The 137,038-nt window shown below is 47.9% G+C and overlaps 2 protein-coding genes and 1 non-coding gene across 6 annotated transcripts in view; 1 reads left to right on the plus strand and 2 right to left on the minus strand.

Moving 5' to 3' along the window:
• The window catches only part of LOXHD1 (lipoxygenase homology PLAT domains 1), a 118,120-nt gene extending 98,158 nt beyond the window's left edge, over positions 1-19,962 (minus strand). Inside the window, exons 1-3 of the mRNA XM_060172330.1 lie at positions 19,833-19,962; positions 14,697-14,811; positions 5,681-5,761 (exon numbers count right to left, since the gene is read on the minus strand). Coding sequence (XP_060028313.1) covers positions 5,681-5,761; positions 14,697-14,811; positions 19,833-19,962 — 326 coding nt within the window. The remainder of the gene's footprint in view (positions 1-5,680; positions 5,762-14,696; positions 14,812-19,832) is intronic.
• A 16,571-nt stretch (positions 19,963-36,533) lies between these two features.
• On the minus strand, positions 36,534-108,983 carry ST8SIA5 (ST8 alpha-N-acetyl-neuraminide alpha-2,8-sialyltransferase 5). 4 transcript variants are annotated; one of them, XM_016185106.2, is made up of 8 exons: positions 108,244-108,983; positions 85,269-85,376; positions 68,123-68,215; positions 55,663-55,749; positions 45,954-46,098; positions 41,746-41,858; positions 41,110-41,202; positions 36,534-40,319 (listed from the first exon to the last, which is right to left on the minus strand). In XM_016185106.2, exons 1-8 carry the CDS (start codon positions 108,372-108,374, stop codon positions 39,851-39,853), a joined length of 1,239 nt encoding a protein of 412 aa, XP_016040592.1. In that variant the 5' UTR covers positions 108,375-108,983; the 3' UTR covers positions 36,534-39,850. The 4 variants fall into 4 exon arrangements, with proteins under 4 accessions (XP_016040592.1, XP_007516002.1, XP_060029811.1 ...); XM_007515940.3 differs by lacking the exon at positions 85,269-85,376; XM_060173828.1 differs by lacking the exon at positions 68,123-68,215.
• Positions 49,848-49,954, plus strand: LOC132533205 (U6 spliceosomal RNA). Its single transcript, XR_009545112.1, has one exon. It is a non-coding gene; the product is annotated as a U6 spliceosomal RNA (small nuclear RNA).
• Positions 108,984-137,038: the final 28,055 nt, after the last annotated feature.

A 137,038-nucleotide genomic window follows, 5' to 3' on the forward strand; every position in this document is an offset into this window, starting at 1 on the left:
GAGTGCATGTGTTACAAAGAGCAAAACTTCATAAGCAGTGAAACTTCATAAGCAGTGAGCCCCACCTGCAGGTGTCTCTGTCTCTCTTTCTCTCTGTCTCCATCCTATAAATAATTTTAAAATGGGGATATCTTGTGAGATGGATATGCTTATTAATGAACTGCTTTGCCTGCAAGGGGACTCTGCCTACAGGGTCCCCAAAGTGGCCAGGAGGCCTCTTCCTCCCTGACACCCAGACCCCCACTAATCTCCTGGTCCCCTCACCCAGGGCCCCTGTGGCCTTCGAGTGGTTGTTCTCACACAGAAGTCTCAAAAAGAACTGCAGATTCATATCACGATGTCATTTTAGCTTCTTCCTTCATGCACTGGGGACAGGGGTCAGACTTGAATGCACACAGACAAGCAGTGTGTACTATCCAAGAGAGCTATTTCACCAGCCTGAAGGCACATTTTACTTTTATTTGTTATTTTATTGCCACCAAGATTATTGCTGGATTGTATTGGATTGTGCTGGATTGCTTGCACAATGAATACAATCTCTCTTTCTCATAAATAAATATATATATATCTGCTTGTGGGAACCAGGGTTTTTGAACCTGGGTCCTTGCACATGATAATGTGGGATTTAGTGGCTTTGCTATGTATGACTCAGCCCCCCAAAGTCATATTTTAAATGGAGGTAGTCAAATTAATTTTAACATCACATTGCATTGGGTCATTTATCATTTCAATGTATGTTTATGAAAAATTAAATAGCTGGAAACCAGCTGGGACCACAATAAGGCAAGACTAGAACGACTTCAGGAACCCACCAAACCACCAGTGAGTGAAAACACGTGTGGCTCGTGGACAGGGAGGAGCCTAAGGAGAGATTGAGCGGCTGGTAACAGTCCGGCAGTTTACCAGTTGAGGCACTACCTCCAATCTCCTTTACCAACAAAAAGACTGCTGAAGGGAGGAGAGAACTCCCTTAAGACTCACCAAATGCAACTGTGAGTCTCCATTTCTACTGCCCTCAGAGGCTGGAGCAGCAGGGGGGAGGCCCTGTGCTAATATCTGGGAACAGAGAACTGACCAGGAAACTCAGGAGAAGAGCTACACCTTGGTGGCCAAGCAGGGTGCTGTGTGGTGGAAGCCTTTCCACATTGTTCTTCTGATGAGAACGTGGTGAATAATTGCCTCAGAACCTACAGACTATAAATGGGACTTGTTTAGAAATTCATAGGGCCCAGAAGTGCTGCTCAGCTTGGCAAAGAAGCTGAATTGAGCCTGGAGCTTTGGATCCTTGGGGTGTGAGAGTCTCTTTTCATAACCACTGTGCTCTCTCTCCCCCACCCTGCTTTATCTCTTGGTCAGGAGTGAGTGATTAAGCTAAGAAGCCTATTTATAGTTTAAAAGCCCTCAGGGTTCCATAGCTTACAGGGAAGAAAAAGAACAAAAGAGGCTTTTAATAGCCACTGTGCTCCAACTCAAGGATTGAAATAATATTGAAACAACAGTTAATTTCCACAACTGCGAACTCTTTAAGTACCTTACTTAGACACAAGTCAATCTAAGCAACAGTGATCAGTAATTTGAAAAGTACTGAGAGAGGGACCACATAACATACTATTAAAAAATGGTTAAACCAACAAGAAGAAATATTGGAGAAATGAACCAGGAAAAGAGTCCAGCTAAAAGCCCCCCAAAGGTTGAACCAAGAAGTAGTGAGGTCAACATCCAAATGCTTGCTAAGGAAATAGTCACAGGAGTGAGTAAATAGTTTGAAAGAACTGTCAACAGAAATGCAGAAACAACAAATGAAACTCTGGAAGAAAAAAAATAATTATCTCAAGGTTATTAGAGACCTGAAAGTTGAAATAGCTGAGCTGAGAACACAACTAGCTGAACAAGCTAAAACAGTATCAGAACAGGGTAACAAAATAGATGAACTACAGAAAACAGTACAAGGGAGAGAGAATAGGATAAATGAGGCTGAAGACAGAATTAGCAAGATCGAGGACAAATTAGAGACAACTAAAAAAGAAGTAAGAGCTCTCAAAAAGAGATTAAGAGATACTAAAAACAACAACAGAGACATATGGAATGACTTCAAAAGAAATAATATATGCATTATTGGTTTACCAGAGGAAGAAAGCATTCTTCAGGGGAGACCCCTCACAGAATGGGAAAAGATCTTTACATGTCATACATCAGACAAGAATTTAATAACCAAAATATATAAAGAGCTTGCCAAACTCAACAACAAGAAAACAAATAACCCCACCCAAAAATGGGGAGAGGACATGGATATAATATTCACCACAGAAGAGATCCAAAAGGCCAACAAACATGAAAAAATGCTCCAAGGCTTTGATTGTCAGAGAAATGCAAATAAAGACAACAACAAGATACCTCTTCACTCCTGTGAGAATGTCATACACCAGAAACGGTAGCAGCAACAAATGTTGGAGAGGTTGTGAGGTTAAAGGAACCTTCCTGCACTGCTGGTGGGAATGTCAATTGGCCCAGCCCCTGTGGAGAGCAGTCTGGAGAACTCTCAGAAGGCTAGAAATGGACCTACCCTATGACCCTGCAATTCCTCTCCTGGGGATATATCCTAAGGAACCCAACACACCCATCCAAAAAGATCTGTGTATACCTATGTTCTTAGTAGAACAACTTGGAATAACCAAAACCTGGAAGCAACCCAGGTGTCCAACAACAGATGAGTGGCTGAGCAAGTTGTGGTCTATATACACAATGGAATAGTACTCAGCTATTAAAAACGGTTACTTCACCATTTACAGCTCATCTTGGATGAATCTTGACAAATCTTGTTAAGTTAAATAAGTCAGAAACAGAAGAATGAATATGGGATGATCTCACTCTCAGACAGAAGTTGAAAAACAAGATCAGAAGAGCAAACACAAGTAGAACCTGAACTGGAGTTGGTGTGTTGCATCAAAGTAAAAGACTCTGGGGTGGATGGGGGGGGAGAGTACAGGTCCAAAAAGGATGACAGAGGACCTAGTGGAGGTTGTATTGTGATGTAGAAAACTGAGAAATGTTATTCATGTACAAACTGTACATGAATGTTTTACATGTTTACTGTACAATGTTTACTGTACAATGTTTTACATTCAACTGTACTTACAGTTGAATGTAAAACATTAATCCCCCAATAAAGAAATTTTAAAAAAGAAAAATTAAACAGCTAATAATTTTCATCTTGTTCTTTTTTTTTAATCTTGTACTAATTTTTAGAACAGGTGTGGTTTCACCAACATAGTCTCAGTTTGGACTGCCCACAGTTCAAGGGCTCAGTGGCCACACAGGGCTGTCATCCTGGGTGGGGACAGATCCAGACTCTACACACTCTGGTTCCCAAATCTTCTCCCACTAACTGAATCCCCCCTCATTCTTGGGAGTGTCTGCTTTGAGATTCATTTTCTTTGCTAAAACTTGCCCTCAGGAAGGCCTAACCTTATAGCGAGTACCTCACCCTGACCTAGCACCCTGACACCTTACCCTGTCACACCCTAACAGACAGCACCCAGCACACACCCAGCTGGCACGGGCAGGGAAAGGAACCCAGTGCAGACTGGGAGGCCTGCCTGTACCTAGCCCCACCCTAAGAAGGACCACTGACCACCTCCCTGCATGATTCTCCCTTTCCCTTCTCTGCTCATCACCAAACAGTCAGTGCCAGCACCTGCACATGGCCACAGCCTCTGCAGTCGCTGGTGCAGGCACTGCCTCTCTGAGCTGGGACATGAGGGCTGTAGCAAGGCAGCTCTGACTACATCCAGGCTCTGAGTGAGTGCAGCAGGCCACAGGTGACTTTGACACTGACACCTGCATTAGAAGTTGAGTGGAGTAGGAGCTTTGGAGCTGAGGCAGAAAGCAGAAACTGGTTCAGCAACCAGGCTGCTGTTTTCAGGATGAATGGCTGAGACATGCCCATCTAACACCCTCACAAAGCTCCCCTGAGGAGGCCAGGGTTAAGTCATGTGTTTTCACAAGTGAGGATGAGGGTTCGAGCCCATCTGCAGGGAGAATCTTCACAAGTGGTGAAGCAAGTACTTCGGGTTTCTCTCTCTCTCTGTCTTTCTCCCTTTCTATCTCCCTCTCTCCTCTTAATTTCTCTCTGTCCCATCAAATGAAGTAGCAATAGATGCGAGTGTGACTTAGAAAGGAATGAAGGCAGGATTATAGAAGTGGATAAAAATGAGCAGAAAGATTATCTATACATATATGCATATGTGGTGTGTGTGTGTGTGTGTGTGTCAAATCACATCTCTGACCTTGGGAGAACTATGTCAGTTTCTGCTGGAAGGGGAGGGGGACACAGAACTCTGGTGACTGGAGTAGTGTGGAATTATACTCCTACCATCTTACAATTTTGTAATAACTATTAAATCACTAGTTTAAAAAAAGCTTACCAGAGAGAGGAGTGACACTGCCGCCCAGGGGCCTCAGGTGACATTGCTTAGCCCTTCTGACCCTCACAGAAGCCTCACTGTGCACCCTCGTTGCTCAAATAGCTTGGCATCATTGTTACAGAAGGGGAAGCCGAAGCTTGGAGAGGAAGGCTGTGTAATGGCCACAGCTAGTAAGCAGTGGGGTGGAAATGTGGACGAGAGAGAACTGGACTCAAGAGTCTACTAAGCAACAGAGTCTACTAAGGAACAGCACTCCCTTATTCAGGGCCTATATCCCAAAGTTATGAAAATATCTCAAGTTATCTAAACCCAAAGAAGTGAATCACTAAGCAACCTTCCAGTGACTCACTTGGTTGAGTGCACCTGTTACAATGCACACGGACCCAGGTTCAAGCCTCAGGTCCCCACTGCAGAGGGGAAGATTAATGAGTACTGGAGCAGTGCTATAGGTCTTTCTTTCTCTCTCCCTATCCCCCTCTTCCCTCTCACTTTCTGCTCTGTCAAAAAGGGAAAGTATAGCCACACGAGGGGTAGAGAGTGCAGGCACCAAGCTCCAGCAATAACCCTAGTGGCATAAAAAATAGTGAATCTCTAGCAGCCAAGGAGATGGCACAGTGGGTAAAGCATTAGACTCTCAAGCATGAGGTCCTAAATTCAATACCTGGCATTGCATGTGCTGACGTGAAGCTCTGGTCCCTGTTCCCACCCTTCCCCTTCACCTTCTCACACATGCAAATAAATAAATCTTTGAAGAAGAAGAAGGAGGAGGAGGAGGAGGAGGAGGAGGAGGAGGAGGAGGAGGAGAAGGAGAAGGAGAAGGAGAAGGAGAAGGAGAAGGAGAAGGAGAAGGAGAAGGAGAAGGAGAAGGAGAAGGAGAAGGAGAAGGAGAAGGAGAAGGAGAAGGAGAAGGAGAAGGAGAAGAACCAGACTGTGGTGCACCTAGTTGAGTACACATGCTGCAATGCACAGGGACCTGGGTTCACACCTCAGTCCCAGTCTGCAGAGGAGAAACTTCCCAAGTGGTGAAGCAGTGCTGTAGAGGTCTCTCTATATATGTATCTCTCTCTACCTCCTCTGCCCTCTTGATTTCTCTATGTTTTTATCCAATAAATGAAATCTTTTTCTAAAAGAAGTAACTCTCCAGAGGGCAATGTTAAGATGCCAGCACACAGGCTCCTCCAAAGACAACAGGACAACAGAACATTCCTACCCCAGGAAGCCATGGCCACCCACAGGGCCAGGGGCCGGACTCTCACCTGATCTTGTAGATAAGGCCCACGTTGTTGGTCCTCACCCGGAACACATCCACATTGGCTTTCTCAAAGGCAGACTCGCTCCTGCAATGGACACGTGCCCCATTAGCTGGGCTTCACGCTGGGCTCTCAGGCCCAGGAGGAGAACCAAGGGCTGGCATCCCCCTTCTTCCTCCACCATCCCAGTCCTGGCAGCAGTTGGTCCTGCTCAGACCTTGTTTGGGATGCAGAGGGCAAGGACACTGTCACTCACATTTCGTCCAGCCCTTGGCCGTGTCACTTAGCAGCCGGGGGGGGGGGGGGGTGGTGGTGGAGGTGGGGTGGGGTCTACTACAAACATCTCTGCTAGAGGGTGGCAGAGTTGGGATAAGAACCTGGCTCTGCAAAGTTCTGCTCCAAGACACTGTGGCTGCTCTGGGCTGGGACCATGGAGGAGGAAGGAGGGCTGAGTTGGCATCCTTGGGTCTAGGGCCCCCCGGACTTTCTCCTTGCTCATATGGGATGAATCACAATGGCAGCCCCAGTAGACGCAGACTTGGGTGGGGGTGCAGGGTCCTGCCACTCCAACAAGAAGTGAAACATGCAACCTGAAGCAGCAGCCAGGGAAGGCAGCCGGCGAGGGAGACACAGCCGGCCTCCTGCTGGCCTGTGAGAAGCAGGCTCATCCAGGTGGTCTGCAGTGAGCAGGGCAGACCCAGACCAGCCCGGGTTCTCAGCTCACCACATCTTCGCGGCTCTCGAGGCCTCATGAGCAGAAGCCTGACTCTCACGTGGACGTCCACTCTGTCCTTTGTGTGGCTGGGACACCAGGCAGTGGAACCCAGGCCCCAGGAAGCTCTTCCTTCGTCAGTGCTCACAGCCAGGGCCTCAGCACATGCACACAGTCCACAGAGAAAACCATGTGTTTACTGGCCACTAGATTGTTCCAACACAGAAAGGGAGGGGACGGTCTTTTCCCCAAGGCCGTGGGCTCAGGCTCTTCCAGCAGCAGCAGCAGGCTTCCAGCCTCAACAGACTCAGCTGTGATCCTGAAAACAGACCCACTTTGCCCCGGACAGAGTCCTGAAGGTCAGTATCTCACAAGACCTGGATCCGAGGCCCCTAGAACAGAGCTCGTGAGATCGGGTAGAAGCGTGCAAAGCTCTCTTCTCACATCAAAAGGTGCTGTGGACACAGAGTATGCAAAGTGATGGGGCTTTCTGGTTTCACAGGAAGGACAGAAAGATCTGAGTCCTGGACTTGCTATGGATGCCTGAGACTTGGGTGGGGAACCCCCTGAGAAGGGAGCTCTAGATAAGGCAAGGCAACATGGGCTGACCTATCCTTAGCTAAGTAAAGAGAGTGGCATCTAGTGTTTAACAAGAGCCGAATATTAAAGCTATGTTACAAGGACCCTAGATTTCTAGTTTCATGAACAAAAGGAGAAATGGAGGGTCTGCAGCAGTACCTCCTTGGCCATAGAATAGTGCGGGGAAAGCAGAGAAGGAAGCTCTCAGGGCCACGCAGTGGCACACCTAGCTGAGCACACACGCTACCATGTGCAGGGACCTGGGTTCAAACCCCAGACCTCACCTGCAAGGGGAAGCTTCATGAGCAGTGAAGCAGTGCTACAGGTGTATCTGTCTCTCTTCCTCTCTATTTTCTCCTTCCCCCTCAATTTTTCTCTGTCCTATCAAAAATAAGCAAAGGAAAAAACAATGCCTGCTGGGAGTGGTGGATTTGTCATGCAGGCACTAAACTCCAGCAATAGCTCTGGTGGCGATAAAAATAGAAAAGAAAAAAGAAACAAGCTCTCCAGTCATGGAAAGAAAAAAAATGTGTGAAAGAATATTAAATGCATTTAGTTGAAAGAAAATGTTAAAGAAGTTTACGACTATTTGCCATTCTCGGGAAAGCAAAATCATAGAGACTTTAAAAAAAAAATCAGGGATGAGGGTAGATAGCACAATGGTTATGCTGAGGCTCCAAGGTCCCAGGTTCAATTTCCCACACCATCATAAGCCAAAGCTGAGCAGTGCTCTGGTATAAATAAATAAATAAATAAATAAATAAATCAGTGGTTGCCTGGGTTTAGTGGAGAAAAAGCTTGAGCAGGCCAGGAGTCGGGTGGTAGTGCAGTGGGTTAAGCACTGGTGGTGCAAAGCCCAAGGACCGGTGTAAGGATACCTGCAGGGGAGTCACTTCACAATTGGTGAAGCAGGTCTGCAGGTGTCTGTCTTTCTCTCCCGCTCTCTGTCTTCCCCTCCTCTCTCCATTTCTCTCTGTCCTATCCAACAACAATGACATCAATAACACCAGTAATTACAACAAGGGCAACAAAAGGGAATAAATAAATATTTTAAGAAAAAAAAAGCTTAAGCTGGGCATATTTCTAGGATGCTGATACTGTCCTGGTTGGATATAATGTTGAGAACAGGCCGTAAGCACAGACCCCAGAGTGAATAACACCAAAGGGACTGTGAACTGTGAATGACCCAGCTCAACATTCCAACAAGTGTGTCGCACTCAGAGTGACATAATGATGGGAAAGGCGGGAGAAGGGTGCTCCTCTATTGCTCTGAAAGCATGTTGGCATGGTACTAAGCTGTCTCTCCTCTCCGGACCTCTCTGTCCCTTTCTGTCTCTCTCCCCTCCCCCACCCTGTTTCAATCTGTAAAAAGAGTCATCTGGGAATCCTACGTGGGCTTAAAAAAAGAAAGAAAGAAAGAAAAAGAGGAGTACTTGCAAAACAGCTCATGTTCCACCATGCACGGGGTCCAGGTCTGAGCCCAGCCCTCACTGCATTGGAGAAAGCTTCAGTGCTGTGGTGTCTCCCTCTCTGTCTCTGTCTTTCTCTATCTGAAAAAAGCCAACCCAAACGTGGTCGACAAAACAGCTCGCTGGGTCAGTGCACTGCTCTTCCTTGTGCATAACCCAGGCTCACACTCAGCCCCCACCACACTGAAGAAACATCACTGCTGTGGCCTCTCTCCCTCTCGCCTCTCTCCTTCTCTACTTCTATATAAAAATAAAATAAAAATCCAACCCTAAGCAGCAAAGCCCTAGTGATGACAACAATTAAATAAAATAAGTAAAATTGAATAAAACAAAATTAAATAGGAAAAGGAAAGGCTTCCAGAGGCAGACCGAATATATAGGCTCTCCTCTTTCCAGGAGAAGCTAAAAGAATCTCAAACCAGTCCCCAAACCATCTGGCTTGGGGTCAGATTCTGAAGGTCCCATTCACACAAGTCACAGTGTCTGAATAGCCACGGTGCCCTGGCCACAGGAAACATGCAAACACGAATTCCTTCTTGCTTCCTGGTGGAGGCTCCGGCTGATCGGCAGACAAAAGTGACTGCCTTGCACTGCCGCTGCCTGAGCTGCATCCAGTGGAGCCCCCACCAGAAGCCCCACAGCCCCCACACCCCCCACAAGGCATTTTAGCACCAGCGGGCAGGGCCAGCAGGCTAGAATGCCAGGCATCCTCAGACACTCTCAGAAGGCCAACAGGCACAGGAGAACCGCGTTCCAGCACATACGTGAGATCCCATCCTTTTGCCATATTATGGACACCTGACCCCAAGCCAGGGTGGGCTTGGGTCCCAGGGAAGGAGACTCAGAAGATGAAGGGTACCCCCACCCCCAGGAGTCACTGCTCAACTGGATGAAGACCAGGGTGGAGGTCAGAGAGTAGGAGAGTGGACGTGGATGTGGACCTGTCACTCTCTGCTGCCCAAGATGTGGCCTGTCTTGAGAGGAATCTGGCCTGAGGCCACAGAAGAGAGAGTGGTCAGCACTCTGACATCAGGCACCAGGGCTTATCCTCAACATCTGGTTTGTGTTAGAGGAAGTACTCCAGAGAGGAGAGGGAGTGAGGTCTCAGGAGGCTGGAGAGTGAGCAGGGAAGGGAGGAGAGACAGATGGGCTGAGACAGACACACAGAGGCTTGTGCCCCAGGATGGGACACAGGAGAAAACGCTGGGCTCGCAAGCAGGAGACCTTGGGTTCAGTCCTTGGCACCCTGTGTGTTCTTGTTCAGAATGGTGTTCTTATTCTCTCTCCCTCTCTTTAATAAATAAACTTAGAAAGAAAGAAAGAGAAAAAGAAAAGTAGAAAAAGGAAGGAAGGAAGGAAGGAAGAAGAAGGAAAGAAGAAAGAAAGAGGAAGGAAGGAGTTGGGTGGTGGCATCTGGTTGATCACACATGTTACAGTGCTCAAGGACCCAGGTTCAAGCCCCTCATCCCCACCTGCAGGGGAAAACGTCATGAATGGTGAAGCAGGGACGCAGGGGTCTTTCTGTCTCTCTCTCTCCCTCTCTATCTCTCCTCCCCTCTCAAGTTCTCTCTGTCCTAGCAAATAAATAAGTAAAAAAATAAAATTAAAAAGAAAGTTGGAGACTTGATTTTAAGATTGAGTCCACCAGGAGTCAGGAGATAGCTCGCCTGGTAGAATGTATGGTGGGCAGAGACCCAGGTCTGGTCCCCGGCACCACATAGACATCATACAAGGAAACAAGGAAAGCTCCACGAATGGTGGAGCAGCACTGTAATGTCTCTCTCTATGTGTGTCTCCTTCTACCTTGCTCTATGTGAAATCAAAAAGGAGAGAACATTCCAAGAACAGTGAAATCATGTCCATGAGACCCTGTGCTGCTGGGAGGAGGATGGGTTACAACTGACTAAGATCCTTGACACTGCTGCCATGACAGTGGTCTGTGTCTCCAGCCGGTCATAAAGTCTGTTACAGCGATGTTCTAGCAGTCTGTGCACGTGGAGTGAAGGAAGGAGGGCAGGAGAGAGGGAAGGAAGGGAAGAAGGGAGGGAGGAAGGGAGGAGGGAAAGAATAAAATGAAAGAATGGAAAAAGTAAGAAATGAAAAGAGGAAGGAAAGGAAAGGAAGAAAAAAAGAAAGAAGGAAGGAAGGAAGGTAAAAAAAAAGCGAGAAAGAAAAGGAGGGAAGGAGGAGGAAGAATGAGGCCAGTATAAAGACTGGGCACAAAGCAAGGGGCTTGGACCCAGTTGACACCTAGATGGCAGTGCCAGGAGATTAGAGGTCAGCAGGCACCCTGAGCAGGGTCCAGACGTGAGTGGGTATGAAGGCTGGACTCATGGCACCCACATCTACAGCACCTGGGACCCTCTGACCACCTACATCTGAGCTACACCTGTAATTCCTCAAAGCAACGCTCACTCCCCTTCCAGACCCAGGCCTCTACCTCGACAGCCCCTTGGGTAGCCAGTGGCTCTGTGGCAGCTCCCTTCAGAGACATGCTCTGCCCTCGCACCTGCTTCCCCACTTACCTGCTCTCACATCCCAGTGAGCGATCCTTGGCCTCCTGCCAGGGGCCCCTCTGCTGATAATTCATCAGGCCTCTGTGGCCTGGCCCTGCCTAGGTGCCCCTGCCCCCCTCCCAGCCCTGCCAGCCCCTCACTCCCTCCATGTGTTAGCATTAAAGCTGTTGAGGCTCCTGTTTAGACATGAATAGATTATGGGCATTGGGTCAGATCTCTGGGGTAAACAGTTAATGGCATTTATATACTTCCCTCAAGTTTAGGAGCTACTCTATGCCCTAATCCAACTTCCTAGCCCTATTCTCAACTCTGACACCATTTTCCCAGATAAAACATTTAGTCCATCTGCATGTTAGTTATCAGGATCAGGTAACAATTATGGAAAGTCGTGGGCAGTCTTGGAACATACCTAAAACAGACTCCCTAGCTTCTTCCTACCTGAAGAGCCATAGTTTTATCTGCTCTATTCTTACCTTTGGGTTCCCAATTATTAAACGGTTTGTTCTGCTTTATATCCTAATGCTTTTCAGCCACCAAGTTGCAAATGCTACCATGACACCAACTTGACTTCCCTGGGCAGACGACCTCACCACTGTGTCCAGGAACCTCACCTCCCCAGAGCCCTACCCCACTAGAGAAAGATAGAAACAGGCTGGGGGTGTGGATCCACCTGCCAACATCCATGTCCAGTGGAGAAGCAATTACAAAAGCCATAACTCCCACCTTCTGCACCCCATAAAGATCTTTGGTCCATACTCCCAGAGGGATTAAAGAATAGGGAAGATTCCAATCAAAGGGATGGGACATGGAACTCTAGTAGTGGGAACTTTGTGGAATTATACCTATCATCTTATAGTCTTATTAATCATTATTAAATCACAAATAAAAATTTTAAAAAACAAAAGCTGTTCCTACTCTCACCTTCATCTGAGTCCTTCATCCACCACCCAAGGCCTGGATTCCCTCTGAAGACTTGCTGTCCCTTTGATGCTACCTACATTCATTGTCTGCAACAAACAGGGCAGGTACTGGGGCACAAGACAAAGCCCTTTCTCCTCCAGCCACTTACAACCTCTCCACAACTCCTTCCCCTCAGCCCCCACCACCTCTCCACACCTCCTTCTCCTCAGCCCCCACCACCTCTCCACACCTCCTTCTCCTCAGCCCCCACCACCTCTCCACACCTCCTTCTCCTCAGGTCCCACCATCTCTCCACACCTTCTTCTCCTCAGCTCCCACCACCTCTCCACACCTCCTTCTCCTCAGGTCCCACCACCTCTCCACACCTCCTTCTCCTTTAGCCCAAAACCACCTCTTCATACCTCTTCCTCAGCCCAAAACAACCTCTCCACACCCCCTTCTTCTCAACCCCCTACCACCTGTCTACACCTCCTTCTCCTCAGCCCTCACCATCTCTCTACACCCCTTTCTCCTAGCTCCCCAACCTCTCCACATGTTCCCTCTGCAGCCACTCGGGCCAGTTGACTGATGCTGCAAACTCCTTGCACCCCCTTCTAGGTGCTATACAGTCCCCCTCACCCCATCGCGTCTGGGCCAGACTATTGTCCTGCTGCCTAGCCTGAGAAGGCATGCCGCCTGCCCGTCAGAGTAGTCAGGTGCTGGCATGGCTATTGCGTGGACAGGCTGAGAAGCCGCCAATGGTCTCCCACCCTGGGTCCCTTTGCCACCATAGTCTCTCCTTCCCCTCTGAGAACGAAGGTTGGGGCTCAGAGCCCAGGTCAAACCTCACCCCCAGTTCATGAAGAATGACTTGGGGCAGTGTTCTTGCCAGGATGTTTTAGCAAATGAAATCAGAGAGAGAGAGAGCAGTGGCTGTGGCTTCTAGGGCAGAAAAGAGGGGAAGACAGAGAGGAAACACCAGGAAAGAAGAGAAAGCAGTCTTTCTGATGAAGAAAAGACAGGTCTTTATAAGCCCCCTTGGCAAAGCCCTCTCCTGCGCCAGCCAGGGCCAGTGGCTGGTCCCTGTGTGGTGCCCTCTGTGGGTACATGGCAAAGAGGATGGGCATTTCACGTATGCTCTTTACCGGCCGCGACTTGGGAGGGAAAGCATCCACAGTGGTCACTCTGCAGTGTGCAAGGCGACAGGTACCCTGTTCTGCAAGATGGACAAAGCAGGACGTCACACCACCTCACGGCTGGGGCATGGACCAGAGCTGCACACGGGGTCCACCTTCCACCGGGTCTGGTTCATCCCGAGTACCCCGCACCTCTTGAGCAGCCCCTCCCACCCCCAGAGGTACCAAGTTCTAAGCCACTGGGGTCATGAGCAAAGTGATATTCATGGGACTGAGCCATATGCCTTCTGGGGCTGCAGCCTCAGAGCAAGAGGAAAATGTCTACTCAAGAACTTGGGGCTGAAAAGCGACATTTGCCGTCAAAAGTGCCAGGACCTAGAGCTCCTAGAAGCTCCTCTCTTGGCCTCGATCTCCCATCAGATACAATTAAGTTCATGGCTTTTCAGATCTTGACTGTCAACAATTGGTTCATCCAGGACTTGACCCAGAATCAGTGGCCCACACTGTCTGTTGAGTTGCTTCAGAGAAAGGAAGGGTGGGCATGGGAGCCTGAGTGATCAGCCCCCAGATTCCACCCAGCACAGGCTGCACACCTTCTGCTAGACCAGTGGGTGGTGTTGACACAACTTTGGATTCTGGAAACCTGCTCTGATGAGCTTGGATTTTGCTGTGTGTGCAGGTGAGAGGGGCTGAGGGAAGGAACTAGAAAGGGTGACCTTGATCTTAAAGGGTTGCCATGGAGCTAGGTCACAGGTGTGTGCACACACACATACACATGCATGCACACACAGATACACACAGAGAACCACACACTCACACACATATACACATACAGACATACGCACGCATACACACAGACACATGCATACAGATATACACACAGAATTACACACTCATACACACAGATATGGACACAGAGGGATACATGCACGCACATACACATGCATGCACACAGATACACACCCACACAGAATGCCTGATGGCTCTGAAGTATGAGAGATGACAGGCAGGTCCACAATGATGCGGCCTGTGGGTGAAGTGACAGCAGGTGGACAGCATCTCAGGCTCGTGACCCCTCACATGTGTGACCCTGCTTCTCTTCTGTGAGTTTGCCAAAGGGAAATAGTGACTGACGAGGAAGCCAAGGCCTTGATGCAAGAGGTTTGTCCAGAGTTACATGGCAGCTAAGTGGTGAATCTGAGCTTAGACCCTTTTTCCTGTTCACTCTTCCACAGACAGAGAAAGCAAGTATAAAGTCTCAGGGATTCTGACATTGCTACACACAGCAGTCTCAGGACAGCTCAGTGGATAAGGAGCATCCCTCATCTTGCATGAGGCCCTGGGCTAGTTCCCCCAGTACCACGTGGGCACCAAAGACAGCACCAGAGGAAACTGCAGGAATTCATGGATCCATGTCTCTCTTTCCTTCTCTCCTCCTTCCTAAGTATATAGGATGTTTAAAAAATGGGCTGGGCCACCTGCTTGGTTGTATCACGCATGCAGAAGATCCTTCTTTCACTCACTTCTGCTGTAAAAAAAAAAATCAAGAGAGGTGCTAAGGAAGGGTGGCGGGCAGTCACAGGGCAAGGCCACTTCCTGTCTTTAGTGGAGCCCCTGTACCAGTTGACACCTGTGGTCACATATGTGCCCCAGTTCACAGAAACACACCAGCCCCATGTCCTGCGCCCACCAGGCTCAGATGGTACTCACTTGCTGGTGAGATGGAGCTTGGGAGAGAGCCCATTCTCTCCAAAAATGGTGATGAAGACATTGGCATCTGTCCCTGCACCACGGACATCCCCTGTTGCCGTGACTACTTCATACACTGGAGGAAGAGAACAGATGACATGGCGGGCCCAGCAGAACACCCAGACTCTTCCATGGGCTCAGAGAAGCTGCGGTTCCCAGTCACGAAGGACTCTGCATCCCTGTGGCAGCCTTCATGCCTCTGAGCCAGTGGTCAGACTCACATAAACTTCCAAGTCCAGCGAGACCTAAACTCTCTACCGAATGCTATGCTGACATTTTATGTATTTGTTTTAATTTTTTTTAATTATCTTTGGGGGTTGGGCGGTAGCGCATTGGGTTAAGCGCACGTGGTGCAAAGCGCAGGGACCGGTGGAAGGATCCCAGTTCGAGCCCTGGCCCCCCACCTGCAGGGGAGTCACTTCACAGGCGATGAAGTAGGTCTGCAGGTGTCTGTCTTTCTCTCCCCCTCTCTGTCTTCCCCTCCTCTCTCCATTTCTCTCTGTCCTATCCAACAACAATGACACCAATAACAACAATAATAATAACCACAACCATGGTAAAACAGCTAGGGTAACAAAGGGGAAAAAATGGCCTCCAGGAGCAGTGGATTCGTGGTGCAGGCACCAAGCCCCAGCAATAACCTTGGAGACAAAAAAATTATCTTTATTTATTTATTGGATAGAGACAGCCATAAATCAAGAGGGAGGGGAGGTACTGAGAGACCTGCAGACCAGCTTCATCACTCATAAACCTTTCCCCCTGCAGGTGGGGACCAGGGGCTTAAACCTGGGTCTTTGCCCTATAACATGTGCACTCAACCAGGTGTGCCAGGCAAGAGACCTGTCTCTTGACAGGCAAAAGACCCGCAAGCAGGTGGACAAACCCAGGTTACACTGAGCCTGGCCTGTGTCTGACCATACCCAGTCTGTGAACTGTCTGACATGGCCCAGAAAGGCCCTCCAGGGGCATCAAGGTCCCCACGGAGACTCCACAAGGGAGAAGGAGTGAGGGCATCTGTGTGGCTCTTGGCTCTTGAGTGACCAAAGCCTTCATTCTTCAGTGTCTAGAACATGGGCTCCTGGTCTGGAACAAACCTGTTCCTCCCTAGGGCAGTTCTAGGACTGGTAGTGTCACCACCCAGTTCACATATATAGGGGCCTTTCCAAGTTCAGTGTCCTTGTGGAGATGCTCAGCAGAGTGGAAATCTAGAACCACACCACACGAGAAAAGACAGCCAGAACTAAGGATGCCTAGTTTGGAGAGACAAGGAGTCTGTGTACAGGAAAGAAATAGCCATGTCAATAGACCGTGCTCACTTAGTTCTTATTTGAAACCATTTTTTTTATTTATTTCCTTTTGTTGCCCTTGTTGTTTTATTGTTGTAGTTATTATTGTTGTTGTCGTTGTTCTTGGATAGGACGGAGAGAAACGGAGAGAGGAGGGGAAGACAGAGAGGGGGAGAGAAAGATAGACACCTGCAGACCTGCTTCACTGCCTGTGAAGCGACTCCCCTGCAGGTGGGGAGCTGGGGTTCAAACCGGGATCCTTATGCCGGTCCTTGTGCTTTGCGCCACCTGCGCTTAACCCGCTGCGCTACAGCCCAACTCCCTTGAAACCATTTTTCATTTTAATTTGTGGTCAGTAGTGGTTTATAATATTGAAAGAGTATAGGGCACAGCTCCACACCACACCCACCATCGAAGTTCTGTGTCCTCACCCTCCCAGCAATAACCAGCTTAGTTCTCACAAACTCTCAGAGTCATTTGCTTACTTCTGCAAGGCTGGTTGTTTTTTTTTTTTTTTCAAGTTTATGTGAATCAGCTCTTTAGATTCCACATATAAATAAAACTACTTAGTAGTTGTCTTTTATCTCTGCTTGTTTTGCTAAGTACAATCGCCTCCACTTGCATCTATTTTGTCCCAAAGCCAGTGGAGGTGCTCAGTAAGTCGACAGATATCCTCCTCCAGGGATGAGTGACACTTCCCACAAAACTGACATGGGCCATGGGACTAAGACTCTAAAACCAGATTTGGGCCTGACGTCTACTCTGACTGGCTACGTGGCTTCAAACTTATGACAGAGCCTCGAACACCTCTGATGAAGTGGGGATGGTTTCTTTCTCAGAGGATTATGGCAAGGATTAAGTTAAAGGGTCTATGGAATTAGCTCTGACTGCACACCTCAGGTCCCAGAGGTTACAGGTTCTAGCCCCACTTGGAGCTGAGCAATGCTCTTGTCTCTCTCTTCCACACCCTCCTCTCTCACTTTTTTTTTTGTGAGTGAATGAATGAATATTTTCAAACATCGTTTAAAATTTTGTTTTATTACCTCCAGGGTGATTGTTAGAGCTCAGTCCCAGTACAACACATTCACCATTCCAGCAGCCACTTTATTTTTCTCTTTCTTTTTTCCTTTTTTCTTTTTTTTTTTTCCTCCAGCTTCTAGGGCTCAGTGTTGGCACTGTGAATCCATCACTCCTAGTGGCCATTTTTTCCTTTTTTTTTTCCTTCCATATTATTTGATAGGAGAAATTGAGAGGAGAGGGGAGAGACAGAGAGACACCTGCAGCCCTGCTTTACTGCATGTGAAATGTCCCTCTTATAGGTGGGGAGCAGAGGCTTGAACCTGGGTCCTTATGTGGGTCCTTGTGCACTATACTATGTGCACTTAACTGGGTGCACCACTGTCCAACCCCCTTCCTGTCCTTTTGTAATAGAGACAGAAATAAGTCAAAAGGGGAGAGAGAGAGAGAGAGAGAGAGACCCCTGCAGCATTAATTCACCACCAGGAAGCTTCCTCTCCTCCAGAGGGACTGAGGGCTTGAAACTGGCCTCTTGCACATGGTAAGTTGGATGCTCTGTTGGGAGCCCCACTCCCTCTTCCACACACAGAAAGTTTTTAATGTTCAATCCAGACTACCTAGAAGTCCCACTTCTGGGAATTTCTCTAACAGACCCTCATCCAAGGTTGCTTAGGAGACGCACATTCCCTGAAGGGCAGACTCTTATCTGCAGACTCTTAGCTGCTCTCTTCCCTCAGATGTGAGGGGTTTGACCCAGTATGACGCAGCAGTGACGTGAGAAGGGACGTCTGAGCTGCTGCCTTCCTTCATCTCCTCACACTCATGGAGAGTCCATGTAACACAAGAACTCAAAACTCAAGGAAGCAGGAGTGGCAAAGACTCCATTTCAGAGGGAGAGGAGGGCAATGCAGAGTCACTCAGGGTATAGGTGTGACTCCTCCTCTCGTCACCTATAACCACCTGTGTCCTGAAGTTAACTGGGGAGTCAGTGGTCCATCTCAATCAGAAGCATATGGGGGATCAAGTCAAGAACCTATCCAGGGCCAGTGAAATAGCTCACTTGGACGGTCTGCTGTTGTGCCAATCACAGCTCAGCCCTCAACACCTGTGGGGGTGGCTCAGGGACAGAGTACATGTCTTGCATGTCTCACAGCTCAGCCCTCAGCACTTGTGAAGGTAGCTTATCAGCAGATCACAGGCCTACAACATCTCACAGCTCAGCCCTCAACACCTGTGGAGGTGGCTCAAGGGCAGAGCACAGGCCTTGTACGTCTCACAGCTCAAACCTTAACACTAGTGAAGGTGGCTCAGGGGCAGAGCACAGGCCTTGCACATCTCACAGCTCAGCCCTCAACACCAGTGGAGATGGTTCATTGGCAGAGCACAGGCCTTGCACATCTCACAGCTCAGCCCTCAACACCTGTGGAGGTGGCTCAGGGGCAGAGTACAGGCCTTACACATCTCACAGCTCGGCCCTCAATAACTGTGGAGGTGCTCAGGGGCAGCGCACAGGCCTTGCATGTCTCACAGCTCAGCCCTCAACACCCATGGAGGTGGCTCAGGGGCAGAGCACAGGCCTTGCACGTCTGAGGTCCAGAGTCAGCCCTCCACCCCTCTTAGACAGAGTGTGTTCTGAAGCCCTGCTGCTCTGTTTCTTAAATCAGTGAGTTTTCTCTTTCAAAGCACTGTAAGCACAGACATCATGCACACAGCTGAGCAATCAACTTGCTGTCTGAGGTGTGAACCGTGCTGTTTGCTTAGCCCTGACTACAGATCCAGCACCACGACAGTTGGAGGAGCTCCTCTAGCTCCTCCTCTCTTTCTTTGTCTATCTCTCTCTATATATCTGAATTATAATGTCAGCCTAAGAGTAATGAAAACATGTATGCATAAGGCCTCAAGTCCAAAAACTAAACAAAACAGAGAACAGCCAGAGCAAAGCAAATTTCTTCAGGTTAGCGTGGCTCCCAACCCCACCTCCACCCTGCCCCCTGCCCAGGGCATCCCTTCTCTGTTTCTCCTGGGAATAGGAGACTAAACAGGCATCCCACCCCACCCCAGTCCTCTCCCACAGGGCTGTCTCCTGGAGAAACTTCAGCCCTGTCTCCCTCATTTTCTGCTGTGGTCAGGCCGCTCTACATACCCCACACAGTCCCAACAGGCCTGGTGGAAACCAGATAGCAGGACCCTGTAATGTGTGGACCCTGGAAAGCTCTATCTTCTGGAACATTCCACATGACCAAGACTTAGAACTAAGACATGTCTCCCTTCTCTCTGTGCAGTGGGGACCCCAGCACCACCCTGTTTGCTCTGTTCACTCCACAGAGATGTATAGACATGCTTGGGGAGACATCGTGATGGTTCTGCAAAAGACTCTCCTGCTTGAGGCTTTGAGGTCCCAGGTTTAATCCCCAGCACCATCATCAGCCAGAGCTTAGCAAGGATCTGGTCTCTCTGTATCTCTCTCTCTCATTAAAATAAAATAAAATAAAATAAAATAGGGGGCTAGGGAGATAGCATAATGGTTATGCAAAAAGCCTTTCATGCCTGAGGCACCAAAGGTCCCAGGTTTAGTCCCCAGCACCACTATAAGCCAGAGCTGGGCAGGACTCTGGTAAAAATAATTATAATGAAATAAAATATCTTAAAAACAAATAACGCCACCAGAAATGTACAAACAGGGCAAGCGCTATGAGGAGGGGTGGGGTTGGAACCCAAAATGCCCCCCCCAGCCAGGGGACCAGCCGCCTCCCTCTGCCCAGGGGTCCCTTGGCCCTGGGGCATGCACTCTGACCTTTAGCCTTGTAGTACTCATGCTCCAGCTCCCCCTCGTCGTCCTCTGAGGTGTAGTTGAGCAGCTCTTCCTGGTACAGGGCTAGGAAGTCGATGTCTTTCTTCCTCCTCTTCTTCTTCTGGGGCATCATTTTGCTGGCTGCCCCGTCAGCCCTGGTGGAGTCGCTTCCGTAGTCTCTCCTGGACTCCCACGCTCACCCCACCCCCAAACCTCAAGGACCTTCAGGTCTGGGGGGTCTGAGCTCTCTCTTGGTCCTTGGGCACCGGAGTGAAGCCTGTGACCTTATCTCTGCCCTCCCTTGCCCCAGCCCTCTCCATCCCACCCTCTGCACTCGCCCTGCATCTCCTTACGCTGATCATTTATTCATGGGGCCTCCTTCCTCCCACCAGCGCCTCCTCCCTCCACGGGAAGTTGGGTGACACTGAGCCTTCAGCATCTGTTTTCCCCTCGGCCTCACAGCAGGGGGAGGCTGGGACCCCTCTGGGTCACCTCAGGGGCAGGTGGAAATTCTCCCTGCCTGGGGGCCTCAAGGCTAAGGTGATGCCCCTGCTCTCCTAAGGAAGAGGCAAGCTCCCAGACTCGGACTCAGCGACCCCTGCTTCTCTCTATTATTCATGGCGTGATCGTCTTACAGCCAGCGGTGTTCTCACTGAACCCTTCTGTGTTTCTGTTGCTGGCTCCTCAAGAAGCTGAGGGGACAGGGGTGGTGCACCTGGTAGAGTGAACATGTTATTATGAGCAAGAACTCAGGCTCATACTGCATGCCCACCTGGGGGAAGCTTCACAAGCTGTAGAGCAGAGCTGCATGTACCTCTCCTCTACCTCCTCTCTCTCTCTCTCTCTCTCTCTCTCTCTGGAATAGTGGAGTCACTGTGCAGATAACACCGGTGGAAAAAGAAAAAAAAGACTGTGGCCCCTGGGGGTGGCCTTTTGACAGTGGAGGCCTAAACTCTGTAGCCAGACAAGCTGCCCACAAAGCATTTTCATGGTTTGGTGACACTGTGGAGTTGGGGCCAGGACAAACTCTTAGGCTTGGTTGTATGTGTCTGTGGGGAAAAAGCCCATGGCCTCACTCCTGCACAGCATCACCGCTCAGTGACCTCGCAAAGCCCACTTTCCCATTCTTTTCAAGAATGAGAGAGAAGGGCTGGGAAGGCAGCACAAGGGTTCTGCAAAAGACTTTCCTGCCTGAGGCTCTGAGGTCCCAGGTTCTGTCCTCAGCATCACCATCAGCCAGAGATGAGGAGAAAGAGAAAGAGAGAGAGAGATCCTCCAGCACTGCTCCCTTCACCCTTGGACCCCCCCCCACCGCCCACCCGTGGCTTATGTACTGTGCCCATGTGGTGTGGAAACTGGAACCCAAGGCTTCACACACCAGGTGTGAACTCTCTCCCACTCAGTACCTATTAATTTGTTGGGGGGGGGAGCTTATTTTTTGTCACCACCAGAGTTTGGGTATTCTGCTGACTTTTTTTCCAGATAGGAAGAGAGAGACAGATGCTGGGAAATTGTGCCGATGCAGTCACATCTGCCATGTTGTCCCCTCAGGCTACTGCTAGTTCCCTCGAGAGTTGGGACATTCTCCGAGTGCCTGTTCAGCCATGTTGTGCCCTCAGGGCATTGTCTATATCCCCACGATATTTGGAGTGCTTTGGTTACTCCTCCCCCCTCCCATTCTCACGAGAGTTATCATCCTATCCTGGAGTGCTATGGTTACTCCTCCCCCTTCCCATTCTCACGAAAGCTGCTCCTATAAAAGCCTTTCTTCTTCTGCACCTCGCTCTCTTGCCAGCGCTTCACTCTGGTGTTCAGACGCAGGAAAGGTTACTGCGTGAGGTGGCCATTTTCGCTACCTCCACATGGCCCAACCTGCCTCTCTAGCACCCAACTCTGAGGTGCCAGCGCAAATAAAGATTTGTGTTTCCTCTTCGCTCCAGACCCCTCCTCTCTCTCTTCTCTGTGGCCCGCACTCAACAACAGACAGAGACCAAGAGAGCAGAAGAGTTATCATAGCTTTGAAGCTTCCTCAGTGCCATAGGGATTAAGGGCTCACACCTGGGCTGTGTTGATGGCAAAGCACACACCCACCACATGGCCTACTCCCCCAACTGGAAATGGGCCAGGCACACAGCCACCATGTATGAGGACCCAGGTTCAAGCCGTCAGTTCCACCCACAGGAAGGAGGCTTCCTAAGTGGTGTGTTTCTTTCCCTCTATCTGCCCTTCACTCTCAACTTCTCTCTGTCTCTATTCAAAAAAGAAATAAAGGAAGGAAGAGACACCCTCCCAGGCAAATCATATTCCAGCAAGCATCTGTCTCCTTTAAAAATGTCTTTGAATACTTATGACATCTGAGCAAATCTCACATCAGGCAGAGAGAGAGAGAGAGCTGGCAAGTGAGAGAAAAGTCAGCACACCACTCTGGTACACGCAGTGCCAGCGACTGAACTGGGAGCTGCAGGCAGGCAGGTCTTCCCAGAAGGCTCTTAGCACCTTCAACAAAAACAGCCTGAACGTGGCAGTCACTAAAGGGTGGACTTATAACCATGAGGTTCCCCAGTCCGAGCACTGGCATCACATGTGCCACAGTGCTTCCCTGCTTCTCTCCCCCTGCCCTCTACATAATAGATAAAATAGTAAAATACTCACAGCTCCACACACACGCACACTTCAGATGCCAACCCCACTCTGCCCTCACTCCTTCACAAATACCCCCCAGGGGATTCTGAGTCAGAGTTGGGGAACCATGGCCCCAAGACCTACACTCTCCACCAGCAAGTAAAGTCTCCCTTAGGGCTGTCAGACTCCTCTCCCTCTCTTATTTTACTTTATTTTATTGAAGCACTTAATTAGAATTTTATTAAGAGCCCTTACATCCAGAGTTGTAAGAGTTTGACATAAACAAACTCTAAAAGGTTGGAAATTGTCAGTCCACTTGGAATTCTCCTTGCTCAGCCTGGAGGGGTGCGGCTGTTAGACAGGATTGGGCCTGGCCCTCCATACCCTGGCCACATGACCTGCTCCCCCATCCAGTAAAGGGCAGGACACAATCACCAGGTGCAAGGATCAGGGCTCAAGCCCCCAGTTCCACTTGCAGGAATGAGGCTTCATGAGTGGTGAAGCAGGGCTGCAGGTATCTCTCTTTCTCTCTCCCTTTATCTGCCCTTCATTCTCAGTTTTTGTCTGTTTCTACTCAAAAAAGAAGATAAGAAAGAAAGAAAAAAAAAAGAGGGAGTCGGGTGGTAGCACAGAGGGTTAAGCGCACGTGGTGCAAAGCGCAAGGACCAGCATAAGGATCCTGGTTCGGGAGTCGCTTCACAGGCGGTGAAGCAGGTCTGCGGTGTCTATCTATCTCTCTTCTTCTCTGTCTTCCCCTCCTCTGTCCATTTCTCTCTGTCCTATCTAACAACAACAACATCAATAACAACAACAATAAAAAAAAAAGGGCAACGAAACAAAATAAATATTTTAAAAAAGGAAGGAAGGAAGGAAGGAAGGAGGGAAGGAGGGAAGGAAGAAAAAGAGAAAGCAAGAGAAAAATCCACCAGGAACGGTGGATTTATTGTGCGGGCACCAAGCACCAGTGAGAACCCCAGTAGCAATTAAAAAAAAAAAGTGAATGTACACTGAGCACCTGGAGAAAGGTCTCAAAAACCCCGCTCCCCTGGAACACAGGAGGGGCTTAAGTTTCCAGGACTCAGTCAGAAGTTCTCTCTTGCTGGTTTTGCAGTAGACATTTGAGGCTTTGTTTTCACCTTAGATTGTCCCAGAAGCCCTCCTTGTGGTCTCCCGGGTCCAGGAGTGTCTCAGCGCAGGCCGAGGCCAAGTGAACTTCAACTGTGGGCGGCGTGCGCCCCCTAGTGGTCATCTATGGTTTGACCATTGTTGATTTTATAGGTTCTTTGGGGAGAACTTTGAAGATTAACAGAGACCTTCCTAGGGAAAAATCATCTCCCACTCAGAGTCAAAAATAAAATGTGTGTGTGTGCATGCGTGTGTGTGTGTGTGTGCGCGTGTGCGTGTGTGTGTGCGTGTGCGCACTTTTTGACCACAGAGCACTGCTCAGTTGGATTTAGGATGGTACTGGGGTTCAACTTGGCTTCTCCAGCCTCAGGGACAAAAATCCATTGTGTGAACTGCTGTGAACTGAACTCTCCAGTCTCAAATCAAAATGTGTTTAGAAAACTCCATGGCCCCAGAGGGTTAAAGAATAGGAAAGCTATCGGGGGAGGGGATGGAATACAGAGTTCTGGTGGTGGGAATTGTGTGGAATTGTACCCCTCTTATCTTATGGTTTTGTCAATGTTTCCTTTTTTACAAATAAATTTTTAAAAATTTTAAAAAGAAAAGAGAGAAAACTCCAAGGCACAAGAACATGAGAAGAGCAAGGTCTGAAATCCTGCCAGCTGCCGATGGGAACACGGGGTCCCTAGAGCTCACGCTGCTGGTGGTGGCAACATGAAATGGGGCAACTGCACTGGAAAAGAGTTTAAGATTCATTTTATTTAAACATACGAGGGCTGAGCTCACACATCACAGAGCACAAGGCCCCGGTGTAATCTGCCACTGCCCACCTGCAGGGGGGAGGAAGCTGCACAAGCAGTGAGGTGCTGCCACAGGAGTCTCTCTGTCTCTCTCACTCTCTGTCTCACACCTGTGCCATGCTGGTTCTCCCAACAGACTTTCAGTTTCAGACACACACAGACACACAAAGAGAGAGGGAGGGAGTTAGAGAAGGAAAGGAAAGGAAGGAAGGAAGGAAGGAAGGAAGGAAGGAAGGAAGGATGAATTGTAGCTCAGCTTCCCCGTTGTTCATGGAGTTCCCCCTAGTGCATGGTGATCTCTCCTGTGCTGTCAGAGCTGTGAACATGGGTCCTTTCTCCACTCTCCTGTATCACCCCACCACCTGTGGCTTGATCTGCTCTCTAATCCCTTCCTGTAAGCTCACTTACTCTACCTAGGCTGCCCTTCTTACCTATAAGATCAGGCCTACCCATCCCCTGTACACCCAGCACTGCCCACAGATGTGCCCCATGTAGGTTCTTATTTGCAAGTTTTTGTTTTATTGCCACCCGGCAGTTTATTTGTTTTCTCGGTGGGGCGCAGTGCCTGCACAATTCATCCATTGCTCCTGGAAGTCACCCCCTCCTTTTGTTCTTTATTTGATAGTACAGGGTAAAATTGAGAGGAAAGAGGGAGAGACAGAGACACACCTGCAGTACTTGCTCATGAAACTTCCTCCCTGTAGGCAAGGTAATGGGGACTCTAACCCAGGTCCCTGCACTTGGTAACTTGTGCACTTAACCAGGTGCTCCATTGCCTGGCTCCCTGCCCAAGACAGGTCTACATCCTATTTAAGATCTGGCAAGCTCGGCACTATACACACACACACTCACTCGCACTCATACAATCACACTCACATTCATGCAATCACACTCTCTCTCACACACATATTCACACATTCACACTCACTCACACACATTCACACACTCACACTCACACACACTCATTCTCAAATACACACTCACACATGCATTCTTTTTTTTCTTTTTTTAAAATTTTTTTATATTTATTTTATTCCCTTTTGTTGCCCTTGTTGTTTTATTGTTGTAGTTATTATTGTTGTTGTTGTTGGATAGGACAGAGAGAAATGGAGAGAGGGAGGGGAAGACAGAGAGGAGGAGAGAAAGACACCTGCAGACCTGCTTCACCGCCTGTGAAGTGACTCCCCTGCAGGTGGGGAGCCGGGGTTCCAACCGGGATCCTTATGCCGGTCCTTGTGCTTTGCGCCACCTGCGCTTAGCCTGCTGCACTACAGCCCGACTGCCCACACACGCATTCTTACACACACACACACACACACACACACACACACACACACACACACACACACACAGCCAAGCCAGAGTCTCCAACGGATGAACCATTTCACTGATTTTATTGGGAGGACATCGAGGGTCTTTCAAACACAGTGACAGACAGATCCAACATCCCCTGATTGTGCTCTGAGGCACAAGTCTCGGCCCGCCCTCAGAATCACTGGAGCAGGGCCACATCCGGCTACAATCACTGTATAGGGGCTCCTGTGAACACGTGCTCCCCAACAAGATCTGCATGAAAACAGGAACAGTCCACAGCCCCCTCCTACCTCACCTCTCTGGAAAAGCACCAGGGCTTCCCCCCAGGGCAGGAGAGGGCCTGCTGGCTGTACTAGGGAGGGTTTCTAGAGGAGTCAAAGCAACGCCCCAGCTGCTGCAAATCCCAGCAAAGGGGACTGGGGTCTCCCTCTTCTTCCCCTGTGGGAGAGGCTGCATCTTCATCCGTGAAGAAGATGAGCTGGAGTGCAGGTGCCTTCCTGCCACATTTCACAAAGGCAGATTTCGGTCCTCGTGCCTGTCACCTCATGACCACAACACAGCTGCCACATCTCCAGGGAGCCTGGAACAAACTGGCTCTGGAGAATCCAGGGGCAGGGGAGCAGCTGGGGGCCAGGTTGTTCTCACAGCAGGAGGCCTTCAGGACCTCCTGGAGCCTCAGCTGAAGCCTGTGCAGGCGAGGCACAGAGGGTCCCAGCCACAGGACAGAAGTCCCCAGGACCCCAGTGCTGACTCCACCGCTGCCTGCCATCCTGGCTTCAGCTGGGGATCTGGCGGGTCAGGGGTGGATTCCAGAAGGCAACACTGAACAAGCCGTGGTCTGGTCTGCAGGTTAAGACAAAGTGCTTGCTTTAAGAGAAAACAGATATGCTGACAGACCTCCCTGCTCAAGCAGCTGGCTTTGGAGAAGCAGCATGGCTTCCAGAGGGAGGTGAGGAGCGTCTGGAGGTGGAACCTGTGCATCACGAAGTCCCGCGGAGATCCAGGTGTGCTTGCAGATTCCCCCACCCCAAGAGGACCAGTGGTCCCTGGGACAAACTTGAGCAGAGAAGGTGCTGCCCAGAAGTCAGCCATTATGGAGAGTATTATAGGGAATCCTCACTATAGTGGAGATGCCCAATTGCAGTGGCAACCAAGAGACCCCAGAATAGTGCAGAGGGCTGCTCCCAGGTGGACCCCCACCTCCAGTCCCCTCTCAGGCAGCCCCGGGGGCCAGTGTGGGCCTAAGGTGGACACCCTCAAGTTCCCAATCTTCGTGCCGGTGACCTGGGGCAACTCTGTCAGATACAACTGCCTCCCTTCCTGCCCTGTGCAGCCAGCTGTGGGCACAATGCATAGGGACCCCAGAGAGGCTGAATACCAAACTGCCCTTGGCATGACTCTAGGCACGAGGCCAGGGGAGAAGCCCGGGCTGGGAGCAAACTTTTGTTCAGCCAACAGCCCAGAAGGAAAAAGCAGAAGGGAATGAATGGGGAGGGGCGGGGCACAAGACGCTGGTCACCTCACTATCCCAGGGGAAGCTTGAGTACCCAATGCCAGAACCACACGTGTTCATCCTCACCCCCATGACCTGGGGGTCACCTCTTCCTGGGAAAGATGCCATTGCCTGGCTTGTCTTCCTCCTTGAGGTGCAGGACCAGGTGACGGATGGACGAAGGGGTTTAGAAAGTAGTAGTCAACGGGGGTCGGGCAGTGGTGCAGCCAGGTAAACACACACATGACCATTCGCAAAGACCCAGGTTTGAGCCCCAGCTCCCCATCTGTCGGGGGAATGCTTCACGAGTGGTGAAGCAGTTCTGCAGATGTCTCTGTCTCTCTCCCTCTCTATTTCTGTTCCCCTATCAATTTTTCTCTGTCCTATCCAATAAAATAGAAAGAGGGAAAAAAAAGGCCACTGGGAGTGGTAGATTCATAGCATTGGCACTGAGCCCCAAAGATAACGCTGATGCAAATTGATTTAAAAAGCAAGTGTTTAGAAATCATTTTGAAGTGCGGTTTCTCTGTCAATACAGTGTAATGGATGTTGTGTGAACACTTCCTACCTCTGCATGGCTGTGGACAGCACAGGCTGGACTGGCCTGAAATGCTTTGCCCTTGGAGCTGTTTAAGTGCCCCCCAGTAACTGTCGGACATCTTAGTATTTTCTGAGAATACAGTTTTGATTTTTTTTTTTTTTTGCCTCCAGGATTATTGCTGGGGCTCGGTGCCTGCATTATGAATCCACTACTCCTGGAGGCCATTTTTCCCATTTTTTTTGCCCTTGTTGTTGTCATTGCTGTTGTTGTTGTTGGAAAGGACAGAGAGAAATTGAGAGAGGAGGGGAAGATAGAGGGAGAGCGAAAGGACACCACTTGTGAAGCGACCCCCCCCACCCCTGCAGGTGAGGAGCCAGGGCCTCGAATCAGGATCCTCACAGTGGTCCATGTGCTTTGAGCCATCTGCACTTAACTCACTGCGCTACCACCCTCCCCCCCATTTTGATCTTTCTTTTTTCTTTAATTTTTTTATTAATTATGTTATTTATTTATTGGATAGAAACAGCCAGAAAGTGAGAGGGAATGGGGTGATAGAGAGGGAGAAAAGGAGAGAGACAGAGAGACACCTGCAGCATCACTTCACCACTCACGAAACTTTCCCCCTGCAGGTGGGGACCAAGGGCTCAAACCTGGGTCCTTGCGCATTGTAGCATGTGTGATCCGCCAGGTGTGCCAACACCCGGCCCCTCTTGCAGGATTGAGTACCTGTTGTCATTGTCTTAGTTTGCCAGGATTCAGTAAAATCAGAGTGAACACCATGAGGGGTGACACAGAGTCTGAGAGCTTCTGTTTCGAGGGCTCATGAACTCCCCTCCACCTGAGAGCTGGCAGTGTAAGGGGATGGGAGTGGGGCTTGTCCTGTTGCAGTAGGAGACTCACCACTTTTCCCTCAAACAGGTCTCCAAGATGCCCAGGGCTGTTGGCAAGTCTGTGGTGGGTAGGGAAACCTGAGCAGGGTGGGAAGAAACTTCTCACTGGGCAGCTCACTGCTGGGGATGTCTTCAGCGACTGGGGTCAGGGACTTGCCTTCAGTTGGAGGGAGAGAGTGAGGCAGGAGTCAGGTACTGACTGTTACCTTTTCCAGAAGGTGGCAAAGATGGAAAGGCATAAAGCAGTGGAGTGCCCCCGTCCCGTCAGCTCCTGTGCTGACGTTCTTTCCCTCGTAACCAACCACCTTCCGTGTTTTCCATGGGCCGGGTGGTGTGGGGAGAATAGTCATGGGCTCAGGACTCTCCCCCCAGGGTGCTGGAAAACAGTGTGGGTCCCTGATCTCAGTGAACAGGTCAGAGTGACACTGGTCACAGGCTGGGCCCCAGCGGCACACACAGCCCTTAGCTTTGATTGCAACGTGCCTCTTTTCCTGGACATGAGGAAATTCTTTCAGGCCCTTACTCTTAGGGGAAGAAATCTTTTGTCATTCTGCTATAAAAACCTTCTGTCACATTTATCTAAGTGTTTAAAATATTCAGAAAAAGAGAAACCGGTACCTTCCTCCCAACCCTCTACCAAGAAAAAGTGTCGAGAACTAAGTCCAGCCAGTTCAGCTCATGTAGACTACACCTCCACCTCTGGGGGAGGGATCCGGGAACACGTACTTCTCAGTGTTAACCTTAGGGCAGAGAGTTCAAACCTCCGTGCAAGGGTCACCTGAAGTCCTAATAAATAAATAAGGGCCTCAGCACTCTGGTTTCTCTCTCTTTGTCATTAAAATAAATATTTTAAACAGAGGACAGTCCTTTATCCATTACAATTAGCAGTTATCAACAAACTGGAGGTATTACTGTATGAGAGTTTTTAATTTCTCCCTCTCTCCCCTCTCTCTCTCCCCCCCTCCCTTTCCCTCTCTCTCTTACCAGAGCACTGCTCAGCTCTGGCTGATGATGGTGTGGGGGATTGAACCTGGGACTTTGGAGCCTCAGGCATGAAAGTCTCTTTCCCCTGCCCTGAGTTGTTCTTTGTTGTTTGTTTTTTGCCTTCAGGGTTATCACTGGGGCTCTGTGCCAGTATGATGAATTAATTGCTCCTGGTGGCCATTTTTCTTTTTTCTTTTCTTTCTTTATTTTTTTCTTATTAGATCAGACAGAGAGAAATCGGAAGGGGGAGAGGGAGAGAGAAAGACACGTGCAGACCTGCTTCACTGCTTTGAAGTGAGCTGCCCCCCTCCCCCGCCCTGCATGTGGGGAACCAGGGGCTCAAACAGAGATCCTTACACGGATCCTTATGCTTCACACGATGTGCGCTTAACCTGCTGCACCACCACCCCACCCCATCCCACCCCGCCCTGAGTTTTCAATTTGAAAACTTTGTCTCAAAATAAAGATCAAAGACATAAAATAGTTGTTGATCATTAAAAATAACAGTCATCGTTACTACCACTGAGTGAGAATCTACTATGTGCCGGGAACAGGGTGAGGTGCTTCCCACGCAGGCCTCACTCCATCCTCACCTTCAGCTCTGTGAGCAGAGTATTACTTCCTCCAGTTTTAAGATGAGGAGGCAGAATGGCCCCAGAGGTGGCACAGTGGCCAAGGTGTTAGAATCTCAAGCATGAGGTCCTGAGTTCTATCCCCAGTATTGCATGTACCAGTGATGTTCTGGTTCTCTCTCACTCGCTTGCTAATAAACAGAAAAGAAACAAAAACAACAGTGAAAAGATGAGGTGGTGGAGCCAGAGTTGGCCTTGCCATGTGCTCAGATCAGGTACAAGACCCAGCACCACAAGGGCCGAGTGGTGGCCCACATGTTGAAGTGCACAAATTGCCATGAACAAGCGCCCGGGGTTCAAGCCCCCACACGGGGGAAGCTTCATGAGCAATGTGGCAGGTCTCCAAATGTCTCTCTTTCTCTCTCCCTATCTCCCCCTCAGCTGTCATTTTTTTCCTCTGTCCTATCCAATAAAATAGAAATAAAATAGAAATATGGGGGGGTTAAAAATGGCTGCCAGGAACAGTGGGTTAGTAGTGTCGGTATGAAGCCCCAGTGATAACCCTGGAGGCAAAATAAATAAATAAATAAAGGGCAGGCACCTCACCCCCAGGAAGCCAATAGAACTCCCTCTCCCTCTCCTTCTCTTCCTCTCTCTCCCTTTCTTCCTCTCTCCTTCTCAGTCAAATAAATCAGCCCAGAGTTGTGAAGCCCCTGAGACAACAAAGAAGCCAACAGGTGAGCCCCATATGCACCTGGGGCTGAGAGGCACAATCTGGGGGAAAATCAGACTTTCACCCCAAAGCAAAACAAGTCACAGAGCCAAAAGAAGGAGACTCTTGGTTGCCAAGGAAACCATCTCCCAATTGAAGTGACAGTCACTGATAGCTGCTTCAGTGCCAGGAATGAAATCTTTTAGAAAAGAGGAGGAGGGGAGGGGAGGGGAAGGGGGAGGAGGAAAAGGAGAAGGAGGAGGAGGGGAAGAAGAAAGGGGAAGGAGAAGGGGAAGAGGAGGAGGGGAAGGTGTAAGAGAAGGGGAGGGGGAGGAGGAAAAAGGAGAAGGAGAGGAGAGGAGGAGGAAGGGAGGTGAAGGAGGAGGAAGAGAAGAGGGAGGAGGAGGAGGAGGAGAAGGGAAGGAGAAGGAGGGGAGAGGAGAGGGAGGAGGAGGAGGAGAGGGAAGAAGAGGGAAGGGGAGGGAAAGGAGGAAGAGGAGGAGGAGAAGAAAAAAGGTTCACAGAAGACACTGTGCAGGGAGAGATATAAATCATAAAAGATGGGCCAGACTTTTGTTTCAGGATAGGACAGCTGAGCCCAGCCAACAAAGCAAGACTAGTTCTATCTGTCTGGACCCTCAGGAGGCTGCCAGATCACCAGGAGCCAGGGACCAACTGAGAGCCCAGGCCAACCGGCCAAGCCAAGAACTAAAACTAGAATTCCATTCCAGGGACACATTTAATGCCTGGCTTTAAGTAGCACAGGATTAAAGACATTAAATGTCCCTTGTCCTTGAACGATTCCATGTAAGAGAAGCTCATCTCTGGAGGACAGAGAGATGCGTCACCCCACAGGCAGGAGGCAGCTAGTCAAACCCAGTCACAGGCAGCAAAACAGTGACACCAGGGCTGGGGGTAGGGGGAGGGCTGACCTTCCATGGGTGCAGCATTTCAATTCTGCAAGATAAAAGCACAACAACACACATATACTTAATACTATTACACATTTAAAGTGGCTGGGATGGGGCTGAGGAAACAGCACAGTGGTTCTGCAAAAGTCTTTCATGCCTGAGGTTCTGAGGTTCCAGGTTCAATCCCCAGTACCACCATCACCCACAACTGAGCAATGCTTTAATATCTAATTCCTTTCTTTCTTTCTTTCTTTCTTTCTTTCTTTTTCTTTCTCTCTCCCTCATTAAAAAGAAATATTAGTTTTTAAAAGTGTGTGTATTCAATGTATCTTATCACAATCAAAATAGAAAGTTAATAATTGGTGTCAAGACCAAAGCAGATTTTGTCAAAGTGGTAGATTCCTGAGCAGCTAATTTTCGGTTGCTACTGTAACAGTGGTCCTGTTTCCTATTTATAGTCACACCAAGAGAAGACGCAGAAGCTGGTCCCGTGCCAGGTTCTTGTTTTTGCTCTTTGTCACTTGACTCAGCCTGGATTTTAAGCGAGGTATCGCCACTCTCTGAACCACAACCACAGGATGCCCTGGTTGGGGGAGTCAAGTCTCCCCAGGGAAAGGCCTCAATCACTCAGCTTTCTTCACTGGGCATCTGCAGACACCTTGCAAATCTCAGCTCACCTGCTCTCCAGCCAGTAACTGGGGCACTGCCCATGGAGCACTGGGGCATGACCAGAGTGCCATATTATCTCCCTAGCTGTGCCCTGGCACCGTGATGTAAGAACTTCACAGATCAATCTTTTTATTTTCTCCAGGGAGAAGGAGGCTTTCCTTTCTTTTGTTTAAACTAGAGAAAGATGGTTTGTTAGCAGGAGAGATGAAGACTGAGAGAGAGAAAAAAAGGCTGGACTTAGGGAGTAGGGAGGGGGAGGAACAAAAGAAAGAGGGGCAAAAAACAGGGAACTGAGCCAGCAAGTCCCCACAGCACGTGTGTTTTGGTCTCCTGATTCTCAAGTGCCATGGTGGGGTGCTCAGTAGAGGGGGCAAGAAAATGAAAAGAAAGAAGAAAAGGAAGGAAGGAAGGGAGAAAGGAAGGAAGGAAAGAAGGAAGGAAGGAAGGAAGGAAGGAAGGAAGGAAGGAAGAAAGAAAAAAAGAAAAAGAAAGAAAGAAAGGTCATGAGGACTCTCCTAAGCTGCCAGTTTCCCCAGAGTGTTGCTCCCCTTATTCAAGGGCCTCCTGAACCACTGGAGCCCACTGGGTGCGTAGACTTCCCACCCGCAAACACACACCCCGAGCCAGTGCTCAGATGAACCAGATACACTGCCTTCCCTTGGGGCAAGCACAGACCTCTAGCCAAGGACAGAGGGATGCCCATGCCCTGAGCTATTGAGGTTGTACCAGCAGAAGTCAGCACTGGTTGGCAGACGAGCACAGAGAAGCAGTGCCCAGCCCATGAAGAGGGGTACAGAGGCAGGACCCCCTTCACCCATTACTAACCAAAATGTCAGGGTGAAGGGGTGGGAGAGAAGGCAGAGTGGGAATCACAACGGGCATGCTAACAGCTGGTATGAAGGAAGAGAGGCACTGGGGTGGCAGAGGGGCAGGAGGGCGTCTGGGAAGGGTAGTGAGCATCTTGGGACATGCCCGGCCGGCACTCCTGGCTGAGGCATCCAGGAGACAGGGCCCCAGCGGGGCAAGCAGTGGGCACTGGAAGGGACACAGGCAGGAAGTGAACTCCAAGGGAATCTGCAAGTGAAAATCGACCAGATTTGGGGGCCAAGCTGACACAGAAGAGGAAGAAGGAAGAACCAAGGGGGGCCCAGGTCCAGTGAGAAAAAGCCATTCTCTGGGGACAGTGGTGCCAGGCAGAGGAGAGGGAGCCAGGGGCTGGTGTCACTCTGCCTGGCACTGTGCATTTCTGTCACGGAGTCCTTGCTGGGGGTGGGTCCCTGGGGGGGGGGGGCAGTCAGCCGGCTCCTGACACACTGAGGGTGAGTTGCCTTCTGTGTCAACACAAGAGAGACAAGGCAGTGAACAGATGCAATCCCTACAGAAACCCTCCTCCCAGGGCCGAGAGCATGCATGTTACAGTACACAAAGACCCGGGTTCAAGCCCCAGGGCCCCATGGGCAGGGGGAGAAGCTTCACAAGTAGGGAAGCAGGGCTGCAGGTGTCTTTCTGTCTCCCTCCACCCTCTCCCCCCTCAATTTCTATCTGTAGTCAAAGTAAATAAATATATATATACAAAACAGGAAATATCTAGTGTATTGCACCAAAGTAAAGGACTCTAGGGTGGGTAGGGGGAGTGTTCAGGTCCTGGAACATGATGGCAGAGGAGGATCTAGAGGGAATAAAGGGCTATGTGGACAACAGAAATGTTACACATGTACCAACAACTGTATTTTACTGTAGACTGTAAGCCACTAATCCCCCCATAAAGAAAAAAAAGGAATGAAAAAAGAAAAGAAAGTCATTGAGAGAAGAGAACCCTGAGCAGCAGTCAGAGAGATGAAGGAGGAAGCAGTCGGTCAGAAGTCAAAAAGGAGAGGATTCAGCAAAGCCTGGGAGGACTTGAGAGATGCTGGCAGGAGAGCACAGGGCCTGTACATCGGGGCCCAAGATTCAGCCCCTGGTCCTGATGCCTGTCAGAGCAGACTGGTGCCCAGATCTGCTGTTCCCATTCTCTATCTCTCATAGAAACAAATAAACTGGGGTCAGATGGTGATTAGTCCCATTGAGAACACATATGTCACTGTGCACAAGCACCTGGGTTCAAGCCTGGTCCTCAACTACAGAGGAGAAGCTTCCCAAGTGGTGAAGCAGGTCTTCAGTCATCTCTTTCCCTCTTCCTCACTACATCCCCCTCTCCTCTCAGTGTCTCTGTCCTATCAAAATGAATAAAATTAAAAATAAATAACTTGGGGTGGGTCTACCCACTCCAGTTCACCTGAATGTCAAGGATGAGGCTTTTTAAAAAAATTTTTTTAATTTACTTATTTTCCCTTTTGTTGCCCTTGTTGTTTTTTATTGTTGTTATAGTTATTGATGTCATCGTTGTTAGGACAGAGAGAAATCGAGAGAGGAGGGGGAGACAGAGGGGGAGAGAAAGATACCTGCAGACCTGCTTCACCACCTGTTAAGCAACTCCTCTGTAGGTGGGGAGCCAGAGGCTCAAACTGGGATCCTTATGCCGGTCCTTGAGCTTCATGCCATGTGCACTTAACCCACTGTGCTACTGCCTAACTCCCAAGAGTGAGGCTTTGACACCCATGTAGCCTCATCTCTTCAAGTATGAGAAGCAGCCACAGCTTTGTGGGGGTCTATTTGGTCTCCTGCCAGCCTTCAGGAGTCCAAGCTGATCCGACACGCCATTTCCTCCCTCAACAGTAATCCCCAGGCCGGGACCAGGTGGCTCTCAGCATAGCAGCATGCACACTTGTGGGGCTCTGCTCTCACTTAGACATGCAGGCAACCCCACCAGACTGCAGGCTCCAGGAGGGGGGGTGGCATTCACTTTGTCACTGGCCCCCTGCAACTAACACAAGGTTGGCACAATGCCCAGTGCATTTTCATCAAATGCTCAGCAGCAGTTCTGTGTTCCTTTTCAACTCCACAAAGTCTCCAGAAGGTCAAGAACAGGGCCTCTACTCTCTGTGGCATCCAGTGATCAGCCTGTGGCCTTCGGAGCAGCATTGTGGGGCCTCGACTTAGAGGCTGTGTCTGACCTTGAGCCTCCTTCCCTCTCACTTGGCTGTGCCAGAGTCACGTGCCTGTTTCTGCTGCCTGCAGCCCCAGGGCAGCCAGCTGAGCACGGCAAAAGACACAATGGCTGTTTCATTCATGCCCTGTCAGTGCCCCTTAAAAAGGGGTTCATCGGGGAGTCGGGCAGTAGCGTAGCAGGTTAAGCGCAGGTGGCACAAAGCACAAGGACCGGTATAAGGATCCAGGTTCGAGTCCCCGGCTCCCCATCTGCAGGGGAGTCGCTTCACAGGTGGTGAAGCAGGTCTGCAGGTGTCTATCTTTCTCTCCTCCTCTCTGTCTTCCCCTCCTCTCTCCATTTCTCTCTGTTCTATCTAACAACGATGATATCAATAACTACAACAACAATGATAAAAAAAAAAAAAAAAGCATGGGCAACAAAAGGGAAAATAAATAAATATAATTTTTTTTTTAATTTTAAAAAGGGATTCATCTGGGAGTCACTGGTGGGATGGGGAGAATGGCAGGAGGACCATGGCTGCGAGAGAAAGAGTAGGGCCTGGGTGGGTGGCAGAGGAGCCATGTCACCCTGGGATGTCACTCCACATGTTGTCACTTAGCACACACACTTCCTGGACACCCCCTTCACCTAAAAAAAGTGGATCTGGCCTTGGCTTCTACTGCAGGCTGGATGGTGCTGCTGCCAGGGTTGGGGTGGGAGGCTGAGCGGGAGGGCACTTAGAGGCAGAAACTGCTTCCCAAGTCCATGGCGGACTCCCAGAGCATCTGCCCCCTTGGTCAGACCCAGAGCCATCGTGCAGTGGCATTTCCATCAGGGTTCATCTTACTCTAACCCTGGTGACACCAGCTGACGAAGTGACTAGGACAGACAGGCCATGGGACCCTTCCTCCACTGGGCTTCTCAACCACCAAGTCGTCCTGAGCCCAGCTCTCCTCCTCCATACAATGGCACCTTCTCACCGAGGGAGATCTCCGGACGACTGATGGAGACAAGGCAAACAAAATGCTCAGTGCAGAACGAGAGTGCAGGAAATCTTCAGCATATTAGTAATAAATTGTATTTATGGCTTAGATCCACACACCATGGATACCTTCACAAAAACAGAGATTACAGGGACCCTAGAGATCTCTCCTAAGCCTTTAGTTGCAGAGATGGGAGAAGGAAAGAATCATCCTAAGAGCCCATGTAGACACAGGGCCGTGAGCCACAAGGTCCAGCTCTACCACAGGGCAAAGCCTCACACCATCCCCAGCTCCCGCGAGGGCCGTAGCAGAGCAGCCAATAACTAACACCCTTGACACTGCAGTCCTGACACTTGACTCACTGAGGCTTCAGGCCCCAAGTGTAGCCTGTCTCGAAGGCGAGCACCACGAAGGGGGGGGGGGGGTTGGCATCTGGTGGAGAGTCCTATGCACAGCGGACACTCCATATAGCCCTGGCATAAACTGACCCTAATCTCATCTGTTCTGGTTGAGTCTGATTCCTGGAATAAGACAAAATGGACCTAAAGAATTTATTATCCAAGTTCAAACTCCCGGTTCCCACCTGCAGCAAGGGAGCTCCCCAAGAGGTGAAGCAAAGCTGCAGGTGTCTCTCTTTCTCTCTCCCTATCTCCCCCTCCCCATCTCCATTTCTCTCTGTCTTTATCAAAAATAAAAGGGAGTCAGATGGTAGCACAGTGGGTTAAGTGCACATGGCGCAAAGCACAAGGACCGACATAACGATCCCGGTTCGAGCCCCCAGCTCCCCACCTGCAGGAGAGTTGCTTCACAGGCAGTGAAGCAGAAAAAAAAAAAAGTCTGCTGAAAGTGGTGAATTTATCATGAAGGCATCAAGCTCCAGCAATAAACCTTGGTGGAAAGAATATATATATATCCCAGTTTCAATGTAATATGTACAGAGGTGAAAGATGCCTGCTGGATGGCTTTCCTCCTGTGTAGGATCAAGATAATCAAAACAAATGAGCTTCAAAAAAAGGTAGCCACTGTCTCACTGTGTCTAAGACTCTGTGAAAACTCTGGTGTTGGGGTAGGGGCTTGGGGGTACAAAAACACTGGTGGTGGCGTCAAACTAGACCCCTGAAGTCATATGGTTTTAGAAAAAAACAATGTTAAATTACCAATAATAAGTGTTTTTAAAAGGTCCTCCAAGTACGGTCATGCACGGTTTCAAGAGTAGGGGTCAATTCATCACAAACGAATGTTTGCAAGCCTCAGTTAACCAGAACATTCCCCAGAAATTCCTTCTGAAAGTATGTGGAGCCAAGAGGGCATAACTGTCCCCAGACTTGGTGGGGGTTGTTTTGTTCTCCTGATTTACCAAGTGCTTGGATTACCTCCGCGACCTCCAGAAAAGCAGTCTGCAGTCTTCTCAGTAGGAATGTGAGCTCAGAAGGTGAAAGGTGAAAGGTGAGCATCTAGAACAGAGTCCTGCATGGCACACACTCCACATTACCCACCAACATGTCACACAAGTCAGCGTGAGGAGTGTGGCCAAGGAAGGAGCCCCAGACTGCGAGCCTGGAGTTCAGGGACCATGCCTGCCTGCTCCTCTCTCCTCACTGAACCTGAAACAGGTGATGAGCTGGACAGCCATGCCCCATGCAGGCCTGAGTCTCCCTCCTCAGTGCTCCCAGCATGTAGGCTGGAATCTGTGGGCAGCCTGATCCCTGCTCCTAGAAGACAGAGGTGTGACTTTATTTCCATCATGTCTTCCCAGATACAACTCCAAACCCAATCAGAATAAACTTACAGAAATGTCTGTAAGGGTAGGGGGCTGGCGGGGGTTGCAGATGGTGGCACTCCCAGTTGAGCGCACACATTACCATGCTCTAAAACCTGGGTTCCAGGCCCCGCTCCCCATGGGCAGGAAGGAAGCTTCACGTGCGGTAAAGCAGGTCTGTAAGTGTCTCTCTTTCTCTCCCACTCTCCTCTCAGGTTCTCTCTGTCTTATCAAATAAAAGAGAAGGAAAAAAAATGGCTGCCAAGAAGAGTGGATTCCTAGTGCTGGCACCAAGCCCCTGTGATAACCCTGATGGCAATAAATAAAGTGTCTATGGGAAATAAGGAGACAAGAAGGAAGAGGGAGAAGGGGAGGGAGGATGCAGCAGTCCCCCCACATTAACACTGCAGGATGCCACAAAGCTGAGTTCTAAGGCAATTCATCAGGGGCATCTACCCACCAAGCTCACGGTGGAAACACTTCAGGGGCAAGCGAAAGGAACAGGTCTCATATGCGAGATAGCACATCAGCCCCTTTCAGCCTAGGATTCTCCCTGCCAGAGCTCAAGTCCTGTGGGTCCCCGCCTGTGAGAGTGACATGGCTGTGCAGGTGGGAAATGCCACTCTTGACTGTCAGGCCCTCAGTGGTGGCAGAGCCATGCTGCTGTCCCTTCAGTTCACTTGCTCCATGTCAGCACTTTGCAGTCTCTGCAAAGAACTGATTCAGGAACACAGTCTAGCAGGAGCCTAAAGAGAAACACATATAAATGGCTCCTGGTTAAAACAGCTGAACATGAGGGATAAACAGCAGAGGGAGCCAAGAACTAAGCACTTATGAGTCAAGAATGCTGGCTTGTAACTGCTTAGTACAAATAGCTGGTCAGTGATTCCCGTTTGTCCAAAGGTCCAACGCAGAACTAACTGATCTTGGAGGCAGCAAGACCGTGTGTGTGAGAGGATGTGTCTGGTAGGCTGTGGCTCTCATCATAGCCTGTCCTCACACACAGAGCTGATGTTCGCCGTCACTGTGTCACCTCTATGACTCGGCCGGTTGCTGTGACCTTGGCTGATGAATCTCTGGACCACTCTGAGTCTGTCTTCACAGAACCATTTAGCATCTGGGGATATTCAAGATGGAGATTCTAGAAGCCTCAGTACAAAACTCAGGAACCCACAAGTCTGAGTTAAATCTAGTCTAGACCCACAAGGCCATTCTCCCACTTCCCACTTCCCCGTGCCTGAGTCCTTCAGCTGCGATAAGCACCACCTGTGCTCCTTGATGTTAACAACGAGATGGACGCCATGTCCCCTCCTCAGTGCTCCCAGCACGTGGGCTGGAATCTGTGGACAGCCTGATCCCTGCTCCTGGAAGACAGAGGCGTGACTTTATTTCTGTTGTGTCTTCTCAGTACAACTCCATGTCAAATCAGAATAAATTTATAGAAATGTCAAGGGCACCCGAGGCCCAGTGGCATAGTGCTCCATGGGCAGGGCACAGACACGGGGTCCGGAGAGCAGTCTGCCCCCTCACCACCCCTGCCTGCAGGCACACAGGATGTGAGCAAGGAACCCCACCCCGCCCTGGGGCTGTCCAGGTGGCCCAGCGGGTGCGCCCGCGCCTCAGCAGCAGTGGCAAGTGCCCGTGTGCACACGCAGGATGCCCCGGCTGTGCAAGTGCAGGAAGTTGAAGATCTCGGAGGGCATGGCGTGGAAGCCAGGGCGGGGCTTGACGTTGTCATAGTAGTGATGTGTGATGTAGAGACCCGAGGGGTTCATGGGGAAGGCCCAGAAGCCGAACAGGTGCACCTCCTCGCACAGCTCCAGTGCGGCCGTGACCAGGATAAGACCGGTGCTGATGCGCTTGGCCCGCACACCCAGGCTGAGCCAGTAGCGTGACACGTTGAGCAGGTACTGTGGGTGGAAGTAGTACACGGCCTGCGGGGACTGGAAGTCGTCCAGCACGTACTTGACTCGGATGGACACGTCAGTGTTGCGCGTGTTGTAGAAGGCAGGCAGCAGCACCGACGCGTTCTCGTACACCTGCAGCACCCGGTAGAAGGGTCGTCGCCACTTCTCCAGCTTGTGGAACCTGGGCAGGGCACACAGAGTCACAAGGTGGCTTCCCCAGTACCCTGCGAACTCTCCTCACCCCAACCTGATGCTGGGGTCCTTTCAAAAGATGCAGAAGATCACCCCGTCTTCTTTCATATTGATCATCTTAGCAGATGACTGCCCAGCCTTCCCCAGGCCAGAGTGTGTGTGTGTGTGTGTGTGTGTGTGTGTGTGTGTGTGTGTGTGTTTTAGACACTAACCCTCACCCATCTTCTGATCTGTGGGTGTGACTGTGGTGAGGAGAGTGTGTGTGCTTTAGACATAGCCCATGCCCCCTAAAGCCTCACAGACAGAGAAGCCAGGTTGGAGTAGGGGCAGGACATGAGGTTTTTGCATGACTCTCCTTCCCCAGAATTGGCTGGAGACAGATTGGGCAGGGAGCAACCTTCCTACCACACACTGGAAATTTCTCTGGACCATCTCTAGATTAAGCTAATCTAGACCACACTGCCCCAAAGAAATACAACACAGGTTAAATATGCAATTTTAAATGTTCTAGTAAGCATATCAAAATAAGTAGAAAGAAATGAGTGAAATCAATCATATGTGTGTAATCATATATATATATATGTATTAAACCTCAAAATACTATATAATCAGTACTGAAAAGACTGAGAGAGGGCCCACCCTTTTTTCCACAGCAGTAAGCCTTTGAGATCTGAGGCATGTTTTTAATCTCTTTGGCTCTGACACATTTCTGATGCCTATGTCTCTGGGAACTAATGACCATCATACTGGACAGCACAAGTTTAAAGAGAAACACTCACCTCTCTGTGATGATACTGGGGTTCACAGTGACCACGTCTGTCTTCACACCCACGTCCATGGTGTACTTCTCTGAGATGGGAGGCAGGTTACACCTGCAAAAGAGGAGTGGAGAGAGGAGGGGAGGGGAGGGAAGGGAAGGAGAGGGGAGGGGAGGGGAGGGGAGGGGAGGAGAAGGGAGGAGGAGAGGGGAGGGGAAGGGAGGGGAGCAGGGAGAGGAGAGGAGAGGAGAGGAGAGGAGAGGAGAGGAGAGGAGAGGAGAGGAGAGGAGAGGAGAGGAGAGGAGAGGAGAGGAAGATATGATTAAGCTAGAGTTTGAGGTGATGTAGTCATCCTGTATTAGCCTGGCAGGTCAAGTGGGATCACCAGGATTATTATAAGAGAAGGTGATATGGCAACAGGAGAGAGAAAGTGAGACTACAGATTCAGAATCAAAAGAAGCCAGAGAAGATGCTCCCCTGTGCTGTGAAGGGCCCGTGAGCCAAGGGGGTGCAGGTGTTCCCTGGGAGCCAGAAGAGGCAAGGAAACAGGAGCTCCCTCTAGAGGACCCAGGGAGGAACACAGCTAGTAGAAGGGGCGGGGGAGGGGCGGGGGGGCGCACGGGGACACAGCAGGCTTAGCCGGGACAATGCTCTCACCTGAAGACAAAGTCAGCACTGTCGATCTCCCTCCCGCAGCGGCTGTTCTTCAGGATGCCCCCATTGCCAACCACAGCACATTTCTTGAACTGGGAGCGGTAGTAGGGCATGTCCTGGAGGGACAGGGGCACTGGGTCAGGGGGGCACTGCCTTCCCCTGGGCTCTCGCCTCTGTGCCCACATCCACCTGGAGACAGCTTAAGAGAGCATGGAGACTCAGAGTAGAAAGGATGTGGGGGAATGTGGCAGCTAGGGAGAAAGGATAAAAAACATGCTCTTCGAAGTCAGGAGGTAGCGCAGCAGGTTAAGCGCAGGTGCCACAAAGCGCAAGGACCCGCGCAAGGATCCCGGTTCGAGCCCCCAACCCCCACCTGCAGGGGAGTCGCTTCACAGGTGGTGAAGCAGGTCTGTAGGTGTCTATCTTTCTCTCCCCCTCTCTGTCTTCCCCTCCTCTCTCCATTTCTCTGTCCTATCCAACAATGATGACATCAATAACAACAACAATAATAACTAAAACACACAACAATAAACAACAAGAGCAACAAAAGGGAATAAATAAATATATTTTTAAAATACGCTCTTGGTGGCACAGGGAAATTATGAACGAGCAGTGCTAGAAAGTCAGGTCTCCACTGTCTTTCCAATGAATGGTGGTGCTTCTGCATTCCAATAAAAAAGGAAGGGTCAGGTGGTGGTGCACTGGATTAAGTACACATAGTACAAGTGCAGGGACTGGCTTAAGGATCCTGGTTCGAGCCCCTTGCTCCCCATCTGCATGGGGGTCTCTTCACAAGTAGTGGAGCAAGTCTGCAGGTGTCTATCTTTCTCTCTTCTCTGTCTTCCCCTCCTCTCTCAATTGCTCTCTGTCCTATCCAACAACAACAATGACAAAAATGGCCACCAGGAGCAGTGGATTCATAGTGCAGGCACCGAGCCCTAACGATAACCCTGAAGGAAAAAATAGAAGGGGCCAGGTGAGTGCCTAGCTGAGCACACATGTTACAATCTGCAAGAACCAGGGTTCAAGCCCCAGTCCCCACTTGCAGGGGGAAAGCTTCATGGTCAAGCAGACCTGCCCATCTCTCTCCCTCTGTATCTCCCCCTTCACTGTTGATTTCTGCCTGTCTCTATCCAATAAATAAATAAAAATAAAAAAGATTCCACAGTTTATGGCCAATCCCACTTGCATTGTAGCCCTTGGTTTATCCAGTGTTGGTTAGTTCAGTTTCTCCATGACTTCTGGTACACATTTTTTGCAACTTAAAAAAAGTCATTTCGGCGGGTATAATGGACTAAGGTACAGTTGCAATCTTTCATCTCCCTGTGCTAGGTGTCTGCAAAACACTCTCATCCCCAACTTTGGTCTTTTCCCACCATCCTGCACCAGGACCTCAAGGCCCTCTCCACTCCCCTTTCCCAGAGTCCTTTGCTTTGGTGAAAAACACCCCACCCAGGCCGGTTTCCACACGGTGTTCTCCCTTCCTGTTCTCGTTTCTTAAGTTCCACCTATAAATGAGATCTCCCAGTATTTTTCCTGGATGGAGACAGAAAGGGGAGGGGAGAGAGAGAGGAAGAGAGAGACCACAGCACTGAGACTTCCTTCAGTGCAATGGATGCTGGGTTTGAACCTATCATGCACATGGCAAAGCAGCACACTATCCAAGTGAGCTGTTTTGCTGACTCCTACTGTACATTTTTGATATTTAATGTGGACATTGCGGGGGGTGACAACAAAGGTAGGGGCACAACCACCTGGGAACCCTTACCCTTTTCAGTTCAGGTGAGTCGCAGACTCTCTGCTCCAGAGACCTGTGAAAGGTCCTATGGGCTGGGACAGAACCAGGACCTGGCAGCAGCCAGAACAAAAGACCAGGGGGAAGGGGGCCCAAAGGCAGCCATGTCAGAACAGCAGTCAGAGTACAGGCACCCAGGGGCTCTGCAGACTGGTGATGGCACCCCGGGAGCACTGGGCGGGTGGCCACCTCATGGCACTGTGACCTTGCCACACCATGGCTGGAGTAGTCGCCTGAATCTAGGCCGGGGCACCGTGTGCACGTGGACGAAGCTGAGTGAAGAGAGCCAATCCGGCACACCCCACCCTGGACTGTAGCCCCTCCCAGGAAGTGTGGTGCCTGGGGAGGTGGGCACCTACAGGGCAAGAGCATAACCCTGGACTCCAAAGGTAGGATGGCCAAGCACCAGACTGCCCAGGGCACAGGGACTCTGCTCAGATGCAGGACTCCCCGGTGGCAAAACTGATGGAGTCTAGAGAGAACTAGGCTTTGAGTAGGGAGATGGGCAAGAAGTAGACACGTGAAGGGAGGAGGCTGGTGGACAGATAGAGATGGGTGGGTGCTGGACAGTGTGTAGGTTGGTGGGTGAGTGGAGAGAGGGGACTAGATGGATGAGTGGGTGGGTGGACAGGTAGATGGAGAGAGGGGTGGATGGATGAGTGGCTGTTGGTTGGGAAAAGGAGTATCTTATAATCTATAAAAGCTGTCTAATATTCATATTACAGTGTCTAGTCAGAATTGAAGTGTGTGCTGGAGCACAGCCACCCTGGCTTGTTTCCTGTTTCCTCTGTTTGCACGCTAGAGCGACAAAGGTGACTGTGTCTGACAGATGCCATATGGCCCAAAGAGCCCACAGCATTTTCTATCCGGCCCTTTGTAGAGCACATTTGGCAACCTTGTTCTAAATCCCGGGACCTTAGCAGTTTAGACCTCAGGCCCATCTGTCACCACCGAGCTGAGAGTCACCTACTGGCATTAATCCTTGTGAGGTGCAAGCTTACCTGCTGTCACCAACCTCACATTCTAGGCCTTGCAGACCCACCTTGCACCCCACATCTGCTGGTGCTGTTATGGGTGTGGTAAGCTGGACACATCTCTCCTTTCAACTTCTCCCTCCCAGTCCCCAAATACTAGCAACTTTGGGAAGAAGAGAAGGGAAGGAACCCCTAGGGCCCACTTCAGTAGCACCCCCCCCCCAAATCAAGGTCTCAGGCTTCCTGCAGAAAGACCTGAACACACCTGACTCGGTATCTTTACCAGCTGAACCTGCTACCCTGCTCTGGCCCTGAGCTCTTCAGGAAGTGGCTCTGCACAAGGCCCATGAGCCCTCTCCTTTGTGCACGTAGCCACCAGAAAATCAGGCTCTGGGCCTCAGAGGAGGGTTGGCCCTCAGCACAAGAGAGCACACAAGCCAGTCTGTCTGGCTTCTGGCCCTGCCCCCAGGACAGGAGTCGCTGTGAGTGTACAGCCCCCCCCCCCCAGCTTGGTTTGTTTGTTTGTTTGTTTTTCTCAGAGCCCCACCCAGCTCTGGCTAATGGTGGTGCTGGGGACTGAACCTGGAACCACAGAGCCTCAGGCAGGAGAGTATTTTACAGAACCATGATGCCATCTCCCCAGCCCCAGGTTCTTTTGTATGAAAGAGGGAAATCTATCTGGTGTAGATCTGATATTCAGATTTTCTGTTACAAGCAGCCAAATCCATTTCTTGTCCTAACCCCTACATTATATATAGACCAGGAGCCAGTGATCTTCAAAGATAATGAACACCCAAGGCCAACTCAACCTTTTTTTTTTGAGACAGAGACAAAGCAGCAGAGATAGAGAATGAGAGAGATCACAGCACCAAAGTTCCTCCAATGTGGTAGAAGCTTGACTTAAACCTGGGTCAAGTACACTCAAGTGAGCTGTTTTGTAGCCCAACTCAAACTTACAGAGCCTTGGTTTGTGTCAGTTTTAACTTCTTGCGCACACAACCTTTGCTTATATATGTTTTTGCTCATATATCTTCCTTGGAATTTGTGGTTTTTTTAACCAGCTCTGGCTATTGGTGGTGCTGGGAATCGAACCTGGGATTTCCTATGTGCAAGTTCTATAGGTTATCACTGCACGATGGCCCTGGGGCCATCCATTGGGCAGGGGACAAATGCTAATTATTCTCCTGGTTATCTTCAGGATTTCCTCTATAAGTAATGCAAGAGTCAAGGCTTTACAAGGTATTTTGAGCAAAAGTTATTCAAATAACATCCATATGGCACCAAGACAGAACCCCAGGAGCTCCAAAGGCTGTGGAGAACACAGTCAGGGAATTTGGGTGCAGGGGGCAGGGCAGAGCAGATGACATGACACTGCAGGGTCCAGGTCCAAGGCCTATGAGGAGTCAACTCCACACCCCCAGCTCCCCCTCACACAGCAGCACCTTGGGGAACATGCGGAATATCTCCTGGTTGATGTGGTAGATGCCACTGGTGTCCACCTCATACTTGAGCTTTGTGCCCAGTGGGGTATTCTTCTGGGTGGTGAAGAGGTAGGAAGGGGCATTACAGCACCTGGAAAGAGTGGACCTGTGGGTGGGAGACAGAGACAAGCTGTGACATGGGGCAGAGGCCAGACTCTGAAGGGCAGAGGGGTTATGGGATAGAAGCCCTTGGGGAAGCCAAGGACCACCATTCTTTCCCACCCCTACAGCTCTACTCCTACCTTGGCCTCTCCCTTCTACATTCCTCCTGGGCTGCCATAAGTTTCCACAAGCTGTCAGGGGCCCTGTCCCCACTGGCTGCGCTGGCCTCGGAGCCTCGGCACAGAGTTGGTACCATCCCGCCACTATCTGCCAGCTCCCTCTTTCCCAGAGTGAGAGCCCCTGGAGGGACCCCTACTCTGGGGATCCAGCATACCCTTGGTCACATGTGTATTGCTCAGCAGCTGTCTGCCAAACGTGGGAACAGCCCTCCTCCTTCAGGCTTTCTTCAAAGGGGTCAAAGCAGCCCCCCTGCTCCCGGAAGCACATGATCTCTCCAGCCCAAGTGCAAAATCCAAGGATGCACAGCTCACCCTAGAAGTTTGGGCAAGGCTCTTACCCTGGGTGATGGCATCAACACAAATGCACACTTTTGTGCCAGGCATGGCACACTCGGTAGAGTGCACATGCTATCATGTGCCAGGATCTGGGCTCAAGCCCCCCTCCCGGGGCCCCACCTGCAAGGTGAAGATTCACAAGCATTGGAGCAGGGCTGCAAGTCTCTCTCTCTCTCTCTCTCTCTCTCTCTCTCTATCTCTCTCTCTCATCCCTCCCTGTTTCTATAAAGTAAAAGAAGGGAACAAAATGGCCACTAGGAGCAGTGGGATTGTCATATAGGCATTGAGCCTCAGCAATAACCCTACTGGCAAAAAGAAGAAGAAATGTGCAGCTTCAGTTGTTCATACACTGTCTTGGGAATGGGGAGAGTCGGCAATTAGAGGGCTGGGTGGACTCTAGGTGACTTCCTATAAACCCTAGAAACTGGCTTCCAGAGAACTTTTTCAAAGTTCATTAATAATAATAATGATTATTACTACTATTATTTTTATTATATATTCACTCATGCATCTCTCAGTTTGGGTAAAACTCAAATGTCATAAGCAGGCTTAAAGAAAATATAGAAAGACTGGGGGCTATCTCAGCTGGGTAGAGCACTAATTTGCATGCCAGAGGACACAGGTTCAAATCCAGACACCTCCTATGTCAGAGGTATTCCGGACCTCTCTCCCTCCTCTCTCACACTCACTCTCCAATAAATAAATCTTCTTTAGGGGGCTGGGTGGTGGCACACCTAGTTAAACACACTTATCACCAGGCAGGCACAGGCCATTCAAACATTAACGAGAAGGGGCACATGCAGCCCTGTGTTCATGTTGCACCATTCACAACAGCCAAAGTGTGCAAACAGCCTAGATGCCCATCATCAGATGACTGGATAAAGAAGTTATGGGATGTATATTCCATGGAATACTACTCTACAATCAGAAAATATGATATTGTGTCCTTTGGGATAAAATGGATGCAACTAGAGGTGATCATGTTTATCAAAATAAGTAAAGAGATAAAGACAACTATTCGGTGGTTTCATTCAGATGTGGAATCTAGAGATCTGATTTACATGAACTTGCCAAAAAAGAAAAAAAAATCCAAACAAAACAGATGCAAGCAAACTGTTTATAAGACTTGTGAGAGAGATCACTTTCTCTCCTCTCCTCTCCTCTCCCGGATCAACTAGGAATACTAAAGGAGACCACCTGGAACTGAGACAAGACAGGACTAGAAATGACCACAGGAACCCACTAAATCACCAGTGAGTACAAACACATGTGGCTGGTGACAGAGAGGAGGAGCCTAAGGAGAGATTAAGTGACTGCTAACAGTCCAGCAGTTTATCATTTGAGACACCACCTCCCGTCTGCTCCACCAACAAGGGGACAGCTGAAGGGAGGAGAGGACTCCCCAGAGACTCACCAAGTGCAACACTGAGTCTCCATTGCTACTACCCTCAGAATCTGGAGCAGCAACAGGGAGGGACACCAGGGGACTGAGATCTAACCAGGAAACTCAGGAGAAGCCCTATACCTCGGTGGCATAGCTGAGGGGCTGTGAAAGTCTCTTTGCATAACCATTGGATTATCTCTGCCACACCCTGCTTTATCTCTTGGTCAGGAGTCAGTGATTAAGCTAAGAAGCCTGCTGATAGTTTAAAAGCCCTCAGGCTCCCATAGCCTACAGGGAAGAAAAAAAAAGACGCTTTTAAACCACTGAGCTCCAATTCAGGGATTAAAATACTATTGAAACAACTGTTAACTTCCACCACTTTGAACCCTTTAATTAACTTACTTAGACACAAGTCATTCCAAGCAATAGCAATCAGTAATTTGAAAAGTACTGATAAAGGGAACTCATAACATAATATATAAAATGGTTAAAACAACAAGAAGAAATATTGGAGAATTGAACCAGGACAAGAGTCCAGCTAAAAGTCCTCCAGAGGGTGAAGCACAAAATAACAAGTTCAACATCCAAACATTAGCTAGGGAAATAATAACAGGAGTAAGTAAAGAATTTGAAAAAATTGTAATCAGAAATATAGGAACAACAAATGAGACTATGGAAGAAAATACTAATTATCTCATGGTTATTAGAGAGCTGAAAGCTGAAATCGCTGAGCTAAGAACGCAACTAGCTGAACAAGCTAAAACAGTATCAGAACAGGGAAACAAAACAGATGAACTCCAGAAAATAGTAGAGGGCAGAGAGAATAGAATCAATGAGGCTGAAAACAGAATTAGCAAGATCGAGGATGAATTAGAGACAACTAAAAAAGAAGTAAGAGATCTCAAAAAGAGATTAAGAGATACTGAAAACAACAACAGAGTCCTATGGGATGACTTCAAAAGAAACAATATACGCATTATTGGCTTACCAGAGGAAGAAAGAGAAGGAGAGGAAGAAAGCATTTTCCAGGCCATAATAGATGAAAACTTCTCTAATCTAGACAACATCAAAGACATAAAGATTCAAGAAGCCCAGAGGGTCCCAAACAGAATTAACCCAGACCTAAAGACACCAAGACATGTCATACTTAGAATGGAAAGGAATAAGGATAAAGAAAGGATCCTGAAGGCTGCAAGAGAAAAACAAAGAGTCACCTACAAAGGAAAACCCATAAGATTAGCAGCATACTTCTCCATACAAACACTACAGGCCAGAAGAGAATGGCAAGATATCTATCGAGTGCTCAATGAGAAAGGCTTTCAACCAAGAATACTATATCCTGCTAGACTGTCATTCAGAGTAGATGGAGGCATCAAAACCTTCGCAGACAAGCAACAGTTGAAGGAATCAACTATCACCAAGCCTGCCCTAAAAGAAGTTCTGAAAGGTCTCCTATAAACAATTAGACCACCACAAATAGGACACATATCAAAACACTCTAAAACTCTACAAGAATGGCATTAAAATATCTTCAATCTTTGATATCAATAAATGTCAATTGCCTGAATTCACCTATTAAAAGACACAGAGTAGAAAGATGGATCAGAAAACACAACCCAACAATATGCTGTCTACAGGAAACCCACCTAACTCAACAAGACAAACACAAACTTAAAGTGAAAAGATGGAAAACTATCATACAAGCCAATGACCCACAAAAAAGGGCAGAAACAGCTATTCTCATATCTGATATGATAGACTTTAAAATAGATAAGATTAAAAAAGATAGGAATGGACACTACTTAATGCTCAGAGGATCAGTCAATCAAGAGGACTTAACAATTAATAACATCTGTGCTCGCTTCAGCAGCATATATACTAAAATTGGAATGATACAGAGAAGATTAGCATGGCCCCTGCACAAGGATGACACGCAAATTTGTGAAGCGGTCCATATTTTTGGGGAAGCAATTACAGAAGCCAGACCTTCTACCTTCTGCAACCCACAATGACCCTGGGTCCATGCTCCCAGAGGGATAGAGAATGGGAAAGCTATCAGGGGAGGGGGTGGGAAATGGAAATTGGGTGGTGGGAATTGTGTGGAATTGTACCCCTCCTACTCTATGGTTTTGTTAATTAATCCTTTCTTAAATAAAAAAATAAATTTTTAAAAAATGTTTAAAAAAAACAATTATTAACATCTATGCACCCAATGAGAAGCCATCTAAATACATCAAACTTCTACTGAAAGAGCTACAGCAATATATTAACAGAAACACAATTATAGTAGGGGACTTCAACACCCCACTCTCTCAACTTGACAGATCATCCAGGCAGAAAATCAATAAAGACATAAGGGAGCTAAATGAAGAGATAGATAAACTGGAACTATTGGACATTTTCAGAGTCATTCATCCCAAGAAACTTGAATACACATTTTACTCAAATCTACATGGGTCATTCTCAAAGATAGACCATATATTAGGCCACAAAGACAGCAGCAACCAATTCAAGAGCATCAAAATCATCCCAAGCATCTTCTCAGACCACAGTGGAATTAAACTAACACTTAACAATCAACAAAAGCTTCCCAAAATGTGGAAGCTCAACAATACACTTCTTAACAACTTCTGGGTCAAAGAGGAAATAAAGGAAGAAATCAAAAGGTTTCAAGACATCAATGAAAATGAAGACACAAGCTATCAAAATATTTGGGACACAGCTAAAGCAGTCCTAAGAGGGAAGTTCATAGCTATACAAGCACACATTAGGAAACAAAAAAAAGCACAAATAAACAGCTTGATTGCACATCTTAAAGACCTAGAAGAAGAACAACAAAGGAACCCTAAAGCAACCAGAAGGACAGAAATCACTAAAATTAGGGCAGAAATAAATAACATTGAGAATAAGAAAACCATATAAAAGATCAATGAAAGTAAATGTTGGTTCTTCGAAAGAGTAAACAAAATCGACAAACATTTAACAGACTCACAAAAAAGGGAGAAGACACAAATAAATCGGATACTAAATGAAAGAGGAGATATCACAACAGACACCGCAGAAATTCAACATATCATGCGAGGATTCTATGAACAACTATATGCCACCAAGCTAGAGAACCTGGAAGTAATGGACGATTTCCTAGATACCTACCAACTTCCAAAACTAAGTAAAGAGGAAGTGGATAATATGAACAGGCCCATCACAGCTAATGAAATTGAAACAAAAACCTGCCCAAAAATAAAAGTCCTGGACCAGATGGTTTTACAAATGAATTCTACAAAACCTTCAAAGAGGAACTAATACCTCTACTTTTAAAAGTCTTCCAGAAGATTGAAGACACTGGAATACTCCCTGCCAGCTTCTATGAAGTCAACATCACTCTGATACCAAAAGCAGACAGGGACACAACCGATAAAGAAAACCACAGACCAATATCTCTGAGGAACATAGATGCGAAAATATTGAACAAAATTCTAGCCAACCGGATACAGCAGTATATCAAAAAGATTGTTCATCATGACCAAGTGGGGTTTATCCCAGGCATGCAAGGTTGGTTTAATATACATAAATCAATCAATGTGATCCACCACATCAACAAAAGCAAGACCAAAAACCACATGGTCATATCAAGAGATGCAGAGAAAGCCTTTGACAAAATACAACATCCCTTTATGATCAAAACACTACAAAAAATGGGAATAGATGGAAAATTCCTGAAGATAGTGGAGTCTATATATAGCAAACCTACAGCCAACATCATACTCAATGGTGAAAAACTGGAAGCATTTCCCCTCAGATCAAGTACTAGACAGGGCTGCCCACTCTCACCATTACTATTCAACATAGTGTTGGAAGTTCTTGCCATAGCAATCAAGCAGGAGCAAGGAATTAAAGGCATACCGATTGGAAGAGAAGAAGTCAAACTCTCCTTATTTGCAGATGACATGATAGTATACATGGAAAAACCTAAGGAATCCAGCAAGAAGCTTTTGGAAATCATCAGGCAATACAATAAGGTGTCAGGCTATAAAATTAACATTCAAAAGTCAGTGCCATTCCTCTATGCAAACACTAAGTTAGAAGAAATTGAAATCCAGAAATCAGTTCCTTTTACTATAGCAACAAAAACAATAAAATATCTAGGAGTAAACCTAACCAAAGAAGTGAAAGACTTGTATACTGAAAATTATGAGTCACTACTCAAAGAAATTGAAAAAGACGGGGAGTCGGGCTGTAGCGCAGCGGGTTAAGCGCAGGTGGCGCAAAGCACAAGGACTGGCATAAGGATCCCGGTTCGAACCCCGCCTCCCCACCTGCAGGGGAGTCACTTCACAGGCAGTGAAGCAGGTCTGTAGGTGTCTATCTTTCTCTCCCCCTCTCTGTCTTCCCCTCCACTCTCTGTTTCTCTCTGTCCTATCCAACAACAACGACAACAGCAATAATAACTACAACAATAAAACAACAAGGGCAACAAAAGGGAATAAATAAATAAAATAAAATATTTTTAAAAATTTTAAAAAAAAAGAAATTGAAAAAGACACAAAGAAGTGGAAAGATATTCCATGTTCATGGGTTGGAAGAACTAACATCACCAAAATGAATATATTACCCAGAGCCATCTACAAATTTAATGCTATCCCCATCAAGATCCCAACCACATTTTTTAGGAGAATAGAACAAATGCTACAAATGTTTATCTGGAAACAGAAAAGACCTAGAATTGCCAAAAAAATCTTGACAAAAAAGAACAGAACTGGAGGCATCACACTCCCAGATTTCAAACTGTATTATAGGGCCATTGTCATCAAAACTGCTTGGTACTGGAACATGAATAGACACATTGACCTGTGGAATAGAATTGACAGCCCAGAAATGAAGCCCCACACCTATGGACATCTAATCTTTGACAAAGGGGCCCAGACTATTACATGGGGAAAGCAGAGTCTCTTCAACAAATGGTGCTGGAAACAATGGGTTGAAACATGCAGAAGAATGAAACTGAATCACTGTATTTCACCAAATACAAAAGTAAATTCCAAGTGGATTAAGGACTTGGATGTTAGACCACAAACTATCAGATACTTAGAGGAAAATATTGGCAGAACTCTTTTCCGCATAAATTTTAAAGACATTTTCAATGAAACGAATCCAATTACAAAGAAGACTAAGGCAAGTATAAACCTATGGGACTACATCAAATTAAAAAGCTTCTTCACAGCAAAAGAAACCACTACCCAAACCAAGAGACCCCTCACAGAATGGGAGAAGATCTTTACATGCCATACATCAGACAAGAGGCTAATAACCAACATATATAAAGAGCTTGCCAGACTCAACAACAAGACAACAAATAACCCCATCCAAAAATGGGGGGAGGACTTGGACAGAATATTCACCACAGAAGAGATCCAAAAGGCCGAGAAACATATGAAAAAATGCTCCAAGTCTCTGATTGTCAGAGAAATGCAAATCAAGACAACAATGAGTTATCACTTCACTCCTGTGAGAATGTCATACATCAGAAAAGATAACAACAGCAAATGCTGGAGAGGGTGTGGGGTCAAAGGAACCCTCCTACACTGCTGGTGGGAATGTCAATTGGTCCAGCCTCTGTGGAGAACAGTCTGGAGAACTCTCAGAAGGCTAGAAATGGACCTACCCTATGACCCTGCAATTCCTCTCCTGGGGATATATCCTAAGGAACCCAACACATCCATCCAAAAAGATCTGTGTACACATATGTTCTTGGCAGCACAATTTGTAATAGCCAAAACCTGGAAGCAACCCAGGTGTCCAACAACAGATGAGTGGCTGAGCAAATTGTGGTATATATACACAATGGAATACTACTCAGCTGTAAAAAATGGTGACTTCACCATTTTCAGCCAATCTTGGATGGACCTTGAAAAAATCATGTTGAGTGAAATAAGTCAGAAACAGAAGGATGAATATGGGATGATCTCACTCTCAGGCAGAAGTTGAAAAACAAGAGCAGAAAAGAAAACATTAGTAGAACCCAAAATGGAATTGGCATATCACACCAAAGTAAAAGACTCTGGGGTGGGTGGGTGGGGAGAATACAGGTCCATGAAGGATGATAAATGACATAGTGGGGGTTGTATTGTTAAATGGGAAACTGGGGAATGTTATGCATGTATAAACTATTGTATTTACTGTTGAATGTAAAACATTAATTCCCCAATAAAGAAATTTTTAAAAAAGAGTTTAATAACCAAAATATATAAAACCTTGCCAAACTCAACAACAAGAAGACAAATGACCCCATCCAAAAATGGGGAGAGGACATAGACAGAATATTCACCCCCAATGAGATCCAAAAGGCTGAGAAACACATGAAAAAATGCTTCAAGACTTTGATTGTCAAAGAAATGCAAATAAAGACAACAATGAGATACCACTTCAGTCCTGTGAGAATGTCAGACATCAGAAAAGGCAACAGCAGCAAATGCTGGAGAGGGTGTGGGGTCAAAGGAATCCTCCTGCACTGCTGATGGGAATGCAAATTGGTCCAACCTCTGTGCAGAGCAGTCTGGAGAACTCTCAGAAGGCTAGAAATGGACCTATCTTATGATCCTGCAATTCCTCTCCTGGGGATGTATCCTAAGGAACCCAACAAACCCATCCAAAAAGATCTGTGAACACATATTTCTTAGCAGCACAATTTGTAATAGCCAAAACCTGGAGGCAACCCAGGTGTCCAACAACAGATGAGTGGCTGAGCAAGTTGTGGTATATATACACAATGGAATACTACTCAGCTATAAAAAATGGTGACTTCACCGTTTTCAGCCCATCTTGGATGGAGCTTGAAAAATTCATGTTAAGTGAAATTAGTCAGAAACAGAAGTCAGATCTCACTCTCAGGCAGAAGTTGATAAACAAGATTAGAAGAGAAAACACAAGTAGAACCTGAACTGGAGTTGGTGTAATGCACCAAAGTAAAAGACTCTGGGGTTGGGGGGAGTACAGGTCCTGGAAAAGGATGACAGAGGACCTAGTGGGGGTTGTATTATTGTGTGGAAAACTGAGAAATGTTGTGCATGTACAAACTATTGTATTTACTGTAAACTGTATAACATTAATCCCCCAATGAAGAAGTTTTAAAAAAAAGAATAAGGAAGTTTCCAATGGAGGAGATGGGACATGGAACTCTGGTGGTGGGGAGTATATAGAATTACACACCTGTTACGTTACAGTCTTGTTAGTCATTATTAAATCACTAATAAAATAAAAAGTTAACTGAAAAAAAAAGACTTGTGAGAACTCTGGTGGTTCTCTTTGGGAGGTGGGAGGGTGGGAATATGGAACTCTGGCGCTGGGTGTGCTGTGGAACTGTAATCTTACAATCTTGTTAGCAACTATTAATAACAAATAAAAATTATAAAATAAAAACCAGGCTGGAGAAATCCCCAATCTCCCAGTTGCAAGGACAAGGGATAAGAAGCAGCAGGTCAGCAAGGTGCCCACTCCAGCCTGTGTGCTGACCCTCGGCTTCCTCTCTGCCCAGGTCCCAAAGGCCGAGCAAGGTCAGTTTCCTGGAAGATGCCCCAGGGACTGCATCCTACAGAACAGGACAGTCTGGAGGAGCTGAGGGAGGCAGAGGAATTATATATGCAGGAAGCTGGGAGGACAGAGGCTCAGATACTTGAAGTGGTTGGCTTCCGAGATGTTCATGGCCCATTTGCACATCTGTAGGCTCCTCCACCTGTCAAAGAGCTCCGACTGCTTCACCCTGTGAAGAGACAAAAAGTGCCATAGGGCTCAGTTGGACAGAGCTCGGTCAGCCCCGTGCAGACCCCATGCTGCCCACCCCCCACACAAACCCTGGGCCGGTCCTTGTGCTAACTGTATTTTCTGTATTTCTGATGCTGGGTCCCCTGTGGCCTTGCTCTCTCCTAGAAGCAGCAAAACAACCAATCTAGAACCCAAACCTTCAATCACCTGCTTTATCAATAAGCCATCAGCCCCCTGCCCTAATCATTCCAGCATCAGGTATCAGACAACATGAGCGGGGTGCTTGGGGAAATCTAGGCCCCAATGTCAGTAGCAATTATTCCACCTGGCCAGTCCTAAGCCTGGATGCCCTTCCTGGTCCACTCTTTCCCATGAAAACCACCCCAAAGGCTCTCATGCTATTCCTTCATCTTGCCTGCTGCCTGGCCAGCCCTGGTGCTCCCAGCTCCCACCCCATCACCCTGAGTGACCTCCTGGGAGCTGCAAGCCATGAGAACTTTCTCCTTCAAGCTGGGGGGAAGGGAGTATCATAGCATTTTAAGCAATAGACTTCAGACCTGAGGTCCCAAGTTCAAGCTTTAGCACAACATAAGCCAGAGCTGAGTAGTGTTCTCATTAAAAGAATAAGACAGGGGCCAGGTGGTAGTACATTTGATTAAGTGAATACCTACAGTGTACAAGGACCCAAGTTCAAGCCCCTGGTCCCCACTTGCAGGGGGAAAGCTTTATGAGTGGTGAAACTGGGCTGCTGGTATCTGTCTCTTTCCTTCTCTATTTCTGTCTCTATTCAATAATAAATAAAAATATTTAGAAAAAGATAATAAAACAACAGGGTGGAAGGTAGATAACATAATGGTTATTCAAAGAAATTCATGCCTGAGGTTCCAAAGTCCCAGGTTCAACCCCCCATACCAACATCAGCCAGAGCAGTGCTCTGGTTTTAAAAAAAAAAGGAATGAATGAATGAAATAAATAAAAGAATAAAATAACAGGAGGGCTGGGGAGACAGCATAATGGTTACGCAAAAGGCTTCCATGCCTGAGGTTTGGTCCCAGGGTTAATCCTCATCATCACCATAAGCCAGAGCTGACTAATATTCTGGTCTTTATCACGCTATCTCTCATTCATTAAAAATAAATAATAGAGGTCAGGTGGGACGTACAGTTAAGTGCATATGTTACAATGTGTAAGGACTCAGTTTCAAGTCCCCTGTCCCACCTGCAGGGAGGAAGCTTTGTGAGTGGTGACATAGTGCTACCGGTGTCTCTCTCTCCTTATTTCCCACTTCCTTCTCAATATCTCTGTCTCTAGCCAATAAATACATAAAATATTTAAAATTAAAATCTTTAAAAGTAAATAATAAAATAAATATGAAGAGACAAAGAAAAGCCTCTTTAAAATAGAATAAGAAACAACAAAAGGAATTTTTTCTTTCATGCTAGTCACTTCCATGTCAATGTGTCTGACCATAACTGATTAAAAGAAATCTAAATCCTGGGTGCATTTTAAAATGTTCTCCTCAAATGCTCACCCCCACAGGCTGGCCCAGTTCTCCCAGGAACATCCGTAGCAGCTGTCAGGATGCTCCCTGACACAGCTCTTAACACACAGTGGGACTCACTGAGAGGACACGTCTTTCCCTTGCTCCTGTCTCCAGGGCTGATCACAGTCCCCAGAAGGTAGAAAGCGGGACATGAACTGCACTGATCTGGGCTGAACCATCACCTGCAGGACCCTGTAGGCCGGTTTCTCACCAGCTCAGCCTGTGATATTACATACCACTTTATGGAGAGAGAGTATTTGGATCCCAAAAGACTCTCTCCCTTATCTGGAGCCCACAAAGCATGGTCAAGTCATACACTGACATGAACTTATATATAAGTTGGTCTACTTAAATTGCTTCACTATGTCTCCCTACCTTCTAGAGCAGCATTTAACAGAATGAAGGGACTCAGTAAATATCATGAAAGAGAAGATGAACAATTCTCCAGAGCCCTGACCTACTAGGGAAAGAGAGAGATGCTTGGGAGTCGGGCAGTAGTGCAGCCGGCTAAGTACGTGTGGCTCAAAACACAAGGACCAGCATAAGGATCCCGGTTTCCAGCCCCCGGCTCCACACCTGCAGGGGAGTCGCTTCACAAGTGGTGAAGCAGGTCTGCCGGTGTCTATCTTCCTCTCCCCCTCTCTGTCTTCCCCTCCTTGCTCCATTTCTCTCTGTCCTATCCAACAACGACAACATCAATAAGAACAATAATAACTACAACAATAAAAAAACAACAAAGGCAACTAAAGGGAATAAATAAATGTTTTTTAAAAAGAAAGAGACATGCTTAGGGTATGGATCCACCTGCTAATGTCCATGTCCAGGGGAGAAGCAATTACAGAAGCCAGAACTCCCACCTTCTGCTAGGGGAAGATGATCAGAGGGCTATGAATCCCAGTTTCACTGAGGCCTGGAATGTTTGTCACCAGAGACTTTTGTTTTTATACCATCACTGAAAGGGAAGAGAATCTGGAAAACTCCAGAGGAAGTCAGGGGCTGTTTCTCTTATCTAAGAGGGAAGAGGAAAAAAGAAGGAAAGCCAGAAGTAGCAATCCGTACAGGTATTATTTAGAAAGGAAGTGAAAACAGGGATATAGAAGTGCATTAAAATGGGCAAAAACAATAATAATGATGATTATTACTGCAGCCCAGAGCTGTGACCTGGAGGGAACAACGGCCATTTGTGCCGGATGGGGGTGAGGGCACAGAGCTCTCGTGGTAGAATAATGTGGGATTATACTTTTATCTTATAATTTTGTAAATCACTAATAAAAATAAAAGAGTAGACAAACCAAAACAGGGGCACAGATGGTCAAGACATTCTTCCCTACATTCTATCCAAGTCCTTCCTGCTTTCATCTAATTTTCAGTTAAGAGGGTGAGTCTCCTGTCTGGAGCTCAGCTTCTCAAGTCCCAGTGGGACTGTGGCCTGGCAAACACAGTGGGGTTGAGAAGCATGAAAGGACTCCCTCAGCAGGGCTCTGCTGCTCTCTGGGTCAGGGACGGCATCAAAGCCTACTTGGTCCACTTGGGTGCACAGCAGAAAAGTGTGCTTCTGCAAACAGGAAGGAGATAGCTTTTGCTGAAGACTGGGATGTGTTCACCTGTCCTCTGAACTCTGTTCTCTAATACTCTCCGTCACTCACCTACTCTGGTCAGACTAGCTCCAGCAGGACAGCAGGTGGCAGACAGCACTTGAAGGGTCTCTGCCCACATGGTGAACTGTCAAGAATATCAGGACCTAGACTCCTCTCAATCTTCCAACAGGCAGCCCAGTAACAAGAAAAGTCACAGGAGTCGAGCAGCAGTGCAGTGGGTTAAGCACAGGTGGCGCAAAGCACAAGGACCAGTGTAAGGGTCCCACTTTGAGCTCACGGCTCCCCACCTGCAGGGAAGTCATTTCACAAGGGGTGAAGCATGTCTGCAGGTGTCTATCTTTCTCTCCCCCTCTCTGTCTTCCCTTCCTCTCTCCATTTCTCTCTGTCCTATCCAACAACAATGACATTAATAACCACAATAACTGCAACAATAAAACAAGGGCAACAAAAGGGAATAAATAAATAAATATTTTAAAAATTCAAAAAAGAAAAGTCACAATCCTGGGTTCCTAGAGTATTGTTTGTCACCTCACTGTGTTTTAAATAGATCACACTGGTGGGGGAATAAACTGGCCCAGCCTTGTTGCCTAAGACAAGTCATACTAAGCCTCAATATCCTCATTGTAAAGTGGAGCTAATCACCAGTCTGTCAGCTTTTCCTGTTTCCACTCAACTGACACTGCTTACACAGCCTTCTGCGGCTACTCATTTGAAGAGGCGTTACCAAGAGGAGCGAACAAGAAAGAGAGCAGGCTGCACAGTTGTGCCTGTGCTTTGCAAAGTGTGTTTCTAGGGCCAGGCGACAGTGCATCCAGTAAGGAGATGCCTTCCTGAGCCTGAGGCACTAAGTCTGTACTCCTGCACCACACAGGAGCACCGCAGAGGGCAGGCACCAACAGCCCTTGGCAAATGAAGCAGTACTGTGGTATCTCCCCCGCCCCCATCTCTTCCTTTCTCCTCTCTCAGACAGATTGAGGGCAAAGAAGGGACATGGTGCTAAAAAGAGGTCAACTGTGACCCTGTAACCAGTCCATATCCACAACCACCCCCAAGTTAGCCAATTACTTAATGCCCAAGAGAGGGAGAGAAAAAATGGAACCAGATTGACCGTTGCCACTTCAAAAACATATGCATATTTCCTTGCAGAGTATCTTAGCATTCTAACAACAAAAAGGCCAGCAACACCCTGTACAACCCCCCTTGATGAAGGTCTATTCTCAGAGTCCCTGTTAGATTTCCACTGCTTTAATTTTAAATGTGAATAGATAACTTAAAAATAACCTGAAAGAAATGACCAAGATAAACCACCCGATAAAAGGGCCACAAAGAAAACTGCTAGAGGAACAAAACAGAAACCAAAAGATATTGGTACTGTCCCCAGAGATACTCAAGGAGACAGGACATCTTTTAATAAGAATAGGTCACTGGTGACAGAGTTGGAGTGGGGTCCAGAGTCCATGAGAAGAGCTGGAAGATCAAGTCCAGGGATTTTTCCCTGCAAGAAGTAAGGAAGTAATGGGGAAAGAGACAGAAATTGTGAGGTTAAAAGATATGAGTGCTTCATGTGTGGGATTTAGAGAACTGATACACATGAACTTTCAAAAGAAAGGAGGGAGGAGGAGGAAGCAGCTGCAGCAGCAGCAACAAACTATTTCCAAGACTTTGTGAGACCTCTGGTGGTGATGTTCGGGAGATGGGAGGGTGGGGACACAGAAATGTAGTGGTGGGTGTGGTGTGGAACTATACCTGTAATCTTACAATCCTGTAACCTACTATGAATCATAAATAAAAAATGAAAAAAGAAAAGATATGTGTTCTGGAAGAACAAAGCAGAGGTTCCATTTATAACTCCCAGATGTGCCAGATAGAAGAAGCAGTGAAAATAGAAAGGAGGGAATGTCAAAGAATCCAAGGGAGTGTTCAAGTCTGAGCATGAGCCAGAGAAAGCAGTCTCCAGGGGTGTGTGTCCTGAGAGAGCAGAGCATTTCAGAACCCTAAGGAAGATTCCTGAGAGAAGCAGCAGTCAATTGCACAGTCTCCAGGGGTGTGTGTCCTGAGAGAGCAGAGCATTTCAGAACCCTAAGGAAGATTCCTGAGAGAAGCAGCAGTCAATTGCACAGTCTCCAGGGGTGTGTGTCCTGAGAGAGCAGAGCATTTCAGAACCCTAAGGAAGATTCCTGAGAGAAGCAGCAGTCAATTGCACAGTCTCCAGGGGTGTGTGTCCTGAGAGAGCAGAGCATTTCAGAACCCTAAGGAAGATTCCTGAGAGAAGCAGCAGTCAATTGCACAGTCTCCAGGGGTGTGTGTCCTGAGAGAGCAGAGCATTTCAGAACCCTAAGGAAGATTCCTGAGAGAAGCAGCAGTCAATTGCATCATGTTTACATAGCCCTGGAAGCTAGAGGACATTGGGGAAGGTGGTTCCATCTAGAACATAAAGCCACCAAACCAACCATCAAGTCGAAGGCAAGAGTCACATTACTTACATATGGAAGGATTCAAAATCTTACCTCCCTCCCACCACTCTGGGGACTTTACTTGAAGATAGTGGGAGAAAAGAAAATCAAGAAAAAAGAACCGTCACCACTCCAAACAGGGACAAATTCAATCACAGGAGGCAGAGAAGGAAGATCCCAGGACAACAGCAAGTGGCACCAGAACAAGGTGAAGGAAAACCCTGCGTGGAGGAGACAGGAATGCCAGGACCACAACTTTTTCACCTTGAAATTTTAGAAAATCTGGCTATAGAAAACCCCCACCCCCAAATAATAAAACACAATGTATACACGACCAGCCTTTACATTTAAAAAATAAACAACTGGGTTGTTGTCCTGACTTTTGGCTCCAGCCCCTGGCTTCAATCATCTTTGAGTTTATAGTCATTTATTTATTTTTAATATTTTATTTATTTACTTTGGACAGAGAGAGAAATTGTGAGTGAAGGGGAAGATTAGAAAGGGAAAGAGAAAGAGAGGGAAAGAGAAAGAAAAGAGAGGCCCCTACAGCCCAACTTCACCAAGCTTCCCCCTGCAGGTGGTGGCTAGGGTCTTGAACCCAGGTCCTTGTGCACTGTACTAAGTGCACTCTATCAGGTGTGCCACCACTTGGCCCTGTGAGTTTATTTTTTAAATGTAAAGAGCTGTAGAAAACATGAACTGGAGGGCCAGGTGGTGGCACACCGGGTTAAACTCACATAGTGCAAAGTGTAAGGACCCACAGAAAGATCCTGATTCAAGCCCCCAGTTCCCCACCTGTAGGAGATCACTTCACAAGTGGTGAAGGAGGTCTGCAGGTGAAAGAGGTCTGCAGGTGTCTATCTTTCTTCCTCTCCCCTCTCAATTCTCTCATTCTATCCAATAAAAACGGGGGGGGTGAGAGAGTTTTTATTTTAACAAAAGGAAATATGAACTGCCACTTTTTATTCTTATGAAAAATGCTGTACAAAAATCTTATTTAAATGAAGTCAGGAAGCTAGAAGAGAGTATCCAAATAAATGTATGTAAATTAAGAGATGAAAGAAAGGGAAGGAGGGAGGGACCTATCAAAGGCAGTATGGAATTGTCATTGAACTGCGCTTAGTCTCTCAACGAGAGGTGTCATTGTCCAGTCTGACTTTGCTGTTGCTTTTGAGCTTCTGAACAAATAATTGATACTTCTTTTTTCTTGAGGTCTATATTATCATAAGCTTTATTTTTGTCTTCTGCTAAAGAATGTTTTCTTTATTTTTTTCTTTTTTAACATTTTGTTTATTTATTTATTTATTTATTTGGCAGAGACAGAGAGAGAAATAGCGGAGGGAAGAGAGAGACAGAAATGGGCAATAGCTTGCTTGGATAGTATGCTGCTTTGTCATGTGTAAGACACAGGTTCAAGTCCCAAGACCCCACTACATTGAAGGAAGCTTCAGTGCTGTGGTCTTTATCCCTCTTTCCCTCCCTCTCCCCTCCCCCCTGAACTCTCTCTCTCTCTCTCCCTCTCGTCCTCCCTCCCTCCCTCACTCCCTCTTTCCTGATGTCTAAAGAATAAACAATAAAGTAACAGAGATGTTCTAACATGACTGCACTTAGAAGGACAATCTTTTTCTCATGTCTTGGCAACAAGACGTTTTCAGAACAAATCATCAGAAAGCAATTCCTCAAGCACCTGACACTGTGAGTGAAGGCGGCATTCTCCATGTGGGTTTTTTCCAGCTGGCTGGTTTTTTATGAGTGATTTGAGCAATTTCAGATCAGCATCATTCCCAGATGAATCACACGCCTCTCTGTTTCCTCCCGACAGAGTGCCAGCTGACACTCGTGGGCCTGAGGGGCTTCCAGGCACATCCGTTCAGCCCCCCAGGCACACAGATGGGGACTTTCAGGGTCTCCATAAGCACTGCTCACAGCTCGGGTTGGAGCACTGAGAAACCCCAAGGCCCACTGGCCCCAAGTGGTGTCAGAACCTCTCAGATCAGAGGGTGACCTCTGGGCTGACTGCAGCCCTGGGGGCCCCAAATCCTTCAATCTGAGAACTCAGGGATGGGTGTAGTACTGGGCTGTCTGCTCCCTGACACCCTACTGGGCTCGTATGATGGATGATGTGTCTTCTTTTCCTCTCAGACCCCCAGTGTCACCCAGTACCTAGACTCCCAGAGGACCACAGGGAGAACACCTGGAACACTGAAAATACAAAGGTCACAGCTGGGTTGGCCACACAGCTCAGAGCAGGCCTCGAGAGAGGGTGCCCACAGGCACAGATGGAGATAGGAGGCAGACCTGGAGCTGGACAAATGCCACCAAATAAGGTCATGACAAAAGACACTGCAGATGCAGAGCGGAGGGAAATTTGAGGTCAATCATCACACACTCGAGAGTTAAAATGAGATAAAAAGCTCTAGGCCATCTCTAACTCGGCCTCTAGGAGAAGAGTGTGATCAGAACTACTAAGGGCTGAACTGTATCTCCCTCAAAATTCATTATGTTCAAGTTCTAACCTCTAATAACTCAGAAAGTGACTGTATTTTGAAATAAGGTTCTTAGAGGTAAAGGATTGGCAAATAGCTCACTTGGATAGTGCATTGCCTTGTCATGTGTGCCACCCAGGTTTGAGCCTGGTCCCCACTGCACTAAAGGAGCTGTGGTGCTGTGGTCTCTTTCTCTTTACTTCCCTGCCTTCTCTGTTTCTATCAGAAAAGAAGAAACAAAAAGAAAACAATAACAAAAGTAAGAACAGTGCTGCATGTCTCTCCTTTCTGTTTCTCTCTCTCCCTCTTTGTCTCACCCTCTAGCCAAAGGGGAAAAAAATAATGGCTGCTGGGAGTGTTAGAGTGGCTATGCAGGTAAAGAGCCCCTGGTAAAGAGCAAAAAAATAAATAAGTAAATGATATGGAGACACAGATAAGGAGACCATGTAGCAAAAGAGAAAGAAGGCATCCTCTGCAAGCCGGGGAGAGTTGCCTCAGGGAAACCAGTTTGTCACCTTGGCACCTTCCTACTCTAGAGTTGTTCAAAACTAAATGTTGTGTTTCACCCCCACCCCTAAGTTTGGAGCACTTTGCTGTGAGGACTCCAGTACACAAACACAGGGAACCAATCCGGAATCAAGAAGCTATACGGAAAGCAGTGGATGCTGCCCAGAGGATGACAAGTCACAGAGTCTCTCAGCTCATCTTGTCCAGACTGTGAAGCAGCCATGACAACCTCTCTGCTTCTTATAATTTGGCACATTATTCATTTCACCAGAGGGCTTAGCTCATATGCAGAACGTAGATAGCCACAGCAAATAGACTTTCTAAAATACCCATAACCAAACTGTCTCTCAGATTCTGTGAGAACTTTGGTTCTGGGGAGGAGGAAGTAGGAGGGGCACAAGATAATGGTGGAGGGTTTGGTGACTTCCACACACCACATTAGGTGTGAAACTATGCCCCTGAAACCTTATCCTTTGGGAAAAAATATGAAATCACTAATAAATGGTTTTTGTTTTGTTTTGTTTTTTAAAGAAACAAAACAAAAATTAATTTATTGCCCCTTAAAAGTATAAGTGGCGCTCTCAGTGAGAGCTCTGACTTTGCACAGCAAATCCTCTAAGAGCCAAAGAGCTTTGGATTAAGGGAAAAGACAATAGCTCTTTGCTTGTGAGCTTACGGTTTGGGCTCCTGGCTCAGGTCTGGGCAGCCATTTCTGTCACTAATCACACCATGACAACATGATGACAACATGATGCCACCCCCTGCTCATTTAAAGCCTTTCCTACAGACTCCCACTGTACCAGAGCAAAGATAAATTCTAAATCTGTGCAAGGCTCCACAAGGTGCAGGCCTCCCGGCTCACCAGCAACATGGCGCCAGGTCCCCATCCCATGCTGACACTCAAGCTGCCCTGAGTAGTCACAGCCTGGGACACAGAGGACTCCCTCTGGCACAGGACCTTGGCCCACACTGTTCTCTGGCGCTGGACACCTCCTGGTACAGTCACAGTGTGGACTCAGCCCAAGGCCTGGGAGAACTGATGAGACTATGTGCTTCCTCTTGTGTTCAGGGAGCATCTGGCCTTGGCCTTAGAGCTTTCCAGCAGCTACTGAACTTCTGAGTCTGAAGCACAGCCCAGAAATGCAGTGACTGCTGCGTCCACAAAGGAAGGACAAGGCAGAGCCTGTGCTGGGTGCTGCTGTGGGTGTGGATGCGGATGATGGACTGCCTGCTCTCAAAAGTGTCATATTTACATAGTCAGCGCTGCCAAGTTGGCATAGTGTCTCCACTGGAAGGAAAGGCTCAGAGAGGCCAAGTGATCTGACAAAGACACAGAGCTGGTGACACCCAGAGTCACCTCTGGATCCTGGGTTGGCCTGATGCCAAGACCGGGAAATCACACAGACGTCTAAAGGAGCAGCGGCTTCTGCCCAGGGTGAGGGCACTGGGGACAGGGTCAAGGGGCCATGTCAGGCACCCACAAATCCACTGTCTGGCTGGGTTAGCCTTCAGATCTACCTGCTTCCAAATAATATGCACCCTGTCACGGTGAACACCACACAGATTCCTTCAGATGGGTCTGCTGAGCTGGTGGTCCGGAAGGAAGCCAGGGAAGGCTCACCCATGAGAGACCTCAGTTTCCTCCTGCGATGGTAAGAGAGTATGATATGTTTCTGGACTGGAAGATGGTGGGAGGGATGGGAGAGGGGACACAATGCACCTGACATTTGTGTGAAAGAAATACAGGAGATGTGGAGATGCCTGCATAAACTTTGGGGGGATGCAGAAAGGCATGTGAGCCACCTCTGAGAAGGAAGGTGGGGGAGTAAGAGTGGGCCACCTCTGAGGAGGAGAGTCGGGGGGGGTCAGAGTGGGTCACCTCTGAGGAGGAAGGTGGGGGTGTCAGAGTGGGCCACCTCTGAGGAGGAAGGTGGGGGGGTCAGAGTGGGCCACCTCTGAGGAGGAAGGTGGGGGGGTCAGAGTGGGCCACCTCTGAGGAGGAAGGTGGGGGGGTCAGAGTGGGCCACCTCTGAGGAGGAAGGTGGGGGGTCAGAGTGGGCCACCTCTGAGGAGGAGAGTCGGGGGGGTCAGAGTGGGCCACCTCTGAGGAGGAAGGTGGGGGAGTCAGAGTGGGCCACCTCTGAGGAGGAAGGTGGGGGGGGTCAGAGTGGGCCACCTCTGAGGAGGAAGTGGGGGGTCAGAGTGGGCCACCTCTGAGGAGGAGAGTTGGGGGTGGGTCAGAGTGGGCCACCTCTGAGGAGGAAGTGGGGGGTCAGAGTGGGCCACCTCTGAGGAGGAGAGTTGGGGGTGGGTCAGAGTGGGCCACCTCTGAGGAGGAAGTGGGGGGGTCAGAGTGGGCCACCTCTGAGGAGGAAGGTGGGGGAGTCAGAGTGGGCCACCTCTGAGGAGGAAGGTGGGGGTGTCAGAGTGGGCCACCTCTGAGGAGGAAGGTGGGGGAGTCAGAGTGGGCCACCTCTGAGGAGGAAGGTGGGGGGGTCAGAGTGGGCCACCTCTGAGGAGGAAGTGGGGGGTCAGAGTGGGCCACCTCTGAGGAGGAAGGTAGGGGGGTCAGAGTGGGCCACCTCTGAGGAGGAAGTGTGGGGGTCAGAGTGGGCCACCTCTGAGGAGGAAGGTGGGGGAGTCAGAGTGGGCTGAGTGGGAACTGAGGATTCATAGTGCAGGCACTGAACCCCAGCCATAAACCTAGTGGTGAAAAAAAAAGAAAGAAAGAAAGAAAAGAAAAGAAAAACAATCAGGGCAGGCAGTGGTGCACCCAGTTAAGCACACATAGTACTGAGCACAAGACCTGCTCAAGGATATGGGTTCGAGCCCCTTTACCCCACCCGCAGGGGGAAGCTTCACAAGTGGTGAAGCAGATCTGCAAGTGTCTCTCTTTCTCTCCCTTTCTTTCTCCCCCTCCTCTCTCAATTTCTTTCTGTTATAGCAAATAAAAATGGGAAAAAATGCCTCCAAGGAGCAGTGGATTTATAGGGGCAACACTGAGCCCCAGTGATAACCCTGGAGGCAGAAAAAAAAAGCCACATGTAGACCTATTTCAAGAGAGAGAGGGCAACTGGAATGGGCGTATTGCACCAAAGTAAAAGACTCTCGGGTGGGTGGGTGGGTGGGTGGGGGGAGAATACAGGTCCAAGAAGAATGACACAGGACCTAGTGGGGGTTGTATTGTTATATGGTAAACTGGGGAATGTTATGCATGTACAAACTATTGTATTTACTGTTGAATGTAAAACACTAATTACCCAATAAAGAAATTAAAAAGAGGGAGGGAGAAAGGAGAAGAGAAAGGGGGAGAAAGAAGAGAGAGGGAGAGGAGGAGAGGGGAGGGGGAGATAGGGGAAAAGAGAAAGAGGAGAGAATAAAGGAAGAGGGGGAGAAGAGGAAGGGGGAGGAGGAGGGGGAAGGGGTAGGGAGGAGAGGGAGACATCTGTAGCCCTGCTCCCTGCAGCAGGTGGGGACTGGGAGTTTGGACCAGGCCCTTGAGCGTGGTAGTGTGTTTGTGTGGTAGTGTGTTAGTGTTTGTGTGTATGTGTGTTATGTGTGTGGGGGGGGTGTGAGAGAGAGAGAGAGAGAGAGATTGAGAGGGGAAGGGCAGATAGGGAGAGAGACAAAGAGACACCTGCAGCCCTGCTCACCATCATGAAGCTCTATGGCCCTCCTGAAGGTGGGGAGCCGCGTTTGAACCTCCTGACACATGGTGTGCTCACTAGCTGTGCCACCACCCAGCCCCCTCTACTTCTGCCCCACACACACCCCCCCCACTCACATGGACAGCACCTTCACTTCCAGGATTTCGTGCCTCAGCTCCAGGCATCTTGTGGAGTTATATTCCAAAGGGCCTTCATAAAACTCAAAGTACCTGGGGAATAACAGGAGCAGAGGTTACTACCCTGAGAAGCTCCCAAATTTGGGGGCCTGCAGCGTTCTTGTTGAGGGGAATTAATTCTGGCAAAATAGAGCAAACCAGTCCTCCCCCAAGCAGGTGACTTTGTGGGGGAGGGGCTCCCAGGTGACTGCCTCTGGCATGATTCCTGCACCCCACTGCTTTGCGGTATAACTATTTCTAACAGGGGAGTCTGTTCCCACAAATCAGGACAGCAGAAGCACGTGTGACTGCTAGAAGGTGGCTGCAAAGCAGAGCGGAAGGAGGAGGAGGCCCAGTGCACATCCCAGCTCACTCGCTCTCTTTCTATCATGAAGAAGGACTAGAGACCATCTCAGTGGTATTACAAGGTCCTACATGCAAGATAACCCAGGTTTGGGGGGGGGGGGAGTATAGGCAGTGAGAAAGAGAGATGAGGGGTTGAGAGAAAGGCAAAGCACTGCTCTATCACTAATAAAACTCCCCTATAGGTGGGGACCAGTCTCCCCCAGCTGGTGACTTGTTGGGAGGCTCCCAGGAAACCCTTGGTTCAATTCCTACACCCCAGTGCCCTGCTGTGTCATCACTGAACCCAGGCTTAACCCAGGCCCTTGAGCATGGTAACATCTGTGTTCTACTATCACCATCCAACCCTCTTTATTGATAAAGAGGATAAAAGATAGACATTTGGGGAGTCGGGCGTAGCTCAGCGGGTTAAGCGCAGGTGGCGCAAAGCACAAAGATCGGCATAAGGATCCCGGTTCGAGCCCCCGGTTCCCCTCCTGCAGGGGAGTCGCTTCACAGGTGGTGAAGCAGGTCTACAGGTGTCTATCTTTCTTTCCCCCTCTCTGTCTTCCCCTCCTCTCTCCATTTCTCTCTGTCCTATCCAACAACAATGACAGCAATAACAACAACGATAAACAACAAGGGCAACAAAAGGGAAAATAAATAAATAAATGTAAAAAATTATTAAAAAAAAGATTTATAAAAAAAAAAGATAGACATTTGGTGGAGTCAAGTGATAGTGCAACAGGTTAAGTGCAGGTGGCGCAAAGCACAAGGACCGGCGTAAGGATCCCAGTTCCAGCCCCCGACTCCCCACTTGCAGGGGAGTCGCTTTACAAGCGGTGAAGGAGGTCTGTGGGTATCTACCTTTCTCTCCCCCTCTTTGTCTTCCCCTCCTCGCTCCATTTCTCACTGTCCTATCCAACAATGACAACATCAATAACAACAACAATAATAACTACAACAACAACAATGAAAATCAACAAGGGCAATAAAAGGGAAAATAGATAAATAAATAAGTAAATAAAAAGACACTTGGAAGTAGTAACTGGTGTAGGTGTGACTTAGAAAGGAAGAGAAGGCAGGACCATAGGAAAATAGACATAAATATAGAGAAATAGATAGACAGACAGTTACAGAAATAATAGTCAACCCATGTCTGTGACCTTGCGAGAATCACTGCAGTTTCCAACAGAGGGAATGGGGACACAGAACTCTGGTGGTGGGAACACTATGGAATTGTACCCCTGATAACTTACAAACCTGTTATTTTATAAACCAACATTAAATCACTAATAAAAATAATTTAAAATTTTATTGCTAGTATTACTTTTTAATTTTAATGCAATTTAATATTAGTCTAATTTAAAATATAATAGTTAAGAAAACAAATACAACCTTTTTTTTAGCATTTTATACAACAATTTGCTCCTCTTTACAAAATAAATGGGTTCCTTGTACTCATGTCATAAAAGAATCTGAGCAAAATTAGTAAGAACTTAGCATTCATGGATCACCCTAAGATATACACTTAGTTGGGCTTTTTTTTGTTTGTTTTTGTTTTTTACCAGAGCACTGAACAGCTTTGGCTTCTGGTGGTGTTGGGGGTGAACCTGGGATTTCAGAGGCTCAAGTATGAAAGTCTTTTTGTGAGACCATTATGTTATCTCCCCCACCCTTACAGTTACTTTTTGCTCCTGTGTTCCTTGTTTTAGAACTCCCTTCTCTAGCTTCCTCACTTGGCAAACTCAGACTGACCCTTCAGTACCCAACTCAAATACCCCCACTTCTTGTCTGGCCTCTGGGGACCCCTCTGCATATTGTCACTTGGTGAGAAGTAAATAGCACTGTATTATAATAGTCTGCTTATATATCTTTTCCTTCTAAGTATGTCCAATACATGGACTTCATAGTGCTCATACTTTCTGCTCTACCGAGCTCAGGAAGCTTAACAAAATAAATTAAATAATAAATTAAATAAAAATAAGTAACCAAACTACATTTCCCAGACTCCTTTGCATCTAGGGTCCTGGGTAGTTTCAGTGGAACTAGTTGGAAGCCCGAGGCTGATTCAAAGCTGCATTCTAGGAGAGAAACTTTAAATAAGGATCCAGGCATTGCTCAGCTGGTGCAGAATATGACGGAAGTGGCACAGCTTTTGAGAACCTCAGTAGTTATGGCACCTTTGTGACTCTATCAGAGCCAATGACCTCATTTTGCAGAGCCATTGGAGGAGGCATTCTTGGAAGCTCAGCTGGGGCCTGTCTTCATCTCGCCACTGGTTCTGAGCTAGCCAGACTCTTAGTAAATCCCTTTCTGCTTTCACTAAATGGATTCTGTTATCTACAGCTAAAAACACGGGGTCACAAAAAAGTGCATGACTCTGGCTCTGGTTGACATCATTTTCCAACCACACAACAGCAAGTGAGGTCTAGTGTCTTATCGCAAAGATCATCTGCAACCAGAGCTCTTGGCACTGAGTCCTCTGGAATCCTCTGGGTCCTCTGAAGCCTCGGCTCAAGATGCTGCAAAGGAAGGCACCAGGCTACTATAAGCCAGTTGGGTGGCTTGAAGCAAAAAGCTCCCCCTCCCCAGGCTTTCTCTTCCCCGCTTTAGAGCAATCTGTTTGGACTATTGCAAATTGTGCTGCTATGAACATAGGTGTGCATAGATCTCTTCACATGAGTGAGTTTGTCTCCTTGGATATGTCCTCAGGAGTACACAACAGAATACTGCTCAGAGTTAAGAATAATGAAGTCATCTCCTTTGCCTCATCTTGGGGGAAACTTGAAGGAATCATGTTAAGTGAGATCAGCCAACAAGAGAAAGATAAATACCAGATGATCTCACTCACAGGGGGAACTTAAGAAACAAGGACAGAAAGGGAAAACACAAGGTGAAACTTGGACGGAGCTTGGTGTACCTATTGCACCAAAGCTCTGGGGAATAGGGGAAGGCAGGGTGAGAGGGCTTTGGGGTCCTGGTGCAGAATGGTGGAGAAGGACCCAAGCTGGGGTGAGACTGTTTTGCAGACACCTATCAAGGGAAGATGAGAAACTGTACCCATGTGTCAATTACTGGACTGTACGTACTATAAACCACTAACACCCCAAGAAAATGATTTTCTAAAAAAACATTGTTTGAATTAGGTGATGGCTAAAGGCCCACTCAGCACTAAAATATGACTCCAAGTTTCCCTCAGAGGTTCACCTTCACTAACCATGAGAGAATGACAGTATGAATTAATATCCAGGGAAAGACATTCTCTCAAACAGGAGACAGAAGCTCTCAAAGTAAGTTAAAGCCAAGCATCACCCAGGTCTCAGCTCTCACTGCACAGGAGAGAAGTGTCAGTGCTGTGGTGCCTCCCCTTTCTCACTCTGTCTCTCTCTCTCTCTCTCTCTCTCTCTCTTTTTTAATATTTATTTATTTATTTTCCCTTTTGTTGCCCTTGTTGTTTTATTGTTGTTGTTATTGATGTTGTCATTGTTAGATAGGGCAGAGAGAAATGGAGAGAGATGGGGAAGACAGAGAGGGGGAGAGAAAGACACCTGCAGACCTACCTCACCGCTTGTGAAGTGACTCCCCTACAGGTGGGGAGCCGGGGCTCGAACCAGGATCCTTACTCTGGTCCTTGTACTTTTAGCCACATGCACTTAACCCGCTGTGCTACCGCCTGACTCCCCTCTGTCCCTCTTCTTATCTAAGGAAGCTGGTGCAGAGCATCGAAGACTAGCCAAGTGTCAAAACAGAGAGACAGACAGACAAACACCCTAACAGCACCTCCCCATTGGCTAGTCAGGTCTGCCGTTTTCTAAGCCTTAGTGTCATCTGCAAATCTGTGGAATCTGGGAGTCGAATGGTAGCATAGCGGGTTAAGAGCAGATGGTGCAAAGTGCAATGACCAGCATAAGGATCCTGGTTCAAGCCCCCGGCTCCCCACTTGCAGGGGAGTCACTTCACAGGGTTGAAGCAGGTCTGTAGGTGTCTATCTTTCTCTCCCCCTCTCTGTCTTCCCCTCCTCTCTCCATTTCTCTCTGTCCTATCCAACAATGACAACAATAACAACAACAATAATAACTACAACAAGAGCAACAAAAGGGAATGAATAAACACATATTTGAAAAAAAAAACTGTGAAATCAGCATCAAAATGCAGATAATGAGGGACTGGGTAGCAGCTCACCCAGTAGAATACGCATGTTACTGTGTGCAAGGAGCTGGGTTCAAGTCCCCTCCCCCTGTGTGGGGAAGCTTAACGAGCAGTGGAACAGGACTGCTGGTGTCACTCTTTCACATGTGCATTCTCTCTCTGTACTTTTTTTCCATCTCTTACCCTCTATCAATAATAGCAATAATACAAATACTAATAGTAGTAATAGTGATAAGCCACCAGGAATGGTGTGGTCGTGTAGCCACCAAACCCCAACAAGGTGATGCATGTCCGACAGGCAGAGGTAGATGTCAATGAAAACTCCAGGGAAAGCGCTGGCACAGTGCCCGGCAAACAGAAAGTGCCTGTGAAACATTTATGCCCTTTGCCCTCTTTCTCCTGCCATCAAAGTTCAGGAACTGGCAGCGGCTGCCCAGGGAGTTAGATCTTTGCTCAGAGTCCCTCCACTGGCTGGTGGCAGACCTGAGTCAGGGAGGAATCGATGGGGAAGAGATTTCTTCACTCTCCAGACTGGTTGGCATGTGCCTTCTGCTGCTCCTAGTAAACCCCTGCCCTGCCACCCTGTGGACAGATCCCATGCTGAGTTCTGCCTGGATGGGGCAGGGATGGGGAGCCTTGATCACCCATCTCCACTGCAGACTCTTGGTACCTGTGTTTCTGCTGCTTTGGTATCTGAGGCCTTGGTGTCCCCATGTTGGTCAGCTAATCCCTTCACACAGTGCAGGACTCTATGCTCCCATGCAAACCAGCCAATTCACAGTTCATACTCTACCCCCAGCACAGGACTCAATGCTCCCATGCAACTCAAAGTTCATACCGCAACCACAGTCCCTCCCACACTCCAGACCCCTGTCTCCCTGCCCAAGTCACCCCAAGGCAGAGTACCAGGCAACTAGAGGCAGCTCCCATGCTCCCGAGCCCCACTCCCGACATATTCATACTAGCTGACCCTGGAACACCCTACCTGCCCACCTGTCTCTCAGTGTCCTCCTGGGACAATGGCTCATTCATACCCCTGTAGCTCCCAATGACCTGGCCCTGCCCACTGTCCTATATAACCAGCTGTGTCCCTTCTACTTCCAGAGAATCTCTGAGTATAAGAACCTCTCTTTTGGGGTTAGCAGGATAGCTCACCTGGATGGTGTACCTGCTTTGCCCTGTGTGTGGCCCAGGTGCAAGCCTGGTCCCCAGCACACTGGAGGAAGTTATGGTGCTGGGGTATCTCTCTTGCTATCTGAGAAGTTGGCCTAGAGCAGTGAAGTCCTGGCACTGACAAAAACAAACAAACAAAAACCTCTTCCTCACTCATGACAAGCCTGAGTCTCCATGTGTGATGATAACACTTCCTGTGGTGCCTTGACCCAGTCAGCAAAGTTCCCCAGGCCTGGATCTAAAGGCTCAACTACCCCTCTGAAAACAGCTGAAGGGGCTGGGTGGTGGCGAACCCTGGTAAGTGCACATGCTGCCACACACAGAGACCCAGGTTCACATGGTGGAGCAGGTCTGCAGGTGTCTCTGTCTCTCTCCCTCTCTATCAACCCCTCGTCTCTCAATTCCTATCTGTCCTATCCAACGGAAGGGAGAAAAAAAAAAGCAGCTGATAATCCTTGCCTCCTAGTTCCTGCTACCTGGTTTCATTTTGGTTGGGGAGGAAGTAGGGCAATACAGCTCCATCTCAGTCTACAAACATGGTAGACTTGAGGACACAAGATGGTGTGAAGCTGCTCTACTCCTATGTTTGGGTTCCTGTTTATTAAACACTTTGTTCTGCTTTATAGTTTGCTGCCTTTCAGCCATCAAGTTGCAGGTGCTACTATGGTTCTATCCTGACCTCCCTGGAAAAAAAACCTCACCAAATGTGTCCTGGAACCTCACCTCCCCAGAGCCCTGTCCCACTAGGGAGAGACAGAAACAGGCTGGGGATGTGGGTCTACCTGCCAACATCCATGTCCAGTGAAGAAGCAATTACAGAAGCTAGACCTCCCACCTTCTGCACCCATAAATATCTTTGGTCCATATTTCCAGAGGGGTAAAGAATAGGGAAGCTTCCAATGAAGGGGAGGGGACACGGAACTCTGGTGGTGGGAACTGTGTGAAATTGTACCCATTGTCTTACAAACTTGTTACTCGTTATTAAATCACTAATAAACATTTTTAAAAAGCTGATGTGAAGCACTGCCTCATGGGTCACCCCAGAATCTGCTCCTGGCAGGAGCCCCCAGGACAGCATTCAGGAGGCTGCCCCAAAATCCCTGTCTGACTGGATGCAGGTCGTTCTGCAGACACCAAAACAATACTGAAGTGTGTTCATGTAGAAGGGCACAGAAAGATGCTCGCATTGTCATGATGAATAGAAAAGGCCAGATATAAAACTGCTCCACAAAAAGAACTGTGTCTACATGTGGGGATGCGTGGGGATGAACGCTGGATAGGGAAAGGGAAAGAAAAACAGCAGTGGGTTTCTCTGTGCAGTGGGGTTATGAGTGATCTGAAGCAGACTATTTTCTGGGGTTCAGGTGGTGGTGCACACAGTAGAGCACACAAACTGTCATCTGCAAGGTCCTGGGTTCAAACTTCTAGTCCCCACCTGTAGGGGGGGACAGTTCACAAGTGATGAAGCAGTGCTGCAGGTGTCACGCCTTCTCAATCTTTCCCTTTCTCATCCTTCCTCTCTCTTTTTTTTTCTTACCTTCTATAAAGAAAAAGGAGAAGGAGAGGAGACGTAAAAGGGGGAAATGGTCACCAGGAATGGTGCAACTATTCAGGCACCAAGCCCCAGTGATAGAAAAAGAAAATATCTTTCTTCTGTATTATTATTATTATTATTATTCACCAGAGCACTGCACAGCTCTGACTTATGGTGGTGTGGGGGATTCAATCTGGAACTTTGGAGCCTCAGGCATGACAGTCTCTTTGCATAACCATTATGCTATCTCCCCTGCCCATATTCTTTTTTTTTCATTTATTTTATTTCCTTTTGTTGCCCTTGCTGTTTTATTGTTGTAGTTATTATTGATGTCATCGTTGTTGGATTGGACAGAGAGAAATAGAGAGAAAAGGGGAAGACAGAGAGGGGGAGAGAAAGACAGACACCCACAGACCTGCTTCACCGCCTGTGAAGTGACTCCCCTGCAGGTGGGGAGCCGGGGACTGGAACCAGGACCCTTATGCTGGTCCTTGTGCTTTGCGCCACCTGCGCTTAACTTGCTGCACTACCACCCATGTTCGTTTTGTTCTTTTTTTTAATTGCCACCAAGGTTATTGCTGGGCCTTGGTGCCTGCACAAGGAATCCACTACTCTTGGCAGCCATTTTCTTTATTTGATAGGACAGAGAGAAATTCAGAGAGGGAGAGAGATACAAAAGCAGAGAGATAGAGAGATACCTACAGGGGGCCGGGCAGTAGTACAGCGGGTTAGGCACACATGGTACAAAGAGCAAGGACAGGAGTAAGGATCCTGTTTGAGCCCCTGGCTCCTGCAGGGTGGGGTCGCTTCACAGTGGGGAAGCAGGTCTGCAGGTGTCTCTCTTTCTCTTCCCCTCTCTGTCTTCCCCTCCTCTCTTGATTTCTCTCTGTCCTATCCAACAACAACAGCAATGACAACAATAACATTAACAACAACAACAAGGGCAACAAAATGGGAAAAATGGCCTCCACGAGTAGTGGATTCATAGTGCAGGCACCAAGTCCCAGCAATAACCCTGGAGGCAAAAAGAAAAAAGAGAGAGATACCTGCAGTACTTGCTTCACAACTCACGAAGCAGACCTTCTGCAGGCTGATAGTGGGGACTAAAAACCTGGGTCCTTGTGCATGGTAACATAAGTGCTTAACCAGGTGTGCCACCACCCAGCCCCCAAGTATTCTTAGAGTCTCTGTGTAGTGGGTTATGACTCTTTTATTATTAGAGTCACTAAGTCAGCGCTCCCACTCAGTAACTCAGGATTCCCTGGAGGAAGAGTGAGGGAAGCCGGTCCCCAACACTCTTGCCTCCCTCACCTCCAGGTGAGCTGTCCAGGTGAGCTGTCACTGCTCTCCTTTGGGCTCTGGAAAGATGATCTCAATCCAGATCAGAAGGGAGGGGACAGTGGCTTCACATCAGGCACCTCACAGGTATAAATAGCTCAGATGGCCCCATCTCAGATGCCACTTGGCTCCCAGCAGCCGAGTCAGCTGCTGGTGCCAGGCTGTGTCCGCCCTGCCTGCCATCAGAACGCCCTCAGGGACAGTGGGGGCAGGGCCGGGCGAAGAGGAACGCAGAGCTGACCTCCGTGTCCTGAGCCCAGTCCCCTCCTCCCAGTCAGACTCCAGATCTGCAGCGAAATCAGTTTCCCTCTCCTAGAGGGGCCCCTTGCCTAATTCTCCCATCGGGTTTCTTGGGGAACTTGGGGAGCACAGGACTCTGACCCTGGTACCCACTGGCCAGTGGCCCGAGCCGAGGCCACTGCCTTCAGTTTCCATCCACCACACCCTTCTTCCTCCCCAGAGGATGATGATGCTCAGAATGGCCTCTGTGCCATGCCAAACCACAATGATTGGTCTTCACTGGCCCCCAAGAGCAGGGCAGTGACCCCAACTCAGCCATCTGAAGCCTCAGATTCCTGTGAAACTCACAACCAAGGCTCAGACAAGCACTGAGTGTTTTACTTAAGTCCATGCCAAGTTGGAGGTCAGGCAAAATGGAAACTCCTCTTTTCAGACGCATTAGCTTCAAGGCTGGCAAGTGGCAGACCTGGTGAAGGGAGCTTGGAGCTGGATTTCATCCCCATCAACCTCTTGCCTGGGAGTCTGTGCAGAGCTCACCCTGCACTATTGTAGAAGGCACCTGATAGAGTCTCCCTTTGTCCTGCACCTCTTCAGGAGGCAGGAGCAGGTCCGGTCCCCATTCTGTACCCAAGACTCAGGCTACAAAGCAGCAAAGGTCACTCAGCTTGTGAGTCACAGCACGAGACAGGGTCCTCAGGTCTAGGGAAGTCCAAAAGGTCTGTGTTCTTGGAGGTTTGGGTGATTTCTCCCCACTCTCACCATATCTGGTCATCTGAGGGGGACCCCCTTAATGAGCACTCTCCCCACTCCCATCCAGGGCCCCAGTGAGCTCTATGCTATTTCTGGACCTGGAGCTGTCAACTCTAGCGCACCAGACGTCAGAACAAGCGCACAGAAGAACCAGGAAATCACAGCCTGGCAGCTTGAGGGACTGCAGTGTCTTCGCAAACAGTTTGGGGGGTGGGGAAGGAGTAGGAAGGGCTGAGCCCTTAGCAACTGCAGTTCACACGACCCCTTCTCTGGCTGGACTTCAACCTGCCCCCTGAGTCACAGCTGCCTCCTCCATCCACAGGAATACTCAGAGCTGTCCTGAGAACAAAAAGCCTGAGATGGGGACCGGGTAGTGACACACCCAGATGAGACCACACATTATCAAATTCAAGGACCCCGGTTCAAGTCTCCAGTCCCCATCTGCAGTGGTGAAGCAGTGAAGCAGTGAAGCAGTGCTGCAGGCCTCTCAGTTTCTCTTTCCCTCTCCCTCTCCCTTTCCTTCTCTCCCTATCTCTCCTTCCCTCCTCAATTTCTCTCTGTCCTATCAAACAAATAAATAAAAACCAGCCTGAGGGTGTGAGTGCACCTGTATAGCCTTGTGATTGCTCTACTTTGGGAGTGAGGCTCACCTGGCATAGGTGTGGGCTGGCAGGTAGGGACAAACTCTACCGCTGAGCTCTGCTCCTCTGCACCAGGCCCAGCGCTGGAACTTCCCCAGCAAGAGCACAAAGAAGGCTGGACAGAGAGGCCTGCAACACATCCCTGGCAGGATTCTACCTGTTCCCACATGTGTCCAGCGGCACTGGTCCATCTTCCACATGCATCTGGGTCTACAGCTCCTGGAGGCCTTGGCCTCCATCCCCCAGGTCCTCAGGCCAAGAGTTGCATCTTGGTGGCCTTCCACTTCAGCTCTCACCCAGCTTCATAGCCTCCAATGCCTCAGAAGTCCACCTCTTCATCCCAGTGCCAGCCACATGCTTGTCTTCTATTTCTCTCCAGAGGGCATCTCTCTTGAATAGTCTGCTTGCTTTCTTCTATATTCCCTGCTCAGCCTTCAGAGCCCAGGTGAGTCCTTCCCTGGGAGGCCTTCCCTGCCCTCCTTCCCCACAGTACCCGGCACACCTATAGTCTTCAATACCCTGAATTATATGCCACTCCCTTATTGTGCCCCCTTTTTGATATTTTAAATATTTATTTATTTTCCCTTTTGTTGCCCTTGTTTTATTGTTGTTGGTACTGATGTCGTCGTTGTTAGACAGGACAGAGAGACATAGAGAGAGGAGGGGAAGACAGAGAGGGGGAGAGAAAGAGAGACACCTGCAGACGTGCTTCACAGGCAGGTGGGGAGCTGGGGACTCGAACCGGGATCCTTACGCTGGTCCTTGCGCTTTGCGTCACGTGTGCTTAACCCGCTGCGCTACCATCCAACTCCCGTCTCCACCTTTTTTTTTAAATGTCACCAGGATTATCGCTGCAGCTTGGTGCCAGCACTATAAACCCACTGCTCCCTGGGACTATTTTCCTTTTTTTTTCTTTTCTGTTTTTATCTTATAGGACTGAGAGGAGAGGAAGATAGAGATGAAGAGAAAAAGATAGCTGAACCTACTTCATTGCTCATGAAGCTTCCCCCTCTGCAGGTGGGGAGCAGGGGCTTGAACCTGGGTCCTTGTACATGGTAATGTGTGTGGTCAACTGTGTGTGCCCCCCATTGCCTCTCTGTACTTCTCAGTGGGTGACTCTTACCTTCTTTTACTTTTATTGTTTTTACTGATCCACTGCTTTGTACCAGCTAGTGTTTTAAACCAGGCTACAGCGACGCCCCCAGCCAGCCACCATTCTCACCCTCATGGCATTCCCCTGAGCTCCGGAGGAGAGCCGAGAAAGAGGATAACAGCTGCCTGGAGGGCAGAGGGGAAGGATGAAGAGAGGACATGGTCAGAGGACATGGCAGAGCCCCTGCAGACAAGTAAGAAGGGCTGGCAGGTGGTGGTGCAGAGGGGACAGGGGCCAGCCAAGGCCAACTCAGCCTCCTGGGCCACCCAGAACAGCAGAGCACGCAAGCAGGGATACCATGATCCAATGTCACCATGTCCTCTGGTTGCTGTAGGGAGAACAGATGTGCAGAGTGTGCGATAGCAGACTGCACCAAGAGGCAGTGAAGCTGGTGGGAGGAGACAGACCCGGAACCTGGCAGAGCCAGCAGGGGCCAGGATTCAGGAAGCCAAGAAGGGGAGGGGGACATCATGGCAACTCCCAGTCACTGAGGAGGTGAATAGGGTTGGGTGTGACTCAGAGGTTTCTGAACTCTCTCTCTAAATTCCCAGTGAAGGGAGGAGGAAGGCAGGTAGCCAGGGAGACCTGGCTGCAGTCCAGAGCAGAGATCAGAGGTAGAGAGTGCATTCCAGAGGCAGGAGACGAAGGTGAGGTCTCCAGGAGAGAACACAGACATCGGAGAGAAGAGGGCAGGGGTTGGGCCTGCTGTCAGCAGGAGCTAAGGAGGCCACAAAGGAGGCCAAAAAGGGTGGCCTGTGAGTGGGAGGGAGACCCAGAGAGCCCTGTGGTCCGGAGGCCAAGAGCAGAGGGAGCTTCCAGGACGGAGGGAGCAACCCTGCCCGAGAGTGAGCACAAAGACGAGAATGGCTGCACTGGTCTGGCAGTTAGGTCACTGGAACCCTGAGAGCAGATGCCAGGGAACAGGAAGACAGAAGCCCCACTGGGAGGACCAGGCGTAGCAGATGGAGACTGTGACCACAGAAGCCTGAGAGAGGGCAGTGGACTGTCTGTGTACCCCCCAAATTCATTTGCTGAGATCCTGCTCCCCGAGTGTGATGGTATGAGGTAGGATCTTTGGAAGGTATTTAGGGATTAGTGCCCTGATAAACAAGACCCCCAACTGGAACCCCAATACCACATAGAGGTAACATGGGACCAGGGGAAGCTCCAGTACTATGGTCAGTCTGTCTATATGAATGAATGAATGAACGAATGAAAGAATGAATGAATGAATGCCCCAAGAGCTCCCTTTCCATCATCTGAGAACCAGAAAAGGGGCAGAGAAGCAGAGAAGCAGGATCTCAGCAGAACCTGTCCATATCAGCGCTCTTCAAGCCTACAGAACTAGACCTCCGTGAGTTATAAGCCACCCCATCCGTGGTACTCATTCTAGCAGCTTGAACAGCAGAAGGCTCTGAGCACCTCTAGATAAAGGTCCAGGGTGTGGAGAAGAATGTGAAGACTCAGCTGAAGCCAAAAAGAGAGGGAGGCCAGAGAGCTCAGGGAGTGACAGCACTCAAGGTACCCAGGATGCTGATACCCCACCCCACAGACACTCCTCTGTCTGGGGCACATCAGGAGCATGGGAGGCAAGAGCAGCTGCAGCAACCTTATTTTGGTTTTTCTTCCAGAACATTCTGCCAAACTCAGTGCTCCAAATTTTCCCAGTGTGTGGAGCCTGAGAGCACCAGCAATTGCATTCCCTTTATTTTATTTTTAATATTTTATTTATTTTAATGAGAGAGACAGAAAGACACGGGGGGTTTAGGTATTAACATACCTGGCAGACAGCACTTGATAGAATGCTTGGGGTTCAAGCCCCCAGTCCCCACCTGTAAGGGGGGAGCTTCAGGAGTGGTGAAGCAGTGCTACAGTTTTCTCCTTCTCTCTTTCCCTTTCTCTTTGTCTCTGCCTCTCTCCCTTCCCTTCCCTCTCAATTTCTCTTTGTCTCTATCTAAAATAAAGAACCAAATTTAAAAAGAGTTAAATGGATGTGGAAGAACACTAATTAAAAAATAAATAAGGAAAAAAAAACTAGTATAGTCATGGGCCCTTTGGAATAGGACTAAATAGGCCTACTAGCTATCTACAAAACGGAGACCCCTAAATCGTCATCTGCAATATTCAAGCCTTTAGGTTCATGATTAGTCAACAATTTGCTTGGCTTTATATCTTGACTCTTCTTTCTGCCACCAGGTTCCAGATGCTACCATGATGCCAACCAGACTTCCCTGGGCAGACAACCCCACCAATGTGTCCTAAAGCCCTGCTTCCCCAGAGCCCTGCCCCAGTAGGAAAAGAGAGAGACAGGCAGGGAGTTTGGATGAACCTGTCAATGCCCATGTTCAGTGGGGAAGCAATTACAGAAGCCAGACCTTCCACCTTCTGCACCCCATATGACCCTGGGTCCATACTCCCAGAGAGATAAAGAACAGTAAAACTATCAGGGGAGGAGATGGGATACGGAGTTCTGGTGGTGGGAATTGTGTGGAGTTGTACCCCTCTTATCCTACGGTTTTTGTCAGTGTTTCCTTTTTATAAATAAAATTTAAAAATAAATAAGGAAAAAGAGAGAGAAAGACTGACCAGAGCCGTGCTGAGCTCTAGCTCTAGAGATAGGACTAGTTCTGGAGATGGAATCTGGGATCTGAGAGTCTAAGGCATAAAAGACTTTTGCAGAGGAAAGGGGAAGATAGGCAAAGTAAATAGAGACACCTGCAGCCCTGCTTCACCACCTCTGAATCTCTCTCTCTCCCCTTCCCCCTTCCACCCCTCTCCCCACACATACAGGTGTGAGCCAAGGGCTTGAACCTGTGTCGTTGTGCATTAGAGCATGTGCTCTTCAGGGTGAACCATCACCCAGCCCTGGGCTACATTTTCACAGGCAGTTCTGGGAGGTAAGACTCAATGCAAAGGAATGAATACATCTCCAAGAGAGAATCCAGGGACAGACTCTGAAGCTGGCTTTCCTACCAACAGCCTTCACCCATCCCTTCATTCAATTAACACACACTATAGGACAAGTGCCAGGCTAGAAGCCGACAGTGTGAAGATGGGAAGGCATTTCTTGTCCTTCAGGGGAAACGGGAAGGTGAACACTTGGTCTGGACACAAGACAGCCTCCAACAACTCAAAGAAGCCCCTTAGACAAAGTCTCACTGATCAAAGTCTTTCTCTCTGCTCTTCAAAGCAACTCCCGAAGGACTTCGATTTTAGACCTAGACTTCATTTTAGACCTAGAAGTAACACGGGCGTTTGTCTGCGTGTGTGTAACTTGCAGGCTTTCCAGCCTACTCTGGTGTGTGTCCAGTGAGAACACCTGGCCACAGCTGTCAGGAGCAGGCCTGGACTTCCTCTGTGGTCCTGCGTGAGTTTTCCAGACCAGCGACCTGGACCTGCTCCCACTCCTTGTGGCTCCTGTGAGCAGACTGTGGATGAGTCACTTGCTTTTTCTTTGCCCCCTCCTTTCCCTCTGGGTCTAGATGGTGCCTCCTGATTCCCTTCCAACCCTGTTAATAATAAATGATAACAGGTTGCACCACACTTCAACACACCACTCCACCATAGATAGCAGATTAGTCTGTGCACTGAATTATTCAGTAGGTGAATAATACTATGAAGCTCATGACTTATTCCAGGTATATGGAGGGCTGCTAACTGGGATGACAGCTCTGCAGAGCACTGTCTCCAGCATCCTCTTTAGGTCCTACCCCATGGCCGGCAAATTAGCCACCACAAGCTGTCCAACTCTTTTATTTATTTATTTATTTATTTATTTATTTATTTATTTATTTATTTATTTTTCCAGAGCACCACTGCTCAGTTCTGGTTTATGATGGTGCGGGGGATTGAACTTGGGCCTTTGGAGCCTCAAGCATGATAGTCGCTTTGCATAATCATCACACCATCTATCTCTGCTCTGTCCAACTCATTTAAAAGAAAACAGGAGTCACTAAGACTCTGTGAAAACTACAGTAGTTTTCCTGGAGTGGAAAGAGGAAAAAAGAAGCAGGGGGAGAGGGAAGGACATAGATCTGTGGTGGTGGGTGTGGTGTGGATCTATACCCCTGTACTTTTATGATCTTGTGAACCATTATTAAATCACTAATAAAAAATGGGAAAAAATTAACAAGAAGAAGACAGGAGTACTTGCTACTTACACCAAGGTAAAGGAAGGGAAAGAGGAGGGGTAGGAAGGGAGAGAGAGAAGGAGCTGTTGGCAGTAGAAGAAGTCAGAACTAGGATTCCGGGATGGTATCAACCTCTGACAAGAAATAGAAATTATCTTTAGGCGGGAGTCGGGTGGTAGTGCAGCGGGTTAAGCACAGGTGGCGCAAAGCGCAAGGACCGGCGTAAGGATTCCGGTTCCAGCCCCCAGCTCCCCACCTGCAGGGGAGTCGCTTCACAGGCAGTGAAGCAGGTCTGCAGGTACCTATCTTTCTCTCCCCTCTGTCTTCCCCCCCCTCCATTTCTCTCTGTCCTATTTAACAACAATGACATCAATAACAACAATAATAACTGCAACAACAATTAAAAAACAAGGGCAGCAAAAGGGAAAAATAAATAAATAAATATTAAAAATTAAAAAAAAAAAAAAAAGAAATGATCGTTAGGGCCTGAGCTGTCTCCTCCGGGTGATTCCTATTCCCTGCCTTAAACCCTCAATGAGTTCTTCGTGGATGAGTTCTCTGCCCCCGGGTGGCAGACACCTGCTCACCGCCCTGTCTTCCTCCACCTAGGTGGATAAGCCACATGGCAGAAGGGCCAACAGAGGAGGTTCAAGATTTGAAAGGGCCAACCTCAGCCTCCTCATTCTGCCTGGGTGATAGGAGGTCAGCTGGTGTCAACTGGCTTGCAGAACCAGCCCAGGCCAAGAGGCTGATGGAAAGAAAGGGCTCTGACATGGGAAGAATCATGTTCTAAAAAGCCAGAATTGGAGCCCAGTTCCAGACCATAGCCTGAAGCTGTCCCCACATCCTGACGTCTGTCTGTGGACACTGGTTTCTGACATCAGAACCACAGCTTCACCTGTTCAAAACACTAAGAGGAATTTCATGTATCAGGAAGCCCTGAAAAAAAAAATACTACTTCTCTATAATGTTTTGGTGTCCAAATGAAAGCTCAAGCCTTTTTCCCCGGGGAATTGGGTCTGAGTCAGTCCACACTTAGAAATGCAAAACGTAGGAACCAAATGACTTCATCAGCCCAAATGCAAGCAGAGAGAACACCCTGCCTTATCTAAAACCAATCGATCAATCAGTCACTTCTCAAGTCCCTTCCTACAATGGTGTGTCTCACCTGAAACATTTTCCATTTTCATATTTCAAGGAATGATTAGAATGGCTCCTGAACAGAGAGGCTTTCATTGCTGGCTTTAGCTCTAAGCACTACAGCAGGCCAAGGAGTCACCACAGTGTGCCAGGGATGCCAGCTCTGTGCCTCCTGGATAGCCGTGATCCTACCCAGTCAACATCAGTCTTGCCTGTGCAGTCAGGACTGCCTCTCCAGGGGGGACATTAGAAGAGGGGGCCACATCTGACACCTACCCCCTGATGCCACCCACTCACACAGTGAGTGCTCCCACTTTATCATGGTTGTGTCCTAGCCATCAGCCATCATGTCAAAGAAGATATAGCAGGTCCCAAATGCAATGAGCTTAGAGCCATTATGCTGTGCCTGCTTCTTCCCAGAAGGCCTCTTGTGGGGCAGGGGGCACATGGCAGGTACTAAGGGGTCACCCACACTGGGTATCCCCCCTCCTGGGTCGTTCACCGGGGTCTGTACCTGGAGCTGGAGTCACTGCTGCTCAGTACGGCTCGATCGTCGGTGGCATTAAAGAGCCCAGTCCAATTGGCCAGCTGGTCACCATTCTGCCAACCAAACTGGAGGCCTCTGGCAAGAGAACGAGGCAGTCGGTACTCACATTCAGGTACTGGGTTAAGCCGTCTACCAGAAAGCCGAATCCTACCTGTGTGCTAAGTGAAGTGTGACCTGGGTCATGCATTTAGTGGGGGCATGAGTGACACCCCATATCGAGAATGAGCTATCTTCTCCCCAGACACCCCACTTCCCCATCACCAGCAGGGCCAGTTACATTGCACACCCAGGGAAATCAAGGCCTGGCAAAATCAAGGCCACAGAGCTTTCCTGCCTCCTAGACCCTCCATGGCCCCCCTTCTAGGGAGGAGCACCAGCAGGCTCTCCCATCAGACACCCTTCAGTTTTCTGGGCAGGGTAGATAACATAATGGTTATGCAATAGAGACTCCGTGCCCCAAGGCTCTGAAGTCCCAGTTCAATCACTCACACCATCATAAGCAAAAGCTGAGTGCTCTGGTTAAAAAAAAAAAAAAAAAAAAGGGAGTTGGGTGGTAGTGCAGTGGGTTAAGCGCAGGTGGCACAAAGCACAAGGACCGGTGTGAGGATCCCGGTTCGAGCCCCCAGCTCCCCACCTGCAGGGGAGTCACTTCACAAGCAGTGGAGCAAATCTGCAGGTGTCTATCTTTCTCTCCCCCTCTCTGTCTTTCCCTCCTCTCTCCATTTTCTCTCTGTCCTATCCAACAACGACAACAACAATAACTACAACAATAAAAAAAAAAGCAGACACCCACACATAAGGACACACCTCCTGGTTTCAGCTGGTGAACTTGGCAGTTACCCTAATCCTTCCTCAAGTCTGACTGAACCCACAGCTCAGGAAAGGTAAGGAAGGGATGCACAAGAAAGATGAAAAGCAGATGGTCACTGCCTTAGAGCAGAGTGGAATCCTGATGGTCCACAGGAATAAATCCAGCCTCCCTGTCAGTTCAGGAGAGCTCAGGAACTGGGGGGTGGGGTGGGGGGAGGTAAGGAGAGGTGAGAGTGGAAATGGAGCTGAAAGTCGAGGAGTATTTTAAGTTTGTGTCAGGAGTAATTCAGCACCACAGGGCCCCATCCCTAAGCCCAAGTAGCTGGCTTTCTGCCTGCCCATCCCACAGGGCCTGGAGGTGTGTCCTCCAGGGAGCTGAGCCAGGCCTCTGCCTTGCTTTCCCCATATAGGATTACCACTCTCTGGTAGTGAAGCGTCGTTATGTGACATGACTCGGTAAGTTACCTTTGGGGCCTGGCAACTGCAGTCCATATGGAAAACATTCATAATGTCGTGCCAGGGTCAAACAAGGACTCAAGTGCTCAGTCCCCTCCGGGCCCAATTTTTACTTTATATTTTTATGGAAAAGAGGAAGAGACACCAAAACCTCACTCCGCCACTCACAGAGTCCCCAGCTCTCATTGGTGCTGTGGACCAAACCCATAAACCCATACATGTTAGGCACAAGTTACACATGCTGTGTCATTATTATTATTATCTTTACTTATTGGATAGAGACAGCCAGAAATCAAGAGGGAAAGGGGTGATAAATACACACACACACACACACACACACACACATATATAGAAAGGAAGATACCTGTAGCACTACTGCTTCACCACTCACAAAGCTTTCCCCCTGCAGGTAAGGACTGGGGGCCCAAACCCGGGTCCTTGTGCATCACAATATGTGCGCTCAACCAGGTGCACCACTACCTGGCCCTAGCCATGTCTTTTTTTTTTTTTTTTTTTGCCTCCAGAGTTTTTGCTGGGGCTTTGTGCTGGCACTACAACTCCACTGCTCCTGGAGACCATTTTTTCCTTTTTTTTTTTTTTTTTTGGATAGAATAGAAATTGAGAGAGGATGGGAAGATAGAGAAGGAGAAAGAAAGACAGACACCTGCAGACCTGCTTTATCACTTGTGAAGTGACTGACTCCCTGCAAGTGAGGAGCCAGGGCATTGAACTGGGATCCTTGCATGGGTCCTTGTGCTTTGTACTTAGCCCAATGTGCCACCACCTGGGCCTCCCACACTGAGTCATCTCTTCAGCCCCGGGAAAATGCTGATTGTTTCCAGCCCCCACCCCCAAATAACCTGCCCAAACATTCTAAATAGGAGCATCCTGTTTTTTGTTGTTTTTTTTTGGGGGGGTGACATAATATGAGAGGACACTAGGGTGAGAACATGTGGGTTGGCCTAGAGTCATACCTGTCTTCTTGGGATCAGGTGGTGGTGCATCTAGCTGAGGGCACATGTTACAGAATGCTGGCGTCCCCTCCCCTCCCCTCCCTATAGAGTGGGCTATGGTGGGTCTCTGCAGAAGGCAGCTGTCTAGAGAAGAGGGCAGGGAGGAAGACTGATGCCCCTGTCTACCGCAAGACCACCTGAAAAGCAATAATCTCTTCTCCCTAGAGTCGAGCATCGCAGCCATCTGCTCACCCTAGCAGAGGGACTCTCAGCCCAGCATTGCTGACACCCAATGCTGGGTGATTCCTGTTGTGAGGTGAGACTGCCCTGTGCACTGTGGAAAGTGGGGCTGCACCCCCAGTCTTCCCTCTCTGCAAGCCAGCAGTACCCACCCCACCCCCTACTATGATGATAAAAAATATCTCTAGACATTATCAATGTTCCTTGGGGGCAAAATTACTCTGGGTGAAAGCCACTGTCTTTTGTTTTTGTTTTTTTTCTTCAGGGTTAGCACTGGGGCTCGGTGCTGGCATTATAAATCCACTGCTCCTGGCGGCCTTATTATTATTTTTTTTTCATTTTATTGGATAGGACAGAGAGAAATTGAGAGGAAAGGGGGAGATAGAGAGGGAGAAAGAATAGGACACTGACACCAGCAGCCCTGCTTCACCCCTTCTGAAGCCATCCCCCTGCAGGTGGGTAGCAGGGGCTTGAACCCCAGATCCTTGTGCTTTGTACTATGTGTGCTTAACCAGGTGCAGCACTGCCCAGCCCCATTGTCTTAAGACAATGCCCATCTCGAAAAAGTTCCAAGGAACCTTCTAGAGGCCGACTTGCCCTTAAATGTAAACAGGTTGTAGTATACCACTCCTAATCCAAGTTTCACTTTGTATTTTCCCTTTCTGTCCTTGTTTGTTGAGTGTCAAGTATAAGTGAGACTATCCATATTTCTCCTCTTTTTGGCTTACCTCACTTAACATGATTAAAGCAAAGAACTCTGGGAAAGAAGGGGAGCCAGGGGTAGAGAGGGAGCTGTGCCCTCCTTGGACTCTAGAGGAAAGACTGAAACCACAACTTCTACTTCCTTCAGAGGAAAGAAGGCCATCTAGAGCACTCTCACGCTGGTCTTGATGCATCCCTGCAGCCATCTGAAAGCCTCCTAAGATCCCAAAGTCCCTAGAACCTTCAGTCTCATCCAGAACTTTCCAAGAACTCCCACAATGCAAAGGACAAGGTTCCAAACCTTCAAGTCAAGGCCATTCTAATTGCTTCTCTGCACCCCGGTGCAAACCTCTGCTCCCTGGAAAGCTGTTGGCTTTGTGACCCTCACATCTATGTTCTTGATATTCCTCCTCACTCTCACACCATGCCCCCATCATCTAAATTCCACCCACGCTCAAGGTCCAGCTCCAGGGCCTCTTGTCCCCAGAGCCCCTCACCTCGCCCACTAAGCCACACTCAGATATAGGGTAGCTAATGCTTGCAGCATCTTCCATCCTACCTGGAGACATTGGTCCCCTTTGCCTGCCTGATGTGTTTTGTCATCCCTACACACTTATAGTTCCTTCTAGGCAAGAAATTAGGTCTTGCATGTATGTCAATCAAAGCCCAAAAAGATCCCTTAAGCAAGTGGAGTGGAGAAAGTGGGTTGACTCAGTACCTCTAAGCTCTAGAACTCCACATCCCAAATCCCACCCTCCACAAGGACTTCTTTTTAAAAAATGTTTTGATGGTGTACCCCTCTTATTCAGCTGACTTGCCAATCATAATTAAATCAATAAAAAAGATGTTTTGACCCATTCTAGGAAAATTCAAGAAACTGTGTGGGGCAGCTGAGCATTGACTCTTGGTAACATACTGGGCCAAACCTCTATAGCACAGATGGAGGGGCTGTGGCCACACAGGATCTTTCTCATTCTCACCTCCACAAGATGAGTTTTATGATAGGTAATCTTAGGAAGAGAGGAACAGATACCAGGTAGAGAAGAGCATGACTGGGGGCCGGGCAGTGGTGCACCCAATTAAGCGCACATAGTACTATGTGGAAGTACCTGCACAAGGATCAAGGTTCAAGCCCCAGCTCCCCAGCTGCAAGGCGGATGCTTCCCAAGTGGTGAAGCAGGTCTGCAGGTGTCTATCTTTCTCTCCCTCTCTATCTACCCCATCCCTCTCAAGTTCTCTCTCTCCTACTGAATAAAATAGAAGAAAAAAAAAAGGGAAAAAATGGCCACCAGGAACAATGGATTTGTAGTGTCAGCACCAAACCCCAGTGATAACCCTGGAGGCAAAAAAAAAGAATGGCATGATTTATTAAAGGGCCACCACAGCTACTTGCTGTCCCTAAAATATCTGACCCACTGACCTGGAATTCATACTCCAACGCTTTCAAAAGCACTTAGACCCAGTCTTTCTCAGTACTGGAAATACTGCCTTCCAAAACTTACACCTTGTTCATTTGGAATAGTGGCCTGTACTCTTAAAGCAGGTGGGGGGGCACTATCCAGGGGTCTGAATTGGTCTGTGGTGGGGCTGCAGAGACGGGAAGACAGATAGCTGAGGAGGCAGTGCCAGGGCTTGGCTCAGACACTGAACCAGCTCTCAGCCAGCACTAGTGGCCCCAGATTGCTGAGCAGCCTTTGATGGAATCTCAGGCGGCAGCACCAGTTTGATGTGGGAGAAATTTCTAGGTGAGAGACATTCCTGGGCTGGGGAAGGGAGTGTTCCATCGATAAGAGTATACCATCAAAGGAGCAAAACTCGGTGCAATTCCCCATCCTTTTCTAAAACAGAGGTTTGCACTGGGGTGCAGAGAAGCAACTGGAAGGGCCATAAGTTGAGGGTTTGTGGGAGTTCTTGGAAGGTTCTGGAACAGAGTGAAGGTTCCTAGGGACCATGGGACTTTAGGAGGCTTTCAGATGGCTGCAGGGATGCATGAAGACCAGCGTGATAGATGGACTCTCCAGGAATAAGGGGAAAAAGCACCCTGGGGTTGAGAGATAGCTTGCCTGGTAGGGCACACTCTCCAAGAGCAAGGACCAGGGGGCAAACTCTCGGTCACCACATAGGAGTACCATGCACAAGTGGTGTGTGGTCTCTCCTCTCTGTCTCTCCCCTTCTGTCTGGACAAAAGGAAAGGGTGGGGGAAGTCCACCAGGAGTGGTGAAATCATGAAGGCACAATGGTCTAGCAAAGTCCTGGGGCAGGTGAGGGGCAGTTTAATAAATGGAAAAGAATACACAGCCGTAAAGCCTATGGTTTGGAGGATGTGGCCCTCCCTAGGAGATGCTACTTTCTTTCTGTTTTGATCTGACTAGAGTTTCCAAAGAGCCTGGCCTGGCAGAGCTGATCAGTGAGGCTGCTCAGTGGCAACATTTGGCCAAGTGTCTTGCCCCCTCATTCTCTTTCTAGAACCAGTGATGTTTCTCTGCTATTAACATATGACCATTGTTCCTTAACTGTGTGTACTCATCTCTCCCCCTTATAAATATGCATGATTTTTCCTGGAAGACTAAATATATATGACTGTGACATCACCCTGACTCACCTGACAGAAAACCAGACCCTGCTTTCTGAAGGTTATTCTACAGCCCATTCTACAGTTTGGACATGCTTCCCAATTTAAGTTGTTCCCTCACTAGCAGCTCCAATACTCTGACACCAAGTTGAAAATGCTACCATGATGCCTTCCTGACTTCCCTGGGCAGATGACCCCACCAATGTACCCTGGAACCTCACCTCTCCAGAGCCCTGCTCTACTAGGGGAAGATAGAAACAGGCTGAGAGTATAGATCGACCTGCCAATGTCCAGAGGAGAAACAATTACAGAAGCCAGACCTTCCACCTTCTGAACCATAATTATCCTTGATCCATGCTCCCAGAGAGATAAAGAATAGGAAAGCTATGGTCCGGGAGGTGGCTCAGTGGATAAAGCATTGGATCCTCATCCATGAGGTCCTGAGTTTGATCCCCGGCAGCACATGTACAAGAGTGATGTCTGGTTCTTTCTCTCCTCCTACCTTTCTCATGAATAAATAAATAAATTCTTGAAAAAAAATAGGAAAGCTTAGGGGTTGGGTGGTAGCACCGTGGGTTAAGCGCACATGGCGCAAAGCACAAGGATTGGCCTACGGATCCTGATTTGAGTCCCTGGCTCCCCACCTTCAGGGGAGTCACTTCACAAGCAGTGAAGCAGGTCAAAGGTGTCTATCTTTCTCTCCCTCTCTCTGTCTTCCCCTCCTCTCTCCATTTCTCTGTCCTATCCAAAAACAACAACATCAATAACAACAACAATAACAACCACAAAAACAATTTAAAAATAAATAAATAAAGGGCAACAAAAGGGAAAAAATAGCCTCCAGGAGCAGTAGATTTGGGTGCAGGCACTGAGTCCCAGCGATAACTCTGGAAGCAAAAAAAAAAAAAAAATACGAAAGCTTTCACATGAGAGGATAGGACATGGAACTCTGGTAGTGAGAACTGGGTGGAACTGTACCCCTCTTATCCTATGGTCTTGTTGATATTTTTTATTTTATAAAGGAATTTTTTAAAAGCTTTTATTTTCTATCCCTCTCTTCTCCTCCCCCTCTCTCTGCCCTCCCCATCTTCTCTTTTTATGTGGTCACCAACCTTACACTTGCATGCACCATCTCAAAAACAAAAACAGAAACAGAGAGCCGGGCAGTGGCACAGTGGGTTAAGCACACATGGTGCAAAGCACAAGGACTAGCATCAGGATCCTGGCTCGAGCCCCCAGCTCTCCACCTGCAGGGGGTTCACTTCACAGGTGGTGAAGCAAGTCTGCAGGTGTCTGTCTTTCTCTCCCCCTGTCTTCCCCTCCTCTCTCGACTTCTCTCTGTCCTATCCACAACAATGACAGCAATAACAACAACAACAACAGTGATAAACAACAAGGGCGACAAAAGGAAAAAAATTAAAAAAAAAAACTAGACAGAGGCTAAGTCTTGATGCAGTTTTAGCCTCACCAGTAGTCAAAGATGCAAAAAAAAAAAAAAAAGTGCAATGTCTTTCTTCACTCATCAAGTCAACAATATATATGTAATGTTAATACCTGAGGCTGGTGATTAGTATTATTCACCTTGCTGAAAGGGAACTGAGAAACAAGGACCTCAAGATTTAAGACTGGGAGCTAAGGAGATAGCACAATGGTTTGTGCAATAGCTTTTCATGCCTGAGACTCCAAGATGTCCAAGATCCAGTCCCTGGAGCCATCATAATCCAAAGATAAACAGTACTATAGTCAGAAATAGACAGACAGACAGAGCTATGGTACACCTGGTAGAGCACACATATTACTCAGCACAAGGACCCAGATTCAAGCCCCCAGTCTCCATCTGCATGGGAAGTCTCACAAGCAGTGAAGCAGGGCTGCAGGTGTCTCTCTCTCTCTCTCTCTCTCTCTCTCTCTATATATATATATATATATATATATATATATATATATTCCTTACCTCTTGACATCTCTCTGTCACTATCCAGTAAATAAATAATATAGATAGATTAGATTATGAATGTATATGTCTACTTTTGGTCCAAATATATATCTTCAGAACTTAACCCTCAGGAAATTATCAAGATCATAACTGGGCTTGAACCAGACAGACTATTGTTCAAGCTCTTAGTTAAATAGAGACCTCTTAAATGCTAACACTGGGGAAAGGCCATGTGTAGGTACTGAATGATAGACTTGTGGCTCACAAGACTTATCAGTGAAGACAGTTCCAATGGAGTGTGGAAATCATTACCTTTAAGCAAGCAAAAATAGAAAAGAAAAGAAAAAGGCATCATGCTGGCACTGAGCCCCAGCTATAATTCTGCTGGCAAAAAAAAAGTTTAAAAAAGCTAGAGTGGTTTATGTCATAGAAATATTGATCTCTTAAGCTTCAAATATGCATCCTCTTGTTCAGCCAAGATGTAAGGAAATGTATGTTCTCGCAAACAAGTGTTTTTGCCACTTTAAACTGCTGGCATACCAGCTGGCAAGCAGCTCCCTTGGATAGCACTGCTTTGCCCTGTACATGACCCAGATCCCACCACATTGAGAGAAACTTTGGTGCTATCTCCCCACCCCACCCTCTTTCCTCTTTCCTCTCCCCTCCCTCCCTATTTGAAAAAGTCATCCTGGAACAGTAAGGCTCCAGTGACAACAAATATATTAATTAATCAAAGAATTTATAATTGATGCTAGCATAGGCCTGGGAAATAGCTGAGTGGTAGAGCACAGAATTTGTGCATGTGAAATCCCAGGCTCAATTTCCAACATCACACATGCCAAAGCTGTGTGGAGTTCTGGGGTGGGTGTATGGGTGTGTGTGTGTCTGTCTGTCTGTCTGTCTGTCTGTCTCAGAAAAACAAATATTTTTTTTTAAATGTAGACACAACATTAACATTCCTTATAGGGCAGTTGGGCAGTAGCACAGCAGATTAAGCACATGTGGCACAAAGTGCAAGGACCGGTGCAAGGATCCTGGTTCAAGCCCCCAGCTCCCTACCTTCAGGGAAGTCACTTCACCAGCGATGAAGTAGGTCTGCAGGTGTCTATCTTTCTCTCCCCCTCTCTGTCTTCCCCTCCTCTCTCCATTTCTCTCTGTCCTTTCCAATAACAACGACATCAATAACAATAACAATAAAACAACAAAGGCAACAAAAGGGAATAAATAAATGTAAAATAAAAAAATTATTTAAAAAAATGTTCCCTCTATTCAGAATGGGATTTATATGGGGAGGTGTCTGCATCAGCTTGTTTTTCTCCTCACCAACCTTCAGCCTTGAGGCTACAATAAAAATTCTCCTTTTGGGAGTCGGGCAGTAGCGCAGCGGGTTAAGCGCACGTGGCGCGAAGTGCACGGACTGGCATAAGGATGCCGGTTCGAGCCCCCGCCTCCCTACCTGCATGGGGAGTCGCTTCACAGGCGGTGAAGCAGGTCTGCAGGTGTCTATCTTTCTCTCCCCTTCTCTGTCTTCCCCTCCTCTCTCCATTTCTCTGTCCTATCCAACAATGACAATCTAATAATTACAACAATAAAACAATAACTATCTAATAACTACAACAATAAAACAACAAGGACAACAAAAGGGAATAAATAAATATAACAAATAAATAAATAAAAAGTTTTCCTTTTGTCCTTTATCACTGACTCTTTAAGTTAACAATATGTACCACCACTACAAATGAAGAAAGCATTACCCCAGCCAGACAGTGGCAAAGTCTTGACTTGCAGTACAGGCCTCACCACAGTTCTGGCCCTTTGAGCACACTGCACACCTTGAGGGCTTCTCATCTTGGGTGACTGAGCCTGTGACCTTCAGCCTTTTACTTCCTGCACAGCACACACCCCCACCATCTCCGAGAAGCACACATGAACCCCACCTGCAGCCCCTCTGCTGCCCCCCAACAGAGCCTAGAATAGGAATGCAGGCAGCAGAGCAACTGTCATGTAAAGAACCTTGAGGCCTCTCCCAGAGAAGACAATCGCTTATAAAACTTCAGGGCTTCATCTTCCTGAAGTATTCATTTACATGTTGTTGCCCACCAACAAGCCCCCCCCCCCCCGCCTTTTTTTTTAATCTTCCATTAGGGCTCTGTGAGTTGTGGGATGAAAACTTCCTGGCTCAGTGGGTCAGTTGTACCAGCTTGTCCCAGAGGTAAGCAGGGACCTTCTGATGTAGAGGGGTGAACAGAAGCAGAAAAACAGCTCCAAGGATTTGGGGTTCGTCGTCGGGTCTCAGAAAGACTACGACTCTACAGTGCCTCCAGAGGCAAGGCCTAAAGGTTCCTGAAGTCTCCAGAGAATGCTAAGAGAGTTGGTTGAAGTCAGGTGGCTGAGGAGCCCCCAAAACCTGTGACCCGCCAGGGCCTCCCCACATTATTCTGAGGTGGTGATGAGAAGCTGACTTGGTAATAGTGGAAAAAACTTCCTGCCATCTGGGAAATAAAGTTTAATCTTCCACCCCCCTGCTTTAGCATTTTATTGGAAGATAAATGGTTTACAGCAGTTGTTGACACATGGGTGCAAGTTCTCATCTTCCCAAGATATGAGTCCTGGGAACATCCCACCCTCAACCAAGACCCTTCCCCACCCTCACGCACCAGGGCCAAAGCACCCCCAACCCTGCACCCATCCCCACCCTGCCCTCCCTTCCCAGAGGCCTTCCCTTGGGTGTAATACACCACACCCCAGCCAAGTTTTAACTAAAAGAAACTAAGGAAATGAGCCATTTCTTTCTCACAAGTTTATGACATGAAACATAAGATTATTCTTTGATTAATCAGCAAATTGCCTGTATTGAGCTCACAGCTGACTGTCTTCCCTTGATCTGTTCCTACTATCTGTATTACTTATGCAAATATCTATCAAATACTTATTTTATTGTGTTCGTCTATATTTAGCAGACAACCAAGCCAGGCTGAGTGCTGAGGTTCAACCATGAACAAACCAACAAAAGCCCTGCCCCTGTCTCTCTCTACAAAAGAGAGACAGACAAGGTGATAGCCACCTCAGAGATGACACGTCGTGCTGTGTCAGATAGTAAGAAGTGTGAAAAGAATGGAGGGGGGGAGAATAGAGAGTGGGAAGGGAGAGAAAGGGAGATGCAGAGTCAGGGGTGAAGGAGGGGTACTACTGATCTGGGAGGGTGGGCTTCTCTTTGGCAAGCAAGCTGACAGAGCAGGACATGAAGCAGGTGGTGTTGGAACAAGTGAAGCTCAGGTAGAATGTTCCAGAATGGGAAAGGTGGTGATGCACATGGCTGAGTACATCCATGACGATGCACAAGGACCTGGGATCAAGCCCCTGGTCCCCACCTGCAGGGGGAAGTTTCATGAGTGGTGGAGCAGTGGTGCAGGTATCTCCTTCTCTAGGCCTCTTATCCACTAACAAATCAGAAAGAAGAAGGGGGGAAATAGCCATTGGTAGCAATGGAGTTGTGTAGGCACCAAGCCCCAGCAGTAACCCTGGTGAAAAAAAGGGAAAAGAAAAGAGGAGATGAGAGAAAGGGAAAGAGAAGAAGGGAGAGGAGAGGAGAGGAAAGGAGGGGAGGGGAGGGAAGGGAAGGGGAGAGGAGAGGGGAGGGGAGGGGAGGGAAGAGGGGAAGGGAGAGGAGGGGAGGGGAGGGAGAGGAGGGAAGGGGAGGGGAGGGGAGGGGAGGGGAGGGAAAGGGAGGGGAGGGGAGGACAGAGAGTGTTCTGAGAAGGCTAACACCTGCCAGGCTCTAAGGGGTGAGTGTGATGCAGATTCCAGAATCAGCACCATCATCCCTGCAGTTGAGTCCTGTGAGGTGGCAGGTGACAAAAGACCCATCTCAGAGAAGCAGTGTCACCTTTCTGTGGTCCCTCAAAGTCCTTTGGGAAGGAGGTGGGCCCCATTTCATCTTCTGAGGCATAAAGAGCTACCCCCAATTCTAGGCCCTCGTGCAGGACACACTTGGCCCTCTTCAGGGCCACAGAGTGGAGGGGATGGTAAGGAAAGACCCCTCAGAAAAGCTGCCAGCTCCTTCCTCACCCCAAGTGGGAGCGGAAGTGCCTGCCAGCTGGGAAGGCTTTTCAGTGGGCATAATCACCAGCCCCACGCTCTCGTCGTCCTCACTCCTGACTCACTAGTGACTCACAGTATTTCCCTGTGAATTGCCAGGGCTACGAGCCCCTCACTCAGGGGGGAAAGAGAAGTGGTCTCACTCCCCACAGTTTGACTGTGAAGCCTCTTGTCTGGAGCTGCAGGCTGGAAGCACAGTGAGGGAGGAGGGGGAGAAAGGAGGGGCACCCCCCATAGTCCTCTGTATCCCCAACCCCTGCCAAGAAAGGAGACAGGTGGAATGAGAGAAAAGCAGTGGAGTGGGTGACAGGGGGAGGGCAGGAGTAAGGGGATCAGTGCAAGGCAGAGGGCTAGTCTCCCTGAAAGTCCCCAAGACTTAGGAACCCAGAGTTTCCTGACTCCATGGCCCCCTGCAGTTGTGCAGAGACCTCCAATTAAGGGGTGGCCAGGGAAGGGCTGGGGCAAAGGGGCAAGGCTGGGCAGACCAGACCAGCTGTACCCTGGGCCCCCAACAGCTGAGGAAGAGACTGAGAGAGGACTCGGGGACCACTTCACCACCCCGGCCTCGGCACTGCAAGTGAGATCCCCACCCCGTGCGACCAGACCAACCTCCAAATGTCGCTACAACCCTAGCCTGGCATCCCAGAGCCTGCCCACCCTCCACTCAGGGCCAGCCCTCAAGTAGAACCCCCTGGCTATTCAATAATAACATGCCCCTTCCCAGCATTCACTGTGAAATAGTTGGTTAACATGTTTCAAGGAGAGTCTGACTACAGGAAGGAGAGCAGGCACAGGGGTGTAGAGAGGGGGCACAGGGGGGCACACAGCAGCCTCTCTGCTCTCCTCTGGCAGTCAGGTCCCACACAGGGCAGCAGAGTGAGGACCCTGCCTCCTTGGGGCTGGGAGCCCCCAAGCAACATGCGAGCACCCACTTCCTACCACTCTCTCTGCCAAGTGCCCCCTCTTCTATCTTCTCCATCTCATATGTCCCAGATTCTGTGTCTGTGGATTCCAAGTTTGTCCCACTGTCCTCTGCATCCAATCCAGCTGACCTGCTCTGGTCCCTCTGCAGCTAGTTCCTCTGACTGTAGCAGGCTGCACAGAGCTTCCTCCCCAGTCCCCATGAAGGTGGCATCATCTGAAATTAGGGACCTTACAGATATAAGAAGACAAATGAAAACGGTTTTCAACAGTTCAGAAATAACAGATAAAATCAATGCAACCCTGAAGGAGCCATTTACAGGCATAACTACACATCCCAAAAAGATGGGAGTTGAGCACCCAGGAACACTCACATGTAATGATGTTCAGGAGCATGTTGTTAAAAAGCAGCACCTGTGGGCTGGGGAAACAGCATCATGGTTCTGCAAAACCTCATGCCTGAGGCTCTGGGGTTCCAGATTCAATCCCCAGCACCACCATAAGCCAGAGCTGAGCAGTGCTCTGATCTCTCTCTCTCTCCCTCCCTCCCTTTCTGTATATCTCTCATTAAAATAAAACAAATAAACATATTTTTAAATTAATATAATTAAAATATTTTTAAAAGACAAGCACTATTAATGAGATGATGTTATCTTCAAAGATATTTATAATAATTTTATATATCTATAATTTATATATTTATAATAATATTAGACATGGGTCAGTTTTGAAAGGCAGTTTAACTTTTACTTATAATTCTCAGAAACATAAGCCAGCAGCAACCCAGGTCAGGTTAGTCTTTCAAAATAAACTAAAGTCAACCTTTTTAATAAGACCAACCTGGTTTGGCCTGCTTAGGCAGAATTTTCAAATTGGGTCTCTGTTTCCTTATGTTAACAAGGTCATGCTGGGGTGTGGTATGCCCCAGTGCAGTGTGACTGATGTCTTTAGACAAAGGGACGCACAGAAATGAAGAACACTGTGGAGTGGAAAGCAGAGATCTCTACGCCAGAGGACCCCAATGATTGCCAGCAAACCACCAGAAGTTCAGGGGGGAAACACAACAGAGTTCCCATCACAGCCTCAGAAGGACCCAACCTGGACCACACCTTGATCTGTGACCTCCAGCCTCCAGAGCTATGTGACAGCAGCATCTGTCCTTCGGCCACCTGCAAGGTGGCCCCTTGTTAGCTCAGCTAGCAGACCAATCCCCAGAGTTGCCTTTCTCGTCCTCTAGGCTGGAATTTACTGTTCCCTCAAGACTCCATTCAAATTTCTCCCACGTCCAGTGTTTCCAAACCTGACTCTATGGAGCAAGGGTACTGTCACAGCTGCTGCAGAGGAGGGGGCGGGTAGTTAAGGGGTGCGCTTGAGGAACAGGCAGCCTTCTGGGCAGGTCTGGAGCCTTCATTATTCAAATGAGTAGCCTCAGGCCAGGCAATGGCACACTAGACTGAGTGCACACATTACCATGCACAAGGGCCTGTGTCTGAGGCCCCATTCCCCACCTGTGGGGGGAAACTTCACAAACAGTAAAGCAGGGCTGCAGGTGTCTCTCAGACTCGCTCCCTTTCTATCTCCCCTCTCCTGTCAGTTTCTATCTTCTCAAATAAAACAGAAGAAAGAAAGAAAGAAAGAGAGAGAGAGAGAGAGAGAGAAAGAAAGGGAGAGAAAGAAAGAAAGGGAGAGAGAGAAAGGGAGAGAGAGAAAGAAAGAAAGAGAGAGAGAGAGAAAGAAAGAAAGAAAGAAAGAAAGAAAGAAAGAAAGAAAGAAAGACGGCTGCCAAGACCAGTATATTCATAATGCTGGCATCAAGCTCCAGCAATAGCCCTGGTGGTAAAATAAATAAATAAATAAATAAAATAAAAATGAGTATCCTCCTTTCTTGGTTGAAAATCCAGGCCTTCATATAATCCTAGGCCAGATGATACTCTCTGTCCTGAAACTCCAGTCCCCTGGTACTGAGCACCTAGGGAAGTTTGCAAATGTTTCTGTGCACTCCAGGTCTCTCTCCCTGTGAGCCCCTGGAGAGCAAACCTGTTACATCTTGGTAACTGGGGACCACAGCAGTGCCATGCAACAGAAATAAACAAGAGCCAAATAGCTAGAATTTTCTGTATGCAGTTCTAATACATACAGCCACATATCAGAATGTCTTGCTGGCCCCATTATAAAAATATAAAGACACAATACACAAATGTAAATATACACAAACATAAAGGAAGACATGTAGTTTCTCCCCTCCTCTCTGCCTCATCTGAAACTCTCATATACAATAAATTTTTTTAAATGAATACATAAAAACAACTGGTAAGAGAGTCTGAATAAGGCTAATAGATTGAATCAGTGTTAATTTCCTGGCTGTGATGTTGTGCTCTAGTGCTCTTTAGATATCCTGCCTCCTCCTGCAACAAAAAAGAAAGAAAGAAAAAAAAAACTTAAAAAAAAAATTTTAAAGAGCTAAGCTAAAGAACTACTGGATGTGAGGCCATTAGAGTAGAAGTGAATTGGCCTGGGTAAATCCAAGATGAGTAGTTAAGTCCTCTGAGAGATGGGTTTTCCCAAGAAAGAACAAAAGAAGTGGAGGAAGATATGTGGAGACAAGTGGGCAGGAAGGAGAAGAGGGTGAGGGCAACAACCTGTATGCCAGGAACACATGGGGGTGAAACAGGAAGCTGACACCCAGGGCCTAGAGCAGGCTGTGTAGACTCTAGTCAGAGCAGGAACGAGGGTCAGGCCAGCACGGTGCTCAGGGCATGACACTGAACATGGTCCTCACTCCCTGCTCCTGCAAGAGTACGAGTGATTTATCTGTTACAGAGAGTGACCTTGCTTCAGTTTTGTTCCCCAGGGGATCTTAATGTCTTGCTCTACTCCCAGCCCCACAGCAAAAGGAGGAGGGGTGAAAAGTGCAGCTGGAGACTGCAGTGAAGGGGCTGGCAGGTGCCTGACCCAGAAGAGCACGTATCCCCTGAGGCCCCAGCTTGAGCCCCAGCCACTACACAGGAGCACTTCCAGGGGGATGCTCTCTCCTCTCTAAGTCTCTCTCTTTCTCTCTACTTCTCTGTTTTTCACCTTCTATCTACAGCAGGGGGGGGGGGGGGAATGGCTACAAGGAGTGGTGGAATCATGCAGACACTAAGTCCAGAGATAACTGGTAGCAAACAAACAAACAACAAAAAAAAAAACTTGTAAATCAATGACTCCACCAATGTGTCCTGGAGCTTCAACCTCCCTAGAGTCCTACCCAACTAGGGAAAGATAGAAACAGGCTGGGGCTATGAGTCCACCTGCCAATGCCCATGTCCAACAGAGAAACAATTACAGAAGCCAGAACTCCCACCTTCTGTACCCCATGAATAATTTTGGTCCATACTCCCAGAGGGCAAATGTTAGGGGAAAATGATTAGAGAGCTCTGAATCCCCATTTCATCGGAACCCAGAGAGAGAAGAAGAGAGAGAGAAAGAGAAAGGAAGGACACTCAGAAGTAGTGGGGAGGTGGGACCATAGAGAGAATGGGCAAATATATATAAATATAGACAGATAATTAGAGAAATAATAGTAAACCCATATCTGTGGCCTTGGGAGAGTCACTGCAGTTTCCAATGAAGGGACTGGGACACAGAACTCTGGTGGTAGGAAAGGTGTGGAATGATATTCCTGTTATCTTATACTTTTGTAAATCAATATTAAATCATTTAAAAAACAACTTGCAAATCTAGTTGTTCTACAGTGGGCTGCACATGCCAAGCTGCAGTCTGCCCTGTTCCCTTCCTCTCTCTAGGGCACCCTCCACCTCCAGAATCAGTCCTGAGTATCTGGGTAGATCACCCCATACACACACACACACACACACACACACACACACACACACTCCACTTCTGTGCCTGTTTCTTAGGACAGTCCAACAGAGGCTCTGTTTGTCCTCTGAGATGACAGTAGACTCAGCGATCACATACACACTTCAGGGACAGCAGAAAGTCAAGCTGTACTTTTCCTTGACCCAGTTCTGTATCCTCAAGTCTCAGGCCTGAAGCAGCCACGTGCAGAAGCCCAGATCAGCAGCCTTGGAAGAGGAAGGAGAGGGTAAAAACAGAGGAACAATGGTGGAGGGGAGAATCCTCCTTACACAGGGACAACAAAACAGGCCGAGACTCAGCACCCAGCCACCGGGCAATCACGAGAAAGAACAATGCTGGGCAGAGGAGCTAAATCCAGCCAGCTTGGGAGCTATGGATTCAGAGCAGGGGACAAACATTGGGCTGAGCACAGGAAGAGCACTCCAAGAAAAAATTGCCTTGGGCTGAGTGGTTGAGAGCATAGGTAACCATGCGCAAGAACCCTGCTTCAAGCCCCAGGTCCCCTCTGCAGGGGGCAAGCTTTGTGAGTAGTGAAGAAGTCCTGTAGATATCTCCCTTTATCTCTCCCTTTCTCAACTCCCCTTCTCAATTTCTCTGTATCCAATAAATAAATTAAGTCGGGAGTCGGGCGGTAGCGCAGCGGATTAAGTGCACGTGGCGCCAAGCGCAAGGACCAGCATAAAGATCCTGGTTCGAGCCCCCGGCTCCCCACCTGCAGGGGAGTCGCTTCACAAGTGGTGAAGCAGCTCTTCAGGTGTCTATCTTTCTCTCCCCCTCTGTCTTCCCCTCCTCTCTCCATTTCTCTCTGTCCTATCTAACAACGACAACATCAGTAACAACAATAATAATAACTACTACAACAACAACGACAAGGGCAACAAAAGGGAAAATAAATAAATATTTAAAAAGTCTTTAAACTTGCCTTTCCCCTGCCTCCTGTTAAAGTGTAAATACTTGAAGCACCAACACTTTAGCAGAAGGAGATTTAATACAGTGGTGAGAGAAAGGAAGGGGACAACTGTCATGATCCTCATTCGAGAAAAATCTTTTAATTTTTATTTATTTATTTCCTTTTGTTGCTCTTGTTGTTTTACTGTTGTAGTCATTGTTGTCGGATAGGACAGAGAGAAATGGAGAGAGGAGGGGAAGACAGAGAGGGGGAGAGAAAGATAGACACCTGCAGACCTGCTTCACCACCCGGGAAGGGACTCCCTTGCAGGTGGGAGCCGGGGGCTTGAACCGGGATCCTTCCACGGTCCTTGCACTTTGTGCCACATGTGCTTAACCCGTAGCACAACCACCCGACTCCCCTAGAAAAATCTTTCTATGGGCCGGGTGGTGGCACGCCTGGTTGAGCATACAAGCCCCCAATCTTTCCACCTGTAGGGGAAAAGCTTTACAAGTGGTAAAGCAGTGCTGCAGGTACCTCTCTCTCCCTCTCCCTCTCCCTTTCCCTCTCTATCTCCTTCTTCCCTCTCAATTTTTCTGTCTCTATTCAATAAATAAAAAAAACTATTTTTAAAAAGAGAGAAATGAAAATCTTATTTCTGTCTGTCCCCATTATTCTTCTGCCAGCCTGTCCATGTTTCTGTGGGCCTGCCCCACCTCTGTAGTGCTTGTCACAGCTGACCACACTCTCTGTCCAATGTGCTTGCCTCTCCCTTCACCCCTTCTCTTCCTCCAGCACCTCAGTTTCCACAGAGCTGCCAACCCCTAATGCAGAGATTCCTCGAGGCTCTCCTGCATGTCCTGCCTTCATGATCTTTTACTCCACCCTCTCCAGGATGGTTTCACCCAACCCCACTGGTATTTTGCTGAGTTTCAATGCACTAGGCTATAAAAATCAATTCAGTTTGTCCCCAGGACTTTTTGTATGCTGTGCTGGGAAATAAGCTATAGGCTTCAAGAATGTGTCATGCTGCTGATCTGCCTTCTGGCCCTATTTTTACTTCACATTCACAAAGAGAAGAGGAAGGATTTCCCAGCACCACTCCACCATCCATGGAGCTCCACTGGCACTGCTCATGTGGTGTGGGGAACTGAACTATGTCCTAATATATTAGGATAAGGCACCATCTGGGGTCACCAGAATTTCCTTCAACTTTTTTTATTGGAAAATGTACATAACGGGGGGGGGGGGTTCGGGCGGTAGCGCAGTGGGTTAAGTGCACATGGCGTGAAGCACAAGGACCAGCGTAAGGATCTGAGTTCGAGCCCCCAGATCCCCACCTGCACTTCATAATCGGTGAAGCAGGTCTGCAGGTGTCTGTCTCTCCCCCCTCTGTCTTCCCCTCCTGTCTCGATTTCTCTCTGTCCTATCCAGCAACAATGACATCAATAACAACAATAATAATAATCACACAATGATAAAACAACAAGGGTAACAAAAGGGGCGAAAAAGCCTTCAAGAGCAGTGGATTCGTGGTGCAGGTACCAAGCACCAGCAATAACCCTGGTGACAGAAAGAAAGAAAGAAAGAAAGAAAGAAAGAAAGAAAGATAGAAAGAAAGAAAGAAAATGTACATAAGATACAGTTTGCCTTTTTAACTGTACAATGTAGAGGCATTAAGTACATGCACACACTGTTACATAATCACCGTTATCATCATATCTCTGAAATAAGTGCAGCCTAGAATGTTCCCAGCTGTGACTAGGGACTGTGAGATTGGACTAACAGGGACTCAGAGGTCACCCAGGCTTCTGTGCTAAGTATGAATATATATGGGCCCCGGGTCAGACTGAAGGGGCAAACAGTTAATTGTATTTATAGATTTTCCACAAGTTTGGGAGTTATACTCTGCCCTAATACAGATTTCTAATTCTATTCTCAATTCTGATGCCATCTTCCCAGACAATATGTTTAGTCTAGCTTCATATTAGCTATCAAATTCAAATAAATATTACTAAAGTCATGAGCCCCATGGAACATACCTAAAATAGACTTCCTAGCTTCTTTCCACCCTAAAATCCTGATTCTCACCTGCTCGATTCCTACTTTCTGGTTCTGATTTATTAAATATTTTTCCCTGCTTTATGTCTTACTGCCTGCCTTTCAGCCACCAAGTTGCAGATACTACTATGATTCCATCCTGACCTCTCTGGGCGGTCAACCTCATGTGTCCCAAAACATCTCCTCCCCAGAGCTCTACCCAACTAGGGGAAGACAGAAACAGCCTGGGGGTATGGTTGACCTGCCAATGCCCATGTCCAATGGAGAAGCAATTACAGAAGCCAGACCTCCCACCTTCTGCACCCCATAAAGAATTTTGCTCCATACTCCTAGAGGGATAAAGAATAGGGAAGCTTCGTGGTCCGAGAGGTGGTGCAATGGATAAAGTGATGAGGTCCTGAGTTCAATCCCCGGCAGCACATGTACCAGAGTGATGTCTGGTTCTTTCTTTCTCCTCCTATCCCTTTCATTAGTAAATAAATAAAATATTTTTTTAAAGAATAGGAAAGCCTCCAATGGAGGTGATGGGACACAGAACTCTGGTGGTGGGAACTGTGTAGAATTGAACCCCTGTTGTCTTACAGTCTTGGTAATCATTATTAAACCACTAATAAAAAGGAGAAGAAGAAGAAGGGGAGGAGGAGGAGGAGGAGGAGGAGGGGGAAGAGGAGGTAGTGGTGGTGGTGGTGGTAGTTGCTCTCCAGCTTCTGCCTCCCAGTGGCTTACCCCACTGATGTTCTGGTGGACAGTCAGGGACTGAACCAAGGACACGGCTACAAAGAAGGCACTGGGATGTGGTGCTGAGAAGACAGGGAGGAAACTGATGCAGGTTTTCCAATAGCTCAACTCCAAGCTGTGGTTTGGATCCAGTGCCTTCACCAGCTCTTATGATTGCTCTTCCAGGTCTCTAAGAATTATGCAAGTTCTAACTTGTCAGTTTGGGGGCTGGAAGGCTATCTCAAGACAAGAGCTGGTGATAGAGGGTTGGTATTTGACTGGGCTGTTTGCTGTAGTCCTGGCTATTTTTCTGATACTGTGTTTGAAAGTTTCTTTTCACACTAAAACCAAATTTCCTATAAAAACACACGTAAGCATTCACATCCCCCAGTTCCTGCTGGGGGAATGAACCCCTGATCCTAGCTGGCATGGTGGCTGTCTTTGTCCTGCTGAGCTCTTGGTATGGTGACAGACAATGGAGGCTGTGCTGTGTCCATCAAACCACTCAGCACAAAAGAAAGAACACCGGCCCTCAGGAATCCCCTCTCTCAAGTGGATCTGCCCCTTGTGCCAGGTTTCCCTCACTCTGGGAAGGCTGTGATAACAGTCTCCTAGTCTCTGTCCCTTGATAACCCTTCCTCACAAAGACCCCCACATCACCTCTTTCCTGGTGACCTTTATGTCACTACTTTGTTATATGTGACTCAGTGAACCAAGCTCAAACTGTCTTTCTCAACCCACAACACATTTCACTGAAACCACTGACCCAACCTTACATCTGCCCCCTTTTTTATTATTTATTTAGATACGACAGTGGGAGAGAGATCCAGAGTACTACTCTGGCATATGTGATGCAAGGGACTGGACATCATGCTGCCAAGTCAGGTGTCCTAACCATTGCACCACCTTCCTGGGCCACATCTGTCCCCCTTCTTATCTACTTTCCCTCCTTATAGAATGGGGTCCATTTCTTCACTCTTTCTCTCTCAATTGCTAACACATCATCACCATCATCAATGAACTGGGGCCCAGCATGCACCACTTTAATGCTCCTGCCACTTTTCCAACTAGATAGAGAGACAAACACCACAGCACTGGAACTTCCTCCCTACATGGGCTCTCTGATCTCTCCAGCCCAGCAGTGCCTCCCTCTTGGAGCACTAACACCATGAGGGTCATTTTCCTTGCCCAAGTAGACACCCAGCCCTCTGAATACCAGGACACATCATCACCTTCTTCACAGACCCCAAAATACACTGCTAGGAATCAGATAAACACCCATTTTGCTGACCTGCCTGGGGGAGCCAAGTCCCCCATTATGATGAGGTCTCGCTGGGGGCATATGAAATCAGTGCCTATGTGTGCAGGCATGCAAGGTACAAGCAGTGAACCCATGGAGCAGCTGAGTTGGCACTGGGTCTGTTTCACGTGGATGTGGGCATTCAGGGAGTCCCAGCAAGGTGCCAAGAGGGAACCTACAGCAGGTGTGCAGCAGAGGTTGACAGGGCTGGAGCATGCCATCTGGGACACAATTGTCCTTGCACAGGGTCACCCCCACCCAGGGAGAGGGACAGCAGTAACAAAAGAGGAGAAAGGCCAAGGGACTCCAGCAGCCAGAAGAGTCTCTGAAATGTGTTTTGGAGCTTCCAGCAGTAGGAAGACTAGACACCCTTTCACCCCAACCCAGAGAGCATGCTGCTGGGAATTCCACCATAGCTGCTGCAATCAAAAGCCTGGAGCCAGGGGGCTCGAGCTCCCACCCCCTGCAGCACGGAGAGGGACAGAGCCTCACCACTGAACAGGAGACCTAGCGCCCTCCTGCCCCCCTATGCAGCCCAGACTGGGGGTGCCAATGCAGGCTGTGGACCCCAGAGGATGAAAAGAGAAGGGCCACTTTCTGATGTGGAATTGGGGGGCATATATGACTGGAGAGACAGTTTGGCTTCTGTCTGCCTGGGGGAGGGACAGCAAAGGAAAAACATCCACAGAAGCGGGTGGGTGTGGGGGTGAGGGCTTTCTTTCCAAAAGAGCCTTGGCATGGGGTAACCCTGGACCACTGTTGTCCCCGGCTGAGACTGGGGGAAGTGACCTGGGTCCTGGGTCAGCCTTCACTAAGAGCACAGAACACACACACAGGCAGAGGGGCCTCCTGCCTTCTTCCCCTACCCTCTAGCTCTTTCTCTGGAGTTCTCTGTGGATGGAGCGGGGTATGGGAAGGAAAGCAATGAGGGCTCAGTGCTTGCAGCAGCGCTGACCTTGCAGACTAAGGGCAACAGAACCAACCGTGGCTCAGAAGAGACCCCGGTGGCGAGTTTCAAACAACCCTGCTCCTGGCTTACAAAAAGTCACCATGCTTGTCACATCACCCGAGCCCACTCTCACTCTATGTAAACAGACCAGACAGGTGGGGAGATACTCCCCCCACCACAAGGGTCCCCCCCAAAGTTCAAGATCCACCGAGTGAACCTTACAGGGTTTTGAGCCGCACCCCCTCCAGCCATACACACTGTAGCTTTGGGCGACACCGCGTGACCGCTGCGGGCCCTGGCGACCTGTCTGCAGCCTGGGTGCAGCTGGGGGGGTTCTAAGCGGACCCATTTAGCGCAGCTGAAAGTTGGGGGGCCCTGCGGCCGTACCCTCAGACCGGGAGGGGGCGCCCCACGTCCAGCGCGGACCCCTCGCCCACTCCTGGCGGGGAGGGGGCGCCCCAGCCCCGGGCCCCTCACCTCTGGATGTGGGTCCTGCCATACAGAATCTGCTGCAGCAGGGTCACCAGCGCGAAGGCGCAGATGAAGATGAAGAGCAAAGTCCGGTTCCCCAGCAGGTCCCTGCCGGCCGAGGGGTCGGCGTAGCGCATCCTGGCGGGGGAAGGAGGAGGAGGGAGTGCCGGGGGTGGTGCTGGCCGGGGGTGCGGGGGGCCGGTCGGGGGGAGGGGTCCGGTCAGGGGCTTCCAGCACGGCCGGCCGCTTGCGCGGCTCCGCGGGGCAAAGTTTCGGGCGGGCGCAGGTAGCACCCCAGGGTGGCCGGCGGGGAGCTGGGCCGCAGCCCCGGCCTTCCCTCCGAAGCCTCCGCCCGAGGCGCTGGAGCCCGTCTCCCCGCGGTGCCGCCAGGTGCGCCGAGCCGGCCCCTCCCGCGCGGCGGCGGCCAATGGGGAGCCCACCCTCCCCCGCCGCCGCCACGTCCGAATAGCCCGCAGCGCGGGGGCGCCCAGCCGCTCGGGCTCCGCAGGAACGGGAGGTGGGACCCTGCCGCGGAGACGGCGGTCAGGGCGGAGAGCAGCTGGGGGCTGGGAACCCGGGACTGGGGGGCTAGGGGCCAGCCGTGGAGCTGGGGCCCGAGGGGTGGAGCGGGCCAGGCCGGGTTCGAATCGCGGAGGGAGAGCCGGCGGCGGAGCGCGAGGCTCAGTGGCCGGGGCAGCGCGGGACACCGAGTCTCCCGCCCGCACCGCCCGGGCCTCTCGGGGACACAGGCAAGGTCAGCCCGGCTGCCCTTCAAGGGCTGCGAGCGGCTCCGCAGGCCGATGCCTCCCACCCCCAGGGGAGGCGGTGATTCCAGGGGCTCTTGCCACCCGCCACCGGCCCTCCCCCAACCGCAGCCCGCAGCTGCTCATCAAAGAGCGTGTTGTCACCCAGACACAGGGACCTTGTCTCGTCCTGGGAACCGCCACAACGCTCAGGTCTGGCAGCCGGCGCCTTGGGATGCCGCGGTTCCCCAAAGCTGTAATGAGGCACTAAGTCTGGCAAGGTCTTAACTCGAGAGTGCAAGCCCAGGGGAGGGGGATAAACAAAGATAAGCAAAGACAAAGTCCTGCCTCTTTAGAAGCCCGAACCCCTAACTGACCTCCCACCGGTCTGTTTGCCCAGCGACATTTGTCACCTGACACCACAGTCTGACCATCTGCACCTGGGAGTCACGGTTCAGGGTCAGACCCCTGAACCCTCCCTGGACAGTTTTAGGGTACCCCTTGCAGTCATTTGGGGAAAGGGTTCTATAGTCAGTTCTGGGGGTCAACTCTGAACTTGACAATGGAATGGCAGCAGAGCTGAAGAAGGAAGGGAGTGGGGAGGAAGGGAGGGAAGATCGGTTTGTGTCCTATTCCTGCGTTTTATCTACATGGAAATACATCAGATAGGGGACTGGGTGGTGGCGCACCTGGTTGAGCACACATGTTACAGTGTGCAAGGACTCGGGTTCCAGCCCCCAGTCTCCACCTGCAGGGGGAAAGCTTCACAAGCAGTGAAGCAGTGCTGCAGGTGTCTCTCTGTCTCTCTCAATCTCCCCCCTTCCCTCTCTTGATTTCTGGCTGTCTCTATCAACAAAAGATAAAAGAAAGAAAGAAAGAAAGAAAGAAAGAAAGAAAGAAAGAAAGAAAGACCAAACTTGTCTTGTGGGTAGGTTGGTTTATGTTAAAAAAAAAAGAAGAAGAAGAAAAGAAAAGAAAAATACATTATAAGATAGTCTTCCAGCTCTGACCTATCTCTTCTCTGACTTCTCCCTGATGCTGTGCAGGGTAGGATGGTTCTAAGATTCCTCCACCTCTCCTGTGCACCCTGTTTCTGCCAGATATTCAACAGAACATTAATCTATCTGTTGCTGCAAAGAGAATTTTTTTAACTGTAACTAAGGCCCAAATCAAGAGAGAGAGATTGTTCTCAGTGGGTCTGATCATCTGAGCCCTTGGAATGGACTAGGCTCCTTGGGGTAAAAGAGATCTCAAGTCTAAAAGGATCAGTCAGAGGAAAATGCTTCATTGCTGGCTTTGAAGACAGAAGGGTCCACAAAGCAAGAGCTGGGGGGTGATCTCTAGATGCTGAGAGTGGCTTCTGGCTGGCAAGCAACAAAGATGAGAGACATCAATATTGCAATTAAAAATGATCCTAAATTCCCCCCCCACACACACACACACATTTTATTGGAAGAAGAGTTTCATGGTTTACAGTTAGTTATTGACATATGAGTACAACCCCTCCTCTCCCAGTGATAACATGTCTTCAAGACATTCTCTCTCCCAACCTAAGTCTCTTTTCCATTATCAGACACCAGGAATCAGTCCCCTTTTATCCCATCCCCATTTCCTCCTTCTCCAGAGTGCTTTACTTTGGTGCAATATGCCATACACCCAGACCAAGTTTCACCTCATGTTTTCCCTTGCTTCTTAATTTCTACCTATGAGTGAGATCATCAGGTACTCATCCATCTCTTTCTAGCATATCTCAATCAACATGCTATCAATACTTTCAAAGTCTGCCCAAGATACAGCAAAGGAGATGACTTCATTACTTTTAACAGCTGCATAGCATACCAGTGGGCATCCATAACCATAAATTTATTAACCACTCATCTGTTGTTGGGCATCTAGGTTGCTTCCATGTATGAGCTATAACATAAAATAACAAATTTTACTGCTGTGAACATAGGTATACATAGTTCTCTTTGGATAGGTGTCTTTTTCTCCTTTGAATATATCTCTAGGAGAGGGATTTCTGGGAAAGACCCTTCAACAACCTGAATGAACCAGGGAGTCCAGCCGCCTACACCTTCATTTCTGCCTGACACCCTCAACAGAGAACATAGTCACAGTGTGTCCAGAAATCTATACAACCACAAGCTGTCAAGTATGTTGTGTTTCCAGCTATTCAGAATGTGGTGATTTGTTGCACAGAGCTAGGAAAGGAATACGTTGTGAGTATTATCATTAGTTTCTTGCTTAAAGGAGCAGCTATAGTGAGTTCCATCTTATTGCTATGCAGTGTGCCTTTGTTCATCTGTAGCGCAACTGTTTTGTCCCTTCTATTGAAGGACATCTGGGCAGTTACCACCATGAACTTTCTAGAGCATGTCTTTTGGAGAACAAATGCATGCCCATCTGATGGCATTTAGAAATGAAATGCTGAGTACCTATGCCATATTGGCAACTGTTGCCAAGTGGTTTCCATAGGTATTTTATTCAGGTTTGCTATGATCTAATCAAGAATGTTCCTGAGAGGCATATTAACTCACTAATCTGATAGCAAGAAGTCCACCAACCCGTGGACTGAACTAGTGTAAGGAAAATGATCCTTGTACGCCCTTCATACCAACCTCCTCAAATGCCAGGTCTCCTGCAGGAGCTGGCAGTCAGAAGGCTGACACTGTCACAACCCTGAGGCAGTAAATGCTGTTTGATGTCAGATCCAATCACTTGATACTGTGCACAGGGCAGGCAGCAGTCCCATGTACCTCTGCAGACATGTATGTACATGTACACTGTTGTTTGTTTGTTTTTGTTTTTTTTAAATAGAAACAGAAAAGGCAGAGAGGCTAAGAGAGTAAGAGACCACAGCACTGCATTGAAGTTTCCTTCAATGCAGTGAGGGCTGTGCTCAAACCTGGGTTGTGCACATGGCAAAGTGACACACTATCCAAGTGAGCTATTTCACCAGCCTGATGCTGTTTTTCTAACTTGTTCTCATCTCTTTCTCCACAATGATCAGGAATCTCAGACATGCAGTCAGACAGCTTCTTTATTGGAGTCAGACCCCAAGAAGCCTGGGTCTTGGAGCCTCTGTTGTCGCTCTGCATGTGAACTTCAGCTCCATTTTAAGCTGAATTGATATTCTGGTTGTAGATTTGCTGCGAACACTCATAAGGCCTTGCAAACAAAAGAGTAAACACATGGGTAACTGATCACTCTGCCAGATCCAGCGAACACCATTTTTACATCCTAATTGCCAGGATTGGGGACAGCTGCATCATTGTTTAAAACACACACTCGTGCACAATTAAGCCAAGTACACATGTCACCACTAGCACAATCTGCTAAATCACTGATAACTGATGGGCATTACCAATGCTGTGAGTGTTCTCTCTACTAGAAAATAAAGAGTCCCTTTAAAAATAATAGTAAAGATCTTTGAGGTTTCCATGGGTTTAAGAAAGCCGGGTTTTGTACCACAAGCACAACTGCAACCTGCCAGATTATGTAATTGACATTCCACCCATGTGTTGAAGGCATCTGTGCTAAGTATGTGCTGTTCTTGTGCCTCTCTAGGTTTGTATGAGCACGGTAGGCTTCAAGAAGCTGCTCTCTAGTTTGGGGACACAGTGTCTCTGAAGAAAGCATCATGTGGCCAGGTGAGCAGAAATGCTGTATGATGCCCTTGCCATCCAGAGAGCTAGGTCTGCAGAATGAGCTGCAGAAGTTGGACTCCATTTCATCAGCCTTACTACTATAGAGCAGACACATGATGACACTCGTTCTGTACCATTCTGAAAGCTGAGCTGCGTTCTCAATTGTTTATTAGACGATCTTGAACATGGATATGGCCTCATCGTTTGGCCTTCACATCCAACCTAAGCAATATCCTTCTTCTGTCTTAATGCTAGCTGTTCCTCTCCTGCATTTACCCCAATCTAATCTTTTTTCTTTTTTTTTTTTCCTCTCTCTCTCTCTTGCCACCAGGGTCATTGCTGGGGCTTAATAATTGCATGATGAATCCACCATTCTCAGTGGCCATTTAAATTTCTTTCTTCCTTTTTTCCCTATGTGACAGGACAGAGAGAAATTGAGAAGCGAGAGGGAGACAGGGAAAGAGAAAGTGAAGCCCTGCTTCACTGTTCATGAAGCTTCCTACCTGTGGGTGGGGACCAGGGGCTTAAACCTGGGTTTTTTTTTTTTTTTTCCCTCCAGGGTTATTGCTGGGCTCGGTGCCTGCACCATGAATCCACCGCTCCTGGAGGCCATTTTCCCCCTTTTTGTTGCCCTAGTTGTTGCAGCCTCGTTGTGGTTATTATTGCCATTGTTGACGTTGCTTTGTTGTTGGATAGGACAGAGAGAAATGGAGAGAGGAGGGGAAGACAGAGAGAGAGGGGGAGCGAAAGATAGACACCTGCAGACCTGCTTCACCGCCTGTGAAGCGACTCCCCTGTAGGTGGGGAGCCGGGGCTCGAACCGGGATCCTTACGCCGGTCCCTGCGCATTGCGCCACGTGCGCTTAACCCACTGCGCCACCGCCCGACCCCCCTGGGTTCGTTTTTTTAATTACTTTTTTTTAACATTTATTTATTTTCCCTTTTGTTGCCCTTGTTTTTTATTGTTGTTGTAGTTGTTGTTATTGATGTTGTCGTTATTGGATAGGACAGAGAGAAATGGAGAGAGAAGGGGAAGACAGAGAGGGAGAGAGAAAGATAGACACCTGCAGGTGGGGAGCCGGGAGTTTGAACCAGGATCCGTACGCCAGTTCTTGCACTTTGCGCCACGTGAGCTTAACCCACTGTGCTACTGCCCGACTCCCTAACCTGGGTTCTTGAAAGTAGTAATGAATGTGCTCAACTGAGTGTGTCACCACTTGGTCCTTTTTTAAATCAACATGTGGATATTATTACTGCAATTGTTGTGAACAACCCACAAAGGGACATGCATCCAACATGTTGCAGCACAGAAAGATTCAGTCCTACCTTAGGTCAGGTGTACTCCCACAGCCAGCCAGAAAGAACTACCCTATAATCATTCAAGCCACATTTAGATGGCATAGTGGCCAAAATAGACTAGGCATCATCTTTGCTCACCATGAAGACCAATATCTGGGATAGAAATGCAAGGACTGGGAGTTGGGCAGTAGCGCAGTGGGTTAAGCACACGTGGCGCCAAGCGCAAGGACCAGTGTAAGGATCTCGGTTCAAGCCCCCAGCTCCCCACCTACAGAGGAGTCCCTTCACAGGTGGTGAAGCAGGTCTGCAGGTGTCTATCTTTCTCTCCCCCTCTGTCTTTCCCTCCTCTCTCCATTTCTCTCTGTCCTATCCAACAATAGCAGCAACAACAACAATAATAATAACCACAACAATTATAAAACAACAAGGGCAACAAAAGGGGGGAAAATGGTCTCCAGGAGCAGTGGATTTGTGGTGCAGGCACCAAGCCCCAGCAATAACCCTGGAGGCACAAAAAAAAAAAAAAAGAAAAGGGAAAAAAAGAAATGCAAGGATTGGCTTTTGCCCTTTGAGGAAGAGCTCTGAAATACATTCATCTGAGCAAATGTTTTTCACTTCTGGGCTAGACCCCCCTAGACATTTCATACAGTGCCCAGTCATCAGGTCTGGCTTGACCCACAACAGTTAAGTCTGGCCATCTAGGTCAGGTAAAGAAGTGGGTGAGGCATGCTGGGCAGAGGGAGCCATGAGGTTCTAAGCTGACTCTTAGAGGGATGGCCTTGTGTGTTTGTTTTTTCCTGGAGAGAAGAGGCCAGGCAGGTGGAAAGGAAGCAAAGGACTGGGTTTTGTTGTTGTTGTTGTTTTATTCCATTTTGTTGCCCTTGTTGTTTTATTATGGTAGTTGTTGTTGTTATTGATGTCATCGTTGTAGGATAGGACAGAGAGAAATGGAGAGAGGAGGGGAAGACAGAGAGGGGGAGAGAAAGATAGACACCTGAAGAACTGCTTCACCACTTGTGAAGCGACTCCCTTGCAGGTGAGGAGCTGGGGGCTCAAACCAGGATGCTTCCACCAGTCCTTGCGCTTTGCACCATGTGTGCTTAACCCACTGTGCTACCACCCAACTCCCAAAGGGTTTTATCCATGGAATCACAGCTCCCCCACCAGGGTTATATTGGGCTTGGTTTCTCTGCACAGTGACTCCTGATGGCCTTTTGTCTTTGATACAGTGTGTGTGTATGTGTGTGTGTGTGTGTGTGTGTGTGTGAGAGAGAGAGAGAGAGGAGGAAAAGAAGAGAGAGAGAGAGAGATCTGTAGCATTGTTCCACCAATCACAAAGCCCCCTGCCTCAGGTGGGGATTTGGGGCTTGAACCCAGGTCCTCACTCATGGTGGCATATACATTCTAATGGGTAAGGTAAGCCACGATCCAGCCCCCACAGTGAGATTTTTTTTTTATAGCAAGATTTTAAGGAAGATAATGATCCCATCAGATTTACATTTTTATTAGTGATTTAATAATGATAGACAAGATTTAATAATGATAGACAAGATCAACAATTCCCACCACCAGAGTTCCATATACCCTTCCCTCCATTGGAAGGGTCCCTAGTCTTTATCCTTCTGAGAGTATGGACCAAAGATCTTTATGGGGTGCAGAAGGTGGGAGGTCTGGCTTCTGTAACTGCTTCTTCACTGGACATGGACATTGACAGGTCAGTACATACCCCCAGCCTATTTCTTTTTTTTTTTTTTTTATATTTATTTACTTATTCCCTTTTGTTGCCCTTGTTGTTTCTTATTGTTGTAGTTATTGTTGTTGTTATTGATGTCATTGTTGTTGGATAGGACAGAGAGAAATGGAGAGAGGGGGAGAGAAAGATAGACACCTGCAGACCTGCTTCACCACCTGCGAAGCGACTCCACTGCAGGTGGGGAGCCGGGGGCTTGAACCGGGATCCTTATGCCGGTCCTTGCACTTTGTACCACCTGCACTTAACCCACTAAGCTACCGCTCGACTCCCTTTTTCTGTCTTTCCCAACTGGGGTAGGGCTCTGGGGTGGTGGGGCTCCAGGATACATTGTTGAGGTTGTCAGCTCAGGGAAGTCAGGTTGGCATCATGGTAGCATCTGCAACTTGGAGGCTGAAAAGCATTAAGTTGTAAAGCAGAACAAATTACTTAATAATCAGGAACCCAAACATAAAAATATAGCAGATGAAATTTGGAGTCTTCATGTTGGAAGAAGCTAGGAAGTCTCTTTTAGGTATATTCTAAGGGGCCCATGGTTTTACTACTTTTTGCCTGAGCCCCACAGATAACATGAAGGTGGGCTAAAAATATTGTCTGGAGAGGAGAAAATGGTGTCAGAGTTGGAAATATAAAACTGGGTCAGGGAAGAGAGTAGCTCCCAAATATGGGAATAGTATATAAATATTAACTGCAATCCCCATCAATCTGACCTAGGGCCCATGCCTATAGCCTGGGAGTCTGTACAACCTCTCCATCCCTCTCAGTCTGAGCTCATATTCCATGGTCACAACTGGGATCATTCTAGGCTGCACTCATTTCAGGACCAGTCTTCCTCGAGTGGCAGAGTATGTTGACCCAGCCTCCCTTCAGAGAGGGAGACAGTTTCTACCATTGTTGTTCTACATTGAGGGCAAGGTCCTGTACAGGCCCACAAGAGGGTTTATGATGTTGTTCCTGATGGAGATAACCAGCAGTGGTGGAGAGAGGGATCTGTTAGAGGTTTAGGTCCATCATATCTATCTGAGAAAGACAGACACCTGCAGACCTGCTTCACCGCTTGTGAAGCGACTCCCCTGCAGGTGGGAAGCCAGGGGTTCAAACTGGGATCCTTTCACCGGTCCTTGCACTTTGTGCCACATGTGCTTAACCCACTGCCCTACTGCCCGACTCCCGTATTGTGCACTTTTACTTTAAGGTATATATTTCTCTCCAACTTATGGATGTTTGTACATTTGTACATATGTTCTGTCTCATAGGCCCTGGTCTATATCTAGGTTCTGTGCCTCTGTTAGGAAGTGCACCATCTGAAATGTAATTAAGGAGTCCTATGAACTAGAAAAGGCCTCACCAGAGTAAAGGAGCTGGAAGGTTGACATCCCAGGCCTGACGTCTCTGGACATAGTCCAAAGTGAAACATGTGGAGGCGGCACTGATTGTATTGATTAGGCTGAAATCAGCAGATGCAGTATCAAATGGTATGGATCAAGCATGAAGGAAATGAGCCAAGCCCCAGAGGTTCCAGGACTGGGAGAAATATGGGCTTTATAGAGAATGAGGAAGGTTACATGCTGTCTTAGAGTTTAAGAAGTCAATAGATGGGGTCGAGCGGTAGCACAACAGGTTAAGCACACGTGTCACAAAGCGCAAGGACCGGCTTAAGGGTCCAGTTTGAGCCCCCGGCTCTCCTGCCCAGGAGTCACTTCACAGGCAGTGAAGCAGGTCTGCAGGTGTCTATCTTTCTCTCCCCCTCTCTGTCTCCCCTCCTCTCTCCATTTCTCTCTGTCCTATCCAACAATGACCACAACAAGGCTATAACAACAAGGGCAACAAAAGGGGGGGGGAGTGCAGTGGGTTCATGGTGCAGGTACCGAGCCCCAGCAATAAACCTGGAGGCAAAAAAAAAAAAAATTCAATAGATGTGGTCCGGGAGGCGGTGCAGTGATGAGGCTTTGGACTCTCAAGCATGAGGTCCTGAATTCGATCCCCGGCAGCACATGTGTCAGAGTTATGTCTGGTTCTTTCTCTCTCCTAGCTTTCTCATTAATAAATAAGTAAAATCTTTTTTTAAAAAAAGAAGTCAATAGATAGATATTATTATAGCCAAGTTATTTGGGAACTTAGTTTACTTTGAAAATCCCACGGTTAGGATTTACTGTACAAGACCTTACCATGATTTATGTCATTTTGTCATTTAATACCATTTACAAATAACTATATCTTAGATACTGACAAGACCAGGGTTCCCTCAGCTTCTGTTCCTCTGTGGTTTTTTGTGTTTGTGTGTGTGGTTTATGGTTTGTCCTAGTTATTATTGGTTCCAGTGGTTTCCACAGATGTGGATTTTGTTGTCTCTGGCAGAGAATAGCCTCAGTACTGCTAGCTTGCCATCTTGCCTCCTTCCAGATTTACATTTTAAATCAATCACTGCGGGGTGGGAGAGGACAATGTGAAGGAACACTGCCAGCCCAGGCATGGATGTGACAGTTTATCTTTCTGTTTTTGCTGACGGCATCAGGCCCCTCCCAGACTCTGCAGCCAGCAGCCCCACCCTACTGGCAAGCAGCTATACCACTGATTATTGTACCAACTCGAAAGTGAATGCTCTATGAGCAGAGGCACAGGCCTCCTGCTTCATAAAGCTGTCGTGCCTTAAGTGCTTCATCATACGGTCATTTGATATTCATGGGAATCACTTAAGTGTGGTCAGGGCTGGCTGGTCCGCAGGAGGACAGTCAGTAGAGCTTGTCTCTGGCACACTTTTTTTTTTGTCACTTTCTAGGGTTCCTGATGCAAATGCAGCCTCTTCCTTCTCCCATTCAAAACCTTGATCTTGGAAAATTGAGCCTTCCTTTATATCCCAGTTCCTGAATGGAGAGAAATTGAACCTAAAGTGTCATCAGTACCTGATGAAAGTGGTATCCCCTTAGAATGGCACTCAGAACCCTGGAAAGAAACCTGCAAGTGACCTTCAATTTAATGTTGGATGTGTTCTCAAGTGTTCTTCATGCAGGCAGTGGGGAGTGGTTTTCTGACGAACACACACATCTGGTTCATGATAAGAATTAGTGGAAACAGTGAAGCAATTACAAAAGCTGGACCTTCTACCTTCTGCACCCCACAATGATCCTGGGTCCATACTCCCAGCGGGATAAAGAATAGGGAAGCTATCAAGGGAGGGGATTGGATATGGAGCTCTGGGGGTGGGCACCGTGTGGAAATGTACCCCTCTTATCCTATAGTCCTGTCAATATTTCCATTTTATAAATAAAAAGTTTTTTAAAAGAATTAGTGGAAACAAGATATTCTCTCTCCGTCTCTCTCTCTCTCTCTCTCTTTCCCTCCCTCCCTCCCTCCCTCCCTTCCTGTCTCCCTCCCTCCCTCCCTCTCTTAATGTGACACCAGGGAACTCAGAGTCACCACTGAGTGGCCTTTCCAGGCCAACTTTTTAATTCTTTATTTTAGACAGACAGGGGTGTGGGGAGACAGGGAGAGAGAGACCACAGCAGCACCCTACTCCACTAGCCATGAAGTTCCTCCAGTGCCATCCATGATGCTCCCATGTGATGCCTGGGATCAAACCCAAGGCCTCCACTTGATTTATTTATTTAGATCAGAGTACTGCTCAGCTCTCCCTTATGGTGGTGCTAAGGAATTAAGCCTGGACTTCAGAGTCTCAGGCATGAAAGTAATTAAATAACCATTATGCTATCTCCCCAGGCCCTTACACTTGATTTGATAGGGTGTGTGTTCTCCTAGGTGAGCTATTTCTTAGCCACAGGCGAAGAATTGTTTTAAAGATTCTAATGCTATCAATAATCACATGTGAAAACAAAAAAATGGGTGTATTCTGCCTAGACACCCTACAGAGATCATCTATGAGTGACAACCTAGTCTTGCTATATTATCGATTTGTCAAGATTATCCTAACTTATAGACCAGATAGATAATCTCTCTCCTCTCTCTCTCTCTCTTACACACACACACACACACACACACCAAGAGTCAACAAATATTTTATGAGAGGGCCAGAAAGTAATATGGTGATCCTCAACAGCCAGTTTCTGTTGAATATATTTCACATGGGGTATGAGACATAAGGAGTTCAGAAATAGACACCTGTAAGCTGAACTAGCCTAAGGGCTGTAATGTGATGACCCTCCACTCCATCCCATATAACAGACAGGATCCCAGGTAAAACTCTGCCCACTGACATGAGCAGTCACTGTGGACAGCATGCCCCTGACTCAGGCATCACATCCACACAGTTACAGCATGCTGATCCACTGGCCACCATCAGTACACTGGCACAGATTCATTCTCACAGCCTGGCTCTGCCATGCATGACATGCCCTCTACCCCTGACTAGCTGTCTCATAACTTCATGCCCCTGGTAACCAGAGATAGCTGAACATGAGTGGGGGTTGTCTGGTGTGACTTTTATTGTCCTGCCAGAAAAAGTAATCACTTGTGTCTTAATGGCCTGTATGTCGATTGAGATTTTCTGATTAAAGTACCAGGAACCATGAAAATCTTTATTAGTCCTACAAAAGTCCAACAGATGAGCTGGGCTAGCCAGGATGTCTAAGATTCAAGTTCCTCCCACCTCTTGCTCTGCCATCTACAGTCTGGGCTTCCACAGAAGTCAAAGAATGTGTCCTTGTGGCTCTTTGAATGCTGCCAACAGTACTCAGGACAACAGTAGGAGATGGGGAGAAGAGATTCTAGCAGTTGACCAATAACACTCAACAGAAAGACCCAGGATGTGGGTGACCCAGTGGTAAGAGTATATGCCTTTTATCCAGGAAAACTTGATCCCAATCCTTGGCACCATTTAAGAGTAACAAAGACAAAAACAGGTAGAATTCCATGGACGGTGGAGCTGTGTCCTCTCTTGGCTTCTCAATTGGGAAGTCTGTCAAAGAATGTTACCATCAGAGCTGCAGTAAATTATGAGACCCAAGGAAGACAAGGAAAAGTCATTATCTCTTGGCTAGGAGTGTATGTTTGAATCAGGTTCAGTTTTTAGAGTCACAGGACAATAAAGATGCTCTTTCTCCCTTTGTTGTAAAACAGATGTTCAGAGCAGCAATAAATGCTAGAGAGGCTGTGGGGACAGAGGAACCCTTTTGCACTGCTGGTGGGAATGGAAGTTGGTCCAGCCTCTGTGGAGAGCAGTCTGGAGGACTCTCACAAGGCTAGAGACAAACCTTCCATATGACCCAGTAATTCCTTTCCTAGGGATATATCCCAAGGACTCCATAACACCCAGTCAAAAAGATATGTGTACACCTATGTTCATAGCAGCACAATTCGTAATAGCTAAAACCTGGAAGCAACCCAGGTGCCCAACAACAGATGAGTGGCTGAGAAAGCTGTGGTATATATACACAATGGAATACTATGCAGCTATTAATAACAATGAACCCACCTTCTCTGACCCATCTTGGATGGAGCTAGAAGGAATTATGTTAAGTGAGGTAAGTCAGAAAGATAAAGATGAGTATGGGATGATCCCACTCATAAACAGAAGTTGAGAAAGAATAACAGAAAGGGAAAAAAAAAAAACAGGATTTGACTAAATTTGGAGTAGGGCACCAAAGTAAAAACCCTGGGTTGAGGATGAGGGTGGATGTCCAGCTTCTGGGGGGGGGGAGGAGGGGAAGGGAGATGGGACAGTCTTTTGGTGGTAGGAATAGTATTTATTTACACTCTTATTAATTTGTAGCATATAAATCACTATTTAATTAATATAAGAGGGGAAAAATTGATTGAATGTCTCAAACTTTTTAAAGCACAGACTGAGTCTTTTTAATACATAGGCTGAGTCTTTGATATGTTGACTCCCTTAAAAGCGTAGACCAAGGAGAACAGAAGAAACCGGTGGCACAGCTATATACAACTAATGCCAAAGGACATAAATTATGGTGATGTTATGTATGATACAGCAAATCCTAGCAAAGGGATATTTCAAAGTTAACCCAATTGCCAAACAATGTGATTATTTCAATAACTATCTATTGTCTTCTTAAATCCTAAGACAGCAGAATACTCTCGCTTCCTGTTTAGAGCCTATATTTCCCCCAGTCCTGGAACGTCTAGGGTGGGGCTCACTTTCCTGCATACTTCTCTCAATTCATACCAAATGATATTGCATCTGCCGATCCCAACCTAATCAATGCAACGAGTACCACCTCAGCATGCTTCACTTCAAACTGTGTCCAGAGACGTCAGTCATGGAATGTCAACCTTTCACCCTCATTACTCAGGTGAGACCTTTCCTTTCATAGTATTCTCAAATTCCATTCCTGGAGGTTCACTTCCTAACAAAGTCCCAAAACCTAGATATAGACCAGGTCCTGTAAGTTAGAGCATATGTTCCACATGTATCCATAAATTAGGGCAAAATATATACCTGAGAACAAAAATACACAATAGTCTGCAGTGAGTCAGTATCAAGTTCATAATGAAATAGTGTCTACTTAGACTTAGATACCCTCCTCACCTATTTCCTATTACAGTTCTCCTACTCACTCCAAAGCTAACTTATCAAAGCAAGGACTGCAAAAGATGAATAAGGGCAAAAGACTGGCATACTTTAATGATGACTCTTTAGTCACTATCAGGCCATCCATTAGCTGGGGCCCAAATTGGGGAGTCCAGAAATTCCCAAACAGATATGATGGGCCTAGACATTGAATAAATCCCTCTCTCAATTGTTACTGGTCATTTTTATCAGGAACAACAAAAAGACCCCTTTGTGGGCCTCCATAGGACCTTGCCCTCAACTTGGATCAACAATGGTAGAGAATGTTCTGCCAGTCCCTGTTCAGGGCACCATTTGCCGGCCTAGCTTCACAGTTATTGACGAGTGGTGATGCAGTTCAACAATCTAATCTCTTTTCATTCGAAAGCCCTGTCTTTTATGTCTCCTGAGGTGGAAGTGTCAGGAAGAGCAAGTACGTAGGATAGGGGGTGGGGAGAAGGAAAATAGCTCAGGAACCAGTAGGGATTAAACCAATGAAAACAATGATGATGTAAATAGACCACAACGTCAAGCAATACAACAGAAGGGGTCTTAGAAGCAGAATTTAGAAGCAGACCAACAATGTTCCATCCTCCAAAGGGAGGATGGACAACATACTCTATGCTACACCTGAGGAAGATGGGTCGATATTGGGGCAGCTTGGAACGTTCCTACTCATGACCACAGAATGTGAGCTCAGATCTACAGGGATGCAGAGGCCACATAGGCTCCTAAGCTGAATATGAGCCTCAGATCACATCAAATCGATGGGGTTTATAGTCAACAATATTTATACCCCTTTCCGATATTAGGGAGCTACTCTTTTCCCTGATCCAGCATTCTGGTCCTTTTTGCAGCCATGACATCATCTCCTCAGACAATAACTTGGATCCACCTGCATATCAGATTTCAGGCTCAGGGGAAAAAAGAAAAAAAAAAACTGGGAGTCAGGCAGTAGCGCAGCGGGTTAAGCACACGTGGCGCAAAGCGCAAGGACCTGGGTTTGAGCCCCCAGCTCCCCACCTGCAGAGGAGTCGCTTGTGAAGCAGGTCTGCAGGTGTCTGTCTTTCTCTCCCCCTCTCCATTTCTCTCTGTCCTATCTAACAACAACATAAATAACAAGAACAATAATAACTACAACAATAAAAGACAACAAGGGCAACAAAAGGGAAAATAAATAAATATAAAAAAAACAACTATAGCCACAGGCCCTTTGGAATATAACTAAAACATGCCTATTAGCCATCTACAAAATGGAGGGCCCCCCTCCCCCCAACTCTTCATTTGCACTATTCCAGCCTTTAGGTCCATGACTGGTCAACAATTTGTTTGGCTTTGTATGTTAACTCTCTTTTCAACCACCAGGTTCCAGATGCTAGCATGATGCCAACCAGACTTTCCTGGACAGACAACCCCACCAATATGTCCTGGAGCTCCGCTTCCCCAGAGCCCTTCCACACTAGGGAAAGAGAGAGACAGGCAGAGAGTATGGATCGACCTGTCAACACCCATGTTCAGCGGGGAAGCAACTACAGAAGCCAGACCTTCCACCTTCTGCATCCCACAGTGACCTTCAGTCCATATTCCCAGAGGGTTAAAGAATAGGAAAGCTATCAGGGGAGGGGAAGGGACATAAGAGTTCTGGTGGTGGGAATAGTGTGAGGTTGTATCCCTCTTATCCTGTGGTTTAGTCAATGTTTCCTTTTTATAAATAAAAAAATAAGAAAAAACAGACGTTCAGAGGGAAACAATGGCTTGGAGGGAAAATCTAGGATCACTACTTTTTTTTTTTTTTTTAGCAAAACAACAAGGGCAACAAAATGAGAATAATGGCCTCCAGGAAAAGAGGATTCGTAGTGCAGGCACCGAGCCCCAGCGATAACCCTGGAGGCAAAACAAAACAAAACAAAACAAAACAAAACAAAACCCCAACAAACAGATATTGGCCTAAGCTGCAAAGGTGGGCAGGGAACTACGGGAATATTACTGAGATAGCAGGCCCAGGTGCATGGGAAACTTCCAGGAGTCACACAACTTCAAGAGCAGTTTCTCTAGGTCTGTGGTAGCAGATTTTCTCTCTTTCGCGCTTCTTCTTCTAGCGTTTGCCCTTCTTCCATAGCCAGTCAACAGCGTCAGGTTGAGCCTGATGTAAAGTTTCGAGACCTCCTTTGAATCTGGAGGGGTGGCAGTCGTTGACTATGTGGGTCATAGTCTGTCTGTAGCTGCAGGGGCAGTTCGGGTCGTCTCTGGCTCCCCAGCGATGGAACATAGCGGCGCACCGGCCATGGCCTTTTCGATAGCGATTGAGGAGGGCCCAATCATAACGTGCTAGGTCAAAGCCGGGTTGACGCTTGCAGGGGTCTGTGATGAGGTGTTTGTTCTTTACCTCAGCTGAGTGCCAACTCTGTTTCCAAGAGTCTGGAACAGAGAAGTTCAGTGTAGGCATAGGGGACCAGATTGGGTGACGAGACGTCAAGCGTTGGACAGGGTGGGCGAAGATATCCGCGGATATTGGCAGGTCCGGTCAAGCATACACGTGGGAAATGAACTTACATTCTCTATGTTCCAATAAAACAATCCGGATCTATCTGCTGACCCATATGCAAGGGATCTTTCCTAAATGACTTTACTTTTTTTTTCTTAATCTTCATTCTTTTTTTTTTAATTTCTTTATTGGGGAATTAATGTTTTACATTCGACAGTAAATACAATAGTTTGTACATTCATAACATTTCCCAGTTTTCCATATAACAATACAACCCTTACTAGGTCCTCTGTCATCCTTCTTGGATCTGTATTCTCCCCACCCACCCACCCCAGAGTCTTTTACTTTGGTCCAATACGCCAGTTCCAGTTCAGGTTCTACTTGTGTTTTCTCTTCTGATCTTGTATTTCAACTTCTGCCTGAGAGAATCTTCACATTCTTAAACACAACTTTTATTTTATTTATTTTTTGCCTCCAGGGTTATTGCTGGGACTCAGTGCCAGCATTACAAATTCACTGCTCCTGGAGGCCATTTCCCCCCTTTTATACCTTTGTTGCTTATTGTTGTCGTTATTATTGCTGTCGTTGCTGTCATGCTGTTGGATAGGAGAGAGGAGGGGAAGAGAGGGGGAGAGAAAGATAGACACCTGCAGACCTGCTTCAATGCTTTTGAAACGACCCCTGCAGTTGGAGAGCCAGGGGGCTTGAACCGGGATCCTTGTCGCGGTCTTTGTGCTTTGCACCATGTGCACTTAACTGGCTGCGGTACCGCCTGACCCCCAAACACAACTATTTTTTAAACATCATTTTATTTATTTATTTAATCCTTTTTGTTGCCCTTGTTTTATTGTTGTAGTTATCATTGTTGTCGTTGTTGTTGGATAGGACAGAGAGAAATGGAGAGAGGAGGGGAAGACAGAGGAGGAAAGGTAGACACCTGCAGACCTGCTTCACTGCCTGTGAAGCGACTCCCCTGAAGGTGGGGAGCCGGAGGCTCGAGGGATCCTTCCGATGGTCCTTGTACTTTGCACCACCTGCGCTTAACCTGCTGCGCTACGGCCCGGCTCCCCAAACACAACTTTTAATGTCATGTGCATAGATGCAGATGAGAAGTGCAAGAGTAACAGTGCGGTGGTCCGGGAGGTGGTCTTGTGGATAGAGCATTAGATTCTCAAACATGAGGTCCCAAGTTCAGTCCCCAACAGTACATGTACCAGAGTGATGTCTGGTTCTTTCTCTCTCCTCCAATCTTTTTCAATAAATAAATTCTTTCAAAAATAACAGTGTGTATGAATCTTAAAAAATACATTGAGGGGGAGGGTCGAGCAGCAGTGCAGCGGGTTAAGCGCACATGGTGCAAAGTGCAAGGACTGGCCTAAGGATCCCAGTTCAAGCCCCCTGCTCCCCACCTGCAGGAGGGTCGCTTCACGAGCGGTGACGCAGGTCTGCAGGTGTCTGTCTTTCTCTTCACTTCTCTGTCTTCCCGTCCTCTCTCAATTTCTCTCTGTCCAATTCAACAACAATGACATCAATAACAATAGCAATAATAATCACAACAACGATAAAACAACAAGGGCAACAAAAGGGGGGAAAATAGCCTCCAGGAGCAGTGGATTCATGGATAGTGCAGGCACTGAGCTCCAGTGATAACCCTGGAGGCAAAAAAAACAACAACAAAAAAAAACATTTGGGTTCAGTAACTATATGAAACCTGTGGTGACCCCAGCAGGAGTTTGGGACTATTAGCATACAAATGACCTCACCCTGAGGAGGTGCTTCAGAGAAGGGGATGTATAAAAGCAGGGACTTTGAGCACCTGGGATCTCTTTGGCTGCTGCTGCTGCTGCTTCTGGTCAGAAGCTTCTTCTGGTCAGGTATCCGCTATGGCTGCTTCTCCTGGGAACTGAACTCTGCTAGCCGGTAAACTTTTAGACCCCTCTACAGCCATGAGCAACCTTTACCAGAGCTGATAATTGTTTATCTTATGGGACTAAACTTTGATAACCATATTCAGACTTTATAGACCTAGCGTATGCTTAACCCTTGATGATAATTGCTTATTTTGCCTTTTACCTGTTTCACCCTAATAAACCGTAAACTGTGTATTGATTAAACCAGTTCCCAGCTCCCGCTGTGAATTCTTTTATATGCGCCACAAGCAGCCCCAACCCCCATACCTCATTTTAAGCTAATTTACAACAGTAACCCAGTCTTCTTCTTCTTCTTTAATCCTTTTTTGGAAAAATGTAACATATGCAGGAAAGTGCATGAATCATGGTGCACAGCTCCATGGATTAACCCAAAGTGAAGGCACCCATGCAACAGCTGCTAGCATGCAACAGCTGCTAGGAAGAAGACAGAACTGCCAGCCCCAGGACTCACTCATCCAGGAATCCTCCCCTCCACTCTTCCTCCACTTTTCATTCTGGCTCTGTTCTTTTGCTCCCTTTCCCCCCTCATACACACCTCTTCAAATCACCTCAATTCTCAGACCTCCTAATCACCCAAATTGGGGGGGGGATGGCAACATTCTCTCAAGACTGTTTTATCCTTGGCACAGAGAAAATGACATGACTTTTAGAACCAGACTCACCAAGATGTAGGTCTCAGTTACTCTGCTCACAAGCTTTGTGAAGCCAGGAGGAGACTGAGTGACACCTAGTAAGTGCTGTCCCAAGGGTTACACCAACTGCTCCCAGTGCTGTTCATTACGCCTGCAGCATGCCAGACACACACTTGTGGTAGCCAATAATGGTCACTACTTCTTCCTAATTTATTATTTCATATTTAATAAGACTGAGAGAAACTGAGAGGGAAGGGGGAGTTAGACAGGAAGAGACACCTACAATACTTGTTTCTCTGCTTATCCATCTTCCCATCTGCAGGTACTTGACGCGGGTCTTTTGTGCTTAATCAGGTGTGCCACCACCTGTCCGTCCTTCCTTCCTTTCTTTCTTTCTTTCTTACTTTCTTTCTTTCTTTCTTCCTAAAGATGTATTTAAGGAAAGAGAGATCAAAGTACCACACTGCATATCAGTGCTGGGGATCCAACCTGGAGCCCCACACATACAAGTCCTGCACTCTAACTGCTGGGCTACATCCCCAGTTGTTGCCTCTTCATTCTTTGTTTAATTAGTATTCAGAGCCTGGGACTACACCCAGGGACTCACAAATGCAAGGCCTACCACTGTGCCATTTTGTTGGCCCACTTGAAAATGTTTGCCTTATAAGAGAAACCAGTACCACTGGTCCATAATCCAGAGTTCTACTTGTCTTTTTCCTTCCTTCCTTCCTCCCTCCCTCTCTTCCTTTCTTCTTTTTTTAAGAGAGAGAGAGAGAGAGAGATGGATTGAGATCACAACAACGAAGTGTCCTTTAGTGCAGTGTAAGCCAAGCTTAAACCTGGTCATAAACATGGTGAAGCAGCGCACTGCCCGGTGAGCTTTCACCTACTCCCTTTATTTAGTTCCTATGTGATTCTGGGGATTGGACCCACAACCTCAAGCAGGCAAGCAGGCATTCTACCACTGAGCCACCTCCCTGGTTTGCATTTTTGTTTTTATTTTTTTCTGGGCCCTTTCAAAACTCTGTGAGACAGCACTCATTGTTCCTATTCACAGATGGATTCAGCATTCCTGAAGCTAAGTGCCTGCCTGGCATCACACAGTGGTTCAATAGCCTCAGTGGAGACTGGACCCTGAGCTCTGTGGCTGGACCAGCAGATGACCCATCCCAAGCTCAGAAGGGGTCATAGACTCACCCTGATCCCATGGCTACCCAGATGTCTGTCTGGCTCAGGGGTGGCTGCTTCAGCAGCTACTGTCAGCCTTAGTAACCTGTCTCCGCCTCTCCAAAACTTCCCCAGACACGCAGGTGCCAAGCTCTGACACTTGCTATAATGGCAGGGCTGGGTACCAGCAGTGCCTCATGATGACTACAGACAGATGATTAAACAGCTGGATACATGCAGAGAGGGTCATGGAAAACCCTTCAGGACCAGAGAAGGTGGGGCAGCCAGGGCCAAGGCAACCACCTACAGCCAGCTTGAGGTGCGTGGGCTGGCGCTGGACAACAGGGCACCTGGTGGGAGGAGGTGGGCAGTGCACCCAAGACAGGCTCAGGCTCACCCTAACCATGTCAGCCAAACTGGGGCAGTTCACGCTGGGGAGATGACACAGTGGTTATGCAAAAAGATGTTCTTTCATGCTGGAGGCACCAAAGGCCCCAGGGTCAGTCCCCAGCATCACCGTAAGTCAGGGCTGAGTCATGCTCTGGTAAAATTAACTTTTTAAAAACTGGGGCAGTTCATGTCACCAACCTCATAAACACACTGGACAATGGCTCCGGACAGGGGCTGGTTGATGTAGGCATGTGAGAGTCAGGTTTCAGAGGAAAGCCCCCTCCCTTCCCCAGATGCTCACATCTCAAGTTAGAGGGCAGTCAGGTTGTTCTTTACATCAGAAAAGTGACTACTGAAAAGCTGACCACCCCATGTGCAGAGTGATGCAGAGGAAGAGGAGAACCTTCTTTGGGAGGCAGTCTGGCCACAGGGAGAGAAGCACAGAGACTTTCTGGAAGCTTCTGTTGTTCACCTGTCCTCTGCATTTTGACCCACTCTGCTTACCTTCTCCACCAGACTCTGAAAGAATATCAGGTATAATACTGAGTGTCCACTGGTCTGAGGGCACTTAATCTCTGTGGCCTTCTGGAATAAGAGCTGGAATGCACACCCATGAGGACACTGAGGCATTTAAGGGTAAGATGCTTGTCTTAAGTGACACAGCTTCAGTCAAAAATTGACCCCCCACTCAAAAGAACCTTCATGCACTACTGTTGGGAATGTAAATTGGCCCAACCCCTATGGAGAACAGTCTGGAGAACTCTCAGAAGGCTAGAAATGGACTCTCCCTATGACCCTGAAATTCCTCTCCTGGGGATACATTCTAAGGAACCAAACACACCCATCCAAAAAGGTCTGTGTACACCTGTGTTCATAGCAGCACAATTTGTAATTGTCAAAACCTGAGGTGTCCAACAACAGATGAGTGGCTGAGCAAGTTGTGGTACATATATACAATGGAATACTACTCAGCTGTTAAGAATGATGAATCCACCTCCTTCACTTCAGCTTGAATGGAGCTTAAGGGAATCATGTTTAGTGAGATCAGCCAGAAAGAGAAGGATGAATATGGCATGATCTCACTCACAGAAGGTGAAAAATAAGAACAGGAGGGGAAATACAAAGCAGGATGTGGACTGGAGTTGTGTATTGCACCAAAGTAAAAGACTCAGGGTATGTGTGTATGGGGTATTGTTTAGGTCCTGGGACATGATGGTGGAGGAGGACCTAGGTGGGCAAGAGTGTCACATGGAAAACTGAGCAATGTTACACATGTGCCGACTGTATTTTACTGTGGACTGTAAGCCGTTTGACCCCCACCGCAGAGAACTGGTCCCCTAGACTCCTGGGATGTCCTCCCAGCCCTCAGCTCCACAGGGCCTGTCAGCTCAAGGTCTGGAACTGAGGCTCATGGCCTTCCTCTCCTGCCCCACACTCAGGGTTGAATGTCCACACAGTTCCAGTGGCCAACCAGCCTTCCAGTCCTTCACCCCTCCTGCTACCCAGACAACTTCACTGGGTGCAGAAGGGCAGGCAGGTGAAGAGTGTGGGTCCTGGAGTCTAATGCCAACCCAGCCCGTAACTGGCTTTGTCTCATCAGGGAGTTTTCTGCTTTTTCTCAGCCTCAGTTTCTCTATAAAGTAGGCTAGGCAAGAACTGCCATCCACAGTCACTGTGAGTGGTCACTCTCCTGCCAAGTCGTCCAAAGCAAGTCACTGCCAAGGAAGCACTTCTTCTTCTTCTTCTAGCGTTTGCCCTTCTTCCATAGCCAGTCAAGAGCGTCAGGTTGAGCCTGATGCCCCATGTCAGCACTCACCGTGGCCTCACCTTGCTCTGAAACCCTGACATCAGAAAGTCCACTTTCTAGCCACTACCACCCACCTGCTTTCCATCCCTAAAGACCTGCCCTCACCAGCCCACTCTGCTATGCTTGAGCCTGCAGGTCAGTCTCCCCTTCCTCTGGCTTCTCCTCTTCCGAAGCTTTGTGAAGACTCCATGACCAACCACTTTCTTAGCATGGCCCATCATTTTCTGGTATCTGGTCTGTTTCCATTAGGATCAGGTCCATTAGTATATAACAGAAACCCATGATAACAGCCCTTAAAAGCGGTAGAATTTATTCCTCTCACATAGAAGAGATATTTAGAGACAGTCAACCCAGAGATAGTCACGGGATAGTAGCTTTAGGTGTTTGCCCCTTCACTTGCTACTTGTTTCCTTTTAGGGACATTGCTTCACAGCCCTAGGTGGCTGTTGAAGCCCCAGCTATTATATCTTATTTCACACAACACACTGGAGGAAGAGGAAAAAATGGGACAATTCCCACAACCTGGTCTCCTTTTCTGGAACCTTCCCATTCAGCACCTTTCCTTGCATCTCACTGGCCAGAATCAGTCACTTAGATAACTCTGAATGCTTCTTACTTACTGTCCCAACTAGAAGGGCAGAGAGAGGATGGCCCTGTTGCTGCACCTGTTTGGCTAGTCCACAGTCATCCCGATGACTCCACCATCCCCTCGACCCGACTGTCTCCATTGCTGAAGAAAATAACTCAGTCATGCTGTTGGGCAAGTCTGCAGACTTGTGGCTTCCAGCCTAGTGGAGCCCCACACTCTAGAACAAGGCCATGTTCTAATAGCAATTTCCCTAGGAATTCAAGCACTCTTCTAAACACTTCCCACCCTTGTCCTCCAGCAGATTTGGCCTCTGCCCTCCCTCTCATGTCTTGAGTCCTGCCTTCTTTCCTCTGGAGATCCTCAACCAGGTGTGCACACTTCCCTGGCAAGAGGAGAGCTCTTTTCCTGAGTTCCAGTGACCCTTAACACAGAGAAGAGCCTATGCCATCAATGGAAATAAGCTGCAGAGACCTTAGAGCCAACGACTAGTAGCTTAGTCTACATGCTCAGATACAGTACTAAGCACACAAAGGCCCTCTGGGGTCCCACACAGGATGACCTGGGGTTTTGTGACTGTGGCCCTCCAGGATCCCTTCAGTCCTTCTTCACTGCAGCTGATGGGCCTGGGGACAGAGTGAAGACATAGCACCTTCTGGCTCACCAGCCATGCCTGCCTCTCTCTAGACTCAGCCCTCACTCACCACGGGTGCCAGGCACACCACTGCTTCCAAAATTGAAAATGACTCGAGAGTGTGGTATATTTTTTCTTTAAAATACTTATTCGCTTTTGTTGTCCTTTTTTTTTTTTATTGTTGTAGTTATTATTGTTGTTGGATAAGACAGAGAGAAATGGAGAGAGGAGGGGAAGACAGAGGGGGAGAGAAAGATAGACACCTGCAGACCTGCTTCACCACTTGTGAAGTGACCTCCCTACAGGTGGGGAGCCGGGACTCAAACTTGGGATCCTTAAGCTGGTCCTTGCGCTTTGTACCACCTGCACTTAACCTGCTGTGCTACCGCATTTTTTTTAACCAGAGCACTGTTCAACTCTGGCTTATGGTGATGCAGGGGATTGAACCTGGGACTTTTACAGCTGCAAGCATGAGTTTCTTTGCCTAACCATTCTACCCTGACTCAAGTGCCAGTATTTCTGCACTTTTAAGGCAATGGTGTTCATATTCTTACAAAAATGACCCACTCCTTTGCGTGTGGGTGCAGATATCCCCAGGGTTCAGGACTGATCGAGGCAGCTTCCACTCTTCCAGGAATGGAGAAAGGAACCAGCATCAAAGGCCCTGAAAAGAATCTTCCAAAGCCTCTGACTCCCACTTGCCAGGGTGAGCTGGAGACTGTTCCCTGGATGCCCACATTGCTCAGCCACTCAACCTCTTCCATCCCCATTGGGGCTGATAAGCCTGGGTCAGGAAATGGCTTTATAGCTCAGGGGTTCCTACTTAGTGTGAAAAGTCTGTCTCAGAAACTACTATAAAAAGGAGCAGAAATAACAGATGTGCCTCTTCGTCTGCATTTATCACACATCTTGCAATAGCTACTCATTTTCACATTTTCTTCAGTCACTTCCTCCCTCCAACATGAATTACTTAAAATAACCATCACCGCCCAGGGTCAGCCTCACAGCCGGGCCAGGCAAGCAGGTGCCCTCAGACAGCCAGAGGGGAGCCTAGCCCCATCACCACCCTGCTGACCTCGGCTGGTGAGAACACCATGGCTTTCCTTCCTAAAGCCCGAGGTAGTACTGTGTGAGACACTGTGGAAGCTCTCCTCTACTGAAGAGGCTGGGTAAGCCCAGGGACTTTGCTGAGGACAAGCTAATTCCCAGAGGTTGGACTAATTTACATTCCTACCTGCAGTTCAGGAGGGTTCCTTTACCCTCACAACCTCTCTAGCATGTTGCTGTCATTTCACTTCAGACTGTATCCAGAAATGCCCGGCCTGAGATGTCAACCCTCTGACTCCAATACCCTGGTGAGACCCTTCCTAACACACTGGACTCCCTAGTTCCATTTAAAATGGTGTATTCCCTAACAAAGTTACAGAACCTATAGCTCAGGGCCCAAGTGATAGGGTACATGTACACATACACTCATAAGTTAGAGGAAAATACATACTTTGGGGTGAGTGTGCTCAACAGTCTGCAGTGAGACACAGACTCACTAAGTGCAGCAAGCAATTAGAAAGAACTAAAGGGAGTCCGGGTGGTAACGCAGCAGGTTAAGCAGGTTTGCAGGGCTTTCTCTGCCCGTCTTCCCCTCCTCTCTACATTTCTCTGTCCTATGCAACCACAACATCAGTAACAATAACTACAACAATAAAAAAAAAGAGCAACAAAAGGGAATTTTTTTTCATTGTTGTTATTGATGTCCTCGTTGTTAGGTAGGACAGAGAAATGGAGAGGAGAGGAAGACAGAGAGGGGAGAGATAGACACCTGCAGACCTGCTTCACCACTTGTGAAGTGACTCCCTGTAGGTGGGGAGCCAGGGGCTTGAACCAGGATCCTTACGCCGGTCCTTGTGCTTTGTGCCACATGCACTTAATCTGCTGTGCTACCGCCTGACTCCCAATAAATATTAAAAAAAAAAAAAAAAAGACCGTAATGGTGGTCAAACAGTTGGCGCAAGCAGATAAGCTGTTGCACTCTCAAGCATGAGGTCCCAAGTTCAATCCCCAGCAGCACATTACCAGAGTGCTATCTGGTTCTTCGTTCTCCTCCTAGCCCTCTCACTAACAATTTTTTAAAAGTCACCATAAAATACTTAATCAAATATTTACTAGTTAGGCTACTTTCCTCTCCTACCCCCTACACTTCACTTCCCCCACTTTAAGTGTAACCTTGTCAGATAAAGTAAGGACTACAAAAATTGAATAAGGGCAAGAGTCCAGCACATTTTAATTATGGCCCTTTTGGTCACTACAAGGCTTCCCCATTATCTGGGGCTCTAGTCAGGGAATCCTGGGATTCCCATATACATATGACAGGCCTAGACCTCTAATAGATCCCTCTCTCTACCATCACTGGTCACTACCATCAGGAACATCATCAAAAGCCCTGTTGTGAGCCTCTCCATCCAGGACCTTGCCCTCACTGTAGAGCAACAATGATAGGGACTGCCCCACTTTCTGAAGGGAGACTGGGTCAACATACTCTGCCACTCAAGCAAGACTGGCCCTGAAATTAGTGCAACCTAGAATGTTCCCAGCCTTGACCATGGACTGTGAACTCAGACTGACAGGGACACAGAGGTTATACAGGTTCCTGTGCTAAGTATGAATAGACATGAAACCCAGGACAGATTAATGGGGTTTACAATTGATGGTATGTATATACTCTCCTCATATTTGGGAACTACTATCTACCCTAATCCAGCTTTCTAATCTATTCTCAACTCTGACACCATCTTTCCAGACAATACTTTTAGCCCACCTGCATGTTAGCTCTCAGGCTCAGGCAAAAACTGTACTAAAAATATTTTCCAAATTGGAGACCCCCAAATCTCATCTTTTATATTCTTACCTTTAGGTAATACCAGGGGCTTGAACCCAGATCCTTGTGCACTGTAATGCATATGCTTAACCAGTGCACCACCACCTGGCCCCAATAAACCTTTTTTTTTCCTTTTTGCCTCCAAGGTTATTGCTGGGGCTCAGTGCCTGCACTACGAATCCATTGCTCCTAGAGGCCATTTTCCTCCTTTTGTTGCCTTATCGTTGTTACTACATTGTTGTTGTTGGATAGGACAGAGAAATGGAGAGAGGAGGGGAAGACAGTGAGGGGGAAAGACAAGACACACAGACACCTGCAGACCTGCTTCACCACTTCTGAAGTGACCTTCCTGCAGGCGGAGAGCCGGGGGCTCGAATCAGGATCCCTATGCCAGTGCGCTTTGCACCATGTGCACTTAACCCATTGCACTAGGGACCAGCCCCCCATAAACCTCTTTTTAAAAGAACATCTGAAAACTAATATTTTATAAAAATTGTATTTTGTGAAAAGATGAAATAGTTATGGAACACTTTATTGGTTGAAGAAAAATAGGTAAGTGGGTCCAGGACCAATATGAATGGTCTGAAGCTCAAAACCAGAAGCTTCTGTTGACCACTAAATTTTCTCTAGATATAAAAAAGCACACTTACTGGAAACAAAGATCCTTTAAAATTCTCCAATAGGGTAACTGGCTTTATACTATGAGTTACAGACTAATTCACACTCATACTCTCACTTCATCATTTTCATTTTCTCCTGAAACATTTACATATAAATACCTCATAACCTAATATCATGTCTTATTTCATTTGGCCTTAATTATCCTGATACAAACCAAACATGTATACTTCTGAGCAGAAATAAAAATAAAATCCAAAATTGTTTCATCACTGAATATAAGCACCGCCAGCACCAATATACATTGTCAGTAGTTACCAAAGCAAGAAAAGCCCTCTATTTCTATGGGGGGGAGGGGGCGGGAACTAAGTATTTTTAAATGACAAGTTAACTAGTTCCTTTACTAAAATAAAATATACCATAAACTGCTGGGTGACCTTTAAGTAGTAACTAAGATAGCCTCCCTGACACATTACAGTTGGCTAAGAAATGCAGACTAGAAGGGGTCGGACCATAGCGTAGCAAGTTAAGTGCACGTGGTACAAGGACCAGAGTAAGGATCCTGGTTCAAGCCCCCGGCTCCCCACCTGCAGAAGGGTCACTTCACAGGAGGTGAAGCAGGTCTACAGGTGTCTTATCTTTCTCTCCCCCTCTACCTTCCCCCATCTCTCTGTCCTATCCAACAACAACAGCATCAATAACAATAAGTACAACAACAATAAAACAAGGGCAACAAAAGGGGATAAATAAATAAAAAAAAGAAATGCAGGCTAGGAAAATAAACTGCTGAAAGTCAAGGTCTTGGTAAAAATATTTACCAACTATTAACATAGCACCAAAACCCAGGATGGTGCTAGAATACAAAAAGACAGTAAAGTATGGCAGAATGGCTCAGTAGTTAAGACAGCAGCTGCAGCCTGTTCTTGGCTTATACTCTTCAATTGTGCTGTTGGGGGGAAATGGGAAGGAATACAGTTGTCAGGGTGTCAATCACGAAGTGTGAAGCTGTGTACTGGGCAGGGTAGATAACAAAGGTTATGCAAAAAGACTTATGCCTGAGGCTCAAAGGTCCAGGCACCACCAACAGCCAGAGCTGAGCAGTGCCCTGGTTTAAAAAAAAAAAAAAAAAACCTGTTTATCTCGATATGCAGAGTAGGTGGGAGCTGACTGCTAGCTTTTATACTTGCAAATGTCTTAAGCTTGAGGGTAGTCACTGAATTGTTCTTACCTTGTTAAGTCTGGCAAAGGCCTTACAGTTCTATGCCACAGCAACTATAGCAAACAAGGGGGGTGGGGAGGGGAGGAGGGGTTGTAGCTTAGTGATCATGCTGGTGTCATAAGGCCTTAGTAACACATACGGCATAAGACATAAAAGTACTCACCTTCAAAGACATACAAAATGTAACCAAAATGTTAAGAATATAAACGTAATCGTATTTTTGAATGTTAATTTTGCCTGTAGCGGATAAATTCAAAGTAGGTGTGTAATTTCAGTGTAAAGAACCCAAAATAAACACTAAGCTTGTTCACATAAAATAGTGAAAAGGAAACAAAGCTGGTGTATTGCACCAAAGTAAAACTCTGGAGGGGGTGGGGGTAGGCTCAGGTCCTGAATCATGATATGGGAAGACCTAGTGGGGGTTGAACTGTTATGTGGAAAACTGAGAAATGTTGTGCATGTACAAACTATTGTATTTTACTGTCGACTGTAAACCCA

The sequence above is a fragment of the Erinaceus europaeus genome, chromosome 15, assembly GCF_950295315.1.
Source record: "Erinaceus europaeus chromosome 15, mEriEur2.1, whole genome shotgun sequence".
Lineage (NCBI taxonomy): Eukaryota > Metazoa > Chordata > Mammalia > Eulipotyphla > Erinaceidae > Erinaceus > Erinaceus europaeus.

Bases quoted from the DNA above. Each gene is read 5' to 3' on its own strand.
- ST8SIA5 (XM_016185106.2), bottom strand. From the start codon at position 108,374: ATGCGCTACGCCGACCCCTCGGCCGGCAGGGACCTGCTGGGGAACCGG. The intron at 68,216-85,268 runs GTACAGACCCCG...GTTATTCCCCAG, and splicing joins AGCAGTGACTCCAGCTCCAG to GTACTTTGAGTTTTATGAAG. The intron at 40,320-41,109 runs GTGAGTGTTTCT...TGCCCTGCCCAG, and splicing joins CCCAGTATCATCACAGAGAG to GTTCCACAAGCTGGAGAAGT.